Source organism: Oncorhynchus mykiss, chromosome 2 (genome assembly GCF_013265735.2).
Source record: "Oncorhynchus mykiss isolate Arlee chromosome 2, USDA_OmykA_1.1, whole genome shotgun sequence".
Classification (NCBI taxonomy): domain Eukaryota; kingdom Metazoa; phylum Chordata; class Actinopteri; order Salmoniformes; family Salmonidae; genus Oncorhynchus; species Oncorhynchus mykiss.
In genome coordinates, this window is record NC_048566.1 from 48,263,144 (window position 1) to 48,385,039 (window position 121,896).

Genomic DNA, 121,896 nt, shown 5'->3' on the forward strand with positions numbered 1-121,896 from the left:
ACCACTAGGGCTGCAAAATTCCTGGAACTTCCAATAAATTCCTTGTTTTTCCAGGAGGATTCCAGACTTCTTGCTTATTTCCTCCTGATTCAAGGAATCCTCCAATTGGGATTTCGGGAAAACCAGGGAATTGATTGAAAGTTTTGCAACTCTAATCACCACGCCCACAGAAATCACGAGACTCAGTGAGCTTGCTTACTGTAGCACTGCATATACTGTAGTTACATTGAGGTTCACTGTTAGATCCAAATACATAGTTCATCTAGGAATAGTACGACTAAGCAATGGCCTGGATCTCAGAAAAGAGAGTATTGTGAGATCATCAGAGTACTTGCTTGATATTGACTCCAACTATACCAAATGGTCACAGCTCTCTCCTATCTATCTCCTCTCTTGGTTGCATTGAGCCCAAGTGAAAACACTCCCCAACAATACAATCATTATTCCACAGCCTGCCATGTTCAGCAGTCCACATAATGACAGGCTGTTGTCTATTGACGACACTGGGGATAAAGTATGGGCTGAGCCTGCGCCAAGGGTACACGTCAGAGGATGTTTAAACAGATGCAGTACAGTAAAGAGAGGACATAGTCTATGTGGTCTGTCTGGTCTTCTGCTATATCTCATTGTAAGTGTCCGTCCATGGAAGGAGGAGAAGTACAACAGCCCAGATGCTCCGGAGAGCGATAAGAAAAACACATCTACGATGACCATCATGATACATGGATTGAATACATACACTATATATACAAAAGTATGTGGACACCCCTTCATATTAGTGGATTCGGCTATTTCTGCCACACCTGTTGCTGACCGGTGTATAAAATCGAGCACACTGCCATGCAATCTCCATATACAAATATTGGCAGTAGAATGGCCTTGCTGAAGTGCTCAGTGACTTTCAATGTGGCCGTTGTAGGATGCCACCTTTCTAACAAGTCAGTTCATCAAATTTCTGCCCTGCTAGATCTTCCCCAGACAATTTTAAGTGCTGTTATTGTGAAGTGAAATGTCTAGGAGCAACAACGGCTCAGTCGCAAAGTGGTAGGCCACACAAGCTCCCATAATGGGATTGCCGAGTGCTGAAAAGTGTAGCGTGTAAAAAATCGTCTGTCCTCAGTTGCAACACTCACTACCGAGTTCAAAACTGCCTCTGGAAGCAATGTCAGCGCAAGAACTGTTCATCAGGAGCTTAATGAAATGGGTTTCCATGGCTGAGCAGCCGCACACAAGCTTAAGATCACCATGCAAAATGCAGAGTGTCGACTGGAGTGGTGCAAAGCTCACCGCAATTGGACTCTGGAGCAGTGGAAATGAGTTATCTTGAATGACGAATCAAGCTTCAACATCTGGCAGTCTGACAGACGAATCAGGGTTTGGCGGATGCCAGGAGAACACTACCTGCCAACTGTAAAGTCCACCAACTGTAAAGTTTGGTGGAGGAGGTATAATGGTCTGGTGCTGTTTTTAATGGTTCGGGCTAGGCCCCTTAGTTCCAGTGAAGGGAAAGCTTAATGCTACAGCATGCAAATCAAATCACATCAAATTGTATTTGTCACATGCACATACAACAGGTGTTGTAGACCTTACCGTGAAATGTTTAGTTACAAGCCCTTAACCAACAATACAGTTCAAGAAATAGAGGTAAGAAAATATTTACTAAATAAACTGAAGTAAAAAAAATATTTAAAAAAAATCTGTAACACAATAAAATAACAATAACTAGGCTATGTACCAGTACCGAGTCAATGTGTACAGTCGAGGTCATTTGTACATGTAGGTAGGGGTAAAGTCACAATACATAGATAATAAACAGCGAGTAGCAGGGGTGTTAATGCAAATAGTCTGGGTGGCCATTGGATTAATTGTTCCACAGTCTTATGGCTTGGGGTAGAAGCTGATAAGGAGCCTTTGGGTCCTAGACTTGGCGCTCTGGTACCGCTTACCATGCGGTAGCAGAGAGAACATTCTATGACTTGGGTGACTGGAGTCTTTGACAATTTTTTGGGCCTTCCTCTGACACCGCCTAGTTTATAGGTCCTGGATGGCAGGAAGTTTGTCCTCAGTGATGTACTGGGCCAAGCAGTTTCCCTACCAGGCGGTGATGCAACTGGTCAGGATTCTCCCAATGGTGCAGCTGTATAACTTTTTGAGGATCCGGGGACCCATGCCAAATCTTTTCAGTCTAGTGAGACGAAAAAGGTGTTGTCGTGCCCTCTTCACGACTGTCTTGGTGTGTTTGGACCATGATAGTTTGTTGGTGATGTGGACAGCAATGAACTTGAAGCTCTCGACCCACCTTTTCTTGTAGTCCATGTTCAGCTCTTTTGTCTTGCTCATACTGAGGCAGAGGTTGTTGTCCTGGCACCACACTGCCAGGTCTCTGACCTCCTGCCTACAGGCTGCCTCATCATTGTCGGTGATCATAGCCTACCACTGTTATGTCATCAGCAAACTTAATGATGGTGTTGGAGTACTGTTTGGCTACGTAGCCGTGGTTGAACAGGGAGTACAGGAGGGGACTAAGCACACACCCCTGAGGGGCCCCAGCGTTGAGGATCAGCGTGGCAGATGAGTTGTTGTCTACCCTTACCACCTGTGGGCGGGACGTCAGGAAGACCAGGATCCAGTTGCAGGGGAGGTGTTTAGGCCCAGGGTCCTTAGCTTAGTGAAGAGCTTTGTGGCCACTGTGGTGTTGAACGCTGGGCTGTAGTCAATCAATAGCATTCTCACATAGGTGTTCCTTTTGTCCAGGGCAGTGTGGAGCGCAATTGAGATTGCATCATCTGTGGATCTGTTGGAGCGGTATGCAGATTGGAGTGGGTCAAGGGTTTCTGGGATAATGGTGTTGATGTAAGCCATGACCAGCCTTTCAAAGCACTTCATCGCTACCAACATGAGTGCTATGGGTCGGTAATAAATTAGGCAGGTTACCTTTGCTTTCTTGGGCACAGGCACTATGGTGGTCTGCTTGAAACATGTAGGTATTACAAACTCTGTCAGGGAGAGATTGAAAATGCTTTGAGTTAACGTCCTGGTAGTCTGGCCCCTGCGGCTTTGTGAATGTTGACATGTTTAAAGGTCTTGCTTACATCGGCTGAGGCATGCTTCAGTGTTCGAAGTGAGCATAAAACGCATTTAGTTTGTCTGGTCGGCTCGCGTCACTGGGAAGCTTGTGGCTGGGTTTCGCTTTGTAGTCTGTAATAATTTGCAAGCCCTGCCACATCCGACGAGTGTCAGAGCCGGTGTAGTAGGATTTAATCTTAGTCCTGTTGCGGGATTTCTTATAAGCATCCGGATTAGTGTCCCGCTCCTTGAGTGCGGCAGCTCTAGGCTTTAGCTTGGTGCGGATGTTGCCTGTAATCCATTGCTTCTGGTTGGGATATGTAGGTACGGTCACTGTGGGGACGACGTTGCCGATGCACTTTTTTGATGAAGTGACTGAGGTGGTATACTCCTCAATGCCATTGGATGAATCCCGGAACATATTCCAGTCTGTGCTAGCAAAACAATCCTGTAGCTTAGCATCCGCGTCATCTGACCACTTACGTATTGAGCAAGTCACTGGTACTTCCTGCTTTAGTTTTTGCTTGTAAGCAGGAATCAGAAGGATATAATTATGGTCATATTTGCCAAATGGAGGCCGATGAAGAGCTTTGTATGCGTCTCTGTGTGTGGAGAAAAGGTTGTCATGCTGGTAGAAATTTGGTGAAACCGATTTAAGTTTGCCTGCATTAAAGTCCCCGGCCACTGGGAGCATCACTTGTTTGCTTATGGCCTTATACAGCTCGTTGAATGTTGTTTTAGTAGGATAGTCGGTTGGTAGGTTGGATAGTTGGTAGGATAGTCTTAAACGTAGATCATCCAGGTTTTTTTTCAAATGATTGCACGTTGGCCAATAGATGGTAGTGGAGGTTTACTCACTCGCCTACGATTTCTCACATGGCAGCCCGACCTCCGCCCCCTTTTTCTCTGTTTTTTCTTTATGCGGATGACAGGGATTTGCACCTGGTCTCGAGAAAGCAGAATATCCTTTGTGTCGGATTCGTTAAAGAAAAAATATTTGTGCAGTTCGAGGTGAGAAATCGCTGTTCTGATGTCCAGAAGCTCTTTTCGGTCATAAGAGACTGTAGCAGCAACATTATGTTCAAAATAAGTTACAAACAATGCGGCAAAACAAACAACTTAGCACATTACTACTATTACAACCAGATTTAACGACATTCTAAACTATTCTGTTCTTCCAACTTTGTGGAAAGTTAGGGGAAGGCCCTTTTCTGTTTCACCATGACAATGCCCCTGTGCACAAAGTGAGGTCCATACAGAAATGGTTTGTCAAGATCGGTGTTGAAGAACTTAACTGGCCTGCAAAGAGCCCTGACCTCCACCTCATCGAACACCTTTGGGATGAATTGGAATGCCTACTGTGAGCCAGGCCTAATCGCCCAACATCAGATTCCAACCTCACTAATGCTCTTGTGGCTGAATGGAGGCAAGTCCCCGCAGCAATATTCCAACATCTAGCGGAAAGCCTTCCCAGAAAAGTGCATTTTTAAAAACTAAATATAGCTCTCTCTCCGTCTCGTTCTCTCTCTTTAAAAAAAATGAATTTGTAAAAAAAATGCAACTCTTGTCTTTCTCTCTCTGAGTCTCTCACTTCTCTCCGAGTCAACTACTCACTGTTATAGCAGCAAAGGGGGGACCAACTCCATATCAATGCCCATGATTTTGGAATAAGATGCTTGACCAGCAGATGTCCACATACTTTTGGTCATGTAGCACTTTTCACAAGGTCTCAAAACACTTTTACAACGGGCTAACACAAAGATACAGTATATGAGGAAATCCCCCCCATCCACTACCCCACCCAAATTTAAAGCAGCCATTCTCTCGTCCCCCTATTTCGCTCAGTTACGGTCAGGCAGGGTTGGTAGTTGGTCCATGATGCACACGATGATCATAACCCCAGTATCCCCCCACGGCAGTGTGCCTACAGGGCAGAGGTGTGTGTGTGTGAGTTAGTGGAGGCTCCTCAGAGGAGGAAGGGGAGGACCATCCTCCTCATCAGTAGTGGTGCATTGTTTGTGCTTTAACCCATTTGTTCTTACGACACCGTGATATACAATAAGGCTGTGACATCAAAAAGACAACAGCCACACGGACAGTTATTATTTTGGACAGTTTACTAAACAACTATTGATTTAGAACCACAGAGTTACTGAAAAACAGCACTAAGACAACTGGATCACTGCCTCTGCTATTCCAGCATCATTTCAACTTAAACATTTACACATCATCATATTAACTATATATACGCTTAGTTAAATACACTGTAAACAAACGTAAAGATACCTAAAAACTATTTAGTCCAATTAATGTTGCTAAATGTGTGTGTGCGTGTTCAAGTTTAAAAAAAAATAAAATTGGGACTCACCCTACTTGTTGTTGAACGCCAAATACCATCCTCCTCTCTTTCATGCTTGGCAAAACGGTATATGGCTCTGTCATACACTTTTAGTTTTTGTTGTCATAGGCTACCTAGCTAAAACACTTGCTAGCTTAACTCCATCCCATGGGCATCAATGAACCAGCTAAGTTAGCTAGCCAGCTACTTAACTTGAGCATATTTGGCTACATATTGAACCTCAATCCTCTCAGGCCAGTGGCACAACATACTAATTTATGGTTAGATCAGAATCACTGTCACAATCATTGGCGTGTACAGAGAACTAAGTCCAAATCCCCATCTCCATCCATTGCTTAGGAAAGGGCCAATTTAGCAAGCTAGTAACTGCAGGACATCAACACAAGCAGACCAGAAACAGACAAGTTTATCTGAAAATGACATTTTGATTAGGAAGTGATTTGATTGGCTTGAAGCCAAATACATTAAAACTATACTAAATATATTCACGTCACCAAATAATTGATTAAAACACACTGTTTTGCAATTAAGGTCTACATTAGCCTCAACAGCACTCTTTTGGGTAGCACCATGGTACAGCCGGAGGACAGCTAGTTTCAGTCCTCCTCTGGGTACATCAACTTCAATATGGCAGGTACCCTAGTGGGGCAGCAGGTAGCCTAGTGGTTAGAGCATTGGGCTGGTAACCAAAAGGTTACTAGATCGAATCCCAGAGCTGACAAGTTAAAAATCTGTTGTTCTGCCCTTGAACAATGCTGTTAACCCACTGTTCCCTGGTAGGGTGTCATTGTAAATAAGATTTTGTTCTTAACTGACTTGCCTAGTTATTTAAAGGTAAAAAAAATACAAAACCTAGGAGGCGTATGGTTCTCACCCCCTTTTATAGATTTACACAGTTATTATAATTATAACAACTTCTGGAGGACACCCTACTAGCTTGCTCTTGAAGCATGAACTGAATAGTTGTCCACCCAATCAAAGGATCAGAGAATTAATCTAGTACTGAAAGCATAAGCTACAGATAGCTAGCATTGAAGAGCATGAAACGAAGTGAGTAGTTGACTCAGAGAAAGACAATAGTTGCATTTTTTTACAAATTAATTTTTAAATTAAGGAGAAGCGGGAGAGAGAGAGAGAATGAGACAGAGAGAGAGCTATATTTCGTTTTTTTTTTATTACTTTCACTTAGCTAGCAAACGCAGCTAGTTAAGCCTACTCAAACAGAGAGAGGGGTGCTATGTTAGCTAGCTGGCTATGGCTATCCAACACTGTAACTCTTCCACGTCATGGTAAGCTTTTGGTTTTATTCATTTGCCACCGGGGCCTGCCGGTGTAACTGCTAAACTGCTTGAGGACTGTACACTGTACTGCAGGATTGTAGCAGGTTTACTAACATGTTAGTTCTAGTAGCTATGTTGACTATGGCGTTACTAACATTGTTAGCTAATATTGTGACAACACTGTAGGTGGGTGTAGCGGTTAGCGGTTATGATCAGAGGTGGGACCAAGTCACAAGGTACGAGTCTCAAGTCAAGTCCCAAGTAGAACAGGTCAAGACTCGAGTCAAGTCCAAGTCATGCATTCTAAGAGCAAGTCAAGTCGAGTCAAGTCACAAGTTTCCAAGTCAAGTAAAAAACTAATCTATACATGCAACTACAAATCTTTGTCTATTTATTGAGGCTACCAGATGTCCATTTTCATTATTTTGTCTACAACACATTTTGATTAGCCTTTTTAATTATAAAATAGGGACCTTGTAGCAGCTGTAAGGGCATGAAACCAGCAGAAGGCCAGGCAGGTTGATGTGCTCAGAGTGGAGATTTATTTCATATTGATGATCGAATGGTGAAAGCACCATTTCATACAAAATATACAAATAGATTTACAAAATCCATATGGGCAATTGCCCCAAAGAAATAACCTCTGTATCAAGCTTAGCCTGTACTGATTAAGGTCATGACATTACAGCCTCCTCTATAGAAACCAAATGAAATCTGTTTAACAGGAGCTCAAACAGCTAGGCCTACTAGATAATATAAACACTTGGCCCCCAGGACCATAGAATTACCCAATTGGCAATAACAACCAATGGTCCTAAAATGCAAATGGTAATTTCCACATCCATTGTTACATTGGTTCATTCGTCTTAATCAGACTTAATGACTATTAATGATATTTCAACACTATTCATACATAGAACAATCCTTTTCTCTTATTCAGTGTTCTGACTCCAAAGCGTGGAGCGCTGGCCATGTAGCCCATTTCTATGCAGGTTGGGACACGTGCGCGCTCCTTTTACACACACACAAAAATGATAGAGACATAGGAGACACAGACATTACCCGGGAATTATGAACAAAGGAAACCATACATTGAATGAAATAAACAGAACTTATACCTCATGAGTCTCATCGTGTTGCAATAAACAGTACGGGAAGGAATGATGAAACGCTAGCAAATATTGTAGTATAGGGCCTAGGCATTTAAACGTGTGAAAACAACAGCAAACATTTCAAGGAGAGAAAAAAAAGCACCCTCCACAGGAGAGCGCAAGTAAAGAACTGCGCCTGTGATGCGTCTTCGCCACAGTAATAATTAATTTTAACAACAAATTCCAAATCCTAGCTTGATAAGTAAATGATCAATTTCAAGCAATTGTTACAAACCAAAAGAGCAGTAGGCCTAAGCTAGTAATTGTTGCCCCATTGCTGATTAGCTTGCAAGTAAACTGTTAATATTCTTGATCACCAAACTATATTTTGAGCTGCATATTTATTATGGCAATTTACAATTTTATGTTTGTGCTGCACCTGATCCTATAGCTGTACAGCAAATCAGCAATCTGTTCTCTAGCTCGCTCGACATGTGTTGATTGACAGTTTGCTGGTCCAATCAGAGTGCCGAGTGTGCGTTTCACTGTTGCATGTTTTTTTCTATCAAGTCTCAAATCATTAAATTTGTGACTTGAGTCAGACTTGAGTCCAAGTCATGTGACTCAAGTCCACAACTGGCTATGATAAGAAGGTTTGACTTGGAAAGTTGTTTTTTGCCTGGTCACAGATGTGTGTGCACTGAAGTCCACAAGCGAAGGGGAAATCATGAGAGGAGGAGAGTGCGTAGAAGCGAGAAGTAATTATACGAGCAAAATGTTCATGCTGTTTGTATGTGGCTGCTATTTTTTATTTCAGTTTTATTTTATCGGTGGGTCATACTGAGATCAAGGTCTCTTTAACAGATGAGCCCTAAATTACAGAAATTACAGAAAATACACACATCAATATAAATACAAAATGCAAACAGAAAGAAAAACACGGTCATAAGAAACAAACACAGTCATCAGTAATAAGGTTTTCAATCAGCTTTCTGAATCCCCCTAGAGGCACCAAAACATCAAATTTGAGAACATTTTGAAGGTTTTTCCACAAATATGGTGCAAGAAAACTAAAAGCTGATTTATCTAACTCCGTAGAGACCGAAGGAATTTCCAGAGTTCACCATCCCTGGGACTGGGTGTGGTAACTAGTACTGTATCTGTAAAGTTTAGTAAAAATGTTAGGTACAGTGGGATTGTATGTAAAAAAAAAACCTACCTCAAAGAAGGCCAACCAACTTTCTGGTAGAGAATGCAGTGATGAGAACTAAAATGGTTTCCCATAATAAAGCGTAGTGTGATATGATAAACTGCATTCTAACGGCTTATATGGCAGCAGCTGCGTTCATATAGATGATGTCGCATAGTCCAGGGCCGATAGGAAAGTCGACTACGAAAGTGAACTGTGTTTGCGTGTGACCAGGGGTGCCACCGATTCTGTTGAAAAACATTTCTTAAACGGAAGCAAACAGAACAAAACGGGGATAAACATACCTGAATTTGTCCTGTAAAAAAATTGGTTTGCAACTGTTGGACTAATGATTACACCCTAAATCAGCTAGATGCAGGCAGTGTGCAAGTGTGCAAGGCAGTATTGAATGTGTCACTGTCTGTCACCTTGATTACTCAAAATGTTTTCTCGACCTGTGCACCGACGTTGTAAACTTTAATTCATAGGCTAGGCTATAGCAACATCATGATGGTTATAAGGAAAATTTGAGCATCATGTAGTAGCCTAAACCTATCGATATTACATTGAACTGGCTAAATGGAATATGAATGACAGTCATCCAATATGCTGTAATAGAAATAAGGCCACACTCATAAAAATAAAATCTTCCTCCCTCATCTTAAACATCACCGACTGCCACTGGTGTGAGTGTGAGTGAGATTAAAGTGGTGCCAATTTGTTGAGAGTGGTATATTTAGGCAGGAAGCGGCTGGTTCCTGGTAGTACTCCTTAGATCATTGTGTCCTTTGATGTGGTCATTGTAGTGTGATCTGGCTTCAAAGCCCCTGGAGAACTGACTCCACTACCAGCCATACTGGGCTGTGGGAGGCAGCGTTGCCTGGGGCTCGGCTTACACTCACCTCTGACCCCCCTCCCATAGACCTATGTGCTGTGGATGTACAGGGCCCGGCACTGTAGAAACAGAAGGGGTAGAATAGGCCTATATACAGTGTATTCGGAAAGTATTCAGACCCTTGACTTTTTCCACATTTTGTTACATTACAGCCTTATTTAAAATGGATTTAATACTAATGTAAATGTGATGTTCCAGTTTTTTTATTTTTTATAAATTAAAACTTTCTAAAACGTGTTTTTGCTTTAACGTTATGGAGTATTGTGTGTAGATTTATGAGGTAAAAAAAAACAATTCAATCTATTTTATAATAAGGCTGTAATGTAACAAAATGTGGAAAAAGTCAAGAGGTCTGAATACTTTCCGAAGGCAATGTAATACACTGAACTTCAGGGTAACACGTTACCACTTCATCCAGGTATAATTCTTTATAAGTTGTTATCAGCATGTATGAGCCTTTGTAATGTAAAATAACAAGGCTCCTGATGTTATGTTTCTCTATGCATACCTTTTTCAACTGTCTCAAATTGGCTGTTATTTAGTCCTGATCATGAACAAAAAGCAGGTGTGGTTCCTGAAATAGGTGTGGTTCCTAATTACACAATTAACATCTCAACACAATTAACATTTGGCTACCATGCTTATGCCCCCATGGGAAGACAATGCGCCTATTCACAAGGCATGAGTGGTCACTGAATGGTTTGATGAGCATGAAAACGATGTAAGCCAAATGCCGTGGCCGTTTCAGTCACCAGATCTCAACCCAATTGAACACTTATGGGAGATTCTGGAGCGACGTCTGAGACAGTGTTTTCCACCACCATCAACAAAACACCAAATTTATGGAATTTCTCATAGAATAATGGTGTCGCATCCCTCCAAGAGAGTTCCAGACACTTGTAGAATCTATGCCATTGTGCGTTGAAGCTGTTCTGGCTCGTGGTGGCCCAACGCCCTATTAAGACACTTTATGTTGGTGTTTCCTTTATTTTGACACAGGCACACCACAAACATTTACACAAGTGTTTCAATTTACACATATAGGGTGTCATGGGAGTTTGGATAAAGATGGAATAACTCCCCTGTTTATGACTTCTTGTGAGTCATTGTGAGTCATTCTATAGCAGGGTGTCTAACTCAACATAATAACCTTGGGCAGGTCACTTTGTGTATAGATAACAGGGCAGTAAAGTGGGCCTTGTAACACAGCCCTGTGTTTGCCCTGTCCTGTGCCCATAGCTTAATGATCTGTGTGTGTGTGTGTGTGTGTGTGTGTGTGTGTGTGTGTGTGTGTGTGTGTGTGTGTGTGTGTGTGTGTGTGTGTGTGAGTGTGTGTGTGTGTGTGTGTGTGTGTGTGTGTGTGTGTGTGTGTGTGTGTGTGTGTGTGTGTGCGTGCGTAGGCATGTGTTAGGTATGGCTAGAGCAACACGAGCATCTTTGGGGAAGTTCTCTTATTACCTGTACAACATTGTCCACACGTTCAACCATTAAAACTGTAATTATTAATATTCTATATCAATATTTTCTTTGGTTTATTCATAGAAATGGAATCTCATTCTAGTTCTGAGGTTAATCCCCGGGTACGTTTGATTTCCACGCATGTCGTTAGGTGATTCCACCCCCGCAGATTCCTTCAGGCTCTGGGTACAACACACCCTGGCTGTAAAGGTATGTGTTCAAAGGGCCCGTTGATACAGGTGTAGTGAAACCACAACCCTTATCAGTCATAAAGTATGTATAATAAAGCATGACAACCGGAGATGACAAACAGGGTGCAACCTGTGATAAAAGAAGAGAGGGACTTTCCTATCATACACTGCTCATAAGTGTGGTATCTCAGGAAGCCATTGTGCTGTGGGTTATGATTTGGCATAATTTAACAGCATGCTGTTAAGGTATATTTCATTGGTGGATACATAACATAAGATATATTTTATAGATCTTTTCATTTATAGTGCTCTCATCTCAATTTGTACCTCCATACAAATTGAAATCTTACAAAGGACTTCACGGATAAAGGCTCTGATTAATAAAGATAATTAAAAGAGGATTAATATGAAGATCTGTATTTTTGTCAATGTAACATCACTCAAAATTTTATCCATAACATTAACTGACCAATATATGAGAGAAAAACATAGGCTATTGCAGTGGTTCCCAACCTTTTTTAACCTTGGCACACCTTCATGGGATAGAAAATTGCTCCCGAGTGGCCTAAGACACTGCATCTCAGTGCAAAAGGCGTCATTGCAGCACCTGGTTTGGAATCCAGGCTGCATCACATCCGGCCGTGATTGGGAGTCCCATAGGGTGGCACACAATTGGCCCAGTGCCGTCTGGGTTTGGCTGGGGTAGGCCGTCATTGTAAATAAGAATTTTCCCTTAACTGACATGCCTAGTTAAATAAAATAAAATTCAGCTGTGCACCTAAAATGTCCCTATCTCATCTTTTCCAAATTGAAAAATCATACATTTTCTGTGATAAGTGGTTTTATAGATGAATTAGGATTATTTGATAGTTAATCAAATGTTATTGGTCGCATACACATGTTTAACAGATGTTTTTGCGGGTGTAGAAAAATGCTTGTGAAAAGTCTGATTAGGCTTAGCCAGAGCCATGTATTTTTTATGGCTCTGGGCTTAGCCATACCACTCCCTCTCTGCCATAGAAAGATAGCAAGATAGTTCATTTGTGTTTACCCCTTTTCACAGACAAAGTCAAATCAAACAAATGACTTTGCTTGTGATGTGCGCTCCTCAAATGATACAAATGTACCAACAGCCTGAGCACACTGGACTTGAAACAATGATACGGATGTATCCATGTACTATTTAATGTATTATCTGAGCAGTACAAGCGCTCCCAAGTCAAAATGCCATGTGCATTCAACAGGTTACGTTGATAAGTGAGTGTAAAAATAAAAAAAATCAAGATCAGGAAAAGTTTGCGACACACCTGAGAGTTCCTGCTGAACACCGGTTGGGAACCACTGGGCTATAGGACCACATTTTCTTCAAAAATGTATGAATATTTATTCAAATAAATACACACTGAAATAGTAAATAATTTAAACAACATAAGCATGTGTCTAAGAAAAACATTTTCTTGACACAAATAAATTAACACATTTTTGCAATGTCATTCAGGAGGCATCCCTCCTCAGAAAAGCGCACGTTGAAATACTTGAAAGTTCAAGGATTCAGTCTTGAGTTTTGAGCATTTTAAATTCTCTTTTAGAAGCTTATCAGGACAGAGGTCCCTAAGGGAATGCGCTGATCTGTCCCGAACAATCCTTCATCCACGGACCGGGTGACGTCTTTCTTTGGTCCAAGTTCCTGTTCTTCATGGTCCATAACTGACTCTGAAGGAGACGAAAGCAGATAGGATTAAAAACAATGTTTTACCGCCTGGATTTTGTTAGTCACTCTCAGTCAGATATCATTAACATAGCATAAGTTGTGGCAAAATGTGTAAAATTGCAGGAAATTCACTTTAAAACTGCATAGAATGTATCCCACTACGTGGCAGAATGTGTAGACTTGTAGGAAATGTTCTGTAGAACTGCAAAAACAATTCTCTGCCCCATCAACATTTGTAGAATTGAAGGAAATTAACTGAACAACTAAAAATGTTCTCTTTGATGTCAAGAGGGGGGACTAAAATGTTTAGCCAGTGCTAAGGCCGGGCCCTGATTGTAGGCATCTGTAAAAGTAGGCAAGTCTAACGTGGTTAGGCCTGTGTATATAAGGGAAAGATCACATGTGTTTTTTTCTTTCATGAGAGTACTTTAATAATATATCTCCACTCAGGTGTATTTCAATAATTATATAAAATAGGCTATGCTGAATAATTTTTAAACATTTATCCCCTCACCATTGTTTAAAACCGCTCTATTGTGCGTAATGGTCCATGCTCTGTGTCTTACCATATTCGGAGTGTGGTAGCTAATCTCCCAAAGCCATTCAGGGAGCTCTGGCCATGCGGCTCTCGTGCAGTCCCGGGGACCCGCTCTCGTCGTCCTGTCGCGTTTTAAAGTCCTGAATAGCCTTTCTGTTCTGGAAGTCAATCAGTGCCATGGTGATCACTGCATTCCAGCAGTTATCTTCACCGGAGCACCGGAAATCTATCTCCTTATTGTCCGTGGTAACAATAGTGAAGTAGACAAACTTGCCGGTGCGCTCAACACAGTCCACTTTCTTGATAGACTGGAGTTTGAGCTCCTTGCTCTTGGTACGCTTCTGCGTGTCGGCGTAGATGTTGAGGCTATCCGTGGTCAGGACACATGTCTTCCTTTTCCAGAACTGAAGGAGGTTGTCACTCCTCTTCTCCAGCTCTCCCTCTTTCAGGACCTCGGAAATCTGCTCTGCTGACATTTTCATGGTTTTAGTATCAGTGATACAATTCTGGTTGTGTTTATAATTGTTTGAGAGAAGCAGACGCTGGCAGAGGTGGTAGATTCCTCAGTTGTTTCTTCCGAAGTCCTCGGAGAAGGAGCTTCTCAGCGGAGGCTTGATAATCCAGAGTTGCGTTATGAATGAACAGAGAGTGACGGAGTTAGTTATATATAGCAGAGCGTATGGGCCCTTCCCACTTGACGTCAGTCGGTTTAGGAATGCATCAACAGTTGCCTGAGTAAATCATGGTGGGCGTGGGGGTCGGAAGTCCTGGCTCTGGGTTTAGCTAACTTGGAACTAATTACATCTCCAACATGTTAATTAGTAACCACGCATCCTACTTGAGGGCTGAATCCAAACATTGACCCCACACAGTAATGACTTTGACTCATGCTTTGAGGAAAACTGTCTTATTACCAGATACCAATAGGACTAGGCAATTCAGTCCATAGCAAAATCAGTTCTGATCATAAACATTCCTTGTGGGATAAATGTAATTAGAAATGCAGTATTATAGCCTATCTGTATTTATGAGGTAATGGTCAGTTATTAAACATATATTAATCATTTATTTGATATGTTTCCATTTTAATTCCTCCCTTGCTGACGCTGCAACATGTGTGTCTGGGTGATGGGAAAATGGCAGACAACGGATTTCCATTCTAAACAAACTGAAAGTATATTGTATTATTTTCTATCAGTATTCTACCAGTTACAGTTGAAGTAGGAAGTTTACATACACCTTAGCCAAATACATTTAAACTCAGTTTTTCACAATTCCTGACATTTTATCCTAGTAAAAATTCCCTGTTTTAGGTCAGTTAGGATCACCACTTTATTTTAAGAATGTGAAACGTCAGAATAACAGTAGAGAAAATTACTTATTTCAGCTTTTATTTCTTTCATCACATTCCCAGTGGGTCAGAAGTTTACATACACTCAATTAGTATTTGGTAGCATTGCCTTAAAAATGTTTAACTTGGGTCAAACGTCGTTTTGGGTAGCCTTCCACAAGCTTCCCACAATAAACTGGGTGCATTTTGGCCCATTCCTCCTGACAGAGCTGGAGTAACTGAGTCAGGTTTGTAGGCCTCCTTGGTCGCAGACGCTTTTTCAGTTCTGCCCACACATTTTCTATAGGATTGGAGGTCAGGGCTTTGTGATGGCCACTCCAATACCTTGACTTTGTTGTCCTTAAGCCATTTTGCCACAATTTTGGAAGTATGCTTGGGGTCATTGTCCATTTGGAAGACCCATTTGCTACCAAGCTTTAAATTCCTGATTGATGTCTTGAGATGTTGCTTCAATATATTCACGTAATTTTCCTGCCTCATGATGCCATCTATTTTGTGAAGTGAACAAGTCCCCCCTGCAGCAAAGCATCCCCACAACATGATGCTGCCACCCCCATGCTTCACGGTTGGGATTGTGTTCTACGGCTCGTAAGCCTCCCATTTTTCCTCCAAACATAACGATGGTCATTATGGCCAAACAGTTCTATTTTTGTTTCATCAGAACAGAGGACATTTCTCCAAAAAGTACGATCTTTGTCCCCATGTGCAGTTGCAAACCGTAGTCTGGCTTTTTTTATGGTGGTTTTGGAGCAGTGGCTTCTTCCTTGCTGAGCGGCCTTTCAGGTTTGTACCGGTTTCCTCCAGCATCTTCACAAGGTCCTTTGCTGTTGTTCTGGGATTGATTTGCACTTTTTGCACCGAAGTACGTTCCTCTTTAGGAGACAGAAGGCGTCTCCTTCCTGAGCGGTATGATGGCTGCGTGGTCCGATGGTGTTTAAACTTGCATATTATTGTTTGTACAGATGAACATGGTACCTTCAGGCGTTTGGAAATTGCTCCCAAGGATGAACCAGATTTGTGGCGGTCTATAATTTTTATCTGAGGTCTTGGCTGATTTATTTTGATTTTCCCATGATGTCAATCAAACAGGCACTGAGTTTGAAGGTAGGCCTTGAAATACATCCACAGGTACACCTCCAATTGACTCAAATGGTGTCAATAGGCCTATCAGAAGCTTCTAAAGCCATGACATAATTTTCTGGAATTTTCCAAGCTGTTTAAAGGCACAGTCAACTTAGTGTATGTAAACTTCTGACCCACTGGAATTGTGATACAGTGAATTATAAGTTAAATAATCTGTCTGTAAACAATTGATGGAAAAATGACTTGTGTCATGCACAAAGTAGATGTCCTAACCGACTTGCCATAACTATAGTTTGTTAACAAGAAATTTGTGGAGTGGTTGAAAAACGAGTTTTAGTGACTCCAACCTAAGTGTATGTAAACCTCCGACTTCAACTGTATCTATTCTATGAGTATTCTACCGCAATTCTATTCTATTCTCTGTTTCTCAAAATAAACAAACAAAACACTGATTGGACCAGCTTGTCAGACATGAGTCCTGCTATTTCAGTGGATGTCACATTTGACCAAAACACCCCCAAACATCCTCAGGGCAATATTCAACTGTACAGGAGGACATTTCATCAGGCCATACGTCAGCAGCTCCCCAAGCAGAATGGGTTTCAAGGGTCAGCTAAAGTACCAGCAGAGACAGCAGATACTCAAAGTGTATCTCTGGTAGACACAGTTGTGTGCTGTAAGGGGAGAGTTGATGGCCCCTCTCTATCTGTGCTATGGTTATGCTAAGATATGGTTGTGATCTAAGATAGGAGTGGTTGGTTCTGAATAGGGTTGTAAAATTCTGGTAACTTTCCCAAAGTTACCCAGGTTTCTGGAATCAGGAGGGATAAGTAGGAAATCTGTGAGTCCTACAACCAGGATTTCTGGAAACCCAGGCAATTTGGGGAAAGATAAGATGTGTTTCATAGACCTTATCTTTGTTTGTAGCAGGCTTCAGCCCAATTTATGGTCGAAAACAACAACAAGTGTCTTCCGGGTGGGTCGCAGACAAAAGCAGAAAAAAGACGCGCATTGGCCACATGGATGTTTCTGCGCCATTCCCAATTATTTAAATGCTGCATAAAAGTATCTTCAACCTACCAGTATGACACTTGTCTGTTGGGTTTTAGATGGATGAAGGCTTAGATTGCGGCAAATGTCCCAAGTGTCTGAAGCCTCTGAAGTGTGTGTGTGTGTGTGAGTGTGTATGGAGGGGCAGAGGAGGAAGGATGGAGGAGGCAGAGATGGGAGGATGAAGTGAGGATGTCAGCAGCTAATAACTCTCCAGGTTAGCCCTGAGGCCAATGTTACCCAAATGCTAACCCCAGTGAACGAAATGTCCAAAATCTTTGTGTGTGTGTTTGTATTTGTCTACTCAAGTGAGTATGGTGATCTTCAACCAAATGTAATTTAATTGATGGATGTGTTCCCAGCACCCACTTCAAAGAGGTTTCTGAAGAGGTTTCTCTATCAGTCTCTTTTCAAACTCCTCATGGAAACAGAGGCACTACTTCACCACACATAGAAAACTGCACCCCTACCTTCTAACACATAAAACACACACCAATCTTCTCAAAAGCACAACTCTCCCTCTTTGAAACACAGAGAAAACTGTCCCACATACAACCTGGCGCGAACCCAGGGACTCTGATGGCACAGCTGGCGCTGCAGTACAGCGCCCTTAACCACTGCGCCACCCGGGAGGCCTCTATTCCATTTATTTTTATCCTAAAAAAACTCCCTATTCCTTGCCGATGACAAGCATACATATAACATGATGCAGCCACCACCGTGCTTGAAAATATAAAGAGTGGTACTCAATGATGTGTTGTTTCGTATTTGCCCCAAACATAACACTTTGTATTCAGGACATAAAGTTATTTTCTTTGCCAAATGTTTTGCCGTTTTAATTTATTGCCATATTACAAACAGTATGCATATTTTGGAATATTTTTATTCTGTACAGGCTTCCCTCTTTTCATTCTATTGAGTAGGTTAGTATTGTGGAGTAACTACAATGTTGTTGATCCGTCCTCAGTTTTCTCATATCACAGTCATTAAACTCTGTAACTGTTTTAAAGTCACAATTGGCATCATCGTGAAATCCCTGAGGGGTGTTCTTCCTCTCCAGCAACTGAGTTAAGAAGGAAGCCTGTATATTATGGTGACTGGGTGTATTGATACACCATCCAAAGTGTAAGTAATAACTTCAACATGCTCAAAGGGGTATTCAATGACTGCTTTTTTATTTTTACTCATCTACCAATATGTGCCCTTAGTTTGCGAAGCAGTGGAAAAGCTCACTGGTCTTTGTGGTTGAATATGTGTTTTAAATTCACTGTTCAACTGTGTATGTTTGGGCTGCAGAGATGAGGTAGTCATTCAAAAATCATGTTAAAGCACCTAGAGTCAATATCCATGCCCTCAGGAAAACCCAAATTGGAAAATCCAATTAGCATAATTTAAGTTTAAGCTAGAGATATCTTTTTTTGTTGTTGCATTGGCTGCATCTCAACCACATCCGCCAATGTTGCACTTCTGCATCTGCGATGAAAGGTGACACAGAGTGGTGTTTGTCAGACCGTAAGACATGCCGAAAAATGGTCTTCTCACAAAATCGTCTGTAGTGTCCGAACGGTTGGGAAAGATGAGACTCCCACAAACACGATGTTGTTCTCCATTTTGCTCTACAACCCCCACATCCGTCTTGAGACTCGTCTCTAGTCAGTATAGCCGATCTGCCGACTTCTGTCTGTAGCATCCGAACAGTTTGGGCTACACACTATGACCCCTCTGTGAGAACGTGAGACTCTCACGAACACGTACAGTACTAGTCAAAAGATTGAATACACCTGCTCATTCAAGGGTTTTTCTTTATTTATACTATTTTCTAAATTGTAGAATAATAGTGAAGACATCAAAGCTATGAAATAACACATATGAAATCATGTAGTACTCAAAAAAGTGTTAAACATATCAAAATATATTTTATATTTGAGATTCTTCAAAGTTGCCACTCTTTTCCTTGATGACATTGTTGCACACTCTTGGCATTCTCTCAACCAGCTTCATTAGGAATGCTTTTCCAATAGTCTTGAAGGAGTTCCTATCACGACTTCCGCCGAAGTCGGTCCCTGTCCTTGTTCGGGCGGCCTTCGGCGGTCGACGTCATCGGTCTTCTAGCCATCGCTGATCCACCTTTCCTTTTCCATTTGTTTTGTCTTGTTTTCCCACACACCTGGTATTCATTCCCTCATTACATGTCATATATTTAACCCTCTGTTCCCCCTATGTCTGTGTGTGTAATTGTTTTTTGTTGAGGTTGACACGCTTCCGGCTGGTTTGCGCCGGGTTTATTTGATTACCCGTGCTTTGTGGCAGCCTACTTGTGTTTTTGTACTTTGTGCTGCCTCATTGGTTCGTTGGGCATTGTTTTTGTGACGCAGTTGCGTTCTGTGTAATGATTGCCTTAATAAAGTGCTTTGTCCACTCATCTCCGCTCTCTTGACAGTTCCCACATATGATGAGCACTTGTTGGCTGCTTTTCTTTCACTCTGCGGTCCAACTCATCCCCAACCATCTCAATTGGGTTGAGGTCGGGTGATTGTGAAGGCCAGGTCATCTGATACAAATCTACATCACTCTCCTTCTTGGTCAAATAGCTCTTACACAGCCTGGAGGTATGTTTTGGATCATTGTTCTGTTGAAAAACAGGACAAGTTTCGGCACCAGTTCCGGCACCAACCCACACACCACTACCTGCCTCTGTCCCATCTGAGCCGGTCCACGGAATACCCCTGTCCCTCCCGAAGCGCTTTGACGGCGCGCCAGGGAAATTTAAGGGATTCCTTCTGCAATGCGACCTGTACCTAGGCCGAGGCTGTCTCCGGGAAAGACAGGTTTGCCACTGTCATCTTGACACTGACCGGACAGACCCTGGACTGGGGTGCCGCGGTCTTGGAAACGGGCGGACCCAAGGTCGAGTCCTATTCCGACTACGCCAGGGATCTAGGACCGCCTCGAAGTTCGCCCTGGAGTTCCGGACCATCGCGGCCTGCACCGGATGGAATGAGTCGACTCTGGTCACCGTGTTCTGCAGCTGACTGCAGGGGAGGTACAGATGGAGTTAGCCTGCCATGATGACAACCTGTGACTCATCCAGCTAATCAGCATGACGATTTGTTTGGACAACCTCTTGCGGTCCCGACGGAGACCTGCGTGGAATCCGGAGCCCATTGCTATACCTGCTCCATGGCCAGAGCCGATGGAGGTGGGATCTACATGTTTGCCTGGGGCATTTGCCCTATTGTGGAGAATGGGGTCATTGCTCCCTGACCTGAAGAGGGAATTCTCCTGCCTCAACCCAGGTAGGATGCAAGATCTCCCCTCCTTTTCTGTCGACTCAACCAGGGAGTTTTCCCATTAAATTCCCTGAATAACCTAGCCCCTCACTCCGGTTAGCTCCGATTGATTCCGAAGCTGCCAGGAATCTTTTGGCCACTGCACTGGCCACTGCATTACGCATTCCTTTGGTCACCCATTCCGGTTCGAGCCCTGTTCCTCTGGGACAGGGCTCGTATATCACATCACTGTTCCCGTTTCTCTGCTGACCTATAATACTAATTTAGAACAGATCACCTTTTTGATTATAGACACCCCCACGCACCCGTTGTTTTAGGTCTGCCCTGGTTGAGTTGACATTTCCTGATGCGAGAGGAGACTGCTGGGTTGGTCACCGGAGTGTAAGGGGAGGTATGTTGCGGTGTGAACACCACTACAGTGGAGAGTCCAGACCACGAGGAGTTACCGGAGGAATACCAAGATCTGCACCATGTTTTATCTAAGACCCAGGCTACACGCATGCGTCCTCATCGCCCCTGGGACTGTGCATTGACCTGCTGTCTGACGCAGCACTCCCAAGGGGACAGACTATCCCCTCTCCTATGCGGAGACCGAGGCCATGGAGACCTACGTACAGGAGAGCCTACAACAGGGTTGTATCTGCCCCTCTACGTCACCAGCCTCCTCAAGCTTCTTGTTTGTTGAAAAGAAAGATGGGGGGACTGTGCCCCTGCATTGATTATCGAATTCTGAATAAAGCCACCATTAAGTTTAACTATCCTTTACCCCTCATCCCAACCATTATCAAACAAATGCACGGGGTGCAGTACCTCACAAAACTGGACTTGAGGAGAGCTTGCAATCTGGTGCGCATTCGTGCAGGTGACAAATGGAAAATGGCCTTTTCCACGACCACGGGCCATTACAAGTATCTCATAATGCCTTTTGGCCTGTCTAATGCTCCTTCAGTCTTCCAGGCCTTTATTAACAAAGTGTTTCGGGACATGCTGGGACGGGGCGTAGGGGTTTATATAGACGACATTTTGGTCTATTCTGCTGACCTCACCCAGCATGTCTCGTTAGTCAGGTCTGTGCTGGGAAGACTGTTGGAGCATGAGCTATATTTTAAATAAGAGAAGTGTTTTTTTTCCCAGCCGTCTGTGTCCTTTTTGGGCTACCTCCTATCCACGGAGGGAGTGGAGATGGAGGAGCAACGCAATCAGCGCAGTCAGGTCATGGCCCATCTTCAACTCTGTGAAAGCAATCCAGCGATTCCTGGGGTTCCCCAACTATTTCCGGAGGTTCAACCGGGCCTTCAGCACGGTGGTCGCACCTCTTACCTACGCTTCGTTGGATGGCGGAGACAGAGAGGGCAGAGAGGGTGCTCAAGACACTGAAGGCATGCTTCACCACTGCTCCCGTGCTGGCACATCCCGACCCCTCACTTCCTTTCATTGTCGAGGTGGATGCCCCCAAAGTAGGACTCAGGGCAGTGATGACCCAGTGCACCGGAACCCCTCCAAAGCTGCGGCCCTGCGCCTTCTACTCCAAGCAGCTGAGCCCCGCCCAGAGGAACTATGACGTAGGAGACCGGGAACTCTTGGCGGTCAAGAAGGCTCTGAAGGCGTGGAGGCACTGACTGGAGGCGTCCAAACACCCGTTCCTGGTGTGGATGGATCACCGAGACCTGGAGTACATCAGGGCAGGCAAGAGGCTAAAGCCGAGACAGGCCAGTTGAGCTCTATTCTTCGCCAGGTTCCAATTCACGCTTTCTTATAGGCCAGGCTCGAAGAACGTGTCTTGCCTCAATGATAAAAAAAAATGTTTTTACCTTTATTTAAATAGGCAAGTCAGTTAAGAACAAATTCTTATTTTCAATGACAGCCTAGGAACAGTGGGTTAACTGCCTGTTCAGGGGCAGAACGACAGATTTGTACCTTGTCAGCTTGGGGATTTGAACTTGCAACCTTCCGGTTACTAGTCCAACGCTCTAACCATAAGGCTATCCTGCCGCCCCAAATGATGATGCAAAGGAGAGGGAGGGAGAGGAGACCCCATCATCTCTCCGCCCCGTATCTTCACGACAGTGGTGTGGGACGTGGACGCCGACATACAGCAGGCACTGCGCACAGAACCTTCACCTGCACTGTGCCCTCCCAGGGGAACACCACCGTTCTTGTAGTTGTGGATCGGTTTTCCAAAGCTTGTCGCCTCCTTCCTCTGCCTTTATGCACGTCTTCTGGCACTACGGGATCCCAGAGGACATTGTGTCAGACTGTGGCCCTCAGTTCACCTCACACATATGGAAAGCATTCATGGAACGCCTGAGGGTCACGGTCAGTCTCACCTCCAGGTAGCGTCCTCAAGCTATTTGGCAGGTGGAGAGGGTCAATCAGGAAGTGGACAGGTTCCTGAGGTGTGACTGTCAGGACCGGCCAGGGGAGTGGTCAGATTTCTACCTTGGGCTGAGTACGTTCAGAATTCCCTCCGCCACCCCTCCACTAACCTCACTCCTTTCCAGTGCATGTTGGGGTATCAGCCGGGCCTCGCACCTTGGCATCCGAGCCAAACCGAGGTCACTGCGGTGGACGAGTGGTTTCGGGGGGCTGAGGAGACCTGAAATGCTGTGCACACTCATCTCCAGTGGGCCGTGCATCGGCACAAGGAACAGGCCAACTGCCACCGCAGTGAGACGCCTGTCTTCTCTCCATGCGACCAGGTCTGGCTCTCCACCCGGAACCTGCCCCTCCGCCTACCCTGCCGGAAGCTGAGCCCGCTGCCCGCAGTTTGTGGGGCCGTTTAAAGTCCTGAGGAGGGTTAATAGGGTAATGTACCGTTTGCAACTCCCTGCTGATTACTGCATTAACCTGACTTTTCATGTGTTTCTCCTCAGGCTGGTCCCCTCGCTGATGCTGGACCCAGTGATGCTCCGCCTCCTCCTCTGGACATCAAAGGAGGTTCAGCGTACTCAGTCTGTGAAGTCCTGGATTTGAGGCGTCGACTGGGAGGGGTACGGCCCAGAGGAGCGGTGCTGGGTTCCTGCGGTGGACATCCTGGACTCTTCCCTGACCAGGGATTTTCACCGTCTGCACCCTGACCGACCCGCACTGCGTCTCTGTGGTCGTCCCTGAGGCCGGTGTCATCCCGCTGTCAGGGGGGTACTGTTACGGATCCCCCCAGTACTGCTGCTCATTCCGGTCACAAGCTCTGGAGGTCTACGTTACCGTCCTTCTAGGCGTCACTGAACTGGATTCATTACCACCAACCCCGTACTGTCTTGTCTCATTACGCATACCTGGATCCCATTCCCCCTGAGTAGTATGTGTATATACAATGGGGCAAAAAGGTATTTAGTCGGCCAGCAATTGTGCAAGTTCTCCCACTTAAAAAGATGAGAGAGGCCTGTAATTTTCATCATCGGTACACTTCAACTATGACAGACGAAATGAAAAAAAACATCCAGAAAATCACATTGTAGGATTTTGATGAATTTATTTGCAAATTATGCTGGAAAATAAGTATTTGGTCAATAACAAAAGTTATTCTCAATACTTTGTTATTTACCATTTGTTGGCAATGACAGAGGTCAAACGTTTTCTGTAAGGCTTCACAAGGTTTTCACACACTGTTGCTGGTATTTTGGCCCATTCCTCCATGCAGATCTCCTCTAAAGCAGTGATGTTTTGGGGCTGTTGCTGGGCAACACAGACTTTCAACTCCCTCCAAAGATTTTCTATGGGGTTGAGATCTGGAGACTGGCTAGGCCACTCCAGGACCTTGAAATGCTTCTTACGCAGCCACTCCTTTGTTGCCCGGGCGGTGTGTTTGGGATCATTGTCATGCTGAAAGACCCAGCCACGTTTCATCTTCAATGCCCTTGCTGATGAAAGGAGGTTTTCACTCAAACTCTCACGATACATGGCCCCATTCATTCTTTCCTTTACACGGATCAGTCGTCCTGGTCCCTTTGCAGAAAAACAGCCCCAAAGCATGATGTTTCCACCCCCATACTTCACAGTAGGTATGGTGTTCTTTGGATGCAACTCAGCATTCTTTGTCTTCCAAATACGACGAGTTGAGTTTTTACCAAAAAGTTCTATTTTGGTTTCATCTGACCATATGATATTCTCCCAATCTTCTTCTGGATCATCCAAATGCTCTCTAGCAAACTTCAGATGGGACTGGACATGTACTGGCTTATGCAGGGGGACACGTCTGGCACTGCAGGATTTGAGTCCCTGGCGGCGTAGTGTGTTACTTATGGTAGGCTTTGTTACTTTGGTCCCAGCTCTCTGCAGATCATCCACTAGGTCCCCCCGTGTGGTTCTGGGACTTCTGCTCACCATTCTTGTGATCATTTTGACCCCACGGGGTGAGATCTTGCGTGGGGCCCCAGATCGAGGGAGATTATCAGTGGTCTTGTATGTCTTCCATTTCCTAATAATTGCTCCCACAGTTGATTTCTTCAAACCAAGCTGCTTACCTATTGCAGATTCAGTCTTCCCAGCCTGGTTCAGGTCTACAATTTTGTTTCTGGTGTCCTTTGACAGCTCTTTGGTCTTGGCCATAGTGGAGTTTGGAGTGTGACTGTTTGAGGTTGTGGACAGGTGTCTTTTATACTGATAACAAGTTCAAACAGGTGCCATTAATACAGGTAACGAGTGGAGGACAGAGGAGCCTCTTAAAGAAGAAGTTACAGGTCTATGAGAGCCAGAAATCTTGCTTGTTTGTAGGTGACCAAATACTTATTTTCCACCATAATTTGCTTATAAATTCATTAAAAATCCTACAATGTGATTTTCTGGATTTTTTTTTCTCATTTTGTCTGTCATAGTAGAAGTGTACCTATGATGAAAATGACAGGCCTCTCTCATTTTTTTAAGTGGGAGAACTTGCACAATTGGTGGCTGACTAAATATTTGTTTGCCCCACTGTATTTGCCCTCTGTTCTCCATTGTCCTTGTCAGTTATTGTCAGTTATTTTTTACCATGTTCGTTGGTCTTGTGAGCACCTGTGCTGTTGTATCGGCTTCCATGCAACGTTTTATTGTGCACTTTTTTTTATGGGTTTTGTCTCGTGTATTATTTAGAGGTTTTACACCTTGCTCTTTTGTTTGGGTGGATAAAATAAACCCCCCTATTACGTATTCCTGCGCTTGTCTTCTATCATTATACAGCGTGACAATATAGCTTAGAAAGAACTCCCCCTTATTGCAGCAGTTCCCAAACTAGAGGTCCTGATATGAAAATGGTGACGCACAAGAATAATATCATCTTTGTATGTCAAAATCATTGTAATGTGGTTAACCTTTAAAAACATTTTTTTAAATCAACCAGAGAAAAAAATGATACCAGAGAGAGCCTTTAGATCATGGAAAAAGGCCGCACTTGATCGTTGCACTTGAATCATTCCTATGGTGAATGACTAGGCTTGCTACACTATGAAACCACACACTATTGCAGAGACTTTGACATTACCGGCCACAATTGATACTGTGAAAACAATGTGTGGGGAGACAGAGGCTAAGAAACTCACATCAATACCTTTGTCAGATAACACTGTTAAACAAATCATTTATGCTATTGCTAGCAATCAAGAGGATACTTTGACTGAACAACTCAAACTCCCAAGCTTATCCTCTCCAAATGGACATTCGCTGTGAGAGGCCTGATTTTTGTTCGCTATACATGTTGGGGGATACTATTCACGATTCCCAAGCATCTCATGGAATCTGTTTTTTTGTCAATATAGTCACACAGCACACTGAACATCCCCTGTGCCATTGCATGCTTGGGAATCGTGAATAGTATCCCCCAACCATGGTGGGCTTTTGCACAGATGGGGCTCCATCTATGGAGGGACTCTAGTAGTGTCTCCCTCTGCCATATGGACGCATTGTATGATACACCGAAAGCAACTGGCGCAAAAAGAGCAGAACTCTGAGATATACTGCAGCAAGTAACTTTGATTGTAAACTACATCAAACCACATCCACTGCGCGTACGCCAGTTCACAAAACTATGTGGAGATTTGGGATCAGAGCATGACAATGTTTAATTTCACATCGAGGCTTGGTGGTTATCGAGAGGGAGTGTTGGAAATATTTTTCACATTAAGAATGGATGTAAAAAAAAATTTACTTGGTTGACTTTCTGTGTAGTGAAAATAAAATGTGTCTCCTTTCCTATGTAAAAAACAACTGAATGAACTGAAACTGAATGAACTGAACGCAAGCATGCAGGCAAAACATTCTACAGATGAGTGACCGAATCAGTGGATTCAGAGGAAAGAATTCTTATTGGAGAGAGTCTTTCAAAAGCGAACCATGCGCCCTTCCCACGGCTGTGCAAGTTTCTTACAGAAAACAGCATCCGTAAGTGTCCCACACAAGTGCTTGGAAGAGCACTTTGGGACCTAGTTTCCAATCTGTTGGACTGTGATCCCGGCTCAGTTGACATGCCAGGAAGTGAAATTTAACAGCTGATCGAGCTGTCATGTGACCGAATGCATTCACGGGTCACTACTGGAGGAGTTTTGGTTCCTGACTCAAAGGGAATACCTTGCCGTCTCCATCTGAGCATTAATGCCGTGTTCAAAACAATTGGGAATTCGGAACGTGGAACCGGGAAATCTCTGACTTCTGACATCAGTGCATTCAAGACAAATGGGAACTAGGAAAACATTTAGTTAAGACTGGGAAAAATTGTTTTGAACTCGGAATTACAATTGGGAACTCAGTTGTCTTTCTAGAGACTTTCCAACCTGAAGATCACTTTTCAGAGTTCCATGTTGTCTTGAAAGCACCATCAGTGCTCTTGACCGCATTATAGTTTTTTTTTACCATTGCTAGGACCCATTTCTCAATACTTAGGTCACTTTTTCAAAACTCTTCACACAGTTCTCCTAACGAACTTTCAGCTTGGCACAGCAGTTCATTTCACGTTCAAAATGCCCTAAAACTACCAATACACTTCATACATGTCTCAAACTTGTTCTTCCATAACACTATCAAAGGTTGTCACCCAACAAGCACACGTTGTCACTCATAAAACAATGACCTAAACAACACTAACAACAGTTAGCATTACACAATATCTTCTTTACAAAACAAGAATGACGCCTATCTACTGTTTAGAATTCACTGCAGTATATGTTACAGGAATGAGTTGAGTGATTCCAAAATACAATCATTTGTATAAACACCATCTACTGATACAGATAGCAATACTAGTCAACCCTGTCTTATGCATTGGGCCACAGGTTCTCATCCACGTCACATCTTATGTCATCTTGGGCAATACACCTAGGAAAGAATCATTTGGCATGCCTGGTCCATCCCTGGCAATCTTCTGCAGATATATCCAGGCATCCAGCATTCATTGAGTCCAGGAGGGACATTTGATCATGTGGATGGTGGTCATAAACCTTCCACCTCCATGTGGAAAATAATTCCTCTATGGGGTTGAGGAATGGAGAGTAAGGAAGGAGGAAAAGTGACATCATACTGGGATGGGCTGCAAACCACTCTGTGACTGTACGGGAGTGGTGAAATGCCACATTGTCCCATACAATTACAAACGTTGGCCGATTTCGCCTCACTGTACCCCTTTCCTCACCTGGCACAACCCTTCCATAGAGGTCACCCAGGAATGAAATGAGAAGCTCGGTGTTGTATGGCCCAATTAACAGTTTGTGTAAGAGCAATCCATCAGAGGATATTGCTGCACACATTGTGATATTGGCACCCCTCTGGCCCAGGACATCCACTGAGGCTCTTTTTCCAATCACATTCCTTCCTCGCTGCTCTGTTTTGGCCAAGTTGAAACCAGCTTCATCCACAAAGATGAATATGTGGGCCCACGTGTTTGCCTGGCTTCAATCTCCATGACTCTCTAAAATAAATCCACAATGCAACATAAGAGTTGCAAACTATTACAGTAGTTTACATTATACCTAAAAACATGCCATTGTGTGCCTCTGCCCTGTTTGGTTTTGTTCCAAACCAGTTCTGTATTATATAGTCATCTTACCTGGACTTAATGGTTTCTGAGTTGCTTGACTTGTTCAGAGTTCCTCTCAAAGGGGACAGTGTACAACTGCTTCATCCTGACTTGATGTTGTTTCAGGACTCTGGAAATATTTGTTATGCTTACATTGTCTGCCAACACTCATCCCGAATCTCTGTGAGTTTTATGCCATCGTTTCTGATGACCATATCAACAATTGCAGTTTCCTGCACAGCAATGAAAATCCTACCCCTCCCGTCTGTAGGAGGTGACCGTTGGGTCCTAAGCAGAAATACAAAAACAATCACACAGGTGTGGGTTTGGAGGCTTTGCTCAATTTACTTCTGTAATGTGCAGTTCAGTCAGATGCTCTTGCAGAATGCACATCTTCATTTCTCACAATAGATGCCACAATAGATGCCACTGTTGAGTGTGGCAGATTTGGCTGCACTCTCAGACCAGCCTCTCTCATTGATAGATCATGATTTATTACATGATCAATTATAGTAGCCCTAGTCTCATCTGAGACTACAGCTCTTGATCTTCCTCTCAGTCTTCTTCCACCACACATACGTAGTCCTCTCCCTCTCCCTCTCCCAGCCACTCTTCTTCCTCTGTCAGCCACTTCTCTATCTCTGGCTGGGTCCATGTTTACATTACAGTACAGAATTATTCCTAAGACGTCCCCTTTTGTATAGATGGTAATGAAATTGAAAGACTAACACCTGTGTAGGTGTTCAGCTACAATGGGAATCAGCTGTGGTTGGTCTAATTGTCTTGACAGTATTTCATTTTTTTGATGTGGAATATATTTCAATACGGTATTACTGTAGAAATGTAGCAAATTTATGTCTTATTCAATTTTGTGTTATTTTAGGTTTTGAACTTAGGTTTAACAGTTTTGAAAAGAGTTTGTAAACATCTGCAAATTGGCCTGTAGGTACATAGAGTTTTGGTGGTGGTCGTGTCTGAGTGAGAAAAGAGTTCATGAAAATTGAAAGATGTAGTCATTGAATGCATTTTGTGCCAAAGCAATGAAAAATTATCCATAGTTTAGCCCACATAGACTGCTGTTATGCTCACTGTGTGAAGAGTTTTGAAAAAGTGACCTAAGTATTGAGAAATGGGTCCTAGCGATTGTAAAAAACTGTAAAACAAAATATCGATCCAGTTTGACAGCAGAGATGAGGTGTGTGCACTGTCGACCACGCCCCCTGACTTTGAGAAGCTTGATGCGTGGATCCAGCACACCCATCTTATTAGTGGTGGTGAGATAAGATACATTAAACATAAGCTGTTGATTACATCATTTTGTTCACATGGAAGGGGGCGCAAGAATTTTCAGATATTTAAATGGAGTCGTGGGCCAAAAAAGTTTGGGAACCCCTGACTTATTGACTCAAGATATAACAGCTTTTCATTTAAAAAAATGTGTCAAATTTCTACAAATACAATTCCACTTTGACATGATGGGGTATTGTGTGTAGGCCAGTGACACAAAAACCCTTTCATGTACACCACATCTATTAACACCAAGACTGATTCAACCCACCTGCCTCGTGGCGCCAGGCTCTGCTGCGGAGTAAAGAGGTGTGCCATTGCCTTCCTTACCACCCAGCCTTTCTCCCTCCCTTTGTTTTAGCGTCCTGTCTCCCTGTTGCCTTTCAGTGTGCGAGGCCAGCCCTAGCCTTTTGGAGACCATAAGTCACATTTTGGTGACACATTTTTAGCTTTGTCATTTGTTTATTGATGATGGAGAAATAAGTTTTAGGGTTAATTTCCTGCAATTTTACACATTTTTGCCATAGGGTGGAGAGAAATATTGCAGTTTTAGAGTAAGTTGACTGTAATTCTACACATTTTGCCATAACTTATGCCACGTTAATATGATATCTGCATGAGAGTGACTAACCAAATCAATGGGGGCCCCGTGGAGTTCAGGGCCCCTGGGCACGTGCCCTTCATGCCTGGTCAATAATATACCATGACAAGTTAGATAGCTGGCAAGACAAATTTACCAATCTAAAAAATGTTAGCTGTCGTGGACTGTAAGTGAATGACATAACCAGAGAAAATCTGCTAATACACAACCAAATGTTGAAATTGCACCTTGTGTATTTTACTATTATAACCCTGTGTGTGTATGTGTGTGTGTGTGTGTGTGTGTGTGTGTGTGTGTGTGTGTGTGTGTGTGTGTGTGTGTGTGTGTGTGTGTGTGTGTGTGTGTGTGTGTGTGTGTGTGTGTGTGTGTGTGTGTGTGTGTGTGTGTGTGTGTGTAGGGAAGAGACATGACTGGGCAGTGAGTCAGCAGTGTGGGTTAGTGCTTTCCTGGGAGGAGGGTGTTTACAGAGGGAGGGCCAGGTGTGTGTGTGTGTGTGTGTGTGTGTGTGTGTGTGTGTGTCAGTGTGTGTGTGTGTGTGTGTTAGTGTGTGTGTGTGTGTGTGTGTGTGTGTGTGTGTGTGTGTGTGTGTGTGTGTGTGTGTGTGTGTGTGTGTGTGTGTGTGTGTGTGTTCTTTGGCATATAGAACAATATCAAAAGGTTGATTTACTCATTCCCAGTGTTTGACCTTTCTGTTTTTTCCAAATCGAAGAAATGCTAATGTTGTTGCTACGTATGCTAACCAAGGCCCATGAACGCTGGATCAACTGAAGATTACACCATTTCCAGCAACAATGATAGGATGGAAGTTTGCTTAAAAAATGTATCTTTGTTATTAAAACCTCCCCCCTGTTGTTAACATCTTACAACAAAATAGCTGCCTAGCGTCACCCATGTAAGAGTTACAATACTACCTAGGTGGTGGATGAGCTGATCTAGTCCCACACACACGTCTAATTACTATAGCTGTGTAAATCCGATTTGTCATTGTTATTCCACATCCCCAGCCTTGTGGATCAGAACAGCTCATCCTCTAGGAAGCTCAAGATCTGTGGGTGTGTTTTGACAACCTTGGCTCCACCACAACCACCATTCTCATCCACTCCAAGTAGACAAAATACATTTTAAAAACTCTGAGAGAGAGAGAGAACGCACACTATCATGTGTCATCGACTGCTGTGTTTCAGAGAGCTCTGTTCAGTGTTTCCCACATCAGAGTTACAGGGCAACAGCTAGCCACATGAAATACAATTGAAAGCATTCCCTCCTTTCAAATATTATTCTAATCTAAACATTACTTTTCAAATCATTTCATATTAAATGACATCAAGCTAAAATGCCTTTGAAAGAGTAATTACCACTGAGGTTATCAATGTGGTCGCCATGGACACGGTCAAAAATGTCAAGTTCCTCGGGCGTACACATCTGAGCTGAAGTGGTCAAACCACATGGACACCGTGGTGAAGAAGACATGGCAGCAACCTCAGGAGGTTGAAGAAATGTGCCTTGTCCCTGAGGGCCATCACAGTGTTCTACAGGAGCCCATCGAGAGCATACTGTTGGGCTGCATCACGGCCAGGTACTGCAACTCTACCACCACTGACCGCAAGGCTCTACAGAGGGTGGTATGCTCAGCCAAGCACACCATTGGGTAGCCAATGCCTGCCCTCCAGAACACCTACAACACTAGGTGTCGCAGGAAGGCCAAGAAGATCAACAAAGACCTCAGCCACCCGAGCCATGGCCTGTTCTTCCCACTTCCATCACTCAGACGCAGGCAGTACAGGAGTATCTTGGCAAAAACTGTACGACTGGCCAACAGCTTCTGGCCTGACTGGCCAGACCATCAGGCTGCTGAATAGCCACTAGGCAGCTACACTCTTTGAAAAAAGTGTTCCAAAAGGGTTCTTCAGCTGTCCCCATAGGAGAACCCTTTTATTGTTCTAGGTAGAACCCTTTTTGGTTCCATGTAGAACGCTCTGTGAAAAGGGTTCTACAGGGAACCAAAAAGGGTTCTCCAAAGGGTTCTCCTATGGGGACAGCCGAATAAACCCTTTAGGTTCTAGATAGCACCTTTTTTTCTCAGTGTACCCCGTTACACACACACACACACACACACACACACACACACACACACACACACACACACACACAATCATGTAAGAAGTTGGTGGAAAGGAAAAACAGAAAGGTACATGTCAGAACATGAACCCCTTCAGTGTCTAGTCTGTCTACCGCCCTCTGTCTACCTCTATACTGGCACGCGATTCTCTGTTAATGACAGGTCAGGGAAAGAAAGGTTACTTCTCTGACTCAGTTCACTCTACCCAGGGGCCAAATAAAATAACCTCTTGTTTTTTTATTGTGGTGTGACAACCTTTAAAGACATGTTGTTATTTTCTGTTAAGGTAGGAGTAGGAGTGATTTACAGCACATTTGGGAGTATTAAGACCCCTTCCCCTTTTCCACATTTTGGTACGTTAAAGCCTTATCATAAATTGGATTAAATAAAACATTTTCTTCATTAATCTACACACAATACCCCATAATGACAAAGCGAAAACAGGTTTTGAAAGTATTCACGTAAGTATTCAGACTTTTATATGAGCCTCAAAATTAATCTCAGGTGCATCCTGTTTCCATTGATCATCCTTGATGTTTATACAACTTGATTGGAGTCCACCTGTGGTAAATTCAATTGATTGGACATGATTTGGAAAGGTACACACCTGTCTATATAAGATCCCACAGTTGACAGTGCATGTCAGAGCAAAAACCAAGCCATGAGGTCAAAGGAATTGTTCGTAGAGCTCCGAGACAGGATTGTGTTGAAGGTCCCCAAGAACACAGTGGCCTCCACCATTCTTAAATGGAACAATTTTGGAACCACCAAGACTCTTCCTAGAGCTGGCCAAACTGAGCAATCGGGGGAGAAGGGCCTTGGTCAGGGAGGTGACTAAGAACCCAATGGCTCTGACAGAGCACCAGAGTTCATCTGTGGAGATGGGAGAACCTTCTAAAAGGACAGCCATCTCTGCAGCACTCCACCAAACAGGCCTTTATGGTAGATTGGCCAGGCGAAAGCTACTCCTCAGCAAAAGGCACAAGACAGCACGCTTGGAGTTTGCCTAAATGCACCTAAAGGACTGTCAGACCATGAGAAATAAGATTCTCTGGTCTGCTGAAACCAAGATTTAACTCTTTGGCCTGAATGCCAAGTTTCACGTCTGGAGGAAACTTTTCCCCATCCCTACAGTGAAGCATGGTGGTGGGAGCATCATGCTCTGAGGATGTTTTTTAGCGGCAGGGATTGGGAGACTAGTCAGGATTGCGGGAAAGATGAATAGAGTAAAGTACAGAGAGATTCTTGATGAAAACCTGCTCCAGAGCGTTCAGAACGTCAGACTGGGGCAAAGGTTTACCCTCCAACAGGACAACGACCCTAAGCACACAGACAATGCAGGAGTGGCTTCGGGACAAGTCTCTGAATGTCCTTGAGTGGTCCAGCCAGAGCCCGGACGCTCACCATCCAACCTGACAGAGCTGGAGAGGTTCTGCAGAGAAGAATGCGATTAACGCCCCAAGTACAGGTGTGCCAAGCTTGTAGCGTCATAACCAAGAAGACTCAAAGCTGTAATCTCTGCCAAAGGTGCTTCAACAAAGTACTGAGTAAAGGGTCTAATTACTTATGTAAATGTCATATTTATGTTTTTTAATTTTAATAAATACATTTTAGCTTTGTCATAACGGGGTACTGTGTGTAGATTGATGAGAAGAAAAACAAAGAATGTAATCCATTTTAGAACAAGGCTAACATAACAAAATGTGGAAAAAGTCAAGGGGTCTGAATACTTTCCAAATGCGTTGTACATATCAAGGTAACATCTTTTTGCAGGTGCTTATTTATTAATTAGATAGATGTGTTTGTGTGTATGGTTGTGATGTATGTTTGTGTGTGTTAGTTGGAGAGGCATTAGGGGTCTATCTATAGACAACCTAAACAATAAGGGAGAGTATGGATGGGCTGGTGACAATGGGTTGTTGACATGTACAGCAGCCTGGGAGCCACACAGTATGTAACAGCTGCACAGTGTGACACGTTTATGACTGGGGCATGTCACACACACACACACACACACACACACACCTTCAGTGACATGCCCTTGTGTTGAGATGTGAAAGCTATTTGAGGCATTGTTCAGATAAGCTGTGTGTGTGTGTGTGTGTGTGTGTGTGTGTGTGTGTGTGTGTGTGTGTGTGTGTGTGTGTGTGTGTGTGTGTGTGTGTGTGTGTGTGTGTGTGTGTGTGTGTGTGTGTGTGTGTGTGTGGCCCCTCTGGCATTTACAAACGTGGGAAAAATCACAAATGGCAGGGTAGAGGAAGGGATAGAGAGATGCTCCACTGTTTTGAGCAACCATTGGGAAGAACAATGTAAAATTACATATATAGATATATACAAAAGTATGTGAACACCCCTTCGGATTCGGCTATTTCAGCCACACCCGTTGCTGATAGATCTATAAAATCAAGTACACAGCCATGCAATCTCCATAGACACATATTGGCAGTAGAATGGCCTTACTGAACAGCTCAGTGACTTTCAACGTGGCACCGTCATAGGATGTCACCTTTCCAACAAGTCAGTTCGTAAAATTTCTACCCTGCTAGAGCTGCTGTTAATGTGAAGTGGAAACGTCTAGGAGCAACAACGGCTCAACCGCGAAGTGATAGGCCACACAAGCTCACAGAACGGGACCACCAAGTGCTGAAGACTTTTCTTGATTTTAACACTCACTACCGAGTTCCAAACTTTCTCTGGAAGCAACATCAACTGTTCGTCGGGAGCATTATGAAATGGGTTTCCATGGCCGAGCAGCAGCACACTAGCCTAAGATCACCATGTGCAATGTTAAGAATCGGCTGGAGTTATGTAAAGCTTGGTGGAGGAAGAATAATGGTCTGGGGCTGTTTTCATGGTTCAGGCTAGGCCCCTTAGTTCCAGTGAAGGGAAATCTTAAAGCTACAGCATATGACATTCTAGATGATTCCCTGCAGCAATGTTTCAACATCTAGTGGAAAGTCTTCCCAGAAGAGAGGAGGCTGTTATAGCAGCAAAAATGGGGCCAACTCCATTATAATGTCCATGATTTTGGAATGAGATGTTCGATGAGCAGGTGTCCGCATACTTTTTGGTCGTGCAGTGTAGCTAAGATGTTGAGTTGACAGTTGCTGGATCCAGATGCGAGTCCTGGTCGACACAAACCCATAAGTTTGATGCAGTATGTTTTGGAAAGATATTTCAGAATAATGACATTCAATTTCATATACCTTTACTGATTCAGTGACCATGTTAGACAATCTTGATAGAGATAATCACATCATTGTTTTGGCCACCTACATTAAAATGAAAGTCAATGTCAAAATTGGCCAGGCAATAAAATCAGGTGACATATTCCGCATTTGTGTCGTTCCACGAATGGCCTTTTATGTCCTTGTGACATTATGTGTTCAAATGTTGATAAAACACTACATTTAACAGTTGGATCACAGTTAGATAAAAGGGTCTGCAACTTACCATGAGGTACTCTATATCAGGTGAGCAAAAGCTAGAGATTTCTTTCACACAGGAAGCACTGCGCCAGCTGTTGTTTAGGAAGAGGCACACGTTCTAATTTAACTAAACCATGTTAAACATTCCAAAAGTAGTGTGTTTTCATTTAAATCCATTTTAACCAACTTAACCCCAAAGTTTTCATCATCACCCAAAAGCCCTATTTATTTTGTTGCTTTGACAAAGTCATTTTCTGAAGATTATTATTTAATTATTGTTATCAATGATTAATTTACATTTGGCTCTCAGGTTTAAAGCTGGAATCCTTAAAGCGTGAAACTTCCATGTCTGTTTGGGATATTACCACAACAAACATTGCAAACATCGAACAATGTTTTTTTTCCCTCAGATATCATTCCACACGTGATAGAACAGAATAATATATACTGCAGTTTATTTCACTACGCTGCTGGATGCCCTTCACCTTGGTTTAATGAACAATGAACAAACAACAACAAAGGCACCAGGGTCGAACAATGGCACCTTTTCTCCTAATGTGAATTTGATCTTTAAGGTCAACCCTGTTAAGTGAACTTAACCCTCATTTTAATATGGTAAAGGTAAGAAACAACAGAGGGACCTGGGACTTCGTCAGTGGGCAAGGGGTCCTCCGAATCAGGGTTCTTAATGTCCACAAGGTTGGGGGACAGCTCCTCACTGACACTGTGTCAGAATCTGATTCCTTACTGTCTTACAAAAATCTCCTGAATTCCCACATTTGTGAGTTGACTCTTTTTCTAAGACATTGGTAATGCCCACTAACTACATACATTAACAACAACACTCAATGGTTCCAAGTGTCAGGGGTGATGTGATTGGCTGGCCGGTGTGGTGACACTGATGATTTGCTCCACAGATGGTTTGTTTACATAGCAGATTAGGATCATTAACGTGGCAGGTTAGGGGAACAAACTAAGCAGGTTAGGTGAATTAAAATAGGTTGAATAGGTTAAGAGAACGAGGTTAAGGTTAGGAAAAGGGTTAGGATTAGGCTTAGCTACAATGATACCATTTCAACTGTTGTCCCCAACGCGACCTCTAGTAGCTAGATCTGTTGTAGATATAGCTACACCATCTAGCCAAAACAGCAGAAACGTAAACAAACCATTTGTGGAGACAAAATAATCAGGGTGTCCCAGTAAGCAAAATGACGATGAAAATATGTCTTTTCCAGATGTTGAAGTTAGGTTCAATTTAGGCTCTGAATTAAAGGTGCAAAGAGGTATTTCCGGTATGTTTAAAATACATATTTTCCAGAATGTTAAAAAGCGATATTTTCCAGAAGTTTTAATAATTTTCCAGATGTTTTAATAATATGTATTTTCTGGATGTTGAAATCAGGCTAATTTCCGGTTCTGAATGAACGTTGAAAAGACATAATTTATAGACGCCTATGTTTGGGCAACATCAAGGATGGTCCAGACTAGACAAAATCGGAACCAAACATTGATGTCTATGATTGGTTCAGATTTGGTCCGGAATGGACCAAAAATCTATGTCCGTGGATGTTGAAATCAAGGCCAGTCTAGACCACACCAAATCTGAACCAAACATAGACGTCTATGATTGGTTCAGATTTGATCTGGACCGGACCAAAAACCAACGCACGTGGATGTGGAAATAAAGGCCAGTCTGAACCAAAAAAAAGACGTTCAAAAGGCCTCGCGTTTACTGAGGTGTAGCCTATAGTGTTGCCTGAGATATCATTTTATAAATGCCCATATAAATCAAATTAAATCAAATGTTATTTGTCACATACACATGGTTAGCAGATGTTAATGCGAGTGTAGCGAAATGCTTGTGCTTCTAGTTCCGATAATGCAGTAATAACCAACGAGTAATCTAACCTAATCTAACAATTCCACAACTACTACCTTATACACACAAGTTTAAGGGGATGAAGAATATGTGCATAAAGATGTATGAATGAGTGGTGGTACAGAACGGCATAGACAAGATGCAGTAGATGATATCGAGTACAGTATATACATATGAGATGAGTAATGTAGACAAAGTGGCATAGTTTAAAGTGGCTAGTGATACATGTATTACATAAAGATGCAGTAGATGATATAGAGTACAGAATATACAGTGCCTTGCGAAAGTATTCGGCCCCCTTGAACTTTGCGACCTTTTGCCACATTTCAGGCTTCAAACATAAAGATATAAAACTGTATTTTTTTGTGAAGAATCAACAACAAGTGGGACACAATCATGAAGTGGAACGACATTTATTGGATATTTCAAACTTTTTTAACAAATCAAAAACTGAAAAATTGGGCGTGCAAAATTATTCAGCCCCCTTAATTAAGTTAATACTTTGTAGCGCCACCTTTTGCTGCGATTACAGCTGTAAGTCGCTTGGGGTATGTCTCTATCAGTTTTGCACATCGAGAGACTGACATTTTTTCCCATTCCTCCTTGCAAAACAGCTCGAGCTCAGTGAGGCTAGATGGGGAGCATTTGTGAACAGCATTTTTCAGTTCTTTCCACAGATTCTCGATTGGATTCAGGTCTGGACTTTGACTTGGCCATTCTAACACCTGGATATGTTTATTTTTGAACCATTCCATTGTAGATTTTGCTTTATGTTTTGGATCATTGTCTTGTTGGAAGACAAATCTCCATCCCAGTCTCAGGTCTTTTGCAGACTCCATCAGGTTTTCTTCCAGAATGGTCCTGTATTTGGCTCCATCCATTTTCCCATCAATTTTAACCATCTTCCCTGTCCCTGCTGAAGAAAAGCAGGCCCAAACCATGATGCTGCCACCACCATGTTTGACAGTGGGGATGGTGTGTTCAGCTGTGTTGCTTTTACGCCAAACATAACGTTTTGCATTGTTGCCAAAAAGTTCAATTTTGGTTTCATCTGACCAGAGCACCTTCTTCCACATGTTTGGTGTGTCTCCCAGGTGGCTTGTGGCAAACTTTAAACAACACTTTTTATGGATATCTTTAAGAAATGGCTTTCTTCTTGCCACTCTTCCATAAAGGCCAGATTTGTGCAATATACGACTGATTGTTGTCCTATGGACAGAGTCTCCCACCTCAGCTGTAGATCTCTGCAGTTCATCCAGAGTGATCATGGGCCTCTTGGCTGCATCTCTGATCAGTCTTCTCCTTGTATGAGCTGAAAGTTTAGAGGGACGGCCAGGTCTTGGTAGATTTGCAGTGGTCTGATACTCCTTCCATTTCAATATTATCGGTTGCACAGTGCTCCTTGGGACGTTTAAAGCTTGGGAAATCTTGTTGTATCCAAATCCGGCTTTAAACTTCTTCACAACAGTATCGCGGACCTGCCTGGTGTGTTCCTTGTTCTTCATGATGCTCTCTGCGCTTTTAACGGACCTCTGAGACTATCACAGTGCAGGTGCATTTATACGGAGACTTGATTACACACAGGTGGATTGTATTTATCATCATTAGTCATTTAGGTCAACATTGGATCATTCAGAGATCCTCACTGAACTTCTGGAGAGAGTTTGCTGCACTGAAAGTAAAGGGGCTGAATAATTTTGCACGCCCAATTTTTCAGTTTTTGATTTGTTAAAAAAGTTTGAAATATCCAATAAATGTCGTTCCACTTCATGATTGTGTCCCACTTGTTGTTGATTCTTCACAAAAAAATACAGTTTTATATCTTTATGTTTGAAGCCTGAAACGTGGCAAAAGGTCGCAAAGTTCAAGGGGGCCGAATACTTTCGCTAGGCACTATACATAAATGAGATGAGTAATGTAGGGTATGTTAACATTATATTATATTAAGTGGCATTGTTTAAAGTGGCTAGTGATACTAATGGTCTTGAGATAGAAGCTTTTTTTCAGTCTCTCAGTCCCTGCTTTGATGCACCTGTACTGACCTCGCCTTCTGGATTATAGCGGGGTGAACAGGCACTGGCTCGGGTGGTTGTTGTCCTTGATGATCTTTATGGCCTTCCTGTGACATCGGGTGGTGTAGGTGTCCTGGAGGGCAAATCAAATCAAATCAAATTTTATTTGTCACAACTCAAGGTTGTTTACCCCCGGTGATGCGTTGTGCAGACCTCGGTGATACAGCCCGACAGGATGCTCTCAATTGTGCATCTGTAGAAGTTTGTGAGTGCTTTTGGTGACAAGCCAAATTTCTTCAGCCTCCTGAGGTTGAAGAGGCGCTGCTGCGCCTTCTTCACGACGCTGTCTGTGTGGGTGGACCAATTCAGTTTGTCAGTGATGTGTACGCCGAGGAACTTAAAACTTACTACCCTCTCCACTACTGTCCCGTCGATGTGGATAGGGGGGTGCTCCCTTTGCTGTTTCCTGAAGTCCACAATCATCTCTTTTGTTTTGTTGACATTGTGTGTGAAGTTATTTTCCTGACACCACACTCCGAGGGCCCTCACCTCCTCCCTGTAGGCCGTCTCGTCGTTGTTGGTAATCAAGCCTACCACTGTAGTGTCATCCGCAAACTTGATGATTGAGTTGGAGGCGTGCATGGCCACGCAGTCGTAGGTGAACAGGAAGTACAGGAGAGGGCTCAGAACGCACCCTTGTGGGGCCCCAGTGTTGAGGATCAGCGGGGTGGAGATGTTGTTACCTACCCTCACCACCTGGGGGCGGCCCATCAAGAAGTCCAGTACCCAGGGTCTCGAGTTTGGAGGGTACTAGGGTGTTAAATGCTGAGCTGTGTGGTAAGCCTACCTTTTGTAAAACACCAAAAAACGATGTACAGGACCAAAAAACGACGTCCAAAAGACATCAGCTCATGCTTACTGTGGTGTAGCCTACCGTAGAGACGCACGCTGGAAATGGACAAGCAAAATATTTTGCGCCCCTGCATTTGATAAGGTGGGCACTGCTTATCACAGGGCAGCATCAACGCTCACCTAAAATGCCCTTATGCCACTTGCAATCTGGTTGCCACTCAGGTTATGGATGTGTCACTGCAACCTTAAAGGTCCTCAATGATGTCACCATTGCCCTTGATTCTAAGCAATATTGTGCTGCTATTTTTATTGACTTGGCCAAAGCTTTTGATACGGTAGACCATTCCATTCTTGTGGGCCGGCTAATGAGTATTGGTTCTCTCAAAGAGAGCAGTGTATAAAGTCAGAAAATATGCTGTCTCAGTCACTGCCTGTCACCAAGGGAGTACCCCAAGGCTCGATCCTAGGCCCCACACTCTTCTCAATTTACATTAACAACATAGCTCAGGCAGTAGGAATCGCTCTCATCCATTTATATGCAGATGATACAGTCTTATTCTCAGCTTGCCCCGCCCCGGATTTTGTGTTAAATGCTCTACAACAAAGCTTTCTTAGTGTTTAACAGGCTTTCTCTACTCTTAACCTTGTTCTGAACACCTCCAAAACAAAGGTCATGTGGTTTGGTAAGAAGAATGCCCTTCTCCCCACAGGTGTGATTACTACCTCTGAGGGTTTAGAGCTTGAGGTAGTCACCACATACAAGTACTTGGGAGTATGGCTAGATGGTGCACTGTCCTTCTCTCAACACATATCGAAGTTGCAGGCTAAAGTTAAATCTTTCCTCTTCCACTCCAGCTGCCAAACTAACCCTGATTCAGATGATCATCCTACCCATGCTAGATTACGGAGACATAATTTATTGATCGGCAGGTAAGGGTGCCTTCGAGCGGCTACATGTTCTTTACCATTCTGCCTTCAGATTTGCCACCAATGCTCCTTACATGACCCAACACTGCACTCTATACTCCTCCATAAACTGCTCATCTCTGTATACCCGTCGCAAGACCCACTGGTTGATGCTTATTTATAAAACCCTCTTAGGCCTCACTCCCCCCTATCTGAGATATCTACTGCAGCCCTCATCCTCCACATACAACACCCATTCTGACAGTCACATTCTGTTAAAGGTCCCCAAAGTACACACATCCCTGGGTCGCTCCTCTTTTCAGTTCGTTGCAGCCAGCGACTGGAACGAGCTGCAACAAACACTCAAACTCGACAGTTTTATCTCAATCTCCTCCTTCAAAGACTCAATCATGGACACTCTTACTGACAGTTGTGGCTGCTTTGCGTGATGTATTGTTGCTTCTACCTTCTTGTCCTTTGTGCTGTTGTCTGTGCCCAATAATGTTTGCACCATGTTTTGTGCTGCTACCATGTTGTTTTCATGTCGTGTTGCTACCATGCTGTGTTATCATGTGTTGCTACCATGCTGTGTTATCATGTGTTGCTGCCTTGCTATATTGTTGTCTTTAGGTCTCTCTTTATGTAGTGTTGTTTTGTCTCTCTTGTTGTGATGTGTGTTTTGTCCTATATTTATTTTTAATTTTTAATCCCAGGCCCCCGTCCCCACAGGAGGCCTTTTGCAGGCCGTCATTGTAAATAAGAATTTGTTCTTAACTGACTTGTCTAGTTAAATAAAGGTTAAATAATATAAAAAATGAAAAAACATGGCTCATTTTCAGAACACGTTTACAGAGCACCTCCTGATGAATAATGCAATGCTGGAAAATAATTTTCTGAGCTGGGTTTAGCTCAGCTACTTGATCTTGTACTGAGTTTTGAAAAGTTATCCAGTGTGACCACTGATGGGTGCCCAAATTTGACAGGAAAAAACGTTGGCCTTTTAATAAAGGATAGTCCCAGCTTTGCCACACAGTTATTAACCTCCTGCAATAAATATTTCCCTGTGGTTGTGCTCTTCATTGACTGCACTGAAGCAAGCTCCTCTGTAATTTCAAAGTGTGGGGTTATCCCTCGTAAGAATATCAACAACTGTGCTGTGTCACATGCATCACTGATTTCATCCAGGGCCAAGTAGAAATAAGGTGAAATCCTTTACCTTGTCTTTCAACTGTTGTTACATATTCTCTGCGATGTCCTCAACAGGCCATGTCACTGTTCGTCTTGACAGAGAAACATTTTCAAACAACTCTTTCTTGTAGGGGGATAGTATTGCTGCAGAGTCAGTTAAACATTATTTAATGAATTCGCCCTCAGCGAATGGCTTGCTATGTTTAGCAATTTTGTGGGACAGGACAAGTTGTCAGGACAAGTTGTAGTCTTTTAAGACAGCGATGCTCTCTTCGCACACTAAGCACACAGCTTTCCCTGATACCTCAATAAAGAAATATTTTGATGTCCACTCTTGCTGGAACAGCCTACATTCATTGTCTACTTTCCTTTTCTTTGAAAAACTAATTTTTGCGCAATTTCTAGCTTGTTACAATCTGGACCTGTGACGTGTGTGTCAGCCTGTCAGTCACTATCTGTCCTCGTGCAGTTGTTATTTATACGTGCCTTCAAAATAAATGTCCCACAAGCGGTGGGAGTTAAATCATTACACAAAGGCGATTATTCATTGGGCTTTTAATCTGAATAACAAATAAGTTTTTCAAAACTTTACTATCGCAAATTCTTTATGTGATCTGAGCAGGATTCCGCGGGCAGTTTGAATCAGGTCGCGGGCTGCATATGGCCCCCGGGCCGGCCTTTGTCCAGGCCTGCAATACAGACATGCCTGGTACCCAAATTGATGATGTACAGTGGTATGAAAAAGTATGTGAACCCTTTGGAATTACCTGGATTTCTGCATAAATTGGTCATAAAATTTGATCTGATCTTCATCTAAGTCACAACAATAGACAAACATAGTGTGCTTTAAACTAATAACACACAAATTGTACAGTATTTTTCTTGTCTATATTGAATACATCATTTGAACATTCACAGTGTAGGTTGGAAAAAGTACAGCATATATTGTTTGCATTTCTCTGCTCAGACGTTGCATGCATTAACCAATGGTTGCCTATTACGGCACCGACCGTGCAATCGGGCACCAGATTGCTGTAACATGTCGGTCATGTTCCTCTGCTCAGACGTTGCTGACCGCTGCCAGATCTTACAACACCTGGATAAGTCGTGACCCACCAGATTCAGAAGCTTGAAAACCCTATTAAGAAACAAAAATAAAACCGAACATTATTCATGATGGTTTTATTTTATTTTAGTTTGTTTTGGAGTCCAAGATAATATTGTCAAATGGGTTTGTTGATTATTTTATCTCAGTTTACTAAATCGTTTTTTCATGACTAGTTTTGGTTTTAGTTTGTTTTAATTTACTATAATAACCTTGGTTTAGATGCTTCTGCACCCTGTCTGTGTATAGAGGGACATATGTTGTATCCTATTGTCCTGGAAGAGGTGGTCTTCACTGATCTCTTAAACAATGTAAACTACGCTTTGGTCCTATTATTGCTCACACAAAATGTAACAACTGTCACACCCTGATCTGTTTCACCTGTCCTTGTGATTGTCTCCACCCCCTCCTCCAGGTGTCGCTGATCTTCCCCAGTGTATTTATCCCTGTGTTTCCTGTCTCTCTGTGCCAGTTCGTCTTGTATGCTTTTCATGTCAACCAGCGTTTTTCCCGTTTTCCTGCCTTTGCTATTCTCCTTTTTCTAGTCCTCCCGGTTTTGACTGTTGCCTGTTTCTGCCTGCTTTGACCTCAAGCTTGTCTGCCACTCTGTACCTCCTGGACGCTGAACTGGTTTTGACCTTTTGCCTGTGCACGACCACTCTCTTGCCTACTCCTTTTTGGATTACTAAACATCTTAAATTCCAACCACCAGGAGGCACTGTGTTTGCATCTGGGTCTTGCCTTGTGTCACGATAAACAACAATGTGACTGGAAACCTAAATGGCATGCCCATACTCCAATATTTCACAATAATGCCTTGCGATCTGGAGGCTGTCTACTTTTTGCAACACCCCCCCCCCCAAATTGTCTAAGTGTGGCATCCGGTTGGATGTAGACATGCTGGCTGGGTGGGGTTGGGGGAACGGAATGGTATTGGAAGTTGGGGGGCCTTTTTCCACATTTTGTTACATTACAGCTTTATTCTAAAATGGATTAAACAAATAAAAAATCCTCAGCAATCTCCAACTAAATACCCCTTAATGACATAGGAAAAACAGATTTGCAAATGCTAATTTATTTAAAAAAAAGAACTGTAATATTGCATTTGGGGAACTGCACAGCTATTATAGTATCCCTCCAGAAATGTTCTATTGGGTTCAAATCCGGGCTCTGGCTGGGCCACTCAAGGACAGTCATAGACTTGTTATGAAGTCACTGGCTGTGTTGTCACTGGCTTGTCTTGGTTGTGTGCTTAGGGTTATTGTCCTGTTGGAAGGTGAACTTTTTTCCAAGTCTGAGGTCCTGAGAGCTCTGGAGCAGGTATTCATCAAGGATCTCTCTGCACTTTGCTCCATTCATCTTTCCCTCGATCCTGACTAGTCTCCCAGTCCATGCAGCTGAAAAACATCCCCACAGCATGATGCTGCCACCACCTTGCTTCACGGTAAGGATAGAGCCAGGTTTCGTCCAGACGAGTTCAATTTTGGTTTCATCAGACCAGAGAATCTTGTTTCTCATGGTCTGAGAGTCCTTTAGGTGCCTTTTGGCAAACTCCAAGCGTGCTGTCGTGACTTTTACTGAGGAATGGCATCTATCTGGCCACTCTACCATAAAGCCCTGTTTGTTGGAGTGCTGCAGAGATGGGAGAACCTTCCAGAAGGACAAGCATCTCCACAGAAGAACTCTGGAGCTCTGTCAGAGTGACCATTGGGTTCTTGGTTACCTTCCTGACCATGGCCCTTCTCCTCCGATTGCTCAGTTTGGCCCTGTGGCCAGCTCTAGGAAGAGTCTTGGTGGTTCCAAACGAAGGCCACTGTTTTTGGGAACCTTCAAAGCTGCAGAAATGTTTTGGTACCCTTCCCCAGATCTGTGCCACGACACAACCCTGTCTCGGAGCTCTACGGACAATTCCTTCGACTTCATGGCTTGGTTTTTTCTCTGACATGCACTGTCAACTGTGGGACCTTATATAGACAGGTGTGTGCCTTTCCAAATCATGTCCTGTCAATTCAATTGACCACAGGTGGACTCTCAAGGATGATCAATGGAAACAGGGTGCACCTGAGCTCAATTTCGAGTCATAGCAAAGAATCTGAATACTTATGTAAATAAGGTATTTGTTTTTTATTGCTAATAAATTACCAAAAGTTTCTAAAAACCTGTTTTTTCTTTGTCATTATGGGGTATTGTGTGTAGATTGAATAAGGCTGTAACGTAACAAAATGTGGAATATGTCAAGGGGCCTGAATAGTTTCCGAATGCACTGTATATTATGGCAGCCCGCAAGTGCAATGTATAAAATAATGAATAGAAAATATGGTATGTTAAATTATATTAATTGAAATATTGTGCCTGTAACCCCCCCCCCCCCCCCCAATTAAAAAATGACTACATATATGGTCCAAAAAAAGATAGCCGAGTGTGTTAAGCATAACACGTAAACCTTGTTAACCGAAATTACACTTCCCGTACCTATTCGTGGAAAAACACAATGCCTATTGGTGCTGGATTTTCGAGCTATCAGGCCATCAGGTGAGCTGCATTCAGTGAAAGTCATGTTGTCCAGAAATCTTGATTTAATGAGTAAGAGTGCTAACACTTCATTCACATCAATCTAAACTGAGGAATGGCCGGTATGCTGTTCTGCAAGGCTTATGCCATCCAGGAATGTCCCATGAATTCTGCCCTCTGCATAGCTCAGTGAAGCTTTATGATAAACCAGTCTTTCCATAGACCAGGGTCAAGTAAGCAGAAATAAAGCTGAAAATAATTTGAGTAATCACTGGACACATTGATTAAGTACTAGTGTGTACCCCTTCCTTTCCAGAAGGTTATTCTCCTGCAATTATCTGGGTGAAATCTGGAATGAATGAGTGCTATAAAAATTCCCGGAAGCCAAGACATTATTACACTGTATGGGCTAAATTACGGTTTGGGTTTGAATTAAAACTATGGGGTTTGGTGGGCACCCCCGTAAGAAATCAAGGCAGCTGCATTTAGCAGTCCAGAATATTATTACAGCCACCCTCGTAGCCACTCATATTTTTATGGCTAGAAGTGTTTTATTAACACTCAATTTATACTTTGACATGAAGAAACATGCACAATGTGCTTATAAAACCTGCATCTCAGCATGTGCAAGTGTTGTGTTGACTTTTGTGTGATTATCCTGATTCATGTCTTATGCAACCGCATACGAGTACAGGTAGGTCAGGTCTGAAAGCTTTCTCCTTTTTCGGAAGCAGACTGGGGCATGATTCAATGTTAAACCTAGCCACACCTATTTCCCCATTCATAAATCCAGATTGAGCCGGCCAGAGGAGCACCCTGATTGGGTGTGCTGCATTCTTTCCCACGCATGCCACAGGGCCACGCAATGATAATGATGTATTAAGACTGGAGGAGCTTAACGATAGTAACTATAGAGTCTGTACACATAGACACACACACAAACAGGGCACGCACACAGACACGAAGACAAGCATATCCTTACACACACAGACAAGAGCACACACACCACTTTCTTATATACATTTTCCCAACTAGCCCGGTGTCCAAACTTTAGATATCTTCCTACACATCCAAATTAATGCATGTATTTCCTTTCTCCCCAAAAGACTGCACAAGCTGTCTCATTTCCTCTCCATTCCCCCTCAGAATGTGTTCGGAAAGAGACTCAAGCAGCACAAACCAATCACCAGTGAAAGCACCCGGGAGGGGAAACGCTGCCTAATAGTTCCAGAACATCGAACAGACAATGAACAAACAATAAACAAGTCTGTCCCATGATTGGCAAGACTTCCACCCTTGATACTCTTCGTACATACAAACAGACCTGCTGGGTACTCACGGGAAACGCTGTCCACTTGGGTACCCGGGTAGGAGCTGGGAGAGAGGTACACAAACTACTTAATTAAGGAGAGGGCGGGTGAGATCCAAACAAAACTCAGACTAAAACATAGGCATGGGATTTTGAGACAAATACATTTGGAAAAGCGAAATAAACTGGGATGGAGAAATTACTGACATGGGGCCTCCCGAGAGGCACAGTGGTCTAAGGCACTGCATTGCAGTGACTGACATAAATAACCGGCTAACTGAAGGCCATTTTTAAATCTGGGTTCATGGGAAAAACCCTGTACCCTAGAAGAGTGTCTTTCTTCTCTATTGTTTCTTCAATATGCTACTAATATGTGAATGCTGTGAATTACTAACCCAGCGTGTTTGTACTAGTGCCTAGTGAAAGTCCACACCACTTTGCACAGTTTTCACATTTTTGATGCCTTAAAAAAAGGATCTGACTCTTTGAACTGCCTGTAGCTCAGGACCTGAAGCAAGGATATACATCTTCCTGATACCATTTGAAAATAAACACTGAAGTTTGTGGAAATGTTAAATTAATGTGGGAGAATAAAACACATTAGATCTGGTAAAAGATAATACAACGGAAAAAAACATGCTTTTTCCTCAATCTTTGAAATGCAAGAGAAAGACCATAATGTACTATTCCAGGTTAGTCGCAATTTATATTTTGCCCACTAGAAGGCAGCAGTGTATGTGCAAAGTTTTAGACTGATGCAATGAACCATTGTATTTATGTTCAAAATGTTGTCAAGACTGCCCAAATGTGCCTAACTGGTTTATTAATACATTTAAGTTCATTACTGTGCTCTCTCCTTAAACAATACCATGGTATTATTTCACTGTAATAGCTACTGTAAATTGGACAGAGCAGTTAGATTAACAAGAATTTAAGCTTTCTGTCCATATCAGATATGTCTATGTCCTGGGAAATGTTCCTGTTACTTACAACTCATGCTAATCACATTAGCATATGCTAGCTCAACTGTCCTGTGGGGGTTAAATGTCAATCTAAAATGGAAATAAATTGGGATTTTTTTCCACCACTGATCTACACAACCTACTCCAAAATGTATAAGTGAGAGAATTTAAAAACAAATCTGAAATGTATAAAAGGTCTTCTGCTGTGTCACATCTAAAGTTGATTAGCAAATATTTTCATGAAAATCACACAATTTGTTGAATGAGGCCCATCTGTTTGCAAAAATAGTGGTTGTCGTGATTTAATAACTACTTCCCCTGTCATTGTAAGGTCACTCAATTGGATAGGGAATGTCAAACAATGATTCAAACTCAGAGACACCAATGAAAAGCATGTCTGCGATACATTTTTAGACAATGGTAACTAATCAGATTCTACAAAGATCTGGCTAACCTTCCTAACTGAGCTGCAAGAGAGAATGGAAACTGCTAAGGGACATCACTATGAGGCTAAAGAGTTAGTTGGCGATTTTGGCAATTAACTCATGGATACCATATTTATGTCTCTGCGTGCAATTTGAAGGAAGTTGAAGGTAGTTTCTGGAGCCATTTCTAACTAGCGCAAACGCAATGACTGGAAGTCTATGGCATCAGCTAGCTAATTGCACTAACATTGGCTGATCCCATAGACTTCAAGTCATTGGCTTACGCTAGTTAGCAATTGCTCCAGAAGCTATCTTCAACTTCCTTCAAACTGCATGCAGACATAAAAATGGTATCCATGAGTTCACCTGACTCTGGGTAAGTAGAAAAAGGAATTGTCGTGTTCCATAGGAAAACAGTGGTGTTTCCAGTAGTAATAGGGTTTTTATTACTTGATGTTAGTAGAAAATAAGTAGTCAAAACACTACAGCTTTACTACCTTCATTTAAAAGAGTTTCAATTGAGATTGTGTGTCACTGATCTACACTCAATACCCCATAATGTCAAAGTGGAATTTTGTTTGTAAAAAAGGAAAATTGAAATGTCTTGAGTCAGTAAGTATTCAACCATAAATAAGTACAGGAGTAAAAATGTGCTTAACAAATCGCATAAATTGCATGGACTAATTCCATGTTCAATAGTAGTGGTTAACATGATTTTGGAATAACTACCCCATCTCTGTACCCCACACATAAAATGATATGTAAGGTCCCTTAAACGAGTAGCATATTTCAACCACAGATTCAACCACAAAGACATGGGAAGATTTTCAATGCATTGCAAAAAAAGGGCACCGATTGATGTAAAAATAAAAAAAGCTGAATATCCCTTTGAGCATAGTGAAGTTATAAATTAGACTTTGGATGGTGTATCAATACACTCAGTCACTACAAATTTGTACTTCCTAACTCAATTGCTGGAGAGGAAGAAAACTGCTCAGGGATTTCACCATGAAGCCAATGGGGATTTTAAAACAGCTACAGAGTTCAATGGTTGTGATATGAGAAAACTGATCAATAACATTGCACAAGAAGCATTGCCTGATGTGAACCATGCCTCGAACAAAAGAGATCTCAGAAGACCTAATATTAAGAAAGGTTGACTTGCATAAAGCTGGAAAGGGTTACAAAAGTATCTCTAAAAGCCTTGATGTTCATCAGTCCATGGTAAGACAAATTGTCTATAAATGGAGAGAGTTCCGCACTGTTGCTACTCTCCCTAGGAGTGGCCGTCCTGCAAAGATGACTGCAAGAGCACAGTCAGAATGCTCAATGAGGTTAAGAAGATTCCTGGAGTATCAGCTAAAGACTTACAGAAATCTCTGGAACATGCTAACATCTCTGTTGACAAGTCTACGATACGTAAAACACTGAACAAGAATGGTGCTCATTGGAGGACACCACGGAAGAAGCCACTGCTGTCCAAAAAAACATTGCTGCACGTCTGACGTTCGCAAAAGAGCACCTGGATGTTCCACAGCGCTTCTGGCAAAATATTCTATGGACAGATTAAACTAAAGTTGAGTTGTTTGGAAGGAACACACAACAATATGTGTAGAGAAGAAAAGGCAAAGCACACCAACATCAAAACCTCATCCCAACTGTAAAGTATGGTGGAGGGAGCATCATGGTTTGGGGCTGCTTTGCTGCCTCAGGGCCTGGACACCTTGCTACCATTGACGGAAAAAAATTATTCCCAAGTTTATCAAGACATTTTGCAAGAGAATGCTATCTGTCCACCAATTGAAGCTCAACAGAAGTTGGGTGATGCAACAAGACGACCCAAAACACAGAAGTAATTTTGACAAAAACAATGGATATACATACAGTATGTTGTCCTAAAGAGCCATGCAAAGTTGGTAGAATTATATTCAAAATTATTTACAGATGTTATTGCTGCCAAAGGTGCTTCCACCAAGTATTTACTCTGAGGTGCAAAGACAAATGCAATCCAGACATCTTTGTTTATTTGTAATTCATTTAAGAAATGGTATGTCAGTTTTCTTTCACTTTGAAGGTAGGTTGTATAGATCAGTAGGAGAAAGTAATAAAATGTAATTTTTTGATGTAATTTTAAGGCAGCAAAATGTAAAAACTCTGCAAGGGGTGTGTAGACTTTCACTAGGCACTGTATGTGTGTATGCCTTCCTGTGTGTTTGTGTGTGTACTCATCCCTCTGTGAGTGTATATTCATCCCTGTTTGTGTGTCAGTGCTGCTAGTGGCGATATCTGGTCTCAGAGGTAATGGGCTCTTTAATACACTGTCTGTTGAGGTCATTCAGATGTGAACAGAGCTGGCTTCAGTAGCATAAAGCACCTTTATACTCTATTCCCTGTCTCTCTCTTTGCTCCCCAGTTTCCGACCCCAAATACAATCACGAGCACACACACCGCCAAAGCTCAAGTGAAGCATTGCCAGATGAACCTTGCTGCCAAAAGCTGAGACTATACTGTGATGATGGTTGCAGCTGCAGCTGGGAGGAACACAGGAAGAATACACCCTTACACTCTCCTGGCTGATGATGAGAGGAGGGGAAATACAGGAGAGTAAAAGAGCTAGGGTGTATCTCAATACTCTAAGAGGGCTTCCCCTCCATCTTCACTGAATTGGATGAGAAAGAACTGGAATGGTGGAAGGAATGAAATACCTGGTATAGGCCTTCATCATATTTCCACATTGTGACAGTTAACCTGGATTGAGAAAATAGACAAGATCCCTTCAGTGTCTCTAGAGGATAAAGTGTTGAGTTAACCCCAGGATTGGCAGTCTGCCTGACTGCCCAGACCAATCCCAACACAATGGCCTGGGTGACCTAATAACCCTGCAATTTCTGACTGGGCCACTCCTTAAGGCTTGGCTGCGCGCGCACGCATGCGCGCGGTGGCAAACACAGACACGAAAATTCACACATTTTTCAGTCATCTCTCTTCAGACTAACTCAAACACATTTCCATTGTAAACCAAAACACACACACACACACACACACAAACACCTGATGTGAAACCACATCAAACTAGTGCATGTAAGAAGCATGAGATGACTGATCTCCAGGAAGACAAGAACCTCTGTCCTCTTTTCTCCTTTATTGGGACTGAATGAGCTCTGGTCTGATTGGAGGCCAGCTAGACCAACGGAGCCCTGACCGGTCTCACTCCCAAATCACACCTGGCTCGTGTTCCTTAATTTCCCTCTGTTTGGTGCCTAACTGAAACAGGCAGGGACGACCTGGACCAAAAATATAGAATGTTTTCCTTGCGTGCCCTAATAAACACAACGGTCTAATTCATGCGATGTGAGTTCATACCATAGTTCCGGAAGCGTAGTAATGACATATTTTTTACCTGAAAAAGTCCTAAACTGGCAAATGTCTACCGACTAGACTAGTGCAGCCTCACGTCTATAACAAAAGCAATCACTCACACTGCAATAAGAGAAGGCAAAGATGTCTGTTTTGTCTCTAGAAGCTCCAATCAAAATCCTCAGGCAGATTCTTCATTTCCATCTCCTCGCCTGGTTAGTGACTGGACGTTATTAGTCCCGTAGCTCAGACACAATCAAGCTTCTTGTTCCTGGCCTATCTACCACCAGTCCCCCACACCATGAATAGGGCCTTGTTTACAACCTCAGATGTCAACCCAGAGTAAGAGAATGGGGGTTTCAGCTTGTGCTTGGTTGGCCTTGGAGGATTGAGGGGACGGAATGTAGAAATCCCCACTCATTCTGTCCAGGACAACAACCCTCTTACTCCCCTCCTCCCAACTACCTCTCTTCTGGTTAGCTTAGCCAATTTTAATACTGTACAGCAATGCAGAAGTCTATTGCTCATGGAACTTTTGACGGTAAGAATCAGACAACGATCCAAAATAGAGTGAAACTGGGCGGTATCGGAACTTTACAATAACAAATGCTTGCCCGGATGATATTTTTTCTCCAAACACTTATTGTAAACGGTTACTATTCCATAGCCTACCTCAGCTTTTGTAAAGATAGTGTGTAGCACCAAACACACACACTTATGCAAAATACACAATCTCCACAAACTTTCAGGTGTTTATTGGCAAGGCAATTATCACTTCAAGAATCAGTCCTCACTCTGCAGAAAATCCAGGTTTGGCACTTCACCCATCCATCTTCAGATATTTCTGAGCACTCAAGCCATTATCTCCCAGAATGCATTGGGGGAAGTCTCACAGAGGACCTTTCATGCCTATTATATCAGCCAATCAGAATTAAGAGATTCCTGGCATTCTAGATGCCTAGCTGTTTGCCAGACGCATGGCTAATTCATCTACACTGGATACCAGTCTCTTTCTGCTTTAGTCAACTCCTTTGTCCTCAGCTCTTAGGCCACATCTTGATAGTCTAAAGTGGCTTCCTCTGCTAGTCTTCTTGGGGGTAGCTGAAATCAATATGGAGATTAGCAAGCATGTTCCTTCATATTAATTCAGGTGGAAACACATGGCTGTACTGGCAACCATCCACCATAGACTTCAGCTAGATCTTCTGCTTTCTCCGATCAGTAAAGATGAACAGGCGACTAGGAGGAAACCATTTCATACTATTGAGATGCAACCATAGTTTGGGGGGGTTCAATACTTCCACTACCTTGACAGTCAAGACCGAGACCAGATGTGAGTGCAATTCAAGTCCATGATTGTAATTTTGTCAGTTTGATTTCAAAATGTCCAGTATTTCAGTGTTCATATTTCAGAACAATATGTGGATTCTTTAGACATTCAGAATAGTGAAAACATATTATTTTCAATTATGTTCAGATTAATCTCTTCAAGTTTTGTTGGAAAGGGTTAACACCAAATGTGGGGGAAAAAATATCTAATCAGGAATTTTCTTCGCTGGTCATCTAGCCAGCCATTGGCTGGGCCATCAGAAGCTAGACAAAGACATGGTCACTGCGCAAGTTTTCCCACTGTCTATTTTTTATATTTTTTAAATTTAACTAGGTAAGTTAGTTAAGAACAAATTCTTATTTACAATGATGGCCTACCGGGGCACAGTGGGTTACCAGCCTTGTTCATTGTCAGAACAGCAGATTCTTACCTCCTCAGTCTCAGGGATTAGATCCAGCAACCTTTCGGTTACTGGCCCAATGTTCTAACCACTAAGCTACCTACCGCCCAAAAGACAGTTAATGTAAACTCACCCCATTCTGTACAAATGTGCACAACCGCAACATTCATACAAGCGAGCCTACAAAGAAAACTAACGGGACTGTAGAGACTGTGTTGACTTCAAAATCGGGGGTGTGAACTACGTTTCTATTCAAGCGTTGATTGATATGGTATTGGCTCTATAGTATTAGAGAAAAGTTGAAAAAACAGACCCTCCGTTACATCGTGACGTGTCATGGCATAACGTACAGCTTGCATAAAGCCTGTCTTACAATCTCGCTCCACCCAGGTGTAGCACTTCTCTCATCATTTAAAAACAAGAAACGGACAGTGACGGGGGTAAGGTTGTTTGCATCGTCACTGTAAGCGATCACCATTCTCATAGCCGCTGTTGACTTCTGAAGATCAGTTTAGCACCGCCCTAAAAACACGATTCAAATTTGACACAAACCTTCGAAATATGTATGTAATGACACATTATATAAACTCTTTATAGGGTTTTATTTACATTTTAGAGGCGATAAGGTGATACGTTGGTCAGATCGAGTGGAAAAAAAGCAATTTTCCCACACAACATCTCTCCTCACTATCACGCATTAGTTTCAAGACCCAACGGAGCTCATTGCCTTGTTGAATTATGCATAAACGGGCAGCGTGGGGGTCATGTAATTGATTCTGCTGGAAAAGGTAGAAATTGTGCTTTACAATGGTATTGACATTACAGTTGATCTGGATGGAAGTATTACGTTTTTGGGGCGCTAAAATAGGGTCAATTGTACAGACCAAGGCAATGTACAAAAGTGAGTGAGTTTACGTTAGCTTTTCTTGTCCCTTTTCAAGAATAACTTTCAACAAGTTAAGTTTCAAATAATCATCAGGTGAGTGGAACGGTTTTTATTTTTTTGCAGGGTGCTTGCTGTTAGCCATCTCTTTGAAAAGAACACGTGTGGAAACACTGTTGCATTTAAAGCGGAACTAAAAACATTTTAGCAACATGAAATCTTAATCAAATCTGTTCATATACACCACCAGAAAGATTGACACTTAAAAAAAACATGACAAGCGACCAATTAGATATGGTCATTTTCACAAATTCTTATGTTTGGGAATTACGTATACTAAGGCATTTACAAAAATTCTATAGCAATAGAGTGTGAACAATTAATAGACACTGTAGTAAATAAAACATTGTGATGGTCTAAGTCTACAATGCTTAAAACTCATCAATTTGACTGGGTGGGCCTCTTTCCACCCATATGCACCTGATGCAATCAGAGCATGATGACCATTGCACATCACAAATAGCCTACTAACCAAGACTTCGGACTACTTTTTCCAATACCTGGTTCGGATACCCATTGCTGCCCCAGTTAGCATTTACTTCTTTCCTACCCTACCGGCTACCCATGTCATTCTTCTGTGAGCTGCTCCATGCCAAAATCAGTTGAGAGCTGAACACTCTTGCTGCCTGCAGATGATATTCAGTAGAAACTAGGCTGTGTGTGCAGCACGCATGTGAATATGATTCACATTGAGATTGTGTAGGCTACTTTGTGCATGATTACTCTATTGTACTGCATAATTGATAAGTCCTATACCTCAACCACATTACTTTGGTAAGCATCAATAGGGATTGACAGGTTGCCGTCACAAACCGAAGGCCTACTACAGGTTCGCCACTGCATAAACAGGTCTATAATCTTAGCCTTTATATCTGTTTAAACAAAGGATTATGTGTGTGTGTATATATACACACACACAGCCTGGCAGAGCGGTTTTATTTATTTAATTTTCTAGTACAAATATATCCGACACCGAGACACTTTATATGTGGTCTCGAGACCGGTACTACCAGTAGATTGCTACTTTATTCATCACAGAAGGGACATTTCATAACACCTGCATGTGTAACTCAGAGCTTAATGTAACACTATTCAGTGGTACAAATACTTTAAATTAATGTATATCAGATATTACCCACCCACTGCAATAAACATGGCTGGACACACAAAAACAATTAACAGAAACAGTCTGTCACACAACTTTAATAGAATATTAACTAATTCTGTACAAATTGAAAATAATATTGCGCAAGTAACAAATTGTGAGGAACCAGATAAGGCCATTTCTAGCACAAGGTCCAATTAGGTGGGGAGGATGAAGACATCACCGTGGCTTCAAGAGATCGGTCCTTTCAAAAATGAGGGCTCTACAATCTTTATTAAAAAAGAGGGGATATGTGTGGTAAAGCACTGTAACGATGACCATTGCTACCATGCTGACCACCATACCAACCAGCATCAATGTGCTGATAAGATCAAGTACATGGGCAACCGGTTGTCCCACGTTTGGGGAGACATTCTATAGACAAATAAGCATTCTTAGGAGAGTAATACATGTTTAAATGTCATTGTATGTTAGCAGGAATATGGACAGAACATGTTTGGTGGTGGAGGGGTTGGATTGGGAGCCTTCTGTAACGATGGGCACTGTTTATGATGGCTTCATGAACTGCCACAACACCTCAACCTTCTCTGGCCCAATTCCAAACTTATACACAAACACCCTTATTTCCTTCCCCTAACATATAGCCGAGGACTGGATAGGTATGTTTTATATTCTACTAACGTTAAGCTTTACATTTTACCATCTTGTACTGCTATCCCTTTTCTTGTTTAGTGTGCTGTGACGATTTGTAAATTGCACTTTCAAACCAAATAACCCTGTACACGTATCCGCAGTATGGTAATAACTCCACCTAAAACCTCTAAAAGGCAGGATTGTTAAAACATCAACTATATAATATCTGTTATATTGCTTAAACCTACAAGGTCCTTTCAGATCAGCTAAAAGGGACAAATAAGGAATCAGGAACGATAGGTTTAGGATCATGCCATCGTTTCCAAATGTATTCGAATGGCTGACCATGAGAAGTGTAGCCATATTTAGTTAAGCCCTACGAGTCCGGGCACAGTCAAAGCAGTAGTATGGCAAGAAATTTTCAAAACGCTTAAAACCATTTCACATATTAAAAAATACAATTTGGCAGTATAAACATTTTGTTAGTCTTGCAAAGCCTAGGAAAGAAGGGACAAATGTTTGTTGGGCATTTGCATGCTGAATGAGAATGGGCCTTATCTATTGTGGGTGGGACCTAAAATACTTTCCCATAACGCACCACTTCATACAGCTCCATGAAACCAGAATAAATAGTCCAAGGACATGAACATTAGTAAAGAAAATCAAATTGAGAGTAATACACCGTGTATTAAAAACACCATAAAGAAGAAAAAAAACAAACAAACAAACAAAAAAAAAATTGTCAGCAACCCCAGTGATGTATTAAGTCAAACCTGTTCAGCAGTTTCCTGGTCAATTAACACTTATCTTATTAGCCTTATAAAACCCTGAGTAACTGATTTGTGAAAACTAAAGTTTGGGATCTAAAAAAAAAAAAACAACGTTTTAAATTGGAATATTATGAGGTTCTCGGCAGTAGTCACCTACTTGTGAAGTAGACTAACTCTACGTTGCCGTGGTGAATTGTTTAAAGTCCAGGTCACTTCTTAATTGGTTATGAATGAAGCTAAAACAGAGGGCGGGGGACAGGACAGCAGAAAAATGGGCATGCATGTATTAAAAACACTGTTTGGTTGTGTTCTATTGCGTTTGTATGAGAGTTCATAAGGGGCGGAGCCAACAGGGGCAGGAAGACCTGCTGATTGGATGAGGACTGATTTGATGGACAGCAGCACCTCGGCCAATCTCCCCTGGTCACCACGGTTACTGCTGTTTGCACTCGGCAGGCTGGGGCTCTTCTTTCTGAGGGGAGGAAGGAGAGAGAGATGAGAGCTGAGGGGAAGGGTTGAGGGACGAAGACGGCAGAGGGGCGGGTGAGGTTGAAGGAAACAGGCAGAGATAGTCAGCTAATTGAACTAGTGTCAAAAGAACGGATCAAGCCAAGAGGAGAAAAAGTTACGAAAGAGAGTGAGGAGACGAGTGAGAAGGGTGACTAGGGGAGAATCTCAATTGGACTGGAATAAGTTTTTGACCAAGTAATGAGAAGAGAGTTAGCCTTTAGTGAGACACCGGGTACTACTTAAGAATAAAGGATAGAGCGGTACAACTAAGAAAAATAAACATATTGGAAAGATTGAGTGAAAGAAACAGGGTTCTGACTGGGTTGTGAAGAGACGGGAGTTAACCCTCTAGAGTATACCCCCTTATTTTAGGCACTAAACTATTATATATTTTACACACGTACACATTGAACAAAAATATAAATGCAAAATTTTACAGAGTTACGGTTCATAAGGAAATCAGGCAATTTAAATAAATAAAAGAAGCTCTAATCTATGGATTTCACATGACTGGGCAGGGGAGGAGCCACTGGTGGGCCTGGGAGGTCGTAGGGCCACCCACTGATAGCCAGGCCCAGCCAATTAGAATGAGTTTATCCCCACAAAAAGTATTTATTACAGACAAACACTCAGTTTAGTCAGCTGTCCGAGTGGCTGGTCTCAGACGATCCCGCAGGTGAAGAAGCCCGGATGTGGAGGTCCTGCGCTGGCGTGGTTACATGTGGTCTGCGGTTGTGAGGCCAGTTGGCTGTACTGCCAAATTTTCTAAAACGACATTGGAAGCGGCTTATGGTAGAGTAATGAACATTCATTTCTCTGGCAACAGCGCTGGTGGACATTCCTGCAGTCAGCATGCTAGGTGCACGCTCCCACAATTTGAGACGTCTGTGGCATTGTGTCGTGTGACAAAACTGCACATTTTTAGAGTGGCCTGTTACTATCCCAGGCACAAGGGGCACCCGTGTAATGATCATGCTGTCTTAATCAGATAGTTGATATGCCACACGTCAGGTAGATGGATTATCTTGGCAAAGGAGACACGCTCACTAACAGGGATGTAAACACATTTGTGCACAAAATATTTGAGAAATAAGCTTTTGTGTGTATGAAAAATGTCAGATCTTTAAATTCAGCTTATGAAACATGGGACCAACACTTCACATGTTGCATTTATATTTTTGTTCAGTATACTTCCGATAAATTTTTTCAAACTGGTGCCAGGCTCTCTTCAGACTAGTCTTGAGGCTCACATCTTCGCAGAGGGGTCACAGTGTGTAGCCCAAAAGGTTCAGATGCTACAGACAGAAGTTGGCAGATCGGATGTGCCGTAAGACCTGCAACGCTTGTGGGGATCGTAGAGCAAAATGGGGAAGACCATTGTGTTCACCATCTTTCCATAGAGCGGTCATAATAGTTTGTGGGGTAAACCTTTTGGACGCTACAGATGTTTTCATGGGAAGAAGGATTTTCGGGATGTCTCATGGCTTGACAAACAGATGCAGAAGGGTGACGTGGATTGAGATGCAACAACAAAAAACATCTCCATCTTAAACAGATTTTTGATTGGGATTGTTTTATTACGCTAATTACATTTCCACGGGGCAGCGGGCATCGACTCTAGGGGGTTAAGCTTGACAACAGAATGAAGGATGGAGTGATGGATAAAGAAATGTCTGGATAGAGAAAAGGAGAAAGGTGTAGATGGAGAGAATGAGAGAAGTGAGCAAAGACAAAAATACAAAGTACAGAATGCAGTGTCATTTTAATTTCTCCCTTACCTAGAAATGCATGGGGTGAGAATGAATGATTGCTTATGCCTGTAATGGGAAGTACATGGGGAGGGGAGAGACAATAACAATAGTCAGGAACAAAACCATAGGGTTATTCAGATAGAAACGCAATATACTGACAGGGAGTGATGATGTCGGATCTACATTATGCTGTATTATATTCTGTAAGGCCATACACGTTTAATTTACTGTATAACAGAGACCCCGCTTCACATAAAAGTAAAAAAGCCAAATCAAATGTTTCACTTCGTCAATGTAGTATTTGGGGTTTGGTTTAATCGCAGTGAATCGTATCATACATTTAAAAAATCATTTGTAACTCATGAACAGTAAAACATTTTGTTTTGCTGTAACCTTTCTGTGTTGCTGCAAAAATGTATTTTGTAATATGATTTAAACATTCAATTGATTGTACATTGCAACTCAATAGATGCTAATAGTCAGCCTGAAATAAACTCTCCTAGATATATACTGCCGTTCAAAAGTTGAGTCCCTTAGAAATGTCCTTGTTTTTGAAAGAAAAGCACATTTGTCCATTAAGATCACATCAACTTGATCAGAAATAGTGTTAACTTGTTAATGTTGTAAATTACCATTGTAGCTGGAAACAGCTGATTTTATATGGAATATCTTTATAGGCATACAAAGGCCCATTATCAGCAACCATCACTCTTGTGTTCCAATGGCACGTTGCGTTCGCTAATCCTTTTAAAAGGCTAATTGATCATTAGAAAACACTTTTGCAATTATGTGGTTTCTCATGGTCTGAGTCATTTAAGTGTCTTTTGGCAAACTTCAAGCAGGCTGTCATTTGCCTTTTACTGAGGAGTGGGTTATGTCAGGCCACTTTACCATAAAGGCCTGGTTGGTGGAGTGCTGCAAAGATGGTTGTCCTTCTGGAAGGTTCTCTCATCTCCACAGAGAAACTCTGTCTGAGCGACCATGTTCTTGGTCACCTCCCTGACCAAGGCCCTTCTCCCCTGATTGCTCAGTTTGGCCGGGCAGCCAGCTCTACGAAGACTCTTGGTGGTTCCAAACCTCTTCCATTTAAGCATGGAGACCACTGGGTTCTTGGGGACTTTCAATGCTGCAGACCCTGGTACCCTTCCCCAGATCTGCCTCGACACAAACCTGTCTCGGCGCGCTACAGACAATTCCTTTAACCTCCTGGCTAATTTTTTTGCTGTGACATGCACTGTCAACTGTGGGACATTTTATAGACAGGTGTTTGCCCTTCCAAATCATGTCCAATCAATTGAATTTGTGCATAGGCAATACGGTAAGCTATCAGACAGACAAAGGTGTGTGTAACGTCATCGCTCTGAAAATAGACGCTTAGTTTGTTACATTTGATTTTATTTGCCAAGATGTTCCTAATTGGACAAGCTAAACGTGCACAATTTGCCAAATGGATAGCCTAGGCCAGGGGTTGAAACCTTTTCATGTGAAGGATCCCCAAATATGATGAACTCCTGGTCGAGGACTCCCTACAAAAAAAAGTGAGAAAGCGGCACAACTCATCCTGGGCTTAAGGCACAACACTGCACATCACAAGAACAGTTTCAAAATAATAAATAAGTAATATTTGGCCTCATTTGTTGTGAGACGATAGGCTTGCCATTTTTGCATGTTTCAATTAAGTGCTTAATGAAAAATATCCGTTCCTTTTTGGCTACAGATGCATTTTGTTGGTCCGACATTTTACCATTTGGAACGAATTTAACTTGTTAACCGGTTAATGGTGGTCGGTTAAATTGGACGAAATGTGAAACTATTATTCTTTTGCCTGACTCATCCTGAATTTACACTGAACAAAAACGCAACATGTAAAGTGTTGGTCCCATGTTTCATGAACTGAAATAAAATGCCAGAAATGTTGAATATGCACAAATAATATTTCTCAACACAGAAATGCACACTTCCCTATTAGTGAGCATTTCTCCTTTGCCAAGATAATTCAGCCACCTGACAGGTGTGGCATATAAAGAAATGATTAAACAGCATGATCATTACAGTCTGTAATAAAGCCATTCTGTGGGGAAAGACTCATTCTGATTGGGTTGGCCTGGCTCCCTATAACCTCCCATGCATACCCACCCCCTGCCGAGTCATGCGAAATCCATAGATTAGGGCCTAATGAATTTATTTAAATTGACTGACTTCCTTATAGGAACTAATCAGTAAATCTTAGAAATTGTTGGATGTCACATTTATATTTTTGTTCAGTATACGTCCATTAATTTCTTCAACTTGTACACAAACATTAAAAAAAATACAAGTAAAAAATATTTGCTTAAAGTTACACATTTTGACAGAGTTAATGAACTGTCCATTGAACAGCACAGCAATTGATAAAACAGGACCATGTTTGAAACAAGTGTTTCTAAGCTAGGGCTGGGTGGTGTTCCGTATTTTATGATATACCGGTATTGATGCACGGACCGGTTTGGGTTTTTACTTTACCTTCTATAACGGTATTTGAATGTTTGGTTTGTTTAATGCGATACGACGTGTGTAATGTGGACTTTTATAGTTTACTTCGCTACTTAAGTCATCTCTCTCCGTGCCACTTTCCACAGACCTAGCCCCGCCCCGTCACTCAAGGAATACCCTCACTTTGCTTCTTAATATAAATCCACTAGCGTTCTATAATTACACCATTAGCTGGTGTTCCTTACATCTTCAAACAGCTAGTTTGTCTTTTCTTAGCAAGTTGGGCCTAAATCTTGTTAGCCGCTAATGCTAATCGCCAGCTAGCAAATAAATGTACTGAGTCAGAGCAAAAGTAATTAGCAAAACAGCCTGATAATACCAGTGATGGTGTAGACCTAAACCGGTATGTTTGTGCAACAGTATCTTCTAATTCAAAGAGGAATACGCAAAGCATGAATATGTAAGCTACAAGAAGTAGCTAAGAGAAAACATGCAATGTAGCCAAAGATTATTGGGTCCCCTAGGAAACACTTAACAATCTTGGTTTCTACCAACTGTATTCAAAGTGCCCACTATTATTATACTCTAACTATAGAATAATCATATTTCCATGATGCCAACAGTTCATCCAAATGTTCACCCAAAAGTCAAATCGCAATTGCAACACTTGGTTAAAATATGGCCTAAAAGTGTAGAAATTATCTCAAATGAGTGCAGGAAATGCAGAAATGTATGAAAGTGCTGAAAATGATTTTGGGTTGAATTTAACAGTTTAAAACAATCAGAATGGATGCGTTGCCACCCTAGGGTCACGCACTACTCATAAAGCAAATGTAGCACGTTTACTATTCTGAGCTTGTCAATATTACACCAGGTAAGCAGTTACAGAAATCAGGAATGCAAACAGGCTCCATCTGAGCTATTGGGTCCAACACACCTGTTATATTAGGCACCTAAAACAGATATTATGATAATTTTTTTCAATGACATGTTTTGCTAAAATAAGGTTTATCTCCATTAGCATACTGGTTATTGTCAGGAATTTCAGATGACTAACATGCCAAAAGAAAACGGCCTGTTACTCAGGCCCAGAAGCTAGGATATGCATATACTTGGTTTTCTAGCATTGGCTAGAAAACACTGACGTTTCTAAAACTGTTAAAATAATGTTTGTGAGTATAACAGAACTGATATGGCAGGCGAAAACCGAGGAAAATCCATTCGTAAATATTTATTTGAGGTCACAGGCCATTTCAATGCTTGCCTATGGGATATACAAATAGGTAAGACCCGGATTGCAGTTCCTATGGCTTCCACTACATGTCAACAGTCTTAGAAAGGGTTTCAGGCTTGTTTTTTGAAAAATGAGCAAGTAGTGGGGAAAACTCCAAGGTGTATTTCATTACAAATGTAGTCTTGTTGGCACGTGAATGAGGTGCACGCTCTTCGTTATTTATCTTCCCTATATATTTAGATATTAGAATACCTGAGGATTAATTAGAAACATTGTTTAACTTGTTTGGATGAACTTTACTGGTAACTTTTTGGATTCGTTTGTATGCATGTTGAACGAGTGGATTACTGAAACAACCGAGCCACCTAAATGAACATTTTTGGGATATAAAGAAGGACTTTATAGAACAAACCAACCATTCATTGTGTAGCTGGGACCATTGGGATTGCAAACAGAGGAAGATCTTCAAAAGATAAGTGATTAATTTAAATCACTATTTGTGATGCCTGTGCTGGTTGAAAAAGTATTTGTGTGGGGCGCTGTCCTCAGATTATCGCTTGGTATGCTTTTGCCGTAAAGATTTTGAAATCTGACAAGGCGGTTGGAATAACAAAAGGTTAAGCTATTAAACGATATAAGACACTTGTAATTTCATGAATGTTTAATATTATGATTTTTGAATTTTGCGCTCTGCAATTTCACCGGATGTTGTCGTAAGTGTCCCACTAGCCTTTCATGCACCAAAAGAGGTTAAGTAAATACAGGCATGCACCACATTACTACAAAACAAAACAGCTCAATCAAGCCTGATGGTCTTGTAAGTATAAAACCAAAGCTTGCAATTCATTAAATAAAAACATGAAAAGGTAGCGCAATGGAATGTCACTGTGGTGTGAAGAATACAATACTTTACCCTGTATGTGGTACAAATCACATTATCGTGGAAGCACCTCTAAGAGTATGAATTAGGCTGTTTGAGAAGGTTTGAATCCTAAACAACCTGCCTACACATAGTTTGAAGTACAATACCAACATAGCTACTGTAGTAGGTCAAAGCTGTGTGCTGGAAAACCTTGGTAGATCATGGGTGGAAAAGGCATTGTTGTTCCTTTTTCGGCTTCAAAGACTCACTTCAAATGTCGTTTTTGGTTTTTAATCCATGTTTTTTACACCGGAAGGTGATGCACAACATAATTAATCAATAAGGCCTGAGTGGGTGTGGTATATGACCAATTTACCACAGCTACAGGCTGTTCAATGTAAGGCAAAGTGCCTGGATACAGCCCGTAACCGTTTACCGGTATATTGGCCATATACCACAAAACCGAGGTGCCTTATTGCTATTATTAACTGATTACCAACGTAATTAGAACAGTAAAAAGTAAAATGTTGTCAAACCCATACCACGGCATCCAGCATTCAGGGCTTGAACCGCAGTTTATACAGCATAACACATGCTCTCCTTGTGAACCCTCACAATATTATGTGTTTTATTGAATTTATTGATAAGATCTCAGCTCATAATCCTAATGATCAAAAGCAAATTGCCAAAACGAGGTGTGACCGTGACTATATCATAGTCATCCACCTCGGTAGAAATGACTTGGGGGAAACAAAGGGGACAGCCGTCATGACTCAGATGCGAGCTGATTTGTAGATAGTCATCTGAATGTTGGATGTTTCAGTGGGAGGAGGACATTAACAAGTGCATAAAGACGGCCCGGGGCCCTGTCAACTAGCTGGTGTTGGCATTTCTCAGTGACAGGCGCTTGCCCACAATCCGCCACTACTAGGGCTGTGGCAGTCACAAAATTGTGTCAGCTGGTGATTGTCACGCAATAATTGTCGGTCTCACGGTAATTGATCGTTAATTAACAAACACATTTAGCATCTCCTGCCTTCCACATTTAGCCTACAAGCCACTGATGCAGACTTTTGGAACATCTACATTTTAAAAAGTCTAATAAATCCATGTAATACACCATCACAATAAATCCATTATGTATTTTAGACAGGACTAAAGAAACATGATATGAAGAAAATGTATATTTCAGAAGAACAGAATAGCATACTCTGAGTTGTCCTTATGTTAGGTCCTGATCTGGCCATGCCAAATGGCTGTGGGCTACACTACTTCATTTAGCAGACAGGATTTCTTTAGAATTCCATGGCATTATTTTATAGTATGAAGAATACAATTGAACAAAGCTGAATAAAATAGGATATTTTCACCAAACGATTTGAGGGAGTGCACATGCAGCTATTCTGTGTTGAGCAGTTAAAGAAATAGGTACATGTGCTTAGAGTGATTCACATAACTTTAGTTGTTTTACAAACATTGGGCTACATGTTGTGATTTTTAATACATTGTAAGGCTGTATGATGCGACTAATAATTTTTAAAAAAGTCACTTGAAAAGGTATGAGTTCTGCTTTGTTTTTTGCACAGGTGGTCACTCATTCAATTTGACAAGCACTTAATAATGCCTAGAATTTCACAGTGGCATCCCCTTTGTGTGGCTGTAATACATCCTAAAAAAAAATCCATGCATTTTGCGGCTAGTGCACCCTTCTTGAGTGCTGCGTGATCCATCGCGTGATCGGCTCTCCCACAGAACTACAAATGAAGACAGACATCGGGGACACAACTGCGCGCGTCCTTATCCAATTCCGAGGTGCATATTGAAGATGATGGAAGAACTGTCCACATTTACTTTGTCAGCCAACAATACGAGTAGGCCTAACGAACAGCAAAAGCACTAGCCTATGTCAACCTACTATCCCCCATAGTTCAAAAGTTGACCTATTTTATTCTGATTTATTCCAATAGATCCCAAATGAATACAACCACTAGCATCAAAAAACCTGCTTTAAGCAATGAGCCTGACGCAACAATGAGGACATTGAGTTTAAAATGTTGATAAACTATTAGGCTATTTCTTCACATAGGAGCAGCAATGCGCACATGGCAGTAGGATAAGCGCTAATGTCCACTTCCAATTATGGATGTAATGCTTTTACTATAAAATTTAAAAAAATACCTTCCCTAAACTTGAAACTCACGCATAGCATGAGTGGAGTTAAGATTAATGTGCTTCATTTTAAAAGAAGTCCTTTGGCCACTTTAGTTGTGATACAAACCTTATTGAAACATATAGGCCTATGGGCTAGGCTACATGAGGTGTGACGATATGATTCGGCATTGTTTCTTATGCTGGGCATCACTCACAAGTGATAGGTTAATATTGTCACCCATCACACTATTCTTGATGTAATCTTGTCTTTACATATACTAAATAATAAAGGGGCAAGGGGGATACCTAGTCAGTTATACAACTGAATGCTTTCAACTGAAATGTGTCTTCCGCATTTAACCCAACCCCTCTGATTCAGAAAGGTGTGGGGGGCTGCCATAATCGACATCCTTGTCTTCGGCGCCTGGGGAACAGCGTGTTAACTGCCTTGCTCAAGGGCAGAACGACAGATTTTTTACTTTGTCAGCTCGGGATTCGATCCAGCAATTTTGTATAAGCACGCTAACATTAGCTAGTTTGCTACATCGCCAATCAACATATGTTTGCATTTATAGATTAACCTCAGCTTGAATACCACCATATAGCTAGCTATATACAGTAGCTAGGTTTGTTTGCATACATTTATGACTGGCAGCATAGTGCAAGTAGCTGTGTGGTTGCTGAACAAGCGATCCCAAACTTAATTGCTAATTAAAAATTCTGATGTGTTCTGTCGCAGCCGGCCACGACCGGGAGGTCCATGGAGAGAAGCACAATTGGCCCAGCGTCGTCCGGGTTAGGGAGGGTTTGGCCGGCAGGGATATCCTTGTCTCATCGCGCACTAGCGACTTCTGTGGCGGACCGGGCACAGTGCACGCTGACCAGGTCGCCAGGTGTACAGCGTTTCCTCCGACACATTGGTGCGGCTGGCTTCCGGGTTGGATGTGTGTTGTGTCAAGAAGCAGTGCGGCTAGGTTGGGTTGGCTCTCGACCTTCGCCTCTCCCGAGTCTGTACGGGAGTTGCAGCGATGAGACAAGACTAACTACTCCAATTGGATACCACGATATTGAAAAAAAAAAAAAAAAAGTACATTTTTTCCTTCAAATTCTGATATGTGGTACTCAGTAACAGACAGACGGCTCATGACCAGAGTGTGTGGTGCACCTACAATCAATTGATGAGCGAATATTCGAGATTGGTGTCATATTGGCTTATATTTGGTAGGGATTTTTGAATTTAACACCGAGTTTCAACTAAGGCCTATAACAGAAGTGACAATAATATACTTTGATTATAGCATAGTAAAATTATAAAAATAAATGTTAGATCTAGCCTACTTGTAAATGTTCAAAATACTCATAAGCTGCCGATGAACTACAATTGGGATAATTTTCTTAAAATCAATTGAACTGAAAATTACAACATTTAAAAAAAAAATATTAAAATAAACTGAGACATGATTAAATGCAATAAAAACAATGAATGGTGCTATAAAAATTTAAGTGACCTGTAATTAACACATTAAGTTTTACAGTCCTCGTTATAACAATGTTTTGTGAAGGGAAATATGATAAGCAGTTGGGGCTAGGAGGCTACTTCCTTTGACACACATGCACCTGGGTGAGGAGAACCAGAACACACTCAAAAGAAGCATGTCCACTAGCAGCACTGCCTAAATACTGACCTTAGGATCAAAGTCTCCCTCGTCATCATCATCACCATCCTGCTCCTAAATCACAAGAGTAAATAATGACAATTATGCTTAGTATGTTCCAGTTCACAAACATTTAACAAATAAAGATATTCATATCCAATCCTCTCCTTACCTCTTCATCTCCCTCCTCCAACTCTTCCTCCTCAAACTGCACAGACAAGAGGACAACAGCGTTACACATTCTGTTACAGCTCCCGATTGCAAATACAGACCAAATACAAAGTTGTGGAAATGGAAAACTCTTAATCAAATGTACTTATGACAGACTCAATAGTTTTGCTCATGTTATAACATGCAGTTGCTGTATGCCTATATGTATGTGTGTCTTTGACACGTACACTTTCGTCGTCCTCCAGTGCCTCTCCAGTGAAGTAGAGCACAGCTCGGGGGACTATCCTCTCACGGAAAAAATGGCCAATCTCAAAGTCTGTGGCTAAGGTGAACTCGGCGTCCTCGTCCTGCGGAGACAGTTGTTTTTTTTAGGCCACTTTCCTAGACACAGCCCAGACCAGGGCCAGAATTCAGAAAACTACTCAGAGTAGAAGTGCTGATCTAGGATCCATTTCCGCTTTTACATGAATTAATGGAAAGGGGAACCTGATTCTAGATCAGCAATCCTACTCCGAGATGTTTTGTAAATACAGGCCCTGCACAAAGTGCCTTGTGAATGGGAAATCATTGAAATCACTTTTTTAGTCCAGGATTAGGCTTCTGTCCAAGTAACTGACCATCTAACAATATTTCCATTAACGGTAGAAACTGATAAAAGTAATATAAATTGTGAATTTGGGTCTGAAATGCAGATCATATTTTACTCACCGGCTCTCCATCAGGTGACACTGTAAGAGAAAGGAAATTATTACCTTTGATTATTGCACTTTGATTTAGAAAGTTCACATTTCGCAAACAATCGTTTCGTTTCACAAAGCCAATCCTGAAAAGGGCAGCCCGACATAGATCAATCACTCAACAACGATCAAATTACATTCACACTGCTGATAACTTCTATACTACACCTCCATGAAATGAGTGACATCACCCAGGTGCTCTTTGATCTCGATTTTTCTCAGTCACTCCCTGGTAAGCGACAGAGCACCACCCTCACTGACAAAACATTGATGAGTTTTCAAAGGAAGGCGGAAATGTCAATGCTTTCTTTATCTTGAGTTGAGAAATCACTCCATCGCCAACAATGGCAATGAGTGACTCAACATCAATGTCATACGTTTTAAAATAAATACTTAGGAGTATTCGGGTGGTTGCACCAACATGGATTAATGCTTAAACTAGGTTAAATCAAGGTTTATATAGATGTTTAACTAATCCTAGTTAAATTAAATCCTTCCTGTAATCTAAGTTTAGTTTTCACTTTAAGCCTGTTGCTCAATTAATAAAAATAAATGGTGATTAATTCTAAAAACTGCCACTTCAGACGGTTTAACTGATCAAATGGCAGCATATCCTACTGTGGAGAGACCAAAACGAGTTCCTCAGAATAATTTGCGACAGGTTGAATCCTGTTGAGTTTTATGATAATTAACTCATGATTAGTAGGCTATTTACATGCCCATTTTGTACAACAATTGAATTGGGGCTTATGATATGATTTGAATAATGATGTTACGCAACTTGCTGTAACGGGCCTGATAACAGTAACATTGTAGTGAAGTAGCATTAACTTCTTATGGCTGGGGGGGTGGTAATTGAGTAGCTTGGGTGAATAAGATGCCCAGAGTAAACTGCATGCTACTCAGGCCCAGAAACTAAGATATGCATATTATTAGTAGATTTGGATAGAAAACACTCTGAAGTTTCTAAAACTGTTTGAATGATGTCTGAGTATAACAGAACAAAATCCAAACAGGAAGTGGGAAATCTGAGGTTTGTAGTTTTTCAACTCTTTGCATATCCAAGATACAATGTAAATTCGGTCTGATTGCACTTCCTAAGGCTTCCACTAGATGTCAGTCTTTAGAACTTTGTTTGAGGCTTCTACTGTGAAGGAGAGAATGAGAGCTGTTTCAACCAGAGGTCTGGCAGAGTGCCATGAGCTCAGTCTCGCGTGTGCCTGTGAGAGTTAGCTGCGTCCAGTTGAAACATTATTAAAGATTTATGTTAAAAACATCCTAAAGATTGATTCTATACATCGTTTGACATGTTTCTTCGAACTGTAACGGAACTTCTTGACTTTGTCTGGACCTAGTGCTCGCACCTCATGAATTTGGATTTGTGATCTAAACGAGCGAACAAAAAGGAGGTATTTGGACATAAATTGACTTTATCGAACAAAACAAACTGGGACTGGGATTCCTGGGAGTGCATTCTGATGAAGATAAGGTAAGTGAATATTTATAATGCTATTTCTGACTTCTGTATTGCTTGTTTTTGTGTCTGAGCGCTGCACTCAGATTATTGCATGGTGTGCTTTTTCCGTAAAGCTTTTTTGAAATCTGACACAGCGGTTGCATTAAGGAGAAGTGGATCTATAATTCCATGCATAACACTTATCTTTTATCAATGTTCATTATGAGAATTTCTGTAAATTGACGTGGCTCTCTGCAAAATCACCGGATGTTTTGGAAGCAAAACATTACTGAACATAACACGCCAATGTAAACTGAGATTTTTGGATATAAATATGAACTTAATCGAACAAAAAACATACATGTATTGTGTATCATGAAGTCCTATGAGTGTCATCTGATGGAGAGCAAAGGTTAGTGATTCATTTTCTCTCTATTTCTGCTTTTTGTGACTCCTCTCGGCTGTGTTTTTCTGTAACTATGCCGACCTAACAAACGTTTGGTGTGCTTTCGTCGTAAGGCCTTTTTGAAATCGGACACTGTGGTGGGCTTAACAAGTTTCTTTACCATGGTGTAAAATACTTGTTTGAGGAATTTTAATTATGAGATTTCTTTAAATTTGGCGCCCTGCACTTTCACTGGCTGTTGTCATATCGATCCCGTTAGCAGGATTTCAGCCATAAGAAGTTATCGTTAGTTTTAAAGTGCATTATAGGCATGGATATTTACCCGTTATTTATGCTTACTAAATATTGGTGGGTCAAGTTTTCCATTGTCATCATAGGGGGTTATGGAGAGGGGCAAACTGCTGGTGAATTATCTCGCACATCTTCTGGGTGATAGGATCAATTCCCTTGGATGGAGGCCCCCCCCCCCCCTCCGACTCCGGTCTGAAATAGCCCGTGCCTCTCCTCTACCGCATCCTTTTTGTCTTAAGTTTTTTCCAGCACGCTTTCATCCGAGTCGGGTCCCTCTTCTCTTTAAGCCGTGTTGATCCATTACATTTGTTGCATAAAATGGCCCAGGTGTCTTCCTTTTTGACAGCCATGTTGTCTGTCTTTTTATCCTCTAGTACATTACTAAATTCCTCCATCAGCTACGACAAGTTTTTTCCCCATAAGCCAACCAATGAGAATCTTTCACAATGGAGTTAGTAGTTCTAACGTTACATTGTTATTATTTTATCAAGGAACAGCAACTTTGTGGCCTGATTTGTCAAGTAGGCTAGCTACTTTTCAACTCATGAAATACCTCATATTGGTGTAACATGTCACTAATCAGTTTAAAACCATTAATCAGAGATTTACTGGTCCAGATTTAAAATTAAGTGGTGCAACACATCTGATTAATTAAACCTAGATTTCAAAACCTAGATTAGCTCTAACCCTAGATGAATTTAAACCATGTTGGTGCGACCCACCCTTCATCCAATAATCTTGATCTCAATCTACACTGAACAAAATATAAATGCAACGTGTTGGCCCCACGTTTCATAAAAGATCCCAGAAATATTGCGTAGGCACAGAAAGCTTTTTTCTCTAAAATGTTGTGCACAAATGTTTACATCCCTGTTAATGAGAATTTCTCCTTCAAAATAATCCATCCACCAGACAGGTGTGGCATATCAAGAAGCTGATTAAACGGCATGATCATTACAGGTGCACCTTGTGCTGGGGACAAAAAGCCCAGTCTAAAATGTCCAGTTGTCAACACACAATGTCAGAGATGTCTCAAGTTGAGGGAGCTTGCAATTGGATGTTCACTAAGATTGTCCACCAAAGCCAACATAATTTAAGAGAATTTGGCCTAACAACTGCAGACGTATGGTGTCATGTGGGCGATGATTTGCTGATGTCAATGTTGAGAACAGAGTGCCCCATGGTGGCGATGGGGTTATGGTACGGCAGGCATAAGCTATGGACAATGAACACAATTACAAAATTGACGGCAATTTGAATGCACAGAAATACTGTGACGTTATCCTGAGGCCTATTTCTTATAATGTATCTGTGACTAACAGATGCATATCTGTATTCCCAGTCATGTGAAATCCATAGATTAGGGCCTACTGAATTTTTTTCTTCACATTGACCCGATTTCCTGATATGGATTGTAACAAAGTAAATTCTTTGAAATGGTTACATGTTGCTTTTATATTTTAGTTTAGTATAATTAATTATTCTAAGAATACTGTACGTTGCAAAATCACAATTGGTCACCAACGTTCATGTGGGCAATGCCATACATCCACAGGCCACACCCATGGAAAACAACCCAAGAATGTCACAACACCAGTATTCATAAACTGAAAAAAATATCAAATGAATAATGCAACAATTTTACTAAGTTACAGCTAATAAGGAAAATCGGTCAATTGAAATAAATTAGGCCATAATCTATGGATTTCACATGACTGGCAATACAGATCTGCAGAGATACCTTTAAAAAATAAAAAGTGGGAGTATGGATCAGAAAACCAGTCAGTATCTGGTGTGACCATGCACCTCATGCAGCGCAACATCTCCTTCAACTCTATGCGATCAGGCTGTTGACTGTGTCCTGTTGTCCCAATCCTCTTCAATGGCTGTGAGAAGTTGATGGATATGAGTGAACTGGAACACGCTGTCGTACACGTCGATCCAGAGCATCCCAAACATGCTCAATGGGTGACATGTCTGTTGAGTATGCAGGCCATGGAAGAACTGGGACATTTTCAGCCTCCACGAATTGTGTACAGATCCTTGCGACATGGGGCCGTGCATTATCACGCTGAAACATGAGGTGATGGCCGCTGATGAATAGCACAACAATGAGCCTCAGGATCTCCTTACGGTAGCTCTGTGCATTCAAATTGACATGGTCCGCTTCCAAAACCTGCGGGCTCTCCTTCACTGCAGCCGACATGAGCAAAACATTTAAATGTGTCAACCCTCGCAAGGCTGCAGGCCCAGACCTCATTTCCAGCCGCGTCCTCAGAGCATGCTCAGACCAGAAGGCTGGTGTGTTTACGGACATATTCAATCAATCCTTAACCCAGTCTGCTGTCCCCACATGCTTCAAGAGGGCCACCATTGTTCCTGTTCCCAAGAAAGCTAAGGTAACTGAGCTAAATGACTACCGCCCCGTAGCACTCACTTCCGTCATCATGAAGTGCATTAAGAGACTAGTCAAGGACCATATCACCTCCACCCTACCTGACACCCTAGACCCAGTCCAATTTGCTTAACACCCCAATAGGTTCACAGAAGACGCAATCGCATCACACTGCCCTAACCCATCTGGACAAGAGGAATACCTATGTGAGAATGCTGTTCATCAACTACAGCTCAGCATTTAACACCATAGTACCCTCCAAACTCGTCATCAAGCTCGAGACCCTGGGTCTCGACCTCGCCCTGTGCAACTGGGTCCTGGACTTCCTGATGGGCAGCCCCCAGGTGGTGAGGGTAGGTAACATCTCCACCCCGCTGATCCTCAACACTGGGGACACACAAGGGTGCGTTCCACTTTAAATCACCCACGACTGCATGGCCATGCACGCCTCCAACTCAATGATCAAGTTTGCAGATGACACTACATTGGTAGGCTTGATTACCAACAACGACAAGACGGCCTAGAGGGAGGAGTTGAGGGCCCTCGGAGTGTGTGTCAGAAAAATAACCTCACACTCAAAACAAAGGAGATGATTGTGGACTTCAGGAAACAGCAGAGGGAGCACCCTCCTATCCACATCGACGGGACAGTAGTGGAGAGGGTAGTAAGTTAAGTTCCTCGGCGTACACATCACAGACAAACTGAAATGGTCCAACCACACAGACAGCGTGGTGAAGGCGGCGCAGAAACTCAGCTTGTCACCAAAAGCACTCAAACTTTTGCAGATGCACAATCGAGAGTATCCTGTCGGGCTGTATCACCACCTGGTACGGCAACTGCTCCGCCCATAACCATAAGGCTCTCCAGAGGGTAGTGAGGTCTGCACAACGCATCACCGGGGGCTAACTACCTGCCCTCTAGGACACCTACAGCACCCTATGTCACAGGAAGGCCATAAAGATCATCAAGGACATCAACCACCCGAGCCACTGCCTGTTCACCCCGCTATCACCCAGAAGGCGAGGTCAGTACAGGTGCATCAAAGCAGGGACCGAGAGACTGAAAAACAGCTTCTCAAGTAGAGGTCGGCCGATTAATCGGAAAGGCCGATTAATTAGGGCCGATTTCAAGTTTTCATAACAATTGGAAATCTGTATTTTTGGACACAGATTTTTTTTTTTTTTACACCTTTATTTAATCTTTATTTAACTAGGCAAGTCAGTTAAGAACACATTCTTATTTTCAATGACGGCCTAGGAACGGTGGGTTAACTGCCTCGTTCAGGGGCAGAACGACAGATTTTCACCGTGTCAGCTCGGGGGACCCATTATTGCAACCTTACAGTTATCAAGTCCAAGACTATAACGACCTGCCTCTCGTTGCAGGAGACTGCCTGTAATGTGAATGCAGTAAGCCAAGGTAAGTTGCTAGCTAGCATTAAACTTATCTTATAAAAAACAATCATAATCACTAGTTAACTACACATGGTTGATGATATTACTAGATCTTATCTAGCGTGTCCTGCGTTGCATATCATCTGACTGACCATACAAGCAAACAAGTATCTAAGTATCTGACTGAGCGATGGTAGGCAGAAGCAGGCGTGTAAACATTCATTCAAACAGCACTTTCATGCGTTTTGCCCGCAGCTCTTTGGTGTGCGTCAAGCATTGCGCTGTTTATGACTTCAAGCATATCAACTCCCGAGAGTTGAGGCTGGTGTAACCGAAGTGAAATGGCTAGCTAGTTAGCGCGCGCTAATAGCGTTTCAAATGTCTCTCGCTCTGAGACTTGGAGTGGTTGTTCCCCTTGCTCTGCATGGGTAACGATGCTTCGAGGGTGGCTGTTGTCGTTGTGTTCCTGGTTCGAGCCCAGGGAGGAGCGAGGACAGGGACGGAAGCTATACTGTTACACTGGCAATACTAAAGTGCCTATAAGAACATCCAATAGTCGAAGGTTAATGAAATACAAATGTTAGAGGGAAATAGTCCTATAATAACTACAACCTAAAACTTCTTACCTGGGAATATTGAAGAGTCATGTTAAAAAGGAACCACCAGCTTTCATATGTTCTCATGTTCTGAGCAAGGAACTTAAACGTTAGCTTTCTTACATGGCACATATTGCACTTTTACTTTCTTCTCCAACCCTTTGTTTTTGCATTATTTAAACCAAATTGAATGTGTTTCATTATTTATTTGATGCTAAATTGATTTTATTGATGTATTATATTAAGTTAAAACAAGTGTTTATTCTGTATTGTTGTAATTGTTATCATTACAAATAAATAAAAATAGGCCGATTAATCAGCATCTTTTTTGGTCCTCCAATAATCTGTATCGGTGTTGGAAAATCATAAAATCGGTCGACCTCTAATCTCAAGGCCATCAGACTGTTAGAGGGCCATCATTAACATTGAGTGGCTGCTGACAACATACTGACTCAACTCCAGCCACTTTAATAATGTAAAAATTGATGATGTATCACTAACCACTTTAAACAATGCCATATATTTACATACCCAACATTACTCATCTCATATGTATATACTGTACTCTATACCATCCACTGCATCTTGCCTATGCCGTTCTATACCATCACTCATTCATATATATTTTTTTAATGTACATATTTTTATTCATTCCTTTACACTCGTGTGTATAAGGTAATTGTGAAATTGTTAGGTTAGATTACTCGTTGGATATTACTGCATTGTCGGAACTAGAAGCACAAGCATTTCGCTCGATTTCTGGGGTCTTTAATTTAAGCTCATGTGACAAACTTTACATGTTGCCTTTATATTTTTGTAACCAAAAATAAATTGTTATCAAAATATATTGTATATTTGAGATTCTTCAAATTAGTCACCCTTCTCTCAACCAGCTTCATGAGGTAGTCACCTGGAATGCATTTCAATTAACATGTGTGCCTTCTTAATAGTTCATTTGTGGAATTTCTTTCCTAATGCGTTTGAGCCAATCAGTTGTGTTGTGACAAGGTAGAGGTGGTATAAAGAAGATGGTATTTTACCAAATAGGGCTAAGGTCATATTATGGCAAGAACAGCTCAAATAAGTAAATAGAAAATGACAGTCAATCATTACTTTAGGACATGAAGGTCGGTCAATAGTTAACATTTCAAGAACTTTGAAAGTTTCTTAAAATGCAATCACTAAAACCATCAAGCGCTATGATTCAATTTTACCAAGACGGAGAGGGATGGAGTGCTGCATCAGAAGACCTGGCCTCCACAATCCCCCGACCTCAACCAAATTGAGATGGTTTGGGATGAGTTGGACCAGAGTGAAGGAAAAGCAGCCAACAAGTGCTCAGTATACAACAAGTGCTCCTTCAAGACTGTTGGAAAAGCACTCCAGATGAAGCTGGATGAGAGAATGCCAAGAGTGTACAAAGCTGTCATCAAGGCAAGGGAAAGGGGGATACCTAGTCAGTTGAACAACAATGCATTCAACTGAAATGTGTCTTCCGCATTTAACCCAACCCCTATGAATCAGAGAGGTGGGGAAGGCTGCCTTAAACCACGTCATCTGCGCCCGGGGAACAGTGGGTTCACTGCCTTGCTCAGGGGCAGACAGATTTTTACCTCATCAGCTCAGGGATTCGATCCAGCAACCTTCCGGTTACTGGCCCAACACTCTAACCACTATTCTACCTGATGCCCAAAGGGTGACTACTTTGAAGGATCTTAAATATAAAATATATTTTGATTTGTTTTTGTTTACATGATTTCATGTGTTTTATTTCATAGTTTTGATGTCGTCGCTATTATTCTACAATGTAGAAAATAGTAAAAATAAAGAAAAACCCTTGAATGAGTAGGTGTTCTAAAACTTCTGACCGGTAGTGTACATACGATTCACTTCTCACACACTTGTTCCACAAACAATCAGTCAAACAGACAACACTCACACATAAGTGTAAATCTTCTTTAACAGTAACACATGGGTGGGTGTGCGCATGCACACACATTCCCACAGTGGTACCAGGCAGGCAGGGCTGCATTCCAGAGAGTCTGCTATGGAGGGAAAGTCAGATGAGTCAAGGTTAGCCCTTAGCCAGCATTCTCCCCATTTCCCACTCACATAGCCTGAGAGACAACACTGATTGCAGGGTGATAGGAGATGGAATGGATTTAACTTCATTCAAGGGAAGATAAAAATAGGAAAGGAGATTAGGTAGAGACTTACAAATGAAGTAAAAATAAAAGATGGAACAGAGGAAAGAGTTGAATGTCATTTTGGCTACACTGAATTGAACTGAATGTTGGCTTACATTGAAGGGCGGGAAGTGAGTCTGAGAGGGTGAGGTGTACAATTTATGTATTTTTCCTTTACAAAGAACTATTGTCTGAGAGATAGCGGATTCAGAGACTTGACTACGCAGGCCCCACCCTGAGGGCACACACCTGAGCTACAGTATTAATATCTACCAATCACACACCTAGGATACACCAAAGAGGTATTCAGAGTTTGAAGGTGAGGGTTCAGGATTGGTGCATGCATGTTTGAAAAGGGCTGACTAATAGATAGAAAAATGTGAGTCAAGAGCTCAAATAAAAAGGTGCTTTTTTACTCATTCAGATTACCTCAAATATGCAAATCACCTTGTGACAGTGATATAGACCCACTAGTTGGGTCACCCTTACATGGTCCTACCACCTTTGGTTTTACACACAATTGTGTGTGTGTGTGTGTGTGTGTGTGTGTGTGTGTGTGTGTGTGTGTTCCATTCTTCACCAAGACAATAAGAACTCCAAACTGGAGGTGTGTGATGTGTAAATGAGCTGTAGCTAAGTAAACAAATCAAAATCTTGGGTCGCACAAGCACACAGTTTAGTTCCGGTCTTGGCGAAAAATGGAAAGCTCACGTCTTTGACGTAAGCTAAGCTTTGAAGTCCAACGTATGTAGGACAGAAGTCTGATTCTAGTCCACAACAGAGATTGTGCCTACACAGACCAGGCTGTGAATAACATCTAACCATCAATAGAGACAGTCATTGTGTAAGAGGCAATGTGAGCAGCTCCTGTCCTGGTATATCTCTAAGTATGGACGCATTCCAGATGTATAAATATAATAACACATTTAGGCCTACTTTATAAAGCACTTTTCATTATTACAAAGAGCATCTTAAACTCACTAATCAAATTCACATCGAGATATTTAAAATGCCTAAAGAAGTGCTTGCCGTCTTAGTAAGCAGATCAATATGATACATTGAAGTCTGTGCAGAATGAGTATTTGGGGGAAACCTGTTCCACTGCCAAGATCAGGGTGCAGCGGGCAGAAGTGAGAGTCTACTGTCACCTGCTGGTTGTGTTGAACAACTGCAGAGAAACTACTGTATGCTACACATGGCCTGAAGTATAATCTTGCTTTCTGCATGCTGAGTTACCTTTAATGGGTACCCATGCATCTTACCTTCGATGCATGGATACCTTTGTGTTATTTGTGTGGGTCTCATTTTTAGGAGTGGCCATCAAATCTTCTTTCAAAAGTGTGTTTTTCCCATGCTTGCATTAAGAATGTTGTACAATGACTGGGTTTATCAGAATGCATGTTTCTATCCCTACGGCAGTCAACTTGAAAGTGCCTCGAGAGGAATATTATGTTCTTGGCATTGAACGCAACACAAGCTGATCAATTGAATAGTAAACTGATTTTACAGTCAGCCATCTTGTTGGCTGAGGAAAGCTCTAGTATCTTTAAAGAGCTCCGGTAGAAATATTTAGTTGGCATGGTGGCAACAACTTAGCAGCAGCACAGTCTCACTTCCAAATGAATATAGCAGAAACACAGAAGGACCGCTAGATTAGCATGAAATGGGGACCATTCTTTGACAGAGGCCAGACAGTTCAATTTGTGAAGAACAGAATATTTGGCAATGTAGAAAGCACATTTCATATTTTTTTCCCCCGCATAACCACAGACCGACCGCGTGTACCCACAGAAGAAAAAAAGCTGTAAGTGAAGACCACATAGAAATAAACATTTTGGCATAAATTAAACATTTTAGGTTTGGGGCAAATCCAACATCACAGAGTTGACCCTACATATTTTAAGTAATGTGGTGGCATGTTACGGGTACGCTTGCTGTCAAAGGGCCTTCCACAAACTGTTGCCACAAAGTTGCAAGCTCTGAATCATCTAGAATGTAGTTGTATGCTGTAGCGTTGAGATTTCCCTTCACTGGAAGTAAGGGGCCTAGCCCGAACCACGGAAAATAGCCACAGACCAGTATTCCTCCTCCACCAAACTTTACAGTCAGCACTATGGTAGCATTTTCCTGGCATCTGCCAAACAGTGAAGCGTGAATCCTCACTACAGAGAGTAGTTTCCACTGCTCCAGAGTCCAATGGCAGTGAGCTTTACACCGATCCAGCCAACATTTGGCATTGCTCATGGTGATCTTAGGCTTGTGTGCAGGTGCTTGGCCATGGAAACACAATTCATGAAGCTCTTGACGAACAATTATTGTGCCGAGGATGCTTCCAGAGGCAGTTTGGAACGCGGTAGTGAGTGTTGCAACCTAAGAAATTGCAGACCAAATTAATGCTTCAGAGCTCAAGTAATAGACATCTATAAATCAACAGTTCAGAGATTGCATGAATCAGGCCATCATGGTCGAATTGCTGCAAAGAAACCACTAAAGGACACCAATAAGAAGAAGACTTGCTTGGGCCAAGAAATACGAGCAACGGAGATCAGACTGGTGGAAATCTGTCCTTTGGTCTGAAGAGTCCAAATTAAAGAAATTGTTTCCAACCGCCATGTCTTTGTGAGATACAGAGTAGGTGAATGGATGATCTGCATGTGTGGTTCCCACAGTGAAGCATGGAGGTGGTGGTGTGATTGTACTTTGCTGGTGACACTTATTTAGAATTCAAGGCACAGTTAACCAGTATGGCTACCACAGCATTCTGCAGCGATACGCCATCCCATCTGGTTTGCGCTTAGTGGGAGTATCATTTGTTTTTCAACAGGACAATGACCCAACACACCTCCAGGCTGTGTAAGGGTTATTTGACCAAGAAGGAGAGTGATGGAGTGCTGCATCAGATGACCTGGCCTCCACAATCACCAGACCTTAACCAAATTGAGATGGTTTGGGATGAGTTGGACCGCAGCGTGAAGGAAAAGTAGCCAACAAGTGCTCAGCATGTGGGAACTCCTTCAAGACTGTTGGAAAAGCATTCCAGGTGAAGCTGGTTGAGAGAATGCCAAAGCTGTCATCAAGGAAAATGATGGCTACTTTGAAGAATATCAAATATATTTTGATTTGATGGACACTACATGATTCCATGTGTAATTTCATAGTTGATGTCTTCACTATTCTACAATGTAGAAAAAAGCAAAAAATAAAAACCCTTGAATGAGTATGTGTCCAAACTTGAATGGTACTGTACATACAGTGCATTTGGAAAGTATTCAGACCTGGACATTTTCCACATTTTGTTACATTACAGCCTTATTCTAAAATGGATTAAATAGTTTCCCCCCCTCAATCTACACACAATAACAGGTTTAGAAATTGTAGCAACTGTATAGAAAAATGATATATAACATTTACATACATACTCAGACTCTTTACTCAGCACTTTGTTGATGCAACTTTGTCAGCGTTTAAAAGCCTCGAGTCTTCTTGGGCATGACGCTACAAGTTTGGGGAGTTTCAGATTGCATGTATAGCGAGCGTCCTGAGGGCGAGCGGTTTGCTGACGTCAACAATGTGCCCATGGTGGCGGGGGGATTTTGGTATGGGCGGGAATAAGCTACAGACAACGAACACCATTGCATTTTATCGATGGCAATTTGAATGCACAGAGCTACCGTAAGGAGATACTGAGGCCAATTGTTGTGCTATTCATCTCCCGCCATCACCTCATGTTTCAGCATGATAATGCATGGCCCCATGTCACAATGTGTCGGAGGACACCAATGTGTCGGGTAGGGGGCAGCATTTGGAATTCTGGATGAAAAGCACGCTCAAATTAAACAGCCTGCTACTCGGGCCCAGAAGATATGATATGCATATATATAACTGGTAGATTTGGATAGACAACACTAAAGTTTCCAAAACTGTTAAAGTAGTGTCTGAGTATAACAGAACTGATTTGGCAGGCAAAACCTGAGAAAAATCCATTCAGGAAGTATTTCTTTTTTGTGGTTTTGTAGTTTTCTATTCAATGCCATTACAGTATCCATTGACTTAGGACTCAAATTGTAGTTCCTATGCCTTCCACGAGATGTCAATAGTCTTTAGAAATTGTTTCAGGCTTGTATTCTGATAAATGAGGGAGTAAGAGCAGTCTGAATGAGTGGACCCTGACGTGTCAAGAGCTTTTTCATGCGCAATCCCGAGAGAGTGCATTTCTTGTTTACCTTTTATATTGACGACGTTATTGTCCGGTTGAAATATTATAGATCATTTAGGCTAAAAACAACCTGAGGATTGAATGTAAACATCGTTTGACATCTTTAAACCTATGTAAAATAGGTTTTGTTTTCTGAATTTTTAAATTTACTATTTCTGTATTTGAATTTGGCGCTCTGCAGCTTAAATCAGGTAATATTAATTACAGAGAAATTATTTTATAGAATAGCATGTCATATCACCTAATCTGGCATAGCCAAAGAAACGACATACAATTCCAAAATATCTCCACTCCAAAACAAAAGGTGTAGAATGGCAGCAAACTTGCTTTAAAACAAACATTTACTCTACACCGCATGGCAAAATATGTATTATTGGTGGTGGCGGTGCAACTGCAGCCCCTCGACTATTTGAGATTTGTTTGTTGCCCCCACCCCCATCAAAGTTGCCAATCCCTGCCTTAAAAGAAAACCTACCTCTGTCTTTTCAAGACTTTACAATTGGATTGAGTTTTATTTTTCAGGGTGACATTTACCCGAATTATAAGGCCAAAGACACACCAGAAAGAGTTTCCACAAAGTGTTGTGTTTATTGGTCCAAGCTCAGCTAGGGCTGTTACGGCGACCACATTTCTGCCACGTCGGCAGTCACGGGTCACGACCGCCAAGTTCCACGTGACCTTTGAGTCACAGTAACTAGGCTTCTCCAAATCTGTGCTCTGATGCCACTGATGGTCATTAGTAGCCTTCCAAACTTGCTAACAGCCAGTCACTAATGGCCTGGTACTCAGTGCTCTATTGTCCCTCCATCAGGTCCTAATGGTCTGGTACTCGGTGCTCTATTGTCCCTCTAATCACTGACATCAATGCAAATGCAATGGATAATCACAAGCCCTAACATTCAGAGTTAGATGTGCAGCTGGTTGATGCATGGAATGAAATAAGTGTTGTGCAACATGTATTATAGGCTATGGAATTGTGTGAGAAAACAGATTTTTGATAGCCCATCAGCTGTCTATTCTGCTCTACAAAGCCTAAAACACTAACTACGTAATCATTTTTACTGCTAAATCTGACTTCAAAGTTTGTCTAGACAGACAGCAATTTCTGATATTCCATGATACAGTTGAAGTCGGAAATATACTTGATGCTAGGCGGGGTGGGATGTTTCTGGTTGGGGAGGGAAGATGCGGGCAAGTGGATGGGGACTGAGGGGTGGAATGGCTCGGGTTATCTTTGTATGCATTTCTTTGACGTTTTTTTTTACCTCAAAGTGCAATCAGTAGGGCTGGGTCTCCATCTTTTTTTAAATGTAACTTATTTAACCAGGTAGGCTAGTTGAGAACAAGTTCTCAATTACAGCTGCGACCTGGCCAAGATAAAGCATAGCAGTGTGAACAGACAGCAACACAGAGTTACACATGGAGTAAACAATAAACAAGTCAATAACAGTAGAAAAAAAAAAGGCCATATACATGGTGTGCAAAAGGCATGAAGAGGTAGGCGAATAATTACAATTTAGCAGATTAACAATGGAGTGATAAATGATCAGATGGTCATGTGCAGGTAGAGATACTGGTGTGCAAAAGAGCAGAAAAGTAAATAAATAAAAACAGTATGGGGATGAGGTATGTAAAATGGGTGGGCTATTTACCAATGGACTATGTACAGCTGCAGCGATCGGTTAGCTGCTCAGATAGCAGATGTTTAAAGTTGGTGAGGGAGATAAGTCTCCAACTTCAGCGATTTTTGCAATTCGTTCCAGTCACAGGCAGCAGAGAACTGGAAGGAAAGGCGGCCAAATGAGGTGTTGGCTTTAGGGATGATCATTGAGATACACCTGCTGGAGTGCGTGCTACGGGTGGGTGTTGCCATCATGACCAGTGAACTGAGATAAGGTGGAGCTTTACCTAGCATGGACTTGTAGATGACCTGGAGCCAGTGGGTCTGGCGACGAATATGTAGTGAGGACCAGCCGACTAGAGCATACAGGTCGCAGTGGTGGGTGGTATAAGGTGCTTTAGTAACAAAACAGATGGCACTGTGATAAACTGCATCCAGTTTGCTGAGTAGAGTATTGGAAGCTATTTTGTAGATGACATCGCCGAAGTCGAGGATCGGTAGGATAGTCAGTTTTACTAGGGTAAGTTTGGCGGCGTGAGTGGAGGAGGCTTTGTGGGCTATACTCAGCCTTGTCTCGGGATGGTAAGTTGGTGGTTGAAGATATCCCTCTAGTGGTGTGGGGGCTGTGCTTTGGCAAAGAGGGTGGGGTTATATCCGTCCTGTTTGGCCCTGTCCGGGGGTGTCCTCGGATGGGGCCACAGTGTCTCCTGACCCCTCTTGTCTCAGCGTCCAGTATTTATGCTGCAGTAGTTTGTGTCGAGGGGCTAGGGTCAGTTTGTTATATCTGGAGTACTTCTCCTGTCCTATTCGGTGTCCTGTTCGGTGTCCAATTCTCTCTTTCTTTCTCTCTCTCGGAGGACCTGAGCCCTAGAACCATGCCTCAGGACTACCTGACATGATGATTCCTTGCTGTCCCCAGTCCACCTGGCTGTGCTGCTGCTCCAGTTTCAACTGTTCTGCCTTACTATTATTGGACCATGCTGGTCATTTATGAACATTTGAACATCTTGGCCATGTTCTGTTATAATCTCCACCTGGCACAGCCAGAAGAGGACCGGTCACCCCACATATCCTGGTTCCTCTCTAGGTTTCTTCCTAGGTTTTGGCCTTTCTAGGGAGTTTTTCCTACTGCCAGAGGACCGGACAACATGCCCTCCGATTTGACACACTGAACTCTGTCTGCAAAGTAGTTGGTGAACCAGACAAGGCAGTCATTAGAAAAACCGAGGCTACTGAGTCTGCCGATAAGAATATGGTGATTGACAGAGTCGAAAGCCTTGGCCAGGTCGATGAAGACGGCTGCACAGTACTGTCTTTTATCGATGGCGGTTGTGATATTGTTTAGTACCTTGAGCGTGGCTGAGGTGCACCCGTGACCGGCTCGGAAACCAGATTGCACAGCGGAGAAGGTACGGTGGGATAGTCAGTGATCTGTTTATTGAGTAGGCTTTCGAAGACCTTAGATAGGCAGGGCAGGATGGATATAGGTCTGTAACAGTTTGGGTCCAGGGTGTCTCCCCCTTTGAAGAGGGGGATGACTGCGGCAGCTTTCCAATCCTTGGGGATCTCAGACGATATGAAAGAGAGGTTGAACAGGCTGGTAATAGGGGTTGCGACAATGGCGGCATATAGTTTCAGAAATAGAGGGTCCAGATTGTCAAGACCAGCTGATTTGTACGAGTCCAGGTTTTACAGCTCTTTCAGAACATCTGCCATCTGGATTTGGGTAAAGGAGAAGCTGGGACGGAGCTGTTGGCCGAGGTTGGAGTAGGCAGGAGGAAGGCATGGCCAGCCGTTGAGAAATGCTTGTTGAATTTTCAATTATCATGGATTTATCAGTGGTGACCGTGTTACCTAGCCTCAGTGCAGTGGGCAGCTGGGAGGAGGTGCTCTTGTTCTCCATAGACTTTACAGTGTCCCAGAACTTTTTGGAGTTAGAGCTACAGGATGCAAATTTCTGCTTGAAAAAGCTGGCCTTTGCTTTCCTGACTTCCCTGAACAGTTCCATTCCTGACTTCCCTGAACAGTTCCATATCGCGGGGACTATTCGATGCTATTGCAGTCCGCCACAGGATGTTTTTGTGCTGGTCGAGGGCAGTAAGGTCTGGAGTGAACCAAGGGCTATATCTGTTCTTAGTTCTGCATTTTTTGAACGGAGCATGCTTATCTAAGATGGTGAGGAGGTTACTTTTAAAGAATGACCAGGCATCCTCAACTGACGGGATGAGGTCAATATCCTTCCAGGATCCCCGGGCCAGGTCGATTAGAAAGGCCTGCTCGCAGAAGTGTTTTAGGGAGCGTTTGACAGTGATGAGGGGTGGTCGTTTGACTATGGGCCCGTAGCGAATACAGGCAATGAGGCAGTGATCGCTGAGATCCTGATTGAAGACAGCGGAGGCGTATTTGGATGGCCAGTTGGTCAGGATAACGTGTATGAGGGTGCCCTTGTTTACAGACTTAGGGTTGTACCTGGTGGGATCCTTGATGATTTGTGTGAGATTGAGGGCATCTAGCTTAGATTGAAGGACTGCCGGGGTGTTAAGCATATCTGATGTGTATGTGTGTGCAGATGGGATCATGTAGCAGTTCATGTGTTCTTGGTTGAAATATTACTCAATTCCTGTATATTGTGATCAAGTTCCTGTACAGTGTGTGTGTGTTATATATATATAAAAAATGTTCCTGTAAAGTGTATCTAGAGCATCTACAGTTGAAGTCGGAAGTTTACATACTCTTATGTTGGAGTCATTAAAACTCGTTTTTCAACCACTCCACAAATTTCTTGTTAACAAACTATAGTTATGGCAAGTCGGTTAGGACATCTACTTTGTGCATGACACAAGTAATGTTTCCAACAATTGTTTACAGACAGATTATTTCACTTATAATTCACTGTATTACAATTCCAGTGGGTCAGAAGCTTATATACACCAAGTTGACTGTGCCTTTAAATATCTTGGAAAATTCCAGAAAAATGTCATGGCTTTAGAAGCTTCTGATAGGCTAATTGACACCATTTGAGTCAATTGCAGGTGTACCCGTTGATGTATTTCAAGGCCTACCTTCAAACTCAGTGCCTCTTTGCTTGACATCATGGGAAAATCAATCAGCCAAGACCTCAGAAAAATAATTGTAGACCTCCACAAGTCTGGTTCATCCTTGGGAGCAATTTCCAAACGCCTGAAGGTACCACGTTCATCTGTACAAACAATATTTCGCAAGTATAAACACCATGGGACCACACAGCTGTCATACCGCTCAGGAAGGAGATGTGTCCTGTCTCCTAGAGATGAAAGTACTTTGTTGCGAAAAAGTGCAAAACAATCCTACGGTTCAAGACAACGGTTTTAAACTGCACATGGGTAGTTTTTGCAGAAATGTCTGCTGGTTTGATGAAACAAAAATAGAACTGTTTGACCATAATGACGACCATGTTTGGAGGAAAAAGGGGGAGGCTTGCAAGCCGAAGAACACCATTCCAACTGTGAAGCACGGGGGTTGCAGCATCATGTTCTGGGGGGGCTTTGCTGCAGGAGGGACTGATGCACTTCACAAAATAGATGGCATCATGAGGCAGGAAAATTATTTGGCTAAATTGAAGCAACATATCAAGACGTCAGGAAGTTAAAGCTTGGTCACAAATGTGTTCTCCAAATGGACAATAACCCCAAGCATTACTTCCAAAGTTGTGGCAAAATGGCTTAAGGACAACAAAGTCAATGTATTGGAGTGGCCATCACAAAGCCCTGACCTCCAATCCTATATTGTGTGGTCAGAACTGAAAAAGTGTGTGCGAGCAAGGAGGCCTACAAACTTGTCTCAGTTACAACAGCTCTGTTAGAAGGAATGGACCAACATTCACCCAACCTATTGTGGGAAGCTTGTGAAAGGCTACCTGAAAAGTTTGACCCAAGTTAAACAATTTAAAGGCAACACTACCAAATACTAATTGAGTGCATGTAAACTTCTGACCCACTGGGAATGTGATGAAAGAAATAAAAGCGGAAACAAATCATTTTCTCTACTATTATTCTGACGTTTCACATTCTTAAAATAAAGTGGTGATCCTAACTGACGTAAGCCAGGCAATTTTTACTATGATTAAATATCAGGAATTGTGAAAAACTGAGTTTAAATGTATTTGGCTAAGGTGTATGTAAACTTCCGACTTCAACTGTATATTCTGATCAACTGGCTTGTTCATATGTCAGGAAACAAAATACACACATTAGTCAGATAATATACCTGGCCATTACAACAGATCAAAAGATTTTATACCATATTCGTAGTTACTGTGTTTTGCCTTTGTAGGGCAGTATAGACTAGGTCTACTATATTTATATGTCAACTTTACTAATATTAAACATATAGCTTTGCTTTACAACCAGAGTAGCATACCTGGCTGGCATGAAAATGAACCATGGGCAAAGCGTCCTCCATTCGCTATTCAAGTGCATACGGATCGTGCATGATAATGTCCCATTCTAAATCAAAATGAACTTTGCACACAATATTTAAGACAAGATTACATTGAGAATAGTCTGATGGGTGAGAATATCACTTGTGAATGATGCCCAGCGTGTGCAGTCCAAGGCAAGAAACATTTTTTGCGTCTTAAAAATAATCCTAGCATGCTATGTTGCATAGGCCTATATGTTTTGATAAGGTTTGTTTCACAACTGAAATAGCCAAATAACTAAAGGCCTAGGACCTATAGAACAGGGTTGGAGCCCCCATAGCTGACCGAAACATGTTCTTATAAGCCCAGTCAGTCATTGCGCAATCTCGTGTATAAACAGAGTTTTGAATCGCCACTATTTAAGAAGAGGATCCCAGCATTCTCATGTTGCTATATTTATTGCTAAATGTTTCAAATTTAGCACATTCATCTGCTTTACAAACAGTGTAGCCTACTTGGCATATTAAAAGTGCTTCCTCCATTTGCTGTGCGTGCAGGCTACAGATGTTTTTTTTGTAGGACATTCGGGGAAAAAAAATGACATTAGTAGGCTATATGTATAGACCCGATTAAATTGAGAATAGTCAGATGTGAGAATATTATCAAGTGCTTGTCAAATTGTGACATTTTTCAAATCATTAGTCGCATCACGCTACCTTAGAATGTATTAGAGATCAAAACGTGTAGACTAGTTGTTATACAAACTGTAAAGTTGTATAACTTCTTGATGCACTTATCTTCGTTAGCTGGATCATTTGTCAACATCCTCTGAATTGCAGAGCGCCAAATTCAAATTAAATTACTAAAGATATTTAATTTTCATGAAATCACAAGTGCAATGTAGCAAAAACAGCTTAGCTTGTTGTTAATCCACCTGGTGTCAGATTTCAATAAAGCTTTTCGGCAAAGGCATACCAAGCGGTGATGTAAGGACATCAACAGACAAAACATTAAACAGCTAGCAGCCAAGTAGATTGGTCAAGAAAGTCAGAAAAGCAATAAACTAAATTGCTTACCTTAGATGATCTTCGGATGTTTGCACTCACGAGACTCCCAGTTACACAATAAAATGTTCCTTTTGTTCCATAAAGATTTTATATCCAAAATACCTCCGTTTGGATGGCGCGTTATGTTCAGAAATCCACAGGCTCGAGCAGTCACGACCGGGCAGACAAAAATTCCAAATAGTATCCGTAAAGTTCGTAGAAACATGTGAAACGTTTTTTTTATAATCAATCCTCAGGTTGTTTTTACAATATATAATCGATAATATTTAAACCGGACTGTAGCTTCTTCAATAGGAGAGAGAGAGAGAAAATGTCTGCACCAAGCTGTAGCGCATGCAAAACGCTGCTGGCACCCAGCCATCCAATGACGATGTGATCTTTCTCGCTCATTTTTCAAAATAAAAGCCTGAAACTATGTCTAAAGACTGTTCACAACATGTGGAAGCCATAGGAAAAGGAATCTGGTTGATATCCTTTAAATGGCGCGAAGGCAGGCAATGGAACAGAGAGCTTTCAGGAATAACAGCACTTACGGGTTGGATTTTCCTCAGGTTTTCACCTGCAATATCAGTTCTGTTATAATCACAGACAATATTTTGACAGTTTCGGAAAATTTTGAGTGTTTTCTATCCTAATCTGTCAATTATATGCATATTCTAGATTCTGGGCCTGAGAAATAGGCCGTTTCATTTGGGTACGTTTTTCATCCAAACATCAAAATACTGCCCCCTACACTCAACAGGTTAACGTCACTGCCCTGGTCTCAGCCCTGACTTAAATCTACGTGAAAACCAGAGACAATACTCAAACATTGCGGTTCATCGATCGGAGCTGTGGACTCGAGTCACGTGACTTGGACTTGAGTACTACTCGACTTGGCAAAAACAAACCTGCCAAGAGAGGGCCGCCCACCAAAACTCACAGACCAGGCAAGGAGGTGATTAATCAGAAGCAACAAAGAGACCAAAGAAAACCCTGAAAGAGCTGCAAAGCTCCACAGCGGAGATTGGATTATCTGTCCATAGGACCACTTTAAGTCTACATTCCACAGAGCTGGGCTTTACAGAAGAGTGGCCAGAAAAGAGCCGTTGCTTATAGAAAAAAATAAGCAAACACGTTTGGTGTTTGCCAAAAGGCACGTGGGAGACTCCAAACATATGAAAGAAGGCACTCTGGTCAGATGAGACTAAAATTGAGTTTTGGCCATCAAGGAAAAACACCATGTCTGGCGCAAACACAACACACCACCAATGGTGGCAGCATCATGCTGTGGGGATGTTTTTCATCAGCAGGGAATGGGAAACTGGTCAGAATTGAAGCAATGATGGATGGCGCTAAATACAGGGAAATTAATGAGGGAAACCGGTTTCAGTCTTCTAGAGATTTGAGACTGGCACGGAAGTTCACCTTCCAGCAGGACAATGATCCTAAGCATACTGCTAAAGCAACACGAGTGGTTTAAGGGGAAACATTTAAATGTCTTGGAATGGCCTAATCAAAGCCCAGACCTCAATCCAATTGAGAATCTGTGGTGTGACTTAAAGATTGCTGTGCAGAACCCATTCAACTTGAAAGAGCTGGAGCAGTTTTGCCTTCAAGAATGGGCAATAATCCCAGTGGCTAGATGTGCCAGGCTTATAGAAACATACCCCAAGAGACTTGCAGCTGTAATTGCTGCAAATGGTGGCTCTACAAAGTATAGGCTTTGGGGGGTGAATAGTTATGCACGCTCAAGTTCTGTTTGTCTTATTTCTTGTTTGTTTCACCCCAAAAATATTTTTCATCTTCAAAGTGGTAGGTATGTTGTGTAAATCAAATGATACAACCCCCCCCCCAAAAAAAAATAAAATCTATTTTAATTCCAGGTTGTAAGGCAACAAAATAGGAAAATGCCAAGGGGGGTGAATACCTTTGCAAGCCACTGTAATATCAACATTAGCTGTAAATAATTTGGATGGGCTTTCTATTAGTAATGATGATTCAAGGAAACATTTTCATGATCTGTGGAGTTTATTACATTAGCCTATGTACTAGTGGGCTAAAATACAGAAGAGAGAAAATGACTTACTTTTCTTAAAAATGGCATTGAAATTGGTATAAAACCCCAAATTAGGGACTTGAGACTTGACCTGAGCTCTGGAACTTGAGACTTGCCTATTATTACTTGGGATTTAATGCGAGACTTGAATGGTAAGACTAGCAAAATTGTGACTTGTTCCCATCAGTGATCTACAACCAACTTGAATGAGCTTGAGCAATTTTGCCAAGAACAATAGATAGATGGGGCCCCAAGAGTTTTGCAAAGTTGGAGGAAATGTATTCAAAATTATTTGTAATTGCTGTCAAAGGTTTTTCTTCCAAGGGGTGTGAAGACCTATGCATCTTAATTTTCAAAAACATCTATACATTTTTTTCACTTTGAAAGTAGGTCATGTAGATCAGTGGGGGGGGATCCCATATTAATCCATTGTTAGATTTAAATTGAAGGGAGCCAAATGTGACAACTGTGCAAAGGGTATAAAGACTAGATTGTGGTGTTCTCACCTTTAATGGGGTTGAAGAAGTTGAAGAAGGAGTCGTTGGGCACCTGCTTGGTGACTGTGCGGACAGTGCCACGGCCTTTGTGCTTCTGCTTCTTCTTAATGGTCTTCACCGTCACATCCTTCCCCTTATGCCAGTCTATCTGACAACTAGAGGGGAGGGCAGGGAGAGAAAGGAGAAATTATCAAATTGAATGGACTTTGTTTTATGTGCTGACTGACATGACGAGTAAAACTTTGAGGGCCGATTGGAGAATCTCCATTGAAATATCTTTTCAGTCCAGGACTGACCGTAAACCCCTAGTCGATGTCCGCACCCCATAAAAACCTGTCAGTTTAAGCTTGAGATAGCCCAACAAAAATAGGTTTCCCGTAGTGAATATTTTTTTAATGCATTTGTATGGGCTAAAACAAGGCCCGAAAATTATTTTATTAAATGTTTTTATATACACTGCTCAAAAAAATAAAGGGAACACTTAAACACAACGTAACTCCAAGTCAATCACACTTCTGTGAAATCAAACTGGCCACTTAGAAAGCAACACTGATTGACAATAAATTTCACATGCTGTTGTGCAAATAGAAGAGACAATAGGTGGAAATTATAGGCAATTAGCAAGACACTCCCAATAAAGGAGTGGTTCTGCAGGTGGTGACAACAGACCACTTCTCAGTTTCTATGCTTCCTGGCTGATGTTTTGGTCACTTTTGAATGCTGGCGGGGCTTTCACTCTAGTGGTAGCATGAGACGGAATCTACAACCCACACAAGTGGCTCAGGTAGTGCAGCTCATCCAGGATGGGACATCAATGCGAGCTGTGGCAAGAAGGTTTGCTGTGTCTGTCACCGTAGTGTCCAGAGCATGGAGGCGCTACCAGGAGACAGGCCAGTACATCAGGAGACGTGGAGGAGGCTGTAGGAGGGCAACAACCCAGCAGCAGGACCGCTACCTCCACCTTTGTGCAAGGAGGAGCACTGCCAGAGCCCTGCAAAATGACCTCCAGCAGGCCACAAATGTGCATGTGTCTGCTCAAACGGTCAGAAACAGACTCCATGAGGGTGGTATGAGCGCCCGACGTCCACAGGTGGGGTTGTGCTTACAGCCCAACACTGTACAGGACGTTTGGCATTTGCCAGAGAACACCAAGATTGGCAAATTTGCCACTGGCGCCCTGTGCTCTTCACAGATGAAAGCAGGTTCACACTGAGCACATGTGACAGACGTGACAGAGTCTGGAGCCGCCGTGGAGAACGTTCTGCTGCCTGCAACATCCTCCAGCATGACCGGTTTGGCGGTGGGTCAGTCATGGTGTGGCATTTCTTTGGGGGGCCGCACAGCCCTCCATGTGCTCGCCAGAGGTAGCCTGACTGCCATTAGGCACCGAGATGAGATCCTCAGACCCCTTGTGAGACCATATGCTGGTGCGGTTGGCCCTGGGTTCCTCCTAATGCAAGACAATGCTAGACCTCATGTGGCTGGAGTGTGTCAGCAGTTCCTGCAAGAGGAAGGCATTGATGCTATGGACTGGCCCGCCCGTTCCCCAGACCTGAATCCAATTGAGCACATCTGGGACATCATGTCTTGCTCCATCCACCAACGCCACGTTGCACCACAGACTGTCCAGGAGTTGGCGGATGCTTTCGTCCAGGTCTGGGAGGAGATCCCTCAGGAGACCATCCGCCACCTCATCATGAGCATGCCCAGGCGTTATAGGGAGGTCATACAGGCACGTGGAGGCCACACACACTACTGAGCCTCATTTTGACTTGTTTTAAGGACATTACATCAAAGTTGGATCAGCCTGTAGTGTGGTTTTCCACTTTAATTTTGAGTGTGACTCCAAATCCAAATGATTTCCATTGATCATTTTTGTGTGAGTTTGTTGTCAGCACATTCAACTATGTAAAGAAAAAAGTATTTAATAAGAATATTTCATTCAGATCTAGGATGTGTTATTTTAGTGTTCCCTTTATTTTTTTGAGCAGTATGTGTGTGTGTATAATATACATATACATATACATACATACATACATATATATATATATATATATATATACACACATACATACATACATACATACATATACATATATATATACATACACACACACATTTATTTGACACTTCATTCCAAATCAAATAGCTAAATGATCCTTGGTTTGACCTTAAAACAATTACATATAGCTTAGTAGAACTCCCCCCCCCCCCCCCCACAGGCTTAGACAGTTATGGGTTAATCTATGTGCGGGAAAACGTCCCTTGAGGTTTTGGTTTATTATTGTCACAATACCATGATACACAATTGTCCATGGCAAAAAAGAAAAACAGTGAACTCTATGGTCTTTTAAACAGAGACTCAGCGATATGACATGTAACAGATGAGCGATGCGTTACAATGCACTCACAGGGTAGATGCGCATTAAACAGCTACAACTTGATAGCTGCGGGTCTGGAAACAGCTGGGAAGTTAAGCCTAGCATTTCAATTAGTTGTTGCAGAAATTGACCCGGTATTGCCATTCACTTCGTGCATTGATGACTACCTTTAAGAACTTGTCATGTAAAATATGTGCAATAGCTTAGAAAATAAAGACATTTGACTCTTGGTTGAAGCATTATTTGTTTACAACATTAGGACCGCTTTACTGAGGAAATTGTGTTTCCTTGCTATGAGTATTGAGACAGAGAATCGTGATAACCTCCTAATGCCGTTGACCCTCACCCTTCACAGTCGAAAATTTCCGGGCCCTCAAATGAGAAGGGTTCATCGTCATCAGGCTCCGACTTCATCTTGTAGACTTTAGAGAGCACAGCGTTGTTGAAGAAACCGTTTGGCTCAAAGTGGAACTCTAGTGTGAAACTCTGCCAAAGGGAAACAGAGGGACAAATGATCAAATTACACAGAAAATACCTTCACAAAAACCACTGTCTCGCACATACAGACAGGTTATTTGATCAGCTATGTGATTAGTTTATTGTACAAAATGTATTCATTCTATGAATAAAGGGATGTGATCTGAAAAAAAACAAGTCAGAAGACGAACTCAATTATCGATGTCAACTTTCTATGTTCAGACACAGATAAAGGACTCAATGATCCTGGAAAAAAAGATGGATCCCAGACTCAGTTGGATTGTAATACCTACCATAGGTTGTCCAGGCTCAGAGAACTTGACTTGGATATCCTGAAGGTGCTTCAGGATAGGCTCATCGTGTTCCTGATGGAACAGAAACCGCTTCAATGCAGTACTCATCTCCAATGTGTTTACATTGTAGCATATCACTCAGATGTAGCATATCACTCACCACTCCGCTGTGTGTGCACTAGTTAGGAGAGAAATCACACACTGACTAGGCCCCACATGAAAGTAAGACAGTCTACCTGCAGCATGTCACTAAGCATGTCCACGCTCTTGAAGATGGTGAGCCAGAACTCGGGTATGCCTTTGGGGTCTTCCTCTGGGGCGGCATCCTCTTTCTTCTCCTCAACAGCAGCCTTCTTCTTCAGCTCCTCCTACAGGCAGACAATTGTTACTATACTTTGATTTCGCATGTATTCCCATCTGTGCATGTACTATGCAGTTGTCAATTACCAACAGTTGTCCTGGAGAGCTATCCTTTTGTTCAAGTACAGCACATTTTAAGGGTGGATGGTACTTGTCCTGGATGGTTTGAGCTGTCTGGCTGGTGCCGGTGAGCAGCAGAGGCAGGAAGCAGAAGATCCAGAGCAAGGCTTTTAATTTTAAGGCTCTTGGAGCAGGTATATACAAATCAAACAAAATGCTGGACCAGGCTCAAAGTAAAGAATAAATATAAAGATTGAAGATCAGTCTGACTAGCCCCAACTAACCCCTGCAGAGACAGGTAGCCATCTTACCCTCCCATAAGGCACCAGGAGACAGGAAACACTTGCACTTTGTCAAACTAAACCAATAAAAACCTCTACAGTTTAGTTACTATAACCTGTACGATACAGAAATATATAGAATACTTTGAAAGAGCTGGACTAGAGCAGAAGCTTCCCCCCCAATTAGCAATGGTGTGTCCCTTCTTAAAACCTGTTATGGCTGCACCCCTTTGTTCTCAATTTCTGCCTGAAGACATACCCTAATCTAACTGCCTGTAGCTCAGCCCCAGAGTCAAGGATATGCATATTCTTGGTATCATTTGAATGGAAGATTGTGGAAATGTTAGTTGAATGTAGGAGAATATAACATAGTAGATCTGGTGGAAGAAAAGAGAAAGAGCATACGTTTTCTGTTTTTTATTTTTGTAGTATCATCTTTCACATGTACTAGAATAGCCACACAGTCAGATAGGATGCTGGAGATAATTTTGATGGATAACAAAAGAGGGCAACTGTAGGTGTGCAACGTTTCAGACTGATAACTTCAGGAATGGGTGAGCTACATGACATTTAGCATGAAGTCACCCAGGTGTCCCACTCAAGTTGCCCAAATGTGGCAAAATTGGTGAAATGACCAATAACTATATACAGCAGTGCAAATAACTATATACAACATATCAAAAAGCAATTCTAACACACAAAAAAAATGCTTCCGTTTTTTTTAGAAAATAAATATAAAAAAACAGTACACCCCTTGGAAGTCCTCATCACAATATTTTGCTGCCTGTGCCATGTCCCATAGCAGTCTCTTTCTGATGTAAAGCAGAGGCAAACTGAACAAGTGGTGCATTTCATGCGACACAGAACACAACGACGCCTCCATGCTGTGCCCTTTTGGCCCTGAGGCACAGTCATGCCTGCAGTAATGAACTGTGGCATATGAACACCACTGGGGGCACAGGTAGAGCGGGCAGCTTGGCACCGGGGGCTCCCAGTCGGAGTCACTATCACTGTGAAAGAAACAATACAAATATTTTTTTAATGTTATGAGCCTTTTATCATCACATAAAATAAACAGATATGTATTGGATAGAGCAGAGGGAACAGTCACTAAGGTGAAGTGCTGTTCCATTCAACTCTGGCCATTATTATTATTGTTGTGTGTGTGTGTAATATACACACACACACACCCAAACAAACACATTTCATTGCATTTTTTAAAATATATTTCATAAAACGGCATTAGCACTTACCCGTCCAGAAGTACGTCCTGTCCTTGCAGAAACAGCTCCTCAGTTCGTTTGAATCATAACACTTCAAGATTCCTCAAACAAAAAAATCGTCTCACTTTCACTTTTTCACTTTAGACTTTGCTTTACCTGATTTATTCGCCATGATATCTTCAATGAAATCATTGAAACTACAACTTACCGAAAAACAGCTGCGTGTAAAAAGCCTTACAGCAACTCCTCTGACCGTCAAGGGGAGAATGGAGTTCCCTGCGCGTGCAATTACAAACAAGGAATTGTGGTCCAACCCCAAACCATTACATACTGGAGTTTACCTCAGCTCATTGGCTATCTACCCAGCTAGATTTCAAGAAGATCAGTGGTCATTGGGCAGAAATATAGTCAATCAATGAAGCGTCGCTAAAATTATTGGTGTGTAAGGCAGTCATTGCTCTTTCTCCTCAAATCAGTTCACTTCGGTCAATACTCCCCGCAAAAAAAATGACGTTTGGCTGTGTTGCAAACATCCAGAGGAATGCATTGAAACCAACCATGACTAGATAAACGATTGTTTACGGGGGGTAATCACGTCGAATGCTCCGTAAAAAATTGATAGAGATGGAATTCACGGCACAAACGGTTTACAAAATGTTTCGATTTAGGCTAGAAAAAATGGATTTTTATCAAAGAAAACGGCACTTCATTTGATCACTGGGACCCTCAGGAAGAGAAATAAGAGCAAGATATCAGAATGTAAGTCATAATTTTACCTTCAGATGTGAATGTGTAAAAACTGTCATGGCGGAAAATGTTTCTGTTGATTGCTCTTCTCAAACAAAAGCATGGGATTTCTTCTCTGTAATAGCTATTTTAAAATTGGAAAACGCAGTTTGATTACCAAGATTCTAATCTTTTGAAGGGTGTAAGACACTTGCATTTTCAAGAATGTTTAATGTTACGAAGTTGTATTTTTAGTTGTCACTCTGAAATTTCCCCTGATGTTGATCCCTGTACGGGGATTGCAGCCATAACAGGTTTTAATAAGCAAACTATGGTCACCTGTGTGCTTGGTGGCCATGCCCCTCCATATTCTACAAAACAGATCACACACACAAACGTGTAAGTATTGCTTTAGACTGGCCAATAGTACTGTCTTCTGTAATTTATATTCAATGTTAAGTAATGATTCAAACTAGATCTAACACAGGTAACGCAATACACCAAAATTGGTATTTGGTGAGGTGACCAAGCACCATGTATAATTTGAAAATGGGACTAATGAGGAAGCGTTCTCATTTGCAACAACAAATATGAATACTCTGGTTCCTAGTTTGAAGGTTCCATCTAAACAGAGCTGTGACTGGCTACAAGATGTTTGAGGGGCATGATGCATTTGAGCCAATCAGTTCACTAACCGCTAGCTCTTCCTCCTCCTCTCTGTCGTTGTGCCACTCACAGTCTTCGTCTGTGGGTTCCACTGTGGCTGTCACCACGTCTCGTCTCTGTGGGTAAAACACACCAAAAAAAAAGAACACAAAAAGTGACTGGCAAGAAACAGCACGCACTAACTTTTTAAAAGAGCATTGGACTAGTAACCGGAAGGTTGCAAGTTCAAACCCCCGAGCTGACAAGGTACAAATCTGTCGTTCTGCCCCTGAACAGGCAGTTATCCCACTGTTCCTAGGCAGTCATTGAAAATAAGAACTTGTTCTTAACTGACTTGCCTAGTTAAATAAAGGTCAAATAAAATATTAACTACGAGGGATGTGACAACGTGACAATTTATCGGTTTTCCATTCAAATCAAAGTGAATTCACAACGTAGCGGCACTGGTGCCAGTAATTGTTTAGGTTTCACGGTGCATCCCTTTCAGATGGTTAAACATTGCACCTGTACTACTGTTACTGTAACTCCATTTCTTTCTCATTTAACTTCTCAAAAGTATTGCCTTACAGATATTTCTCTGCCATTTTCCCAATTGGTAAAGAAAATGACCTCCAAAATAATTTATTCCTCAACTCCATGCACGCCAACTCCTGGTGTTGACTCCCTTTTCTGTGTGTCAAGATTAGATTGCGCTAGGAATCGACTCGAGATGAAGTATTTTTGGAACAGAGGAGACTGATTAGTTGCTGCACTTCCGAGAACAAACACTTGCATATTTCATAGCGAGCTAGTGAGGGACAGAGAGGGGAGGGGCACAGTATAGGCAGGTCGGCCACCAGGCATACAGTCAGAACCGTGCACTAGGCCCATTATCAGTATAGGCAGGTCGGCCACCAGACATACAGTCAGAACCGCGCACTGGGCCCATCTATTAGTATAGGCAGGTCGGCCACCAGGCATACAGTCAAAACTGTGCACTAGGCCTATCTATCGGAAATCAAAAGGCGTATGTCGCAATGGAAAGCTGTATCTTGCAATGTCTCGCAACTTCAGCAACGCGGGGACCAATGAATGAATAGGCTAGGACATTCTACACGCAGTAGATCAAAGACTGAGAAAGAGCAGGGGTGTGTAATCATTAGGCCAAACATTTGCAAAACAGAAACTAAAACAAGTTTCTATAGGACAAAAATCAGGTAGGTCCCTCCCCATTACAAAATGTTTCTTAAAACGGAAGCAAACAATGAAACAGAATACGCCCCCAGGCAGTGTTTCCGCTAGCCACAAAATTGAAAAGCCGATAAATAAAAATGGTGGCGGTCAATTGTCCGGGAGAATAAAAAAAATGGAGAAATAATGAATATTTGCCTTTTCATTGATGGAAATACCAGTCAATGTAAATACATTTGACTGGTCATGCTTAGTCTACAGGTTATTTTGCTTTAAATTGGCACGTGCGTAAGCTACAGTATATTCAACTTATTTATCACACCCGTACCAGCATACAGATTCAGAGCCTTTGAGTGGAAAATCTGATTGAGATGCAGCAGCAGCTCAAACAGAAAGCAGAATTCATCAGCGCTTCACACAACACTTTGCAATGAGCTGGAGGCAGTATGCATTTTCAAACCTGAACTTTTAATACGAGGCATGTCTTACCTTGTTTCAAAGTAGACCATTAGATTTTTCTACATTTCAAGCTGATACTAACATCACATTGGCTCGCACGTTTATGTTCTTTCAAATCATAGTCGTTGCTCTACTCCGCCTGTCTGCAATGAACTTGAAACATTGCATCAACTATTCTAGGCCCTCAGTTTCCATAATAGTGAGCTCCGGACAGACATCTGTATCTGCGCAAGGGATAAGAAGTACCCAGGTATATTAAGACATTTCTACTGGATCAGAGAATAAAATGTTTCAAACAAAAGACAATGAATAAATGAAGAACTCAAATGGGATGAAATAAACCAAAACTTGCTTCTCACAAGTGTAGCATGGCTTTGTGAACTCTGCAAACAAAATGTCCAATCTGACAATGAGAAGAGTAAACGAATAACAATAAATTGAATGCATTAACAGAAAATAGCATTAACAAACATTGTAGATTATAAACAATGCAGATTAAGGGTAAATGTACTACTGGTGATATTACAGTGCCTTCGAAAATAATTCAGTTCTTGACTTTTCCACATTTTGTTACGTTAAAGCCTTATTCTAAAATTGATTCAATTGTTTCCCGCCCCTCATTAACCCACACACAATACCCCATAATGACAAAGCAAAAACAGGTTATACATTTTTGCTAATTTATTAAAAATTAAACTTAAATCGCTTTTACATTTTTTCAGCATTTACTCAGGACTTTGTTGAAGCACCTTTGGCAGTGATTACAGCATCGAGACTTCTTCGGTATGATGCTACAAGCTTGGCACACCTGTGCTCTGCAGAGCCTCTCAAGCTCTGTCAGGTTGGATGGGGAGCGTCGCTGCACAGCTATTTTCATGTCTCTCCAGATATGTTAGATCGGGTTCAAGATCATGCTCTGGCTGGGGACTCAAGGACATTCAGATACTTGTCCCCAAGCCATTCCTGCGTTGTCTTGGCTGTGTGCTTAGGGTTGTTGTCCTGTTGGAAGGTGAACCGTCGCCACAGTCTGAGGTCCTGAGCAGGTTTTCATCAAGGGTCTCTAATTGGCACAGTTCATATTTTCTTAGATCTTGACTAGTCTTCCAGTCCCTGCCGCTGTAAAACATCCCCACAGCATGATGCTGCCACCACCATGCTTCACCGTAGGGATGGTGCCAGGTTTCCTCCAGATGTGACGCTTGGCATTCAGGCCCAAGAGTTCAATCATGCCATCATCAGATCAGAGAAACTTGTTTCTCATGGTCAGAGTCCTTTGGTGCCTTTTGTAAACTCCAAGCGGGATGTCATGTGCCTTTCACTGAGGAATGGCTTCCATCTGGCCACTCCACCATAAAGGCTTGATTGGTGGAGTGCTGCAGAGATTAATGTGTTTCTGGAAGGTTCTCCCATCTCCACAGAGGAACTCTAGAGCTCTGTCAGACTGACCATATGGTTCTTGGTCACCTCCCTGACCAAGGCCCTTCTCCCCCGATTGCTCAGTTTGGCGGGGCAGCCAGCTCTAGGAAGAGTCTTGGTGGTTCCAAACTTCTTCCATTTGAGAATGATTGAGGCCACTGTGTTCTTGAGGACCTTCAATGCTGCAGAAATATGTTGGTATCCTTCCCCAGATCTGTCTCTCGACCCAATCAAGTCTTGGAGCTCTACAGACAATTCCTTCGACCTCATGGCTTGGTTTAGCTCTGACATGCACTGTCAATAGTGGGACCTTATATAGACAGGTGTGTGCCTTTCCGAATTATGTCCAATGAATTGAATTCACCACAGGTGGACTCCAATCAAGTTTTAGAAACATCAAGGATGATCAATGGAAACAGGATGCACCGGAGCTCAATTTTTAGTCTCATAGCAAAGGGTCAGAATATTTATGTAAATAAAAAGGTCTTTTTTTTATTAGTAATACATTTGCTAGTGTAAAAAAAATTACAAATGTTTTTGCTTTGTATTTATGGGGTATCGTGTAAATTACTGAGATATATATATATATATATATATATATATATACACATACAGTGCCTTGCGAAAGTATTCGGCCCCCTTGAACTTTGCGACCTTTTGCCACATTTCAGGCTTCAAACATAAAGATATAAAACTGTATTTTTTTGTGAAGAATCAACAACAAGTGGGACACAATCATGAAGTGGAACGACATTTATTGGATATTTCAAACTTTTTTAACAAATCAAAAACTGAAAAATTGGGCGTGCAAAATTATTCAGCCCCTTTACTTTCAGTGCAGCAAACTCTCTCCAGATGTTCAGTGAGGATCTCTGAATGATCCAATGTTGACCTAAATGACTAATGATGATAAATACAATCCACCTGTGTGTAATCAAGTCTCCGTATAAATGTACCTGCACTGTGATAGTCTCAGAAGTCCGTTAAAAGCGCAGAGAGCATCATGAAGAACAAGGAACACACCAGGCAGGTCCGAGATACTGTTGTGAAGAAGTTTAAAGCCGGATTTGGATACCAAAATATTTCCCAAGCTTTAAACATCCCAAGGAGCACTGTGCAAGCGTTAATATTGAAATGGAAGGAGTATCAGACCACTGCAAATCTACCAAGACCTGGCCGTCCCTCTAAACTTTCAGCTCATACAAGGAGAAGACTGATCAGAGATGCAGCCAAGAGGCCCATGATCACTCTGGATGAACTGCAGAGATCTACAGCTGAGGTGGGAGACTCTGTCCATAGGACAACAATCAGTCGTATATTGCACAAATCTGGCCTTTATGGAAGAGTGGCAAGAAGAAAGCCATTTCTTAAAGATATCCATAAAAAGTGTTGTTTAAAGTTTGCCACAAGCCACCTGGGAGACACACCAAACATGTGGAAGAAGGTGCTCTGGTCAGATGAAACCAAAATGGAACTTTTTGGCAACAATGCAAAACGTTATGTTTGGCGTAAAAGCAACACAGCTGAACACACCATCCCCACTGTCAAACATGGTGGTGGTAGCATCATGGTTTGGGCCTGCTTTTCTTCAGCAGGGACAGGGAAGATGGTTAAAATTGATGGGAAGATGGATGGAGCCAAATACAGGACCATTCTGGAAGAAAACCTGGAGGAGTCTGCAAAAGACCTGAGACTGGGACGGAGATTTGTCTTCCAACAAGACAATGATCCAAAACATAAAGCAAAATCTACAATGGAATGGTTCAAAAATAAACATATCCAGGTGTTAGAATGGCCAAGTCAAAGTCCAGACCTGAATCCAATCGAGAATCTGTGGAAAGAACTGAAAACTGCTGTTCACAAATGCTCTCCATCCAACCTCACTGAGCTCGAGCTGTTTTGCAAGGAGGAATGGGAAAAAATGTCAGTCTCTCGATGTGCAAAACTGATAGAGACATACCCCAAGCAACTTACAGCTGTAATCGCAGCAAAAGGTGGCGCTACAAAGTATTAACTTAAGGGGGCTGAATCATTTTGCACGCCCAATTTTTCAGTTTTTGATTTGTTAAAAAAGTTTGAAATATCCAATAAATGTCGTTCCACTTCATGATTGTGTCCCACTTGTTTTTGATTCTTCACAAAAAAATACAGTTTTATATCTTTATGTTTGAAGCCTGAAATGTGGCAAAAGGTCGCAAAGTTCAAGGGGGCCGAATACTTTCGCAAGGCACTGTATATATACACACATATATTTGTTTAAATCAATTTTAGTGTAAGGATGTAAAGTAACAAAATGTGGACAAAGTCAAGGGCTCTGAATACTCTCAGAAGGCATACGTAAATGGTAGCTGCAACTTCATTTGTTTGCTATAAATTATAACCTGTTGTCCGATGAGCACCGGTCTTCATACTTGATGCCAAAGCAGCGCTCCCTCTTTTTTTGCATTGAGTAGTGAGTCACTGTTGGAAGTAGTCCACCTCTTGCCCTTCCTGTGGGGCGTCATTATCTAAAAGTGGTTTCCTGCCCTTAGTCTGTACAAATTGTTAAGAAATTCCCAGTATATGTCCGTCATTTGCTTTCACTAATCCTGTGCTCAGTGCACAGGAGATGAAAGGACACAAGAAGAAGCCACAGAGATAACACCTGTAGTGTGACTGTACCTTGTCGAAGAGGGGCTGGTAGAGGCCAGCGTACTTCCTCTCCAGCTCATGGACTTCCTCATAGAACTTTGCTTCTATGCTGGCACATTGCACCTGTAGCTTCTTCAGGGCGTAGACTCGCCTCTTCACAGCCTTGGGGAGCAGGCTGGGGAAGAGCGGGAGAGGCATAATCATGCACACTCATCACAAAATGGTAAATCCATGTAGCAAAGTGCACACATAAGGAGAAAGGACAGATTAAGTGAATATATAACATCCCAGAACCCAGAGCCATGCATGTCTAAAATAAAGTATAGTAGCATGTTTCTATGAGGGCAATTCTGTGGGAAAGTCAATTGGAGCATGGAAAATAAAGTTTGTCATTTGCAAATGGGGCTGTGTCAACAAAGGCTCTCAGAAAAGAAAATTGGATGTAAGTGCCCAGAATATACATTTGACTTGGGGTTAGAAATCAAAAGCTATGCATGAAGCCTCTTTAGTCATAAGATTCCTACCTAGACCTCATGAGCTGTCCTAACCAGTTAAACATTACATTTATTTAACTAGGCAAGTCAGTTAAAGAACAAATTCTTATTTACAATGACGGCCTCCCCGGCCAAACCCGGACGACGCTGGGCCAATTGTGCGCCGCCCTATGGGACTCCCAATCACGGCCTGTTGTGATACAGCCTCGATTCGAACCAGGGACACGCCTCTTGCATTGAGATGCAATGCCTTAGGCCCGCTGCACCACTCGGAAGCCCATTAGCCGGTAATAGCCAGCATTTGTCTGATATTTGCAGTTAAATTTGGAGTGCACAGGATATTTGTTAAACATCTTCTCACATCCGAACAGCATACAGATATAGAGCCTTTGAGTGGAAAATCTGTCACACAGCGAGCTGTTGCAAGACAACTAGGAACTCTGAAAAATACGGAGGTAAAATCATTACATATTCAGGTTGATAAGTCGGAGCTCTAGAAAGAGGCCCGAGGTCCCGAGTTGGACTACCATTCAAAACTATTTTTCCCCAGTCTGAGCTATTTCCCCCCCCCCCCCCCCCCCCCCCCAGTTCCCAGTTGTCTTGAACTCTGTGAAAATGTTATTTATTTAACCTTTATTTAACCAGTTCAGTTGTTTTCAACACGGCGGCAAACGGCAACGGAAGGCAGGCTTCATCAGCCCGTCACACAACACTTTACAATGAGATGGAGGTAGTATGCATTTACCAAAACATATACTTCATTATTTGAAACCTGAACGTTTTAATACGAGGCATGTCTTACCTTGCTTCCAAGCAGCCTCTTAGATCACTCTTCTAAACTGCTAATGGACATTTCATTCTATCACATGAAACTGTTCACATGTGCAGTGATATTTTGACAATGGTGGTATCCCGCTAATAGCATTATGGAGCGAAGAGTCGCAAGAAGCCTACTGCCTTGTGCACATTGCTGCGCTTATAATGTATAGAAATAATGGTTTGTCAACGTTAAGCTAAACGCTCTCCTCGGCTGCATCAGACTCATTGCTTTTTAATGTATTTTTTTTTAGTTTATGTAGCCTAGGTGTGGTTGAATACTTTTGGGATCTATCATCCCGCAACTGTCCCAGAGTGTTTGGAATAGGCAATTTCTTTCTAGACAAGCTGACAAATAGAACTTTTAAACTTTTCTACTATTCGTCTTGTTGGCTGAGGAAAAGTAAAATGTGGACAATTCAAAGAGCACATTAGAATTCAGTAAGGACTGCACATCATTGCAATCTCGACTTGCATGTTCTGTTAATATGAATGACCATATTCAAAATGTGATTTGTCATTCTGAGCAATGTGGGTGGACGCCCTAAATAAGTTATTACTAAAACGTCTGGTCAATTAAATGTTACATTAGCTGGCTAGCCAGTTCAAATAATGACCATATACTATTCAAAAAAGTACGTGGACACCCTTTGAAATTTGTGGATTTGGCTATTTCAGCCACACCGGTTGCTGACCAGAGTAAACAATCGAGCACACAGCCATGTAATCTCCAGGCAAACATTGGCAGTAGAATGGCCTCACTGAAGAGCTCAGTGACTTTCAACATGGAACCACCATAGGATGCCACCTTTCCAACAAATCAGTTAGTCAAATTGTTGCCCTGCTGTTATTATGAAGTGGAAACATCTAGCAGCAACAACGGCTCAGCTGCAAAGTGGTAAGCCACACAAGTTCACCGAACGGGACCGCAATTCACAAGAGTTCCAAACTGCCTCTGGAAGCAACGTCGGCACAATAAGTTTGTCAGGAGCTTCATGAAATGTGTTCCGATGGCCGAGCAGCCACACACAAGCCCAAGATCACCATGCACAATTAAAAGTGTTGGCTGTAAAGCCCGTCGCCATTGGACTAAGGAGCAGTGGAAACGCTTTCTCTGGAGTGATGAATCCCGCTTCACCATCTAGCAGTCCAACGGATAAATCTGGATTTGGAGGAGACCAGGAGAGCGCAACCTGCCAATGCAAACTGTAAAGTTTGGTGGAGTGTAAAGTTAGTGAAAGGAAATCTTAACACTACAGCATATATTCTAAACGATTCTATGCTTCCAACTTTGTGACAACAGTGTGAGGAATTTATGCAGCCCTAGTTGTAGCCTCTTTCAGTTCACCTTTAATTATGTCATTTTAATTCCATCTTCCATCGATTAGATCTCTGAACTTGCTTTCCGTCCAGCAGAGCACCAATTGCAACTGCCTCTCCACAGCGAGCACATTGAAAGGATCAGAAAGCATGCTTTTTCCCCCAAACTTTTCCAGAACAACAATATGTTATTTATGTTTTGATTTCTAAGACATTCTCAGGTTTGTAGGCCTATCACAAAATAAATCATGGATTTTATTGTGATGGTGTAGGCTATATTAAATGGATTTACTCAACTTTCTAAAATGTAGATGTTCCAAAGCCACGCAGCAGCAGCTTGTACGCGTAGAAACGCAGTGATGCTAAACACCTTTATGTTAGTTAACGGTCAATTACAGTGACAGCGGCAGACTTCGCATGACAATTACTGGCTGACAAAATTTCACGACCGCCACAGCCCTAGGCACACACATCAAAAGTTAGGTTTATATTTGGTTAGTCCATCATGCAAGACATGAAAACATTTATTTTGCGTGAAAACGTAACATCCATAGTGCTGGAATCGCCCATAAAATATCTGTGACTAGTGCTCACCTCTCCATGTTGTGGAGGCTGTCCTGTCTGTCCAACGGTCCTCCTGGGATCTGCATGCCATGGTCTCCCTTACCTGTCAATCAAACCAGAGCACACACACACTGACTCACACTTGAGCACTACTACTCCTCACCAATTCACTGTGTGAATCATGCTGGCCACGTTCCAAATCTGCAAATTTAGACTGAATCTAAAATGTATTTCCATCATTCCTCATGTCCCATCTCCTCCAATGTGCTTTGAGGAGGAGGCAAGGAGGTCAGGGGTGCTGTAACTATATGAATAAATGTCATCATAACCTGTGAGCCAGAGAATATTTTAAGGACCAAGCGCAAGAGAAACCACTCACTTTAGCAACATGGCAGTGGAGAGCTCTTAATGAGCAGATTCTACAGATAATTGTTTATTCTCCTACCTTGGCAAACACTACATTGATCTGTATTATTATTATTCCCCCAAAGTTTAGATTTGTAAAACAATAGGAAATAAAAACCCGATTTATTTTCAACTGCAAGTACTGTGTTGGGACTCCTGATTATACGCCACAAATTACTACCGAAACCCAGAAGGGAGGGATTCCTTAATTGGAAAATGACAAGGGATATGAAGGATTACATTGGAAACGTGGAGTTCAGAAACCATGGCCGAGCAACTTGCACGATGAAATACGGAGTCAGGGAAAGACAAGGACGGCAACTCCAAGGCTGTTATTCAGAATTGATCAGGTACTAGGAGAAGAAATTCCTCCAAGACATTAACATGAGGGTTATGGAACTGATTGTAAAGAAACAAACATTGAATGAGTATGAACGGGACATTGAAAATGAAACTCGCATGGACTTAAAACAAGAAGTGAACAGTGCAATGAGTTATATGGACTTAAAAAGGTCAGTAAAACACTTAAAACGGTTTATGAAAAATGCAAATGGAGGACAATGCACGCTCTCCTTCCGATCGTTTGAACAATGTGTGAAATCAGTGAAACTACCCAAACTGGTTATTGAAAAGATCTCTGGGGACATTAGCCAATGGCAAACGTTTCAGTCAAACACAACAATTGAAAATAACCCAAATCTCAGTAAGTCAGAACACTGTAAATTCAACTAACCGGTACAGCTGCAAATGTAGTTGAAGGTCTAGCATTAAATAATGACAGGAAAATGCAATCCAAAACGATTTGGAAGTAAAGATCTAGGTCATTAATGTGCACACAAACAAGCTCAAGTGACTTCAGACGTACAGTTGAAGGCCTGATCACAGACAACGATGAGACCGATAGGGAAGGGTTCAGAGACCTGGCAGTGTGGTGCCAGGACAACATCTCCCTCAACATAACCAAGACTAAGGAGATGATCGTGGACGACAGGATATGGAGGACCGAACACACCCCCATACGGGACTGAAGTGGAACAGGTTGACAGCGTCAAGTTCCTTGGTGACCACATCACCAACAAACTATCACAGTCTAAACACACCAAGAAAGTTGTAGAGGGCACGATAACGCCTTTTCTGCCTCAGATTTCGCATGGGTCCCCAGATTCTAAAAATGTTCTACAGCTGCACCATCGAGAGCATGGTTGCATGGCACTGGTTGCATCAGCGTCGGGTATGGCAACTGCATGGCAAGTCATACACTGTTCCCTCTGCTACAGCACGGCAAGCAGTACCGGCACGCCAAGTCTAGGTCCAAAAGGCTCCTTAACAGCTTCTACACCCAAGCCACAAGACTGCTTAACATTTAATGAAATGGCCACCTGGACTATTTGCATTGACACCCCCCCCACCCATGTTTTTACACTGTTACTACTCGCTGTTTATCTATGCAAGGTCACTTTACCCCTACCTACATGTACAAATTACCTCGACTAACCTGTATCCCTACACATTGACGAAGCACCGGGACCTCCTTTATATAGCCTCATTATTATTTTATTGTGTTACTTTATTTTCGACTTCGGTAAATGTCCTACCTCTATGTTCTTAAACTTCTTTAAGGGCTTGTAAGTAAGAATTTCAAGGTAAAATCTAAACCGGTTGTATTTGGCACGTGTCAATTTTTTAAAATTTAATTTGAAATCCAAATCCACAGTCTAGACTCAATGGGAGTTGACGAGACCAATTAAAGTAACTTACAATGCCAAATACTAAGAAAAATTATCACAGAAGAGCTCTGGTTAATCAAAAAGGGTATGACAATGTTCTCAGTGTGAAAGATCATGAGGTTCCTGCAGAAAGAGGCTGAGAGAGAAAGGCTAATCTGACAGACAAAAGTAGATGGTTCCAAGACAGAGAGAAGCAACGTGGGACAGTACACAGGAGAACATTAGAGAGAAGTAAGCCCAACAAATTGGCAGCAATGTTTCACAGAAGTGCGAGGGATAGTCACAATTAGAGGTTGCCAGATTAATCGGAATGGCCGATTAATTAGTGCCGATTTCAAGTTTTCATAACAATTGGTAATCTGCATTTTTGGACACCGATTACATTGCACTACACGCGGAGACTACGTGGCAGGCTGACTACCTGTTATGCGAGTGCAGCAAGGAGCCTAGTTAAGATGCTAGCTAGCATTAAACTTCTCATAAAAAAAATTAAAAACTCTTAACATAATCACTAGTTAACTACAAACGGTTTATGATATTACTAGTTCATCTAGCTTGTCCTGCATTGCATATAATCTATGCAGTGCCTGTTTAATATCATTGAATCACAGCCTATTTCGCCAAACAGGTGATTTAACAAGCGCATTCATGAAAAAAAAGCACTGTCGTTGCACCAATGTTGTACCTAACCATAAACATCAATGCCTTTCTTAAAATCAATACACAAGTATATCTTTTTTAAACCTGCATATTTTGTTAATATTGCCTGCTAACATGAATATATTTTAACTAGGGAAATTGTGTCACTTCTCTTGTGTTCTGTGCAGAGTCAGGGTATATGCAGCAGTTTGGGCTGCCTGGCTCACTGCGAACTATGTGAAGACCATTTTTTCCTAACAAAGACAGCCAACTACGCCAAACAGGGGATGATTTAACAAAAGCACATTTGTGGAAAAAAAGCACAATCGTTGCACGAATGTACCTAACCATAAACATCAATGCCTTTCTTAAAATCAATCCACAGAAGTATATATTTCTAAACCTGCATATTCATTTAAAACAAATTCATGTTAGCAGGCAATATTAACTACGCAAATTGTGTCACTTCTCTTGCGTTCATTGCACGCAGAGTCAGGGTATATGCAACAGTTTGGGCCACCTGGCTCGTTGCGAACTAATTTGCCAGAATTGTACATAATTATGACGTAACATTTGAAGGTTGTGCAATGTAACAGCAATATTTAAACTTAAGGATGCCACAGTTAGATAAAACACGGAACGGTTCCGTATTTCACTGAAATAATAAACGTTTTGTTTTCTAAATGATAAGTTTCCAGATTTGACCATATTAAATGACCTAAGGCTCGTATTTGTGTGTTATAATTAAATCTATGATTTGATAGAGCAGTCTGACTGAGCAGTGGTAGGCAGCAGAAGGCTCATGAGCATTCATTCAAACAGCACTTTACTGCGTTTGCCAGCAGCTCTTCGCAATGCTTCAAGCATTGTGCTGTTTATGACTTAAAGTCTATCAACTCCCGAGATTGGGCTGGAAATACTAAAGTACCTATTAGAAGGTCCAATAGTCAAAGGTATATGAAATACAAATGGTAGAGAGAAAAATTCCGATAACTACAACCTAAAACTTCTTATCTGGGAATATTTTTTACATGGCACATATTGCACTTTTCCTTTATTCTCAAACACTTTGTTTTTGCAATTTTTAAACCAAATTGAACATTTTTCATTATTTATTTGAGACTAAATGTAATTTTTTTGATGTCTTATATTAAGTTAAAATAAGTGTTCATTCAGTATTGTTGTAATTGTCATATATACACACACACAGTGTGGCAAAAAAGTATTTAGTCAGCCACCAATTGTGCAAGTTCTCCCACTTAAAAATATGAGAGGCCTGCAATTTTCATCATAGGTACACTTCAACTATGACAGACAAAATGGAGAAAAAAAATCCAGAAAATCACATTGTAGGATTTTTTATGAATTTATTTGCAAATTATGGTGGAAAATAAGTATTTGGTCACCTACGAACAAGCAAGAGTTCTGGCTCTCACAGACCTGTAACAACTTCTTTAAGAGGCTCCTCTGTCCTCCACTCGTTACCTGTATTAATGGCACCTGTTTGAACTTGTTATCGGTATAAAAGACACCTGTCCACAACCTCAAAAGAGTCACATTCCAAACTCCACTATGGCCAAGACCAAAGAGCTGTCAAAAGGACACCAGAAACAAAATTGTAGACCTGCACCAGGCTGGGATGACTGAATCTGCAATAGGTAAGCAGCTTGGCTTGAAGAAATCAACTGTGGGAGCAATTATTAGGAAATGGAAGACATACAAGACCACTGAAAATCTCCACGCAAGATCTCACCCCGTGGGGTCAAAATGATCACAAGAACAGTGAGCAAAAATCCCAGAACCACACAGGGGGGACCTAGTGAATGACCTGCAGAGAGCTGGGACCAAAGTAACAAAGCATACCATCAGTAACACACTACGCCGCCAGGGACTCAAATCCTGCAGTGCCAGACGTGTCCCCCTGCTTAAGCCAGTACATGTCCAGGCCCGACTGAAGTTTGCTAGAGAGCATTTGGATGATCCAGAAGAAGATTGGGAGAATGTCATATGGTCAGATGAAACCAAAATATAACTTTTTGGTAAAAACTCAACTCGTCGTGTTTGGAAGACAAAAAATGCTGAGTTGCATCCAAAGAACACCATACCTACTGTGAAGCATGGGGGTGGAAACATCATGCTTTGGGGCTGTTTTTCTGCAAAGGGACCAGGACGACTGATCCGTGTAAAGGAAAGAATGAATGGGGCCATGTATCGTGAGATTGAGTGAAAATCTCCTTCCAACAGCAAGGGCATTGAAGATGAAACGTGGCTGGGTCTTTCAGCATGACAATGATCCCAAACACACCGCCCGGGCAACGAAGGAGTGGCTTCGTAAGAAGCATTTCAAGGTCCTGGAGTGGCCTAGACAGTCTTCAGATCTCAACCCCATAGAAAATCTTTGGAGGGAGTTGAAAGTCCATGTTGCCCAGCAACAGCCACAAAACATCACTGCTCTAGAGGAGATCTGCATGGAGGAATGGAGCAAAATACCAGCAAAAGTGTGTGAAAACCTTGTGAAGACTTAAAGAAAACATTTGACCTCTGTTATATACCCTTTGTTGGCAATGACAAAGTATTGAGATAAACTTTTGTTATTGACCAAATACTTATTATCCACCATAATTTGCAAATAAATTAAAAATCCTACAATGAGATTTTCTGGACTTTTTTTTCTCATTTTGTCTGTCATAGTTTAAGTGCACAATTGGTGGCTGAATAAATACTTTTTTGCCCCACTGTGTGTGTGTGTGTGTGTGTGTGTGTGTGTACACACACACTGCTCAAAAAAATAAAGGGAACACAAACACAATGTAACTCCAAGTCAATAACACTTTTGTGAAATCAAACTGTCCACTTAGGAAGCAACACTGATTGACAATACATTTCACATGCTGTTGTGCAAATGGAATAGAAAACAGGTGGAAATTATAGGCAATTAGCAAGACACCCCCAATAAAGTAGTGGTTCTGCAGGTGGGGACCACAGACCACTTCTCAGTTCCTATGCTTCCTGGCTGATGTTTTGTTCACTTTTGAATGCTGGCGGTGCTTTCACTCTAGTGGTAGAATGAGACGGAGTCTACAACCCACACAAGTGGCTCAAGTAGTGCAGCTCATCAGGATGGCACATCAATGCGAGCTGTGGCAAGAAGGTTTGCTGTGTCTGTCAGCGTAGTGTCCAGAGCATGAAGGTGCTACCAGGAGACAGGCCAGTACATCAGGAGACGTGGAGGAGGCCAACAACCCAGCAGCAGGACCGCTACCTCCGCCTTTGTGCAAGGAGGAGCACTGCCAGAGCCCTGCAAAATGACCTCCAGCAGGCCACAAATGTGCATGTGTCTGCTCAAATGGTCAGAAACAGACTCCATGAGGGTGGTATGAGGGCCCGATGTCCACAGGTGGGGGTTGTGCTTACAGCCCAACACCGTGCAGGACGTTTGGCATTTGCCAGAGAACACCAAGATTGGCAAATTCGCCACTGACGCCCTGTGCTCTTCACAGATGAAAGCAGGTTCACACTTAGCACGTGACAGACGTGACAGTCTGGAGACGCCGTGGAGAACGTTCTGCTGCCTGCAACATCCTCCAGCATGACCGGTTTGGTGGTGGGTCAGTCATGGTGTGGGCTGGCATTTCTTTGGGGGGGGCGCACAGCCCTCCATGTGCTCGCCAGAGGTAGCCTGACTGCCATTAGGTACCGAGATGAGATCCTCAGACCCCTTGGGAGACCATATGCTGGTGCGGTTGGCCCTGGGTTCCTCCTAATGCAAGACATATATATATATATATATATATATATATATACACATATATATATAGACATACATACATATATATACATACACATATATATATAGACATACATACATATATATACATACACATATATATATATAGACATACATATACATATATATATATATATATATATATATATATATATATATATATATATACACACATATATATACATATATACAGTGCCTTGCGAAAGTATTCGGCCCCCTTGAAATTTGCGACCTTTTGCCACATTTCAGGCTTCAAACATAAAGATATAAAACTGTATTTTTTTGTGAAGAATCAACAACAAGTGGGACACAATCATGAAGTGGAACGACATTTATTGGATATTTCAAACTTTAACAAATCAAAAACTGAAAAATTGGGCGTGCAAAATTATTCAGCCCCTTTACTTTCAGTGCAGCAAACTCTCCAGAAGTTCAGTGAGGATCTCTGAATGATCCAATGTTGACCTAAATGACTAATGATGATAAATACAATCCACCTGTGTGTAATCAAGTCTCCGTATAAATGCACCTGCACTGTGATAGTCTCAGAGGTCCGTTAAAAGCGCAGAGAGCATCATGAAGAACAAGGAACACACCAGGCAGGTCCGAGATACTGTCGTGAAGAAGTTTAAAGCCGGATTTGGATACAAAAAGATTTCCCAAGCTTTAAACATCCCAAGGAGCACTGTGCAAGCGATAATATTGAAATGGAAGGAGTATCAGACCACTGCAAATCTACCAAGACCTGGCCGTCCCTCTAAACTTTCAGCTCATACAAGGAGAAGACTGATCAGAGATGCAGCCAAGAGGCCCATGATCACTCTGGATGAACTGCAGAGATCTACAGCTGAGGTGGGAGACTCTGTCCATAGGACAACAATCAGTCGTATATTGCACAAATCTGGCCTTTATGGAAGAGTGGCAAGAAGAAAGCCATTTCTTAAAGATATCCATAAAAAGTGTTGTTTAAAGTTTGCCACAAGCCACCTGGGAGACACACCAAACATGTGGAAGAAGGTGCTCTGGTCAGATGAAACCAAAATTGAACTTTTTGGCAACAATGCAAAACGTTATGTTTGGTGTAAAAGCAACACAGCTGAACACACCATCCCCACTGTCAAACACGGTGGTGGCATGGTTTATCGTCAAAGGAATGAGTGTTACACCGAGGCCTGTACTCTGGAGCGGGATCGATTTGGAGGTGGAGGGTCCGTCATGGTCTGGGGCGGTGCGTCACAGCATCATCGCTGAGCTTGTTGTCATTGCAGGCAATCTCAACACTGTGCGTTACAGGGAAGACATCCTCCTCCCTCATGCAGGCTCATCCTGACATAACCCTCCAGCATGACAATGCCACCAGCCATTCTGCTTGTTCTGTGCGTGATATCCTGCAAGACAGCAATGTCAGTGTTCTGCCAAGGCTAGTGAAGAGCCCGGATCTCAATCCTATTGAGCACGTCTGGGACCTGTTGGATCGGAGGGTGAGGGCTAGGGCCATCCCCCCCCCCAGAAATGTCCGGGAACTTGCAGGTGCCTTGGTGGAAGAGTGGGGTAACATCTCACAGCAAGAACTGGCAAATCTGGTGCAGTCCATGAGGAGGAGATGCACTGCAGTACTTAATACAGCTGGTGGCCACACCAGATACTGACTGTTACTTTTGATTTTTACCCCCCTTTGTTCAGGGACACATTATTCCATTTGTTAGTCATATGTCTGTAGAACTTGTTCAGTTTATGTCTCAGTTGTTTAATCTTGTTATGTTCAACCACATTTTTAAGTTAAGTTTGCTGATAATAAACAGTTGACAGTGAGAGGACGTTTCTTTTTTTGCCGAGATATATATTACGTATGTTTTCACACTGAGGTTGGAATAATACTGTGAAAATGACCTTTTTTTTTTTTTTAAATGTCATTTGTCAAGTCAGTTCAGAACATGGTCTTATTTACAATGACAGCCTAGGAACAGTGGGTTAACTGCCTTGTTCAGGGGTAGAACAAAATATTTTTACCTTGTCAGCTCAGAGATTCACTCTAACCGCTCTTCCCAACGCTCTAACCACTTGATTACCTGCCGCCCTAGGTAACCCTTTTAGTGTAAGAACTGTTTGAAAAGACCGCCTTGAATTTCAGCCTGTTTAGGTGGGATGGTTAATAGAGCCATAAGAAAGAGTTCCAAACCTCTGCCAATAACAGCTAGTTCTCAGTTTTCCCCTCCCAGACAGTACTAGCAAATTCTTACTTGATAAATAGCTATTTTCTAAGATACTATATTTCTTTTTGGCCATTTGAATTGAAAACAATCACAATACGGTACTAAATTGTTACACAGAAATTTGATGTTGGGATAAAAACGGCTGTATTGGACGTTTACAAATGTTCCATTATTCATATCTCTAGATGCTAGCTATCAATATAAGAACATGTCAGCAGCTCTGTGACCAGGGTCATGTTCATCATGTCCCACAATGGAAAACATTTGTAAATATTTGGCGATGGAAAAAGAAAATGGGCGATTCAAATCCGACAGGTCTAGGCAGTCCCTCCCTGTTTCATTCCGTTTTCTTCTGTTCGTTGCCTAAGACGAGTGACAGGCAGTTTGTGCTGATCCAACAGGCTTTTGCTTCCCTTTATATTAATAAATGCCCTCTTTATGATAGCAAAGATGCAGCGAATGATTGTTCATACCTCTTTCGATCTTATCATAGCCCTGCTCGTGACTAAATATTACATGGCCCATGACTTCTGTTTAAGGCAGTGAGATGCTACATGCAAAATAGTCTGCTGTGAAATAATGAGCTGAGGCTTAGAAGGAGTGATCTAATGGTGGGGCAAGGAGGCACTTGGGTTAAACCAATAGCTCAGTTTGTGTTGTGAACTTACTTGCAAAGCACACACACATACATACAAATAAACACAGGGCACCAAGTTCCTGTTAACTCTAACAAAGAGGGTGCCATGTTCCTGAAAAAGGGTTGTGTGTACAAAGAAATGTGCACATCCTAGGGGATCTGAAAAGCTATTATCAAAAGGAAGAAAATACAAAGTATTTCCACAGCATCCAACTAAGAGGAATGTTATGCAGATATAGAATGATGCTTTTAAAATGTATTTGTCTTCCGGAGGTGACAGAATTGGCACGATGCCGAGGTTAGGTACAGTGCAGGAAAATCCATGACCGTATGACAGCCTAGATAGGAGGCTGTCAGATAAAACAGATGGCAAATTGAGACATGATTGTTCCATAACCGGTCATCAGAGTAGAGAGGTTCATCTAACTCAGCCGGATGGCTGAAATAAGTTTAATTCCTACATCTTCATTTCATATTTTAAAATCAGATTTTGTATCCTCAAATCCTCACTAGGAAATAGCTGTCTTTCATAGAATTGAAAATACAAGTGTCGTCTGATTTGAGACACTTGAGTAAACTGATTATGAGTAATATAATTGGTCTTACACGGGCAGAGCAGATACTTGCCACATTCCTTCACCACATTAGATCACACAGAACATACCTCTGCCTTCAGCTTTGTTGGCCTCCATCGTAACAGCTCCTTCTGCTCTGTAGCAAAATAGATACAGGGGTCAATCTGGGAATTAAGTGACTTATGCTCTTAATAAACGAGGCATGCTTGTGTGAAACATAACTGGAATGATAGGTTATTAAAACTATGTTCATAGGCAGTGCAACAGTAGTGGTTAGGTAACTTTGCTAGCATTGTTAAATTAACGTAGCTATTACCAAGAGTTCCTGACAAACCTATTGTCAGTAACCAAACAAGCCTGTCAGTTGACTAGCTAACTTAGCTAAGATCTGCTGTTTGGCTGGATATCGAATATTTAAAGTTAAAGTGACGGCCTTAATAGGTATTGTGAAATCAAAATGAACTAGCTTGCTCCAGTAACTGGAACACAACAAGCCTCAAGAGCGCAGTTAGATCACGCATTATGCTTGCCTTTGGCAATAATGACACATTGACATGCTACGTTGCTAGCGTACCTACAATAGCTAGCTAAGATTGTTTTACGTCGGTCCGTGTCGCGAATAGAGAAATGTCGTATTACCAGATCCTCAAAACAACGAAATTGACATGTTATGTCTGTACGCATTAGTTGCCTATCTGCTAGACAATTCTAGCATCCACAAATAACTCTGGGCGGTGCCACAATTATTTGACAGTAAACGTTAGCTAGCAGTAACGTTAGCGTGCTAGCTGATAGCATGTTCGCATGCTGCCCCTCAGAAACAGATTTTATGGCCAACAAAAACCCGGTAACACGACAGCAAGTAGTTAGTCAGCTAACGTCACATACAGAAAACACTACCAAACGACGAATTTTAATGGTCGACCACGACGGAAAAACCTGCTCATATAAGCTTGTTTCTCCTTAAGTCAAATGCCCCCACTCAACGAGCCACATGACATGTGGGAATCTCGCTAGCTAGCCAGGCATTTGTTGCTAACAATCAAATGTCACAAACAGTAACTTCTCTGACACTAGCAACACGCCTCTGACAGCTTCTACCATTTCACTGTTCAATACCTCCTGTTGAAACACAAACAATGTAACAAAATCCAATGAGAATAGCTACGTAGATATCTGGCGAATTCTGCTCTCTTACCTCAGGGTCTTCTTCTTCTTGAGAGTTGTATTATACAGATTACACCTATTGACGTGTTGCCGCCACCTACTGTACAGGGTTTTGAAACAAAACAAAAAATAATATATTCCATTGCGGGAAGGGGGACCAGATATTTTTATTTTTTTACCCTTATTTTACCAGGTAAATTGACTGAGAACGCATTCTCATTTACAGCAACGACCTGGGGAATAGTTACAGGGGACAGGAGGGGGGATGAATGAGCCAATTGTAAACTGGGGATGATTAGGTGACCGTGATGGTATGGGGGCCAGATTAGGAATTTAGCCAGGACATCAGGGTTAACACCCCTACTCTTACGATAAGTTCCATGGGATCTTTAGTGATCACAGAGAGTTAGGACATCAATTTAACATCCCATCCAAAAGACAGCACCCTACACAAGGCAATGTCCCCAATCATTGCCCTGGGGTATTGGGATATATATTTTTTTAGACCAGAGGAAAGGGTGCCTCCTACTGGCCCTTCAACACCACTTTCAGCAGCATCTGGTCTCCCATCCAGGGACCAACACTGCTTAGCTTCAGAAGCAAGCCAGCAGTGGGATATGCTGCTGGCGAGATAATACAAAATTAAATCAAAACAACCAACTCCTACACAGGCTCAGGTGCCTGTGAGGGTGGAGCATTCATCAACAAGATTCCTTGCAATGCCGCTGCATTGACAAGGAACATCAACTTCTTTCTCTACTCCTACTACCATTACTTATTCAACGTAACACCTTTTTTACACTCTTCTCTTTGCCTCCGGATAGGAGACATTCTGGACAGCACTTATTCTTGCCACATCAGTCTCCTTCACCCTAACGGGACACTTCAGAAATCCGGGTGCATGTTCACCACCACAATTGAACCTTTTAGGCTCAGCTGGCATATAATACTCATCTCATCTACATACACTTGACACATTACAGAATAAGTGACACTTATCTCACTGCATTGGTTTGGGCATGAAGGCTCTCACAGGGAATCTCATTTAACCCAAATACATGTGAGAAGGGAGAGACTCTTCTTCAGGAAACAATAGAATGGATGGAGTGGGCTTCCGCACGCCATCTACTATTCGGGTCAGTCGTTTTGAAGAACGTAATGTATTCAGCACAAAAGCTTGAACAGTATAAGTTATATACCCTAACATAACTGTCAGGAAAAGACTCAACATCAAAACTCAAAAGAACAGACAACGACTCTTCTGTTTCACCAATCACGTCACCTTGTCGCGTGATTGGTGCGTTGCACCCAACAACAAGCATCACAAACACTGAATCCTCCCCCTTCAGTTGGTCAACTTTCACATCTACAGTTACCCCAGTAATCACTCCTTTCAATGGCGCCCTTTTCTTGGGAGCAAAACAATTTACACCTCGTGTCCCCATTTATTTAACGCTGAGCGCCTGCTCCCTCTGACCAGCAAAATCACAAACAGTTATCATAAGACCACTTCTGGATACCTTCACCGATTCCACAGTACTCAATTCTGTTTTCACCAACCCTGAAACTACAAATGGATCAGCCAAAAGGCAAGGGTTCACTTTTTCCAAAAAAATGCACTCCTACCGTCACAGACTCATCTTTATTCTGACTTTCGGTGCAAACCTCGGGCTTCGAGACCTTCACCACATCTACCACCTCCGATACTTCCCACTTCCATTTCTCCTCCTGTCCTCAAATCAGCATCCAGCTCACTCGGCTTACACTTTCTACCATTCTTCTTTAACAAAACATATCCTTTTTTCCCTCCATATTTAACCGATTTAAGCTCACTATCTTTCTTCAACCTCCTCTGCCTCTCATTTTCCCTCCATTCCTCCTCCATATTCCAAGTATACGTCTCACTATGATAATACTGCACTTCTCCTGACATACTGTACATCTTGTTCTTTCCCTCTTAAGGGCAGTCATTTTCCCCTGGCTAATCCTTTCTCCTCAATCACTCTGGACGTGCATTGGAATTCTGAGAACTTCAACGTTGCCTTCAGCTGAACTTGCAAAGAGAGATGGTTGACCTTCAGCCCAGCTAGGTCTTCTTCTTCGGTAAATTGCTGATCTCACAATTTAATGTGCATCCTGTCACCTACTGTGCAGGATGGAAACAAGATTCACAAAAAAAACTAAACTACCAAACTACAAAAAAAACTACCAAACTATCAAAAAATAAATGAACTAAATCAGATCTGATCCCTACATAGGTTCAAGGGGAACCTGGGAGGGAGGGTCTTCTGCCACCAGTACTCCTCGCAAGTCTTCAAATGTAAAATCCTTAAGTCCCAAAAGATTTTCTGCCACAGCCACAATAATGTCCAGTTTCTTAGACTTCTTTGAGACTTGTGCTATAAAGTTTATAACTGTGGCAATGAACACCACAAAATCCACATTTTTAACACACAGGGTATCTTTTGACTGGCAGCAAACCTTTATTACAGGCTGTGGTGTATCCACAACCATATCGTCACTGGCTTCACTTGTTTTCTCAATTATTTTAGTCGCCTCCCCATAGGAGATTCAATTTACCGCTCTAACTTTTGTCACTTCAATCTCCTTCACCCTTACAGGGCACTCCAGGAACTCGGGATCATGAGCCCCACCACAATTACAACACTGTCGTCCTTCTACCCACAGTTCTTCAATATACTCTGTCCGTCTGCACACACTTGAAACATGGACAAATTCTTTACAATTCTTGCACTGCAATGGTTTTGGGACGAAAGCTCTTACAGCGTATCTTACATAACCAAGCTTCGCATGCGTTGGTAATTGTTCTTTATCAAAAAACAACAGGACATACAGACTTTCTTCTTTTTCTCCATTCACCCAAAGGGTCAGACGCCAGGCACCACTACTCTGGGAATTCTATTCAGGTATTGAACCTGAACATCTGTCGTCACCCCTGAGATGACTCTGATGGGTGCTCTACTCCGAAGTTAGAAACACAAAACCTCTGTTGCTCGTATTCTTTTGAGGCTCACTGAAATCTTCCTCTGTTCTTCAGAAATACAATTCATCTAAATAAGACCGCTCCTGGTCACTGACAGACTTTTCCCAGTGCATACCTCACCATTTTCAACACCTGAAACGGGTCTCCCACATATGCATCCTTACTCAACAAACACATCCCAACAAGAAGCGATTCATTATCCTCCAATTTTAGACAATTTCCTTTTTGTTCCAGTTTTTGATACTCCTGTTGTCCATTCAGAACATTTGTCTTCACCAACTTTGCTCAATGTGCTGTTTGATTCGAACCCAAAATCCACTTTCACTATCTTTCTTGCCATTTTACCTCAGGGTCTGTGCTGCTCTTGCTCCTTCTTCTTCTTTGGGATTGGGATGGTGGATCGCATCCAACTTTTAAAGCGCATACACCGCCACCTACTGTACTGGAGTGTGAGGCCAGTAATGGCCTACCTACATTAAATAAGCTTCATTATTCCTGTTCCTCTTAGAAGTTGAAATAGAGCCATGGACACCACTTCCCTTCCCCCACCAATGTTCCCTCTAAACTGCAGGCACAGTTCCCCGGGACTGCCACACAGAAGAAACCACGCAGAGAACCACAAGATAGAACATCACTCAACTTTCT

The 121,896-nt window shown here is 42.1% G+C and overlaps 2 protein-coding genes across 8 annotated transcripts; both read right to left on the reverse strand.

Moving 5' to 3' along the window:
* Window positions 1-11,930: 11,930 nt before the first annotated feature.
* On the reverse strand, window positions 11,931-14,429 carry phlda2 (pleckstrin homology-like domain, family A, member 2). The gene is made up of 2 exons (XM_021564155.2): window positions 13,807-14,429; window positions 11,931-13,242 (listed from the first exon to the last, which is right to left on the reverse strand). The coding sequence occupies exon 1, from the start codon at window positions 14,258-14,260 to the stop codon at window positions 13,844-13,846; it is 417 nt and encodes a 138-aa protein (XP_021419830.1). The 5' UTR covers window positions 14,261-14,429; the 3' UTR covers window positions 11,931-13,242; window positions 13,807-13,843.
* A 41,647-nt stretch (window positions 14,430-56,076) lies between these two features.
* On the reverse strand, window positions 56,077-121,669 carry nap1l4a (nucleosome assembly protein 1-like 4a). Of its 7 annotated transcripts, none has more exons than XM_021564164.2 (15): window positions 117,655-117,677; window positions 117,170-117,216; window positions 107,128-107,200; window positions 103,934-104,078; window positions 98,257-98,343; window positions 95,148-95,279; window positions 94,912-94,983; window positions 94,488-94,627; window positions 91,770-91,915; window positions 69,170-69,189; window positions 68,689-68,808; window positions 68,463-68,498; window positions 68,321-68,365; window positions 59,944-59,982; window positions 56,077-58,127 (listed from the first exon to the last, which is right to left on the reverse strand). In XM_021564164.2, exons 2-14 carry the CDS (start codon window positions 117,195-117,197, stop codon window positions 59,977-59,979), a joined length of 1,050 nt encoding a protein of 349 aa, XP_021419839.1. In that variant the 5' UTR covers window positions 117,198-117,216; window positions 117,655-117,677; the 3' UTR covers window positions 56,077-58,127; window positions 59,944-59,976. The 7 variants fall into 7 exon arrangements, with proteins under 7 accessions (XP_021419839.1, XP_036805729.1, XP_021419858.1 ...); XM_036949834.1 differs by having other exon boundaries at window positions 56,077-58,157; XM_021564183.2 differs by lacking the exons at window positions 59,944-59,982; window positions 117,655-117,677 and adding an exon at window positions 121,597-121,669.
* Between the last annotated feature and the right edge of the window lie 227 nt (window positions 121,670-121,896).

Excerpts from the sequence above, each read along its gene's own strand:
- nap1l4a (XM_021564183.2), bottom strand. The coding sequence starts at position 117,197 with ATGGAGGCCAACAAAGCTGAAGGCAGAG. Across the intron at positions 95,280-98,256 it reads AGGAGGAGGAAGAGCTAGCG|GAGGAGCTGAAGAAGAAGGC; the intron begins GTTAGTGAACTG and ends GTCTGCCTGTAG. Across the intron at positions 69,190-91,769 it reads CTTCTTCAACCCCATTAAAG|TGTCACCTGATGGAGAGCCG; the intron begins GTGAGAACACCA and ends TTTCTCTTACAG.
- phlda2 (XM_021564155.2), bottom strand. The coding sequence starts at position 14,260 with ATGAAAATGTCAGCAGAGCAGATTTCCGAGGTCCTGAAAGAGGGAGAG.